Genomic DNA, 122,546 nt, shown 5'->3' on the forward strand with positions numbered 1-122,546 from the left:
GGGTCAAGGGTGCTAGATTGCTTCCGTCCTCGCTATCCTCAGGAAAAACCAATCCGCATCGCCCCTAGCCTTCATGCTTACCCCTCTGGACTGGAGGTCACCCCACCAGCCAACCTGTAGTTGATGTCGGTTCCATTCCAGGACACATAATCCTCTTCGGGTGACCGTTGGGGAGACGACTGGAACGCCCCGACAGAGCAATCGTCCCACGGGAACAGTCACGCTTCCGCAGATCACTGTCGCTGGCTCGCACAACCAAATTACTACACCAGAACATAATTATGTCATAGCTCTGCAAGGGCCTTCTCAGACCGAAAAAGATGGCTCCCAGCAAAACAAACAATTTTCTCATTCAGTATTGTATCTCATCAGGCATCACATGTTTTCAGACCTCAGAGTGTTTCTTATGCGTTCCGTCAAAAAAAAAGCGCAGTTCAACTTTCTCCCATTGACTTTAGCGATCTCAAAATTGACCCGACCTTTCTGTCAGCAATGTCAAAATTGCAAAGTAAACGTTTCAAATACATATACTGTTGCCCATTGAAATCGCTGAAGGTTCTAAAGTGATCGGTTAGTCGATGCATTTAGATATGATGAGCACAGGAACTTTCCTTGAGGTAAGGTCACTTGACGTGACCTGGTGTTATGACCTTCAATTGAAAGACTTGGGCGGAAACAAATGGGTCATTTGAAATCTTAAAATGTTAGATTTTAACAATAATTGCGAACACTATCACGGCCAAATAGTGAGTGAGAAGGGAGCGATTCCCCAACCCCATGTTTAGCTCCTATAATTGAGCTAACTGCTAGAGCCTCGCGGAAAAAAACGAGCGCTTGCGTCGTTACATGACACAGCGACTGTTACCCCATTTTAAAATATCAGTGACCTCTTAGGGCAGGTCAAGGGCCCCACGGCATTGGATCGGTTTTTGGTGAAAAACTTCGCAAAAAAATGTTCGCATTATCGTCATTTCGATACAATCGTGTTTTCTGTTCTCAGACGCGTCGATTTATATGCTTTTTTGCTTAGGTGAAGCAATTTAGGATGTTTAGGGCAATGTCATGTTAGGGCAACACAGGTCACGAAGCTGTTGAAAGGAGGACATATTGCATAATATTTGATTCGGCAAGTCTTGCAGAGTCCATTGATGGCTGTCCCGACTGGCTAGCTCATTTTGCTCGGGAGTTATTGACGAAGCACTCCTATTGACGAGCACTCCGTCACGCAAGGTGAGCAATGCAAAAGTGAAGCATTAACCCTCGCCGGACCTATTGGTTTTCTACATACGCGCCGGCCGAGGGGGGGGGGGGGGGCGGGGGGGAGCGGGTACGACCCCTCGCCGTTTCGCCCCTAGTGGAGCTAGCGCGTCGCGGAAAAAACGAGCGTGTGCGCCGTTACGAGACGCAGAGATTGATACCCAATTTTAAGGTCCTAGGTCAACCGGTGACCTTTGAGGTCAGGTCAAGTGCCCCAAGGTACGGTTCAGTTTTTGGTGAATAACTTCGCAAAAAACGGCCGCAGAGCGCCGATTTTGGCAGCATCGTGTTCGCCTCGCTCAGGCGCGTCGAATGATATACTTTTTGTTCGGGTCAGGTCAACTTGGGGTGTTGACCTCAGGTCAAGGTCAGGTCAGCACCCCCAGGTCACGAAGTTGGTTGAAAGAGGTCATGTCGCATATCATTCGATTCGGCAGGTCTTCCTGAGTCCACTGGTGGCTTTCCCGACTCGCTAGCTCAATTTGTCAAGAGTTATTGACGAAAAACTAATATGACCTTGATGACGTCATAAATGACGTCACACAAGGTCAACATTGCAAAAGTGACGCATCTAACCTTGCAAGGAGTGCATCAAATCACGATTCGGTGTGCTTGAGATAGTTGGAGATCGTTCCCGGCGCCAGAATAGTAGGTTTCATTTTTCCCCATTGACTTATAATGGTGAGGTCACGAAAATGACCTGACCTCATATGACCTTTAGGAAAAATCCGAGATATAAAAGTTGTGAGACTCATAATGGATACTAGATCCTGCAAGTTTCATTTCCTTGTGACATCTCCTCTGGCAGTGAGGGCGTTGCGAAGTTGCGACATCTGAAGACCGTGCAGAGGTTCACTTATGACGTCATAGGTCAGTGACCTGACCTGATTAAAAAATGCGGTTGGTGTCAAAAGATCCGGCTTGAAATAAAGGTCAGGTATGCCAAGGTTCAGCTCTCTATCGCCGGCGTGTTCGGAGCTATCGCGACAAAAACCCTATGGGGGGGGGGGTGGCACCCGCCCCCCCCCCCCCCTTCTCGGCCGGCGAGGGTTAAACCTTGCCAAGAATGTATGAAGTCACGAGTTCATGTGCTTGAGGTATAGTTTTAGGTCATCATTACGGATTTGCATCATTTTACAACCGACGACCGTGCAGTCTGCAGAGGTTTACTTAACCCTCGCCGGCACAGGGGGAGGGGTTGATGCAACCCCCCCCCCCATAAGGTTTTTCGCGAATAACTCGCGTAAAAAGCGGCCCATCGCGAAGAAACTTTCAGTACCCTCGCATTGATCAATTTTACACGTTCCCTGAAAATTTCATGACCCTGACCCCAATGACCTTTGACCTGTGACCTCTTTTCCGTGACCATGTTTGGCCGAAATCGCGATTCGGCGATGTCGGCTCGCATTAGCCGCGCGTTTGCAAGCTTTTCGTGGTTTCAAACGTTCAAACATGTGATTTGATGTTGCTCCCATACATTAGGGTGGGTGTCAAGGTCACCTGAAGGTCAGGTAAGGTCATTGACCTTTGGTGACCTCGGGTGACCTCGGTTCACTTTTTCGAGTTTTACATGTTTTTAGGCTAGTTTTTTGGAGCTGAATTAGTTTTAGTGCCTTCGTAACATGTTACGAAGCTGTCAGAGGCGGTTGACACGTATTACGAATACCCGTCACAACCCCTACCGGTTGACCTGACCTGACCTGACCCGACCTGGTCTACATGCTTAAAAACATCATCTCTGATCAAAACTAACACGATATTCGTGATCAGCACCCCGGAAAACCACATAGCAGCCACTACGACTTTCTAGCAGGTCCCGATTTTCCCGGTTTTCGGGTCATTGACCTGACCTGGAAGGTCACCCGATGACCTAGGACCTTACAATTGGGTATCATCGGCTTCCTCTCGTGACGGGCAGCACGCTCGTTTTTTCCGCGAAGCTCTAGCTCGATCAGGGGCCAAACGCGAGGGGGGTCGTACCAACCCCCCCCCCCCCCTTGTGCCGTCGAAGGACGCAAAATGGCCTGTGCCGGCGAGGGTTAAGACGTCATAGTTAAGTGACCTGACATGAAAACGTGGTTGATTTCAAATGATCCGGCTTGAATCAAACATAAGGCATATGAAATGTCAGCCTTCTATCATCAGTGTGCTTTGAGCTCCCACAAAAAAAAAAAAAAAACATGGTGGCGGCATCCACCCCTTTTTCTCGGCCGGCGAGGGTTAAACCTCGCTTCGAATTATTGCAGATAATGATGCGACCGAAAACAAAGTATCTATCTGTGTCTAGAACGGCCGCTGACTTGTTGGACAAGATCCCCAATCCTAATTTGCTAGATGGGAATAAAATACTCGGCATAAATTATGATACATATATACCCCTCGATTTGCCCTCGCGCTAAGTCAATTCTATTCATCACTGTCGCTTTTTATCCGAGATGATGTCGCCGCTAAACGGGTTGTTTTGTTTGCTTGCTTGCGTTGAATGGTCATTACGGATTATTGAAGGATTATGATATACATAATAGGAATGGGGCAAGGGAGGATATGCACTGCAGTGCAGGTGTTTAATTTAGATCACAAAGGCATCATTTCCGGCATCGTGCAGTCACTATCTTCCCCTCCTCTGCACTGCGGCATCGCTGCGCCCCACACGCGGCGTCCTCACTCCACGGCCGGCCGCCGCCAACTGACCCACTCGCCGGGCGCCGCGACCTGACCCGTGTCACTGCCGCGGCCTGCGCAATAGAGTCGGGGCTGGAATCCGGGGGTTCGGCCGGCCGGCCGCCTCTGGAGCGGGGGACTTTTTTAGTAGACCTACTGTACCTATCAACTGAAAGTGCTCCTATACAATGAGAGGACTGCTCGAGCTCTTTCGTAACAAATTTCTCATGAACTGAATTCTCCGAATGTATGACTTCGTCGTTTATCTTTTTTTCAACCCGATAGTGTTTTTTATTGGTACTTGCCACGCAAAACATCATGAATATGACCATTATATGATTTCAGTCCGTTTATCATTACAAAACACTAGCGTTGATGTACGTTTCCACTTTCCAATGTATTGTCTCGATATACAGTATGGCAGCACAGACACCAAACGGCACATCACCACACGACGCGGCTGTCGTTCTGTCCCTGTCCCGACCGACGGCTAAACCATTACACCTCACCCCACCGGCCTCGGATCCCACCACCCACCGATCACAGCTTCAGTCCATCTGGCGCACAGGTCAGACCCCGACCCTCGCCGGGGGTCAACAGAAGCAGCACGCGCCGCCCGCGCACCTACACGGGACGGTAGCCGAAACCATACCGACCGACCGGTGATTCATATACGCAACTGCAAGTATTCTGCGGGCTATAAATGAGGCAATTCCAGCCCTGTCCCAGTGGGCTGGAGAAGGATTGGTATTCCAAACATTTACAAACATCTTGAGGTTGTTAGGTGAATTCGACATTCGTTGTTATTTTCATTCTGCTGCCATCATTTAGGGCTCAGAGACTGACCAACACTTGGCTTTACACTAAATTCCCATAGGACCTGTCCCTTCAATCGAACAATCAGACAACAGAGGTCGTCCACAAATAATATCGACAGAACTGTATAGCACCGCGCCCTACAGCGATAACAATCAAAGGCACGCAAATCACACACCAGGCACTGCCATCCCGGAACCAAGGGCGCAAAGACATCACAATAGCACACTTCTTTGGAATGATATTTCTATAGAGGTATGACCTATAGGTTCAGTCAGGGTCCATCAGTACCGTTCCGGATCTGTCGTCTCGATCGAACCACGCCTGTCAGCTGGAGCAGTGTCTGTCAGCTCGGTTTATCATGGCCCGTAAGCTCTCACCAGACAGGAAAAAGTCGCGGCGGCAGCAGCCCGCACACTCACTCAGCAGAACCAAGAACACTCGCCGTATCGTAAGGACGGATAATGGCGGACAGAATGCGCAAATGAAGAATAACGGCGACTTACAGGGCTCCGACTGCTAAGGCGGGGTGGGCGAAAATGCGAGACGGCTTGTACCTGTTCCAGAAATATGATCCAGACTCATAAGTTGCATAATGCATATCAAGAAGTATTCGATATCGTTGGTTGGCTAACGAAGCAACAAACATGATGCAACTGAACATGAGGATAGCAGACGCACAGCAATCAGCATGTTTCTACAAATGCATGGTTTAACTTTTTACCAGCGCATAGTTATATTGGCAGCCCTGCCACTGTCACAAGCCTCAGGTAAAGCTAGCAATTTGATAGAGGACCAACATTCAATTTAACCCCCGGTAGTTCTGGAAAGGTACTGCTCCATTTGGTAAATCCGCTAATGCCCAGACTCCAGTTCCCTTATCCCAATAATTGTACACACTGTGCGCTCATAGAGGGATTCTGCACCGTCACTGTGACAGGGCTCCTAACCGTCCTTCTGAAGGACAGAGGAGGGGAGGACCGGACAGAGGACAGACAAACACCTCAGTCGTTGTAACCATGGCGACCGAGTAGCGTAGTATCCATGGCAACAGGTACCGCAGCGGCGAGCTGGTCACTGCGCCGCCCGGCGTTGGATTATCGACTGATGGCCACCATTGGGTCTGCGCCACACAGTGGCGTGGAGGGCCGCGGCTGACTAGAACTTTGGTAAGAGAAGCACAGCCAAAGACAATGGCGTACACATCAAGCTAAGCAGAATGACTGAACAACTACCGAATGGACTGTCTTAGACCTTGACACGGATCATCCTCTGATTTAGTAAAACGATGGGCTGATGATGCCTATTTTGTACCAGAAGAAGAAAATTACGGAGTTTCGGCATTCACTCCATAAACTCAGTGGAACGATTCGGGAACAGGTAACCACTCAGTAAAAATAAAATGCAAAGCAAATTGACTAGATCTATCTTACTTGCGAGGGAAAAACTGAAACTGGCCTACATGAAAAATCCATCGCAACTTAGACCCACAAAAATAATACACTTCAATCCCACGAATCCCTGATAAAAACACAGTAGTTGCATTTTATCAACGGTATAGACAGGTCCTGACCCATAACAAGTAACCTGGTTTGAAATGACAAACCATCACACAACTACAGACCACACTATGGCGACATAGCGACTCCTAGCCGAATTCTTACTGCCGCTCTCAGACCCAGGAGACTAACCAAAACTGGCTAATAGATAAAATGAACGGATATGGTATATGTAAGTACATGGACGTAACAAAAATGCACTCGAATGAAACACTTAAAATGCACTCTGCGAGCAATTACGTCCACTCATCCTTTGATCTGAGACGTACCACTCGTTCCACACAAACGCAATGCCTACAGACCACTGGCAAGAGAGCAATGAGTGGATAAAACTTCAGCCTAACAAAGGTGCCAGGATCCGCGAGCCCCGGACTGGAAGCCACAACAATTGGCGACAGCATGATGATGACGATGACGAACGGCGAGATGCGGTGACGTCGGCGGCGTCCTAGGACGTCTTCTTCTGCGACTGCTTCATGCGCTGCTCGCGGCGCCGCTCAGCGTCGGTCACCTGCGCCGGCCGCAGCTCGCGGAACTGGCGCTGGGGGCGGGCGAGAGCGTCAGTCACAGGTCAGCCACAGCTCAGTCACAGGTCAGTTACAGGTCTCAGACACAGCCGGACACAGGTCAGTCACAAGTCGGTCACAGGTTAGTAGCACGTCAGTCTCAGGTCAGCCACAGGTCTCAGTCACAACTCTGTTACAGGTCGGTCACATGTCGAACACAGGTCAGTCACAATTCGGTCACAGGTCGGTCACATGTCGGTCACAGGTTAGTAGCACGTCAGTCTCAGGTCAGACGTAGATGAGACATAGCTCGCACACAGGTCAGTTACAGGTCAGTTACAGTTAAAGACGGGTGCAATTCTGATTGTAACTAAAATTGCACCTCTTCTTTGCATGTTTTTATTATCTTACTTGTCTTTAAAGGTAAGTGAAATTTATTATCCAGGAGTTATAGCTTTACAAAAACTTGATGGTTGCTATAAGTTGGTCGATTTAACCAGTAAAAAACAACAAATTGTATACAGGCATTAACAATGTCATGCATTTCACTTCACTAATGGACGCAGAAGTGAAACAATAGCATTGTCCTACTCTCACTCCGCTCGGCGCTTGCCGGGCTATATGTCTCCGAGGAGCCATTTCTGTCACTCAGACGGTGATATCGATCACAAACACAGCTCAGAGTGGCACCCTGTGGCTATTGTTTGGTGTTGGAGCGGCAGCCGAGCGTGGCTGATGCGTTCGCTTGAGCAGCTCAGGAATCAGCGCGAAACGGAAACGAAATGGAAACGGAGGTCATAGGTGGACGGGTCCAACGATCCTAGCACCACCTGTTGACTGTACCCGCAAGTTACGGTTCACGCCGTGGCATTTTGCAGTGCATTGAAGGGATGTCAATATTAGCTGATGACGTATTTGCAGCGATAAGTATTAGCTATATAACGATAATCTAGCAATCCCAGTGGTCGCATCATTAACCCGTTAACAGACTTATTTTCGTGTCCCTAGCTAGGCCCAGCATCGCCAACAGCTCCCATCTGGGCTCAGCCTTGCCGATACATTTTGCCGACGCCCCCAGTGCCGTATGCCGATACCCCTGCTGACTACATACCCTCTCGACAATTACAACCCTGCAGAAACCCCTGCCTCACTGCCTACACCCCTGCCGATACTAGTGGTGTCAATCGGAACTTGAATCTTCGGAATTCCGATTTTGTACAATGTCCAATTCGGAATTTGGTTGGACAATGACAGCAGGCTTTGGACAACTTTGGACAATCGCTTGCTACACCTCAATTTTTTTTTATAAAGTAATCGTGTTTAACATTGATTGGCCATTAGAAAGCTCAGTTTTCCATATGATTAACACTTTTGAGCTGGTAACGATACATTAAAAGCGAATCAAATAACGGTGTTGAGTGTAAACTATTGCGTAGATGTCGGACATCTTTGGACAAATGGCTGGCTTGGACATTTTTGGACGGACAGTCGACGTAAGTATTGGACATTGGACGGACATTAAACATACGTTTTCTGAAATTGACACCACTAGCCGATACCCAATATAGACAAGCGTCTGTCGACACCCCCTGCCGACCCCTCTGCCAACACTCCGACCCCGTCTCCTCACCAGCTGATCGTTATCGGGCACACGCGAGAGGAAGTCGAGCAGTTCGTTGTTGGGGATGGCGTTGGGGCGCAGCAGCTTCTTGGAGAACTTGTGCACGCCGAACAGCATGACCAGGTAGCGGATGGGCACGTTGTACAGCACGACGGCCACCACCGAGAGCACCAGCACGGCCAGCCACGAGAGGAACGGCACCGTGAAGTTAAACGTGCTGAAACACACAGCGGGCGTGACGCAGCCGTGAGGCGAGGGTAGGTGCTGAGAGAATCAGCGGTCATGGCGAAGGCGTGAGGTGGTGCAAGGTGCTGAAGCATATAGCGGTCGTGGCGAAGACGTGCAAGGCAGGTGAGGTGAGGTGGGTGAGTTAGCGACACGGAGGTTCATTGTAATGACAGGATGCTAGGATAATAGAGGCGGCGGGATGTGGGTGGTCGGGGCGATATGAGGCGAAAAAGGAGAGGAAGGAGGGATGAAGGAGAACAATAATATATGTATCATGGTAATCCATGAATGGCTACCAGACATTACAGGAGCAAACATCGATCATACAAATGGATATTCCAGCCCGATCCGTCAAACTCTTATTGTTCTAACATAATTCATTAGTCCGCCCATCCACAAAAGCTTCCGTCACATTTGAATGCTATCTCATTTTAGTGTTATACCATGCATCAGGCCAGCCACAGCCACCGATGAGCACCACACTGAGCGCCACAGGGGGCAGTGCGGTCGGTTCTGAGCGGCACCCACTTTTGGACACACTCGCCGAGCGAGGCGATGTAGCCGAGGATGTTCTGTACCATGGCCGTCACCTCCTGCACCGCCATCAGCTTCTCCTTCAACGACTTCTTCTCGTCCTGCAGCGACATAGGGGTCCTGACAGTCAGCCAGGGAGGGTTGTAGAACATGGGGACTGAGTATCATGTTAGAAGATATATTTGGAAATGAGACGAGGCGTTGTAATGGACAATGCTTGGACGGGGCCATGACGGGGCTCAACAAATCACCCGCGCGTGACATCATGGTAGTAATTCGTCAGCGCGGAAAGTTAAAAATGACTGGGAATGTCCATGGGTCATCAAGATAAAATAGATCCGCACTTTTGACCTTCTGTGGCTGTACTTCCCTACGCAACTGAAAGAGTATATTTGCCCTGTAATAAGACCCAGAAAAACATGCATCGAAAACGTTGAAGGATAAAATTCGTATAGATTTCTTGAATGCATGCACAACCTTCAAAATGCTTCGTAATCGTAAAACAAAGTCATTGGTAGCATAAATAACAGTAAATTATATCATGAAAATTGATAGGAAAGTCACTATACCCTACTTGTATTCTCAGGATTATGTTGACTAGATTCTAGTTATATTCTGGCATGTAGACATGAAATATATAGCATGAAATATATGTTATTACCATATACTATCTATCTAATTTGTTTACTTCTAGTAGGTCGTACCGCACCCGATATAAGGGAATACTGCTAGCCTATTTATCGTTCAGTAAATGCATGTAGGCCCCTTTCAATGCTTTTACTGGCATATGCGGAGTAAAACAAAATGAAAATCACGGACAGTGTGTTTGCTAACGGGTCAACCACAGCACTCGCCCGTTCTTTGCATCTTCAAAAGCCAGGACTGAAGTTCCAATCGTTACAATAATAAGCGGCAACCCAAGGCATAACAATCAGCATGCATCAAATGGAAACTGTGGGCAGCCAGCTACTGAACAGCAGCCGCGCGGGCTGCAGAAAACGCCCCACCACCGTCCACCAAACCGGCCTGTCCCGGCGCCGAGCGGCAGCCGGTCAGCTGGGAAAGTGTCAGACCAAACGCTACTCACATCTCCCGAACTCTTCTTGTCTTTGGCCTGTGGACACAGCGGCACATGAAAGGACTGTCTGGATAGTCAGGAGCTCACCTCGCTTCTCAGCAACCGTGATACCGTGAGGTGAGGGTCACACAGACATGCTGCACCGTCTACCAAAAACGCTCAGACACAGTCAAATAGCGGAGAAAAAGACATCGAGTAGTGGCAAAAGTCAGTGCTCCGGATGAGTTAGTCGGGTCGCGTGGAGGTTAGTGCACATTCCCCTGACAGGTGAAGTGAGTTAGTCACTCTCAGTTGCGCGCAAAAGGAATACAAGGTTCAGCCGATACACAGAGACAACTACACACGACGTGAGGGAGGATGGCCTGTCGAAGCAGCGCCACACACCTTATCCTTGTCGTCATCTTCGTCGTCGTCGTCGGCCACGTAGTCGTCGTCGTCGGCGCTACGGAAGCCGGCGGTGACGAGGTTCACCTGAGGAGCACGTCAGCACGTAGTTACAATCGGTAAGGCGCCAGCACGGGTACAAAGGCACCCTCAGTGACAGGCCCTCCTCAATGACAGCACCCTCAATGATCGGTGTTGCTGCTAAACAGTTGTTCTCAGAAGAAGTCGCAGTTTATAAGTGTCGGTTGAGAGCTTGTTGAAAGTCAGCGACTGAATTGCTTACTTATTGCTTCATAAGCACGCAATGCTAAGCTAAGTACAGATCTGGCACTTCCGACGAACACCTGATAGCCTTAACACAAAACGATGGTAGCAAGCCGGTACTTTTGCACCGTTCCATGCTTCTATCCTCAGGATACTGAAATCCTTCTCCTCCACGCCACAACCCCCTCCGGGCTGGACAGGCAACTTTATCTCATGCGGGCTGCTCCATTGGAGCGGCACCGCTGCTCCCGAGGGAGCGCACCCCGTAGCCGGGTGCAGTGAGTGTCTTGGGGCTGGGTGGCCTGTCCTCTGGACGGGCTCAGCCCCGGCGACTCACTAGGGTGCCTGCCCAGACCAATGTCTCCCCCTACATCCTATCATCCTCCCGGCTCTGAAAGGGTCTCATTGGACCGAAAGGGCCTAACCCAACAAAACAAAACAAAATCGGTACTTTCTGCTGATATGCCCATGCTCATCAAATATCTTAAATATCTTATCCGTCGGTATTTTTCATATCTAAGACGTAACAACAGGGCCACTTATGATTCTACGAAAGATTGAATATTCTTAAACCATCAGTGTTTGATTTCTTAGCTGCGCAAAAGAAACTCCAGCTATCTCTGACGATTATTAACAGAAGTTACCAATAATCAACTACTAGAGCTCCTGACGTCACTCACCACCCAGCCCTTGAAGAAGACGACCAGGAGTGCGACCGGCGCCATGTACAGCTCGAACGAGTAGGCGCCCAGCATGAAGGCGAAGAAGGCCGCTATCGTCCGTGGTTTCGACTCCCAGTCGAAAATACTCCTGTGCACACAGACACAGTAGACTGGTGTGAGTGGATAAACATGGTGCATTTGTTTGATATACATGACAGGCACAGCAGCTGCCCAGTGCAGTTGGGGCATGTATGACTGGTGGCTTTTTGGCGGTAGCAGAAATGGAGTCATGTTAAAATCACGGGCGTCGCTAGTGTCACATCGTCCAGTGAGACTGGACAGTGACGACAAACACAAGTCAAAAGTAACGTAAGTACGTAGAAATGAGAAGCATTTGAGCATCAACGCATGGACTATGTGAGTGGACATGACATCTGTACGACTTAGTTGCTATGTACAGCGTGTCCCAGAATTGACCGAACACTGTTAATCAGTACATATGATACGGGAAAATCAATTGCACTTTTTTCTTTTCATCGTCCGATACCGCCAGTAAGGGTAGCTTCGAAATGGCACTTGCAATAGACACGCAAGCTACAACATTAGCCGGCAATTGTAGCTAAATGCCAGACGATGCTGGCTTGAGTCGTTTTACGGATCTCCCGAAACTGGTTGTAAGACGGGTTTCATTGACCTCTTGCCGGTGGATACCATAAATATTTTCGATAAACTTTGCATCCAAACTGTTCCCAGGCATTCTCTCCCAAAACCAAAAATTCTGCCTACACCGCTGTTGCGCTGTTTTTTTGTTTTTTTTTTTTGACATCTGAAGTGGAAAACCTCCATGTCTGAACATGGTGTGACCTTTGGAGTCCAACAGATTTGGTTTCCAGAACAAACCCGTTTATGGCCATTCAGTTCACGACAACCAGTTTTTGTAATGCTTGAATGCTACCGCAGTAGCAATCTGTGTTAACGGTCGTCTTTGAGGCATCGTATCAAGCTGAATGAGTGCACCGTGGCTCAAAATGTCTCACACTTTGATTTTCGACGAGTGCCTGGCCGTCTCCGCTGTTGGGGCGTTGTCACCATCTGTCGTCCACACACGACTTTTTTGTCGCTTCAAAGGGCAGAATACCTTCGTAGGACCACAAAGTGTGTTTCCATTCACTTTTTTGTTGCATATGTTATGATTTATTGCTGCTTTGTAGCGATTTGCGCTGTCTTTCCGTTAGTTTTGGCATATTTTTCAGATGAGGGGCCCCAAATTCCAAAATTTTGTCGAAGATAGTGGTCAAAAGTAGACTGATGTTTCGTAGCTAGCCCTGATCTGTCGTTTAGCTTGTTTTTGGGTAGATGGGTGAAGTTTGTTGTCCATGACATGGCAGCCAGCCGCTTGACGACTGGTGCATGCTCCTTTTTGGTCGCGCCCAGGCTTTTCGATCAGGTAATCTCCTGCTCTCTCTGGCTTCGCTCGCTGATATAACTGCGATTTGCTCATCCCTGCCTGATTGCAAATGAGCTACTGGAGCTCTTCAGCAAGAACCATGCCGAAAGTCCGTTTACGAACTTCAGAATTGCACTTTATTCACCATGATTGCCTTTTGGTTGCTGAGGCTGAAAACGAAAAGGGACTACTCTTTGCTGACTCTGGATAATAACTGACTCGAGTCGTGACCGGTCATCAAAAACACAGTCTCCAAGCTCGATAGCTATGATATGTCTTATAAAAGTATAATGCTCGTATCTAATTAGAATCGAGCGCAATCGTACTTTTAGCCAGGAAATAAATGTTCGGTCAATTCTGGGACACCCTGTATATTCACACAGAGTTCAGCGTCAGTGAACTTTGGCTGTGTGATCAGTGAACCGACTTGATGAACTTTGCTCCTTCGGCAAAGCCGGCGCCCATCTCCTTGAGCCGGTTGACATTTCTGATGAAGACTGCCCTCTTGAACTTGAGTTCTGGCCTGGTGTACTTCTCTTCGCGCGGGTTGAACGTGCGAATCGCTGCCCGTGCCTGAAGGTAAATAAATGATGTCAACAAAATAGAACGTCAACAGCAGTAACTAGTAACGTCGGCGCAAGGAAAAGCCACATCATTGATGAAAATGACAGGAAATTAGGGACATCAAGACAAAGAGGTGGCAGCGTTGACGTACGAGCATTGTGCAAGTCGTTGTCCAGTGAAAGCCAACCAAAAAAGCAAAGAAAGAAACGTAAAGAAACCGGAAGACAGCGACCATGTACAGGAAGGATATCAGATTTCCTGAATTCCTGTAATCAGTGAGACACACGCTTTGACCAACCACTTTCTAGTGTTATATAGCAACAGTCACATCGACAATTATTAGAAGTATTCTGAGACTTATCTTCCTGAAATAAGGAGCAACGCAATATATTCATAACCAGAGATTCTCCCTGGCGAAAAACAAATCACCACATGAGGAGGTTCGATCGCGCGCTGCTGGAGTACAAACACCCTCAGCCGGGCCGCACCGGTTCTGTTATCTGCTCTTTGGAGGGGCGCTCCATCACGACCTGTCAATACTCCAGGATCGGGTGTTTTGTTTGTGGAATCCACTTTCGTAGGAAAGGATAAACGGCTAGGGCGAGCCACGCTAACCCTCGGTATAGATTACCGGACCGCGGCGGTCGACCGCTCCTTTCTCTGCGATGAAAATAAGGATGTAGCTATTTGGCTTCCTCCCTACCATCTCCACCCACTTAGGTAAAGTGATATTGATTTTCAGGCTGCATAATGTATGCAGACATGCTCAGTACAAACGATGAACGGTAATAGCTGCGATGAACTACGATATGACGTTATGACGTTCCCGCTATCAGCGACCCTATTTCCGTACACGCTTTCTAAGATAGCATGGCTGTGCCAGCCGTCACATGACACCATGCGGCTCAAGCCGGGATTTATCCCGGCTTGAGCAGACTCGATGATTAAATTCCATCATTCGCTGCGCTTTAGCGCAGCGAGTGGCCCGGGTTGGTCTATCAAAGTTCAGCAGGCAGACAGCTTAAACCGATTACATATATCCAAAGACTCGAGCTGCGGTGCTGTCTGAAATAATTATGAGTGCCAAATGGAGAATATGTCAAATGGAGGTGTTTTGTGGATACATATTCCTACAAAAGTAGTAAGCGACATATAGTTATTTCCGTTCCTTTTTCAAAAAGAAAGAAAGAAAGACGTTTAATGATTGGCTTTTAGACAGTAACAGGCCTAAATAGTTATGTGCTAAGCAATATCCAATAGCATACGAAAAAGGACGGTGTGCGTAACAGACACAGTTACGATTATGCCAATATGTACTGCTCCGTGCTTACCGGGTTCCAGACTAAAACCATTTCCTTAGTGCTTACCGGGTTCCAGACTAAGTCCATTTCCAGCATCACTTGAGGGTTGTTGCCCTTAGCTCTGCCCAGCAGCTTTTTGTCTTTGAGCGCGTACCATCGTCTCTCTCCTGGTCGGATCTGAGGAGGAGACACACATCGTCCGTGGTGGGATTTGAGCTGCTGCGACCGGCCCGATACAGACAGAGCGACGGCCTCCTATCGGATAAACGGACCGGCAACAGGCAGCGCGTCCTCTGCAGATAATACTGTAAACTAGCGGTCCCGTTTGACACTTCGGCAGCTCCGTAAACAAACAGCAAAATGTTACATGCAGGAATCACAGCAATCTAGCACAGCCTAATCTTTAGCAGAGGGATTAATACTTTTACGAGGAATTCGACACGTCTTTACCTTTGTCGAGACATACACTACCTATATAATTTAAGAAGCTCGATTAGTCTTTACCTTTAGCAGAGGGATGGACACTTTCCCGAGGAACTCGACCTTGTGGTCCTTGTCCTCGTCATACACAGTTACTTCCAGCACGCTGTGGATGTCCTTCACGTTGCTGCAAAAGATCAGCACAGGTCATCGATCTATGCTCGTCGTCTACCATTGTTACTCTCGGTCTCACCGTTGATTCAGTCTTACCACGATCAAGTTTTTCGGACTACATCGCAACGTAGTTCTTAATTCAGGTAAGTTATGCGATAAATGTCCTATAAAAGGGTACAACCGGTTAGCTCATAGCCCACACATAACTACGGACTTTCTAGGAGTACGATAAAGAGCTAGCGGCTGTTTGCGAATATCAAATGTCCTCCCAAACCCCATAACTGACAGAGCACGACTCACAAGAAGAATATCTTATTCCACTGCGGCGACAGGGTCTTGTACTCTGTCTGCGTCTGTAGACGCGAGTTGACCAGCTCCAACACGCAGAAAGGGTCCGACTTGCCGCCAATGTCGGCCGACGCCAGACCCATGGCCTTGAACACCTTCACCGTGAGGTGGCCAACCTCCTTCACCTGCTTCAGCGTGTTCCGCAGGTTCTGTAACAGCGGAAACAGTGCAACGTCAGGTGGGAACTTCCAAACGGGAGAGTAGAGAGCTTCATTTTACTGCGAGCCGCTGCGCTTACCCGACTGACAAGAATGGGAGCATTTTCAAGTTCCATGTAAGTGTGAATGTGACTCGCATATTGATAAGCCAGATCAAACAAACGAAGGACGAACTGTCAAATGTCATGAACCGTCCGAATACAAAATGCATGTCTCAGGGAGTCTCGTTGCATTCTAAATAACCCAGTGTTTCAATTAAAACCCACTTAATCTCCCCAGCCCAGCCGTGAGCGTCATTAAATTACAGCAGGTCGTCTCTGCCGAGTCAGGTCGTCTCTATACGACACCGCCAGGATGCCATGAAAACCCGAAACGGCCGGCACCGGGAAATGTCACCAGCAGTCTGTCGCCACGACCGACTCCCGGGGGCGCGGGTGCCAGTCAGGTCAGTCCAATATGACCCCTGGCGCCCCTGGGGGCCGCACCGACCGACCACGTCCCGCCGTATGACACCGGCCGCCGCGCCGGTGCTGGTCCCTGGGGTCGTGCCGCGGCTCGGACGATGGTGGTGTGACATATTCGCCAGCTGGCTTACCCCGCGGCGCTAGCGGGGCGGCAAATATCGCTCCGGTGCTACACTTCCAGGAAATTGCGGGGTACTTTCACGGCTGTATGAAATGTCACAGTCTGGATAAATTTCAACCACTACCCAAAGTGAAATGGTAAGCGACCGCCGGAAATTTAGTCTCTCCGCTCTCAAGTAACGCCTGCAAAAATATGCCCCAAATTAAACTTAGTAGTAATCCACATAAGTTCCTCCTGCACCAATCATTTCCACCCCTCGCGATACCCAATCCCTCTGCTCCCTCTCTCCCCCTAGACGCTCTCTCCCTCCTCTCGCTCTGTGTTCGCTCACAAACTGTTTTCGGATGGTGTCCACTTGCTCGGGGTCCTCCTGGTAGGTGAGCAGGTCCGAGATGGTCTCCACGTTGGTCATGCCGGACACGGTCAGCAGGATGAACACAGAGCCGGCGCCGTCCTCCAGCTCACACCACAGACGGTGGGTCTTCTCGCGCTCCAGCTTCGAGATGTCCACCGTCGTCCTGCGAAATACATTGCATGGGTAGAGTCACTAGGGGGTGAGTTTACAGGGCACAGCTATTGACGATAGGATTTTAATTAGCAAGTAGCATCAAAACGTATCAAAAGAAAGGAAACTGCGAAAAAGCATAGCTGAGGTACGACTCAACGATACCAATGCCTACAATTTAGCATTCACGCTCGCTTATCAGTTTCACATTCCATTTAAATTGCATCCATTACCTACGTCGATCCTTCTAAAAACGGAGTCCCTTCCCGTTCCAGCATCCCGCCTAGACTTCTCACCGTCTCCCAGACCCCTGTCCCTTCCTCCCTGCCGTATGACAGCCCAGCCCCCTCAGACCTTCCTCCCTCCTCCAAATCCCTGCCAGCCCTTCCAGACCAGACCACTCACTTTCCCATGAAATCATCCTTGCTGCGCGCGTCGTGGTCGAACACCTCAATCTCGAGGATCTGCGAGCCGCTGTCGTACAGGTGCATGTCGAACTGCTCCAGCCAGCGAGGCGTCAGCGTGCGGTCCTGTACCTTGCTCTTGTACTTCTCGGCACCCAGCCTGTCCGAGGGGAGGGGTAGGGAAGGGCGGAGGGGGGGGGGGGGGGTCAGCACGCATACCGGAGGTCATCAGACTAGTACGCTAAGGCCGAGGATTAATTTGCTAATTAGATGGACCTGTAATGGGAAGGGCTACATGCAGGCTAATGTAATGATGCCACCCGAGGCTCCTTCTGTTAATTATGTAGCTCCGTCGTGGAAGGGCTGTGCCCTGTGCAGTTGCTGCATGCCGCTATGTTTATGTGTGATTTTCTTTAGGCCCAGAATGTCTCTGTTTTTATGATAGGTTATATAAACAAAAAAGCATAGCTTCGTTGCGAAATTGCACGCACATTACAATTCTTACCTGAGTTTGACGTATGGGTCACTGGTTCCCTCCGAGTCCATCGCCATGAGATCCTTGGCCTCCACCAGCACTATGGTGACGACGCTGCTCCACTGCTGGTTCTTCAGCTTCTTCGAGTCGGTGCTCCTGGAGCCCGCCCCGGCCAGCTGGGGAGTGGACCACATAGTTACGGACATCGCGCTACAAGGATGGTTCACCAGCCAAACAACAAACTTCACAACGTTATCGCGGGCGCGCGTCCCCTAGCCTAAGTCACGTGACCGCGACGGACGTCTTGGCTGCGCAGCGGCCGCGCGCTGGTTCATTGCCCCTAGAGGGCCAAACAGAGAAGTCATGGTACCACAAAACTTTTCGCTCGTATACGATTGGAAAAAGCTCCTAGCTGCGCTAAACGCCGATTTCCCGTGGCCATCGGCATCGTATGCTGCTGCGGCAGCCACCCAAAGCTATTCCATTTAAGTTCAGTGCCGTGAAAACTGTATTTACATCGTGTTTCACTGCAGTGCGAGGGTTTTCTGGTGCCAATCAGTGCAATAAATTTCATACTACTAGCCATCTGCCAACGCGCACAAAGATAAGCATTGTTCTTCACAATAAGATATGATCGCATCTATATAACACTACATAAAGCCCAGTGAGCCTTGCAAGCGTGCAAAGAAATCCCGTCCCCGAAATTAATTGCGTGTTATTTACTGCATTGTGGCTTTATTCGCAATCTGACATGCGTGTTTCAGGCAGAGTACATTTTAAAGCAGCTGATTAGTTTGGTCGAAGCCCGTTCGTTATTATTCACAGCCCGGAAGCGCTGTTAGGGTCCAGCAGACATGCTCGTATACGAATGAGTGAGGGCTTGCCTTTGTGACACAATCTGTCGGCGTGAAGCTATGCCTGCGTAGCCAGTCCCTGATACCAGCAGGATCCGGCGTCTGGCGCAGCGACGCCGCCGTCAGAAAAAAATATATTTAATTATTTCAAAGGCTTCAACGCAGGTTCAGTTGACATACAAATGCTAGCAGGTTATGGAATCATCAAAATGCTTGATAAATCACTTAGTTGTCTCAGATTAAGATGCCATGCAAAATATCAAACATATACTCAGTGTTGATAAAAGTTTGGATGCAAAATGAATAGTAAACTGAGTAATCCAAAAAAGTGTCAGCTTTTAGTGGTGCCTTACCGACAAAACTTTTGGACCCCAACCTTCAAGTCTGGCTAACTAGACGGGTTATTTGTCAGTGACACCTGCGGTATTATCCCCAACAATGTCTAATGAGTGTAATCTCGAGGTTCAAAATACTGATTGTCTGGACACACGACAGGAGTCATATGTGGCGACCAAAGGGTGTTCCACTGCACAGGTCCCCCGAGAAGGCATTTAGCTGCAGTCGGAGTCAAGGCCGTATAGTCGGAGTGCTTGGTGTGTAGCTTTGTAGCTACCTATTGTTTATATAAACACATTATTAACCGCAGTTTCCACACACCTCTGGATGGTTGCTAAGCATCAAGTATTGCGCAGCTAGTATAAATAGATACGTGAAAATTAAATTATATGCATAATAGCTCTGAAAGGTCCATATAAAAAATAACACTACATAGAATATAGTACATACCATAATCATCACAACATACTATCAGTGCTTAGGGTAACGCCCACATCCTTCGTTGTGAGCCCTGACCAATGACCATGAACTGGCTATCTATCCATGCCCTTCCCGGAACAAGACAACGACCTCTTCCTGCCCACAGGAGGATAAAAGTAAGGTTGGCACCATTGTCTGTCCACCCTTCCTTCCTGGCATTGATAGTTCGGTATTGTACCTTCTTACTATATAAAACATTTGACAGGATACCGCGGAAGGTAAAGTAACTTATCGCGCCTATCGCGGTAAAGTTGGTGTGACGAGTTTCGGCAGTTACTATCAAGTATCAACGAACTCTGCTCATCTTGGGCAAGGTGGAAACAATGAGGTAGCGCAAAATAACCACCCATGCTTTGCCTGGAGGTTTCTAGCGTAACAGAGGCATGAGTCAAGTTTTCAATTTATGGTCTGGTTCTGAACGTTTTGTCAGAAACTGAAACGGTGTCTTGTGTTTGCTATGCAACATGGCCTAGGCTCCATGTCGCAGCCAGAAAAAACTGTCGTACATAACACGCAATGCTCGCATATTTCAATGCATTTACATAATGTAAATGGTGCATAATGGTGGTAATGTAATTAAATTACATTACACCATAGACATGCGCATACCGCGGTATACAGAGGTCCGCAATCATTCAGTAACATTAGCAAAACGCAGAGTTGACAGAAAACAGACAGTAACTGAAGAACAGAGGCATGTCATAGCTCATGTCACGGCATAGTTAGAATGTCCAAATGTCATAATTAGTCCAAATCAGGCTTATCCTCCGAATACAATCAACTGCGAACCGTTACACGACCACGCCTTGTGTGAGCCTCCCTGTCCCGGTTTTACGTCAAAGCATAACTGACCTGCTCCCGTTCCTCTTTGGATTTTGGCACCAGGTTGGCAGCCAGTGTGATGCTTCCCTGCTCGCCCGACTTGACAGAGTCAGACAGGTTCAATGTCATCTCCTGCTCTCTGAAAACAGGAGCAGAACAGCGCTGGTAAATTGATATACTGTCCAATCATGTGGGGCGAAAAAGCAGACTTTCAGTGTTAGTTTCAGTGTTTCAGTGTTATTTTCAGTGAACATATTGTATCGGTCCATCGTTTAGCACGGATGGTAAAATGTAGGTAGATATAAAAAAATTATATGAGTAATAAGACTTTCCTGTAAAAAAAAAATCGCCTCAGGTTGGATATTTCAAAGATATCGTTACGAAATCAAAGCTTAAGGGTAGCTGACGGAAAACATCTACCTATATCTCATGTAAACGTCACCAGAACATCAAAGTGAAAACACTATAACGCCCAGGATTATCGGCGAACGCCACCGCTCGCCCATTGGGTTCAAATGCTCTGAGGTCCCGCTCCACCACATCAAGTTGTCGTTATCGATGGAGGCTGCTCACCTGTTGGGTTCCAAGGTACTGAGGTCCAGCTCCGCCTCACCCATAAAGTCGTCGTTCATGCCCCAGTCATGGTCGTACACCTGACGAATTATTGAGAACATCAGGTCATGTAGTCAAACGATAACGGCTGACTTCGTAAGGAACGCCTCGGCCACCAGCTGGAGCGGTTCTTAGTATCGTTAAAATTATGAGTAAATAATATTTGAGCTGTGTGCTAGTGGTATGTCTCGGAAATATGCTTCACATTCAGTTTTCAACTCTACCAAGACGCAATCACGGGAAGATAACACTGGCAAACTGTCACGAAATAGCAAAACGACACACAATTAACACACGATTATAATTGCGCCTCAGCTACAAATACAGAACATCAGAAAACAAAATGAAATAAAAGTCACCACCAGCGAGTTTCAACTGTCCCAACCGATTTTAACTGTCCCAACCGACCTTGATCTGTAGCGGCACGTAGGGGTCGTCAATGGGAATCTGAAACCACTCGTCCCAGAGAGGGTTCAGCGTCTTGTAGACGATCTTGGACTTGCAGACCACCTTCCCGCCGAGCTTGAATTTGACGTACGGGTCGCTGGTCCCTGAAAATAACGTACACAACATCGAATCCACTTCTTATATTAAAAAAAACATGCATTGGGATTGGGGGAACATAAAGAAAATGCCTTCCTCCTTCAGCTGAACCACTTTCATTAAGACTTAAATATTTTCCGAGTGCAGTATTTGTCTATGAGAAGCGTCGGCGTTAGTGACCGGCAATGTCGGCGTCAGTGACCGGCAATGTCGACGTAAGTGACCGGGGATGTTGACGTCATGGTGACCGGCTAGCGGTGTTGTGTGTCAATGGGCTCGAGCACCAGGCTGGTGTTGGTGGTGCCGTTCCCATGTTTTGACTTTTGAGGCTGGCCAGTGGCCATTGTCGCGAAAAAAATAGAAAACATGACTACTTAAACCTCAAATAACACACCAGTCCATTCAGTCATGTAACTCAAAGAGGGGCGTGGCAAGCCCTACGGGACTTCTGTGAAAAAGCCGTCGTGAGTACGTTGTGAAGCGGGCTGACTGGCAGAAATGTGTTATGTTGCGTCGCTATGCCGGCGGACTTGCTGAGTTGTTGTGTTGTTGTTGTGTGTTTCGGTGTCGTATTGTGTCGCGTTGCATGCAGTCTGACTGAGCTATGTGTTGTACGAATATTACAGGCCTATGTGGTCAGCGCATGTGCTGAGCTATGCGCTGACAGCGCATTGCGCTGTGTTTGGTAGAGGGCGGACTGGGCGGCTGGGCCGGCGAGTCTGACCACTGCACTACAGGGTGTCTCAAAAGTTCGCTTACACATTTCCCATGTCAATAAAGCATATAAGAACCGGCCAAAAATCTAAGGTTTTGGTGTCCGTGTGTACACTAGACAAATATGCATGCTTTGACAACTGATTCGGAAGGTTGGAAACCAAACCCTTTGCTGTATCTCCAAAAATATTTGCCCATACCGATATTCGTCACTCCGTCAGCTGCCGGATGCTGATAAAAGGTTACCAGCTTTCAAGCTCTTGTAGGGGAATCCCCTGCAGTTTCTGCGTCGGATTTAGGTTTGACGAGCTCCCCGGCAACATCCGCTTCTCCCTGAAAGCCGACAGCTTGCATCGACACCATCCGTGAGTATTTTGTAGGTCTTCTCTGGCGCTAACTCCTTCATGTATGACTGGCGCCGACTTCCCAAGCACCATTTTTCTTTTCAAAACAACCCCATTCCTGAACAAATGGGAAGTGCCAGGGGCAATTTTTTCGCAGCATATCGTAGCAGAATGTGTCGGCCATCTGTTTCTTAGACACATTTGGCAAATTTTGCAAATCCCGAACGCTCGTCATTCCCAATGCCAAGACCTTCGCTGGGTTCCGGAGTGTTTTCCTCAGGAGAGGTTCTGCTTTGTAAACGGCCAAAACCTGTCCATCGTGCGGTTTTGTCCGGATTTTGTGTGTAAAAGAAAGCTATTTGCTCCAGATCTGCCTCTTGAAACTTCGTTAGATAAAACTTTACATTAATTGACACTTTTGGAGGGTCACTTGTCCTCGGCATTGACGATTTTCGCATTATTTTCCCTCAAAATTTAGCGTTATAGATATTATAAACAATTTAAAATGATATTTTGTCTTTATTTTATGATGACCTGCAATTTTTGAAACTGGGTAACCTCTGTCTGTGAGCTTCTAGTCAGTTTTCAATAGTTAGGACTGCATTTTCAGCTGCTTTCCGGAGCACGAGTCCGCTGCGGTACAAGGGTCGTTCAAAGCGCTGTTAGTCTCGCATGGTTTTGTCCTTCAAAAATTTTAGCCACCGTTTTTATTAGATGACCAACATGTTGTAATCATCCTCGCCGACACTTTGCCATGTGTCATTTCCGACCTAACCATTCCCATTACTCGTGAAGCAGAGAGTTTCTCAGCCGACCCGAGTATGCGACCTCCATTGGCATGCCTGATCCATGGTCAGAGGTGAACCCTTTTTGTGAGCTCATGAAGTGTCGAATGCGCTTGAAAACAATGAAGCTGCTTGAGGAAGGTTGTTACCAATGCCCATGCAAAATTTCGACTGTTAATTTCTTGTTGATTCAGAATTATTGACAAAAAAGCATGGCTGGTACCTGTAAGCGAACTTTTGAGACACCCTGTAGGTCAGGCGGCCTTGTCAACCACCCCGGACTGGCCCGCCCGGTCGGACAGCAACTCGACACTAGTAGACGGGGATCGATTGGCACCGCCACTGACCGGCCACGAGCCACGCTGCAGCTTTTACGGGCCGGCAAGGCAGTGGACAGTGGTCACTGGACAGCAGTCAGGGCTCAATGGACAGTGGACAATGGACAGTGGTCAATGGAATTGGACACTGGTCATCATCATCATCATCATGTATTTCGGACAACATCCATAAAATGGTTTTTCAGCAATCCACGTCATCTGACAATAAAAGCGACAATGAAAGACACACAGATACACACACAGAAACATGTACCTAGCATGACAGTAATCACAAACAAGTGCATAAACCTAAGTGCGCAATCGACATACCTTTCTTAACCCGCGCCCGGCTGGGGGTCCTGGATTTCCACGCCCTGCTGGGGGGGGGGGGGTGTCTGAACACCCCCCCTTCTAACTCGGCTCCTGGGCCACGTAGCGATACGCGGAAGGCGGCGTTCGAAAGAGCGTCAAAAATAATGACGAAATCACTTCGGTCAATTTTTTGGTCAGGTCAAAGGTCAGGTCACCAGAGGTCATTGAAGGCAAAATTTCGCCGATTTCCAGGTCGAATGTCGAAAATTTCCAAGAAGCCAACGCATAACTCGGGAACCAATAGAGCTACAGCGCCGCGGAAAAGCGCATTCGATAGCCCTATTAACGCCCTTTCTGAGTAATTTTCTCAGATTTGACTTAACGTCAACGGTTTTGCCTGCAGGGGGCAAAAACTGCAAAAATAGCCGATTTTTTTTGGAAATAGTTTTTCTGCAATAACTTTCGACCCAAGCCTTGTACGAGCTTACTTTTACCGGCATCGTGTTCCTCTCGTCAAGACGCATCGAACGAACTATAACTTGACCTTGAAAGGTCAACTTGAAAATTTGACCTCAGGTCAAGGTCATGACCTGACCGGAAAGGGTCATGTTGCATATCAGTCGATCCGTATCGTCGAGCTGAACACATCTAAGGCGTTTTCATCGCTCTAGCATGCCTCTATCAAAAGTTATTTGCGAAAAACTGTTAGATACCATTCGTGACCTAAGATGACCTCAGGGCATAAACAAGGGTCACGGACACCATTTTCATGTTCAATGTGTCTAAACCACTTGTAATTCGGTGTTTGGGAGTGTTTATAATGTCTTTCGTCCAAAAGAGGCGCATTTCAATTTTCTCCCATTGACTTATAATGGGGAGGTCGCAAAATTGACCTGACCTAAGGTCATCGATATCAAAATTCTAAGATATACATTTTGTACGTGCTATCGCTCTTAGCAATCGCTGAAAGTTTCAAAGCGATCGGTCACTCGGTGTAGCTATGACAGACATTGACACTTTTTATGAGGTGAGGTCACTTCAAGTGACCTGGTGACCTGACCTTGAATGACCTAGGTCTGAAATTTTCACAACATGTGTAGAATTGATGCATGATAAGGTGTACCGAAAACGGCGGCGCTCCGCGCCGCCGTTTTTGAGATATTCGCGAAAAACCACAAGGGGGGGTGTTCAAACACCCCCCCCAGCAGGGCGCGGGTTAAAAGCAGTCATATTTGGTGATGCTCTGATCTCGGGGGTCAGGCAATGGTCAACGAGCAGTCAGCGTTCAGCGGACAGTGGTCACCGGTCAGTGAAAGATCGGTGGTCAGCGGTCAATGAACGATGGTGTCAGTGGCTAATGGGCAATGGTCAGCGAACAGACAGTGGCCAATGATCAGCGTTCAATGGCTCATTGGTCAGTGGTGAACGGTCACTGATCAATGGCTCACTGGCTAAGTCAACAGCTGCTAGTGGTTGGTGGTCACTGCAAGAAGGCCAGCTATCATGAACGATAAGTTCAGTGCAATGCTCGCTATTGCCAGGAAATCGTTACCTGCTGTTGTGTGAGCATTCACATGTCAGCTAGCCATGCCTATGAATTCCACAGCCGAGCGGCAGCTCCCGTGGGAATTCAGCAACAGAAGGACGGCCGTGCCCTCGGGCGCTGAATGCCGTCTAATCATGGGTCCATTGACACATCAGCCTATGTTGCAGCTTCACGGCTTGCTGGAGACGATGGGTACTTTACGGCAGACGCCGGATCGTACGGACGAGCAGACCATGGGGAGGAACGGACAGACCAACAGACCAGAGAGGAACGGACAGACCAACAGACCATGGGGAGGAACGGACAGACCAACAGACCAGGGAGGCACAAACGGACCTTCTGACTGGAGACTGGAGAGCAACGAACATACCACTAGACCATACCAGAGAGGAACGGGTGGACATCGGATCAGAGACGAGCGGGTGGACCAACGGACCACCGCTCGTCCTGACCTCGGCCCTGACCTCCTTCCCGCCCCAGGGAGCGGAAGGAGTGGGCGCGAGGTGATACGTCACTCCCAACGTCCCCGCTGCCACTGTGATTGAGCTACCATTTCGGCAGAGGGCTGTTGGGCTGATTTGGTTCCTTTGTTGACCCCTGACCGATGGGCCGGCCAGTCGGTGGGCGCTGTCGCTGGCAGCGTCTGTTCGTCCACCGGAGGGGGGAGGGGGGTCCTTTCTCACGTTGGTCGTTTGGGCCACGTCGGTGGACGGGGAACTAATGACCCACAGGGCCAATGTCCAGCGGGTCGTGGGCGAAAATGGCACGCCGTGCACGGCCGCCAGGGCTGACCTTTCCGTTTTTACCAGTCCAATTGTTTGAAAGCGTTAGCTGTAATCCGATTATATCTGAACTGGAAACTTTAATTGGAAGCCTTATCATCAAATGCAGGCTGCGATAAAATGCAATGTAAAATAAATATTAAATATCTTAAAGTAAAATATTTACAGTGTAGTGTAATTAAAATGAGTGAGTAAGAAAAGGAACGAGTGAGAGAGCTACAAGAAAAGTGAGAGGAGAGAGCAAGCAAGAGAACGGGAGTGGGATACAGATTACAGAACCTCAGAGTGATAAAAAGACAGACCAACCGAGAGACCGACCGACCGATCGACGGACAAACAGGCAGACCGGCCGCAGACCGACAGACCAACTGACCGGCCCTAGACCGACTGACCGACCGATCGACCGACAGACCAACCGACAGACCGAACGGCCGATACACACACAATCACTAACTCGCTCTCACAGACTCTCACCGCTATTGTCCATGGCGGGCAGGTTTCGGCCGTGTTTGAGGTAGACGTCCAGCACGAAGAACTCATGCTGCCGCAGCGCTGCATGCTGGGCAGAGTCCTGCGGCGAACGCAAACACAACGGTGAGGTCAGCGGTCTCCGTCGACCCAACTACGACCCGACGGGACGGTATTTTAACGGTGGTGTAAGCAAACAACACACGGCATGTGGCAGAGAATGCGACTGGGGCGTTAAGCCGTACGGCGCCGGATCAGTAGTTCGGAGATAGGGTCGAGGAGTTGGATGTGGTTATCTGAAGGAGATAGAGCAACAAGTGGTTCAGGAAACACGATAGCACAGGTAGCTAAACATGTAATAGGCATTAGTTTCTGCGCTTCAAACGAATTTTAACAAATGCTGATCGACGCCAACAATACAGGTGCAAGACAGCAATGATAATAGTGAATTGACTAGCACGGATATATCGCATTCAACAACAGCATTTACTGCACAAGAAAAGTCACACAATATAGGAACACACAAAAAAGACGACAGATCAAGATCATCAGTGCAACATCTCGCATTAATATATCTGGGACCTCTGGTAAAACCCTGTCGCATCATTCCGCACACAAAAAAAGCAATAATGCCCAGACAACAGACAGTGACAATAAAAGTCATTTTTTACTTTAGTGGCTATGTCAGGATAAGCCTTTTATGCCGTAAACAACTGCCCAATCAAATACACGCCTGGCCTCCGCCGGGCAGTTTAGAGTAGGTATCGATCCCTGCCGCGTAGCGAACGGGGGCCACGCTGTCAAGGCCACTAGTGCTTAGGTGTCTCATTCGCTCTCTTTCGCGTGTGTCCCCTTAGGACCTCTCCTCGCACGGTGTCAGATGTGCAGTCTGGCGTGCAGGGTCGTTGCGAGGTGAGTGCAAGGTTGATGAGAGCCACAGTCCAGCCCAAGGCCAAGAGCGGAGTGGCGAGCCGCCACGGCAAATGCACAGTCACTGTATGTGATATGCTGCGGTCAGCCACCACCATGCGAAGGGTAAAACTGAGAACATAGCTTTATGTCTGTTTGCTAGGTGAGGCACGAACACCGATGGCCTTTCCAACCACTGGTTCAGCCACACCAAAACAATGCCACAGCCACGCCCAACCGATGCCACAGCCACGCCCAGCTGATGCCACAGCCACGCCCAGCTGATGCCACAGCCACGCCCAACCGATGCCACAGCCACGCCCAGCCGATGGGCCACGCCCAGCCACATGGTCCGGTCATGGAGAGGTTGGCAAGGTTGGGCCAAGCTAAACGATGGTAGCCACGCCCGCTAAACAATAATTCAGCGACGCCACGATTTATTATCCAGACAATGTCCGCATCTATGGTCACTGCATTTGTCCGTTTAATCCCGGCTATAACTGTCCGTTTCCACCGACCGCTGCTGTTGCCAGTTTCCATCAACTGTTACCATCGCCTGTTCCTCTGGGCGCAGTATGCTGCAGGACTGTGCAGTTTCAGAATGGCTGGTCTGTTTAGATACGGGGCGTCGCGGTGGCCGAGGTAGGGTGGGAGTGGGGGGGAGGGGGGGCTTTACCCCGGGTAGGTGAGCTGGGTCGCACGGCAGCCTACCCCGCCCCCAGTTCCCCCGTCGCCCCGGGCTAGCCATCACAGGAAGTCGGTACGAGGGGCGGTCTATTTCTGGTGGAGGGGAGGGGTCAGTGATGACAGAACGCCACCAGACGTTCTTTGAGGCCAAGCACGCAACGTCACTCATGCCGCCACGAGCAGCGAGGCGTGGGTGCTGAGAGCAGAGAAACATTCATGGAATTTACAGATTGTGCTGTTGGGTGCGCTTTGACCTACCGGGTGTTGAGATGTATGAAGTCGAGAAAGAACCTAAGCCTCTGTATCGGATCGCTTTGCGTGCATTTGCGCGAAAAGGAAATTGGATTCGACAATGGGCATGGTGATATTCAGGCGAATTGGAGATAATACGTGTCAAAGCGTCTGACGAAAGCAGTGAAACGGGGTAGCAGCGAGCTGAGTTCCGACCTGCGAGTTTTAGCTGTTGGGAAGCCTATAATATACAAGCAGTGGACTCAATAGCTAACTACATCGGAATCTGCAAGGCATCAGTTCGGCGTTGGTGGCCTGACTCACGCCACGGCAAAAGGCGTCCATTCTGACAGACCTTGGTTAGTTCTGAAGGATCAAACAGACGGTCGAGAGCGGACCCAGCATAGCAAATACGTACCGGGAACTGATGACAGCCTGGCCAACAGCGGCCGTGGAATGGACGGTATGGGCATTGAACGGGTCAATGCGGACCATAAACGAACCAAAACGAACCATGAACTGAGACCACCGAGACCACTGCACAGACCAAACTCAAATAATGACGCAGTCCATCTCTACCGGCCAACAAACGGCGGACTGTCAGACCCTGTGACAAAAGAGGTTGAGGGCAGACGGATGGTGACAGAATGAAAGACAGATGGACTACAGGGGTGAGAGACGGCTCTGCGCCGGGGCACGAAACAGGCACGACGAGGTACACTTTTGCCGGTGCCAGCCGTCAAAGAGACGTGCGTGAATAGCGACGTATCCAGCGACGGATTCAGCGTCGGATTCAGAATTCCCTTAAAACTCGTCAGGTCAAGTAGGACACGCTGATTCCAAAAATTGACATAAAACATATTTTAAGGTCATCTTTAAGGTCAAATTTGAGGTCAAAGGACGAGGTGCCCAAAAACATCCCGAATTATAGCCCCTAGAGGACAGGACCGAAAGTGATCATACATGATAGCGAAAGTGATGTACATGATAGCTCGTCACCGTGGGCAGCCTCCGTGAGTATGATTTTCAAGGTCAAATTTAAGGTCAAATGACTGGGTACCGGATAACGTCTCGAATTTATGGAAGGAGCGGGCTAAAAACGGTCACAAACGACGGCCAGCCTCATTGGCTAGCCTCCGCCACCCTGACCTTGGCTCTAGCCCTTGAACTTCAAGGTCAAACACAAGGTCAAAGATAGGCATCATTTTCCAAAGAAGGAGTCGGGCAAAATGTGAAGAAGTTGATCTGCCACGTTTCAAACAACCATTCCAGCGGATGCTTGTCCGCTTGGGCTACATTCTATTCTCTTGACCTTGACCCTAATGTTTGACCTTAGAGGTCAAACTCCAGGTCAAAAGACGGGATACCCAATAACGTCCCGAATTATTACCCCAAGAGGACCGTAAGTGGTCATACATGATAGCTCGTCACCGTGAGCAGCCTCCGTGACCATGACCTTAACCTTGACCTTTGAACTTCAAGGTCATATTTGAGGTCAAACGACGGGGTAACCGATGACGTCTCGAATGCATGGAAAGAGCGGCTAGAACGGTCCCAAAAGCCTCGTTGGCTAGCCTCCGCTACCCTGACTTTGGCTCTAGCCCTTGACCTTCAAGGTCAAACACAAGGTCAAAGACAGGCATCATTTCCCAAGGAAGGAGTAGGACGAAATGTGAAGAAGTTGATCTGCCACGTCTCAAACAACCATTCCAGTGGATGCTAGTCATCTTAGGCTACATTTTATTGATCCTAATGTTTGAAATGTTGAAACCTTTAATCATTGTAAGAAACTTTAAAACTGTGTAAGAATTTGCCTCCGATAGGAAATTGCCGTAAGAATGGCGATTTGTCGGCAAGGTGTGTGGGAAAAATATGTCCAGTAAGAAAAGTAACTATTTTGTAAGAAAATGTCCGCTTTGGAAAACGTCCGCAAGGCCAAGAATATGACCGTTTCTAACATCACTGAATAAGGACCATCGGCGGCAGCTCAATTCACATCATACATCAGGCAGCTCTCAACTGAGGTTCATCGGCTTATTTTCACATGCGGCCGCCAAGTACGCTAAGCGAAAACGCCTTGTAATCAGAAACCTGCCTGACGAGAGATAGTTCCCTTCCTGCACCGCTTGGCAAGATAGATTAAACCCTATATCTGGTCGTTTCCAAAGTTGACAATTTTTGCTTGGTGCAGTATGTCTCAATTGGCATAAGAGAGAAGTGGTGCGTCATTCTACATCATCGTTCGGCGCTGTACTAAAACACCCCTTCAAGTGCATTAACCCTAGAACGCCTAGGGGGGGGTTGTATCAACCCCCCCCCCCCTGAGGTTTTTTCGAAGTGCACGCTAAACGGCTTGTCGTAGCGGGCTGAAATTTTCAATACCCTCTGGGGCAACCTTTGCGCATCTTTTGATGAAAAAAATTGATCGAGTCATGTCAGGTCACGGAGTTATGACGTCATAAGAGGTACAGCCTCCGGCCGGATTTTCACAAACTGAGTGCCAACGCCCGAGGTTTCCTGCCGGTGGTACGGACATCGGTTGATGGATCGTGATGAAACTTCCCATGCATGTTGGGGAAGTATTGGCTATCATATGGTATAAGAAATTTGACCGGGTCAGGTCAGGTCACGGAGCTATGACGTCACAAGAGGAACAGCGTCCGGTACTATTTTTGAAAAGCGCCCGAACCACTATTTTGCTAATTCTTGTCACCTCAATGGGAATATGCAGCAATATTAGCTTCTATAGGGAGCAAATGGACCTCCCAAATCCAAAAATACAATCAGATTTCAAAAATTCAAATTTTGATTTTTCGAATTTCTGCCGCCGACTGTGACCTTGCCGACTTCCGGCGCTCCCAACGCGCCATTTTTAGAGCAAGGGAAACGAAATACATACCAAACGATAGAGAATTGATCAAGGAACACGATAGTGAAAGTTTCAAGTCGATATCTCCCACCGTTTTGCCGCAATCGCCGCCGAAAGTTGAAAAAAGTCTATTTTTCCGAAAATTTGACCTTTGACCGGTCAAAAGTAGGTCAAATGTTGACCTAGGACCAAAAGATATACCACCAATCGCGAGATCTCATTGAGAGCAATCCGTTGGTTTTTTCCGCTAAGCTCTACGACCTTCCGTTTCGAAACGCCAGGGGGGGGTCGTAACAACCCCCCCCCCCCCTGGTCGTTCGTGTTATGAGAAATGGCCTGGTCGTGCGAGGGTTAATCGACATCACTGCAACGGACAATTTGAGAGAGAATTCAAACGTCAGAAAAGCTGGTCAACTAGGGCACTGCCATCAGGGGCGTAGCCAGGGGGCCATGACCCCACCCCCCTTGGAGCTCAAAGGGGCCCCCATCGTGCCAGGCCAGGGGCCCTATTCCATAGGGACCCCTGGCTGACACAGTGGGCCATTGGCGACGCAAAGGCCCCTGCGACAGATCTTTTAATGCAGCTGCGTAGCCACAATTTGGCCAAGGGAGCCCCAATTTTCGAGCATCGGGACTTTTTTTAGACCAGGGGGTTCAGCGGTGTGTGCGCAAAGTCAAGGTGTAAATAATATGCATATTTTATTGTAGAACATCTGAAGGGCCCTTTGTTAGTCTAAAGTAACCGCAATTTGCATTATGGGCCCTTTTTGGACCGTGATGGCCTTCTGTCGGTCTGAGGGGCTCCCGATCGGCCTGAGGGGCCCGTTGTTCGTCCGAGGGGGCCTCTATCAACTGGAGAAGTTTTTTTTCCACCTGAGGAGGTCCTCTACCGACATGAGGGGCCTCTGTCAGTCTCAGGGGCCCTCTCCCGACTTGGGAGAGGCCCTCCATTGTTCTGAGGGGCCCCTGCCGGTCTATGGGTCCTTCGATCGACCTCGATCGACTGTTCACCTGCCCTCTGTTGATCTGTTGGTTTCCGACTGTTGGTCTGACCCTATGTCGGTTTGAGGGATCTCAGATGGGATCCACTGTCGATCTGAGGGGCCCCTATCGGTTTGAGGACGACCTCAAATGGCCTGAACGGGCAGTTAGTTTGTCTGAGAGGGCCCTCCATCGGTCTGACAGGGCCCTCTGAGAGTGCAAGAGGCCTTTTGTCGGTCTGAGTGGCCCTTAGACGGCTTACATGACCCTCAGACGGCTTACGAGACTCCTATCGGCTGTAGGGGCCTTAGACGGTCTGAATGATGACCCTCATCCGACCTACGGGGCCCTCAAAACGCCCTCAGAACCGGCTGAGCGAATCTATGAAGCTATTCGTGGGCCTTGCTTGCCCCCTCAGTTCTAACATTTTTATTTTTTAATAAACATTTTTCTTTTTATTTGGGCCCCCTCCAAAAAATAGTGGATGAAATCCGATGACTTTTTGGATTTTGAGGGGGTTACCTTGAGCCCCTGTTAATTTGGCCCCTTCCTTGAGGAAATCTTGGTACACCCCTGCTAGCCGTGGAATATGCAACCAGCCTGACAGTTGATTATCATAGACACTCAAGACAGCTTATGACGCGAAACCGGCACGAATCGTGTGTAAATCCCACTCTAACACGGCGAATGACGCTTACGGCCGGCTATGTAAGCACAACCGATAATCGGCTTCGGGGAGATAGCTGCGGGACAAATCGTGGCACATGGTTTATTCGTACGAGTACAGTTGCATCAGTCACCCGATACACCGTGATCGTGGACGGCTGATGGTATGATAAACAAGCTCGTAACGCCATTATCGTGTCGTAGTGTAGACCACATTCACTAGTAGCATTATCTGCCGATAGTAGCTCATAGCAAAAGTCAATCCGTGGCATGCGAGCGGGGACAGCAGCCGCGTATAAGCTATGATAATATGAGAAAACGCTTCCGCTTTAATGCGATAGTATTTGCAAAGTTTTAACGTTACTTATCAGATCCCACAGCTTGCTACTTCATGGATATAAGATACGATCAGGCCTAACGAAAAGTAGGTACTCTGAGTAGCGGGATGCCTGTACCCTCCTCTAAAATTTCTGAACTTGACCCAGCAGCACTCCCCCTTCACGTGGGATCGGGTTTACAATCTACACGCTATTATAACCCTACTCAGGGTAGCAGGTATTCTTATCTTATACGCATTATAATCGTATAATGCGTATAATGCGGGTTCCAACCCGACCTTGGGTCGGTGTCATGAGCTGACAGTTACCTACCCGGTCTGGGTCGGTGATGAGGTATTGGGTTGCCCACTCGGTCTGGGTCGGTGCCATGAGGTGACAGTTACGGTTACATACCCCATCTGGGTCGGCGCTGGGGTGGCGGGCACAAATCCGTCCGCTGACCGCGCTGACCTCTGCCAGCGAGCTGTCGCTGCTGCCGCTGGCCGTCAGCGAGTTGAGCTCGTCGTCTCCCTCACAGAGGAAGAGCACGTCGTCACTGAGGCGACTGACGGGCCTCGGGAGCGTCTGCCGCCGGCTGCGGACCGAACGGGTCCGTCGCGGCGCGCGCTCCAGGGCGCCCGACAGCGAGGCCCGCAGCCGCTCCCCCAGCCGCATGGCGGAGCCGGCGCAGCTGCGGCGGCTGCCGGCCCGCCCGGCGCTCGCCCTGATCACAGGGCAACGGCCGAATTTCCCCGCAGACACACGCGTCACCGGCCGGCACGGGAGCGCTGGTTTAGGAAATTCCCACCACCAGCCAGGCGCGACTCGCTCGTCTCAGACGTCCGTCCGAGCCGGATTCAGACTGCAAGACGACGTCACAAAGACCGGCACACAGAACACCACACCGCACACGCGTCGCACTTCACGCGCTCCGCGTATCCACCTCCCCGGATATCTCGCCCAGCCCCGCCGGCGCCGGCTCGGCCCACACTACGGGCCCAAACACTGCCAGCTGGGCAGTGAGAACTCAGCGACCTCTATCGGAGCCGCCGATAGGCTGCCGATGGCCCACTGACTGCGTCACTCAGTGACGTCACATCGAGGCCGGTGACCACCAATGGGGACGTGGCACGGTGGGTCAATTCCCGTATGGCCGGCGGTAATACGGGATAACTCGTGGGTCGCCCAGGTGGGATCTACGGCAGATTAGTCTCCGAGCGCGATCACATGGCGCAGCTGAAACGCTGAGAGGCACGTGAAACGTCGGCTATGCATACCTATATGATGATAGATACGGCGCTCAGAGTTGATTCCAGAGACCAATGACGTTGGACACGATTGAGCTATCCAACATACGCAGTGCGCACTTGGCACTCCATTTAATTTGAACAAAACATCGAACAGTGCCGCTGGGTGCGGCTTTGGTCGGCGGGGGGGGGGAGGCGGAGTTGACCTTACAGATTGTGTCCGAACTCCGAAACGTCCAATGGCCGTCTGAAATTAGTCAAACTCTGACAGTTGGCCATGGGTGCAATTTATAACAATATGACAGCCGGCTCAGAACTGAGCGACTCTGTGACAGTCTGGTATGAGACATTCGCCAACTTCACAGTCCGGCAACTGATCCAGAAAACGGATGCGTCTTATCGTCTTATCAATGCAATAATTACGTAAGCGAGGCAGACGCAACCGTTTGTTTACCCTAAGGCAATAAAACCGTATTGACGGGGTCCCGTCCATCAACGTGACACGGAACCACAGTTCCATATATAGCGTCATACCTCCTCTATGGCATGGCATGACCTCTCCTATACAGCGTGACCTCCGAGACGAGCCGGACCCATTGTGCGAGGGCTCAGGCCCGGCGGGCAGCGGACGTGGCCTTGGGTGGCGCCCGGAGTGGCGCTGGGTAGAGGCACGGAGTGGCGTGCCTGCCCTCCCACTACGCACTACAACCGACACCCCGCTGTTTGCTAATGGCCGGCCGTGACGTGCCAAACTGAACGTCACCTATAGCAATAGGTAGGAAGTCCTGGCGGAAAGAACACCTCAGCTGTAGTTCCAAAACTGTCCTCTCGGTGTAGTCAACGAGCAAGCAAGAGAACAACACTTAATTGGCACCTGGACTGATCCGGCCAGTTGCATCAAACGAGCGCAACGGAACGCCACATGCAGAAGCAATGAGTGCAAAGGCGCGTCATTGTCAAGGTCAAAGTATCGAGTCGACCGCGTCACATCGACTTATCGATCACGCTCGGGTCGATCAATACCCAAAGCCAGCAGTGAATATGCATTGAGCAACACTATTAAGACGCGCTGCATGGGAGGCACAGGTGCCACGACCATTGACCTGTCGTGTGACGAGGAGCAAAGGCCATGGAGCGCAGCCGATTCACGGCACAGACGCCACAGACCCACAGCGACCCCTCGGCCGGCCCGACCGTCGCCAGGATCGACGGTAGATGGCACCACTGCGAACACACGTGCCACACTCATCAGGCTAATGGACCAACTCGTCGGGTACATGCCTACAGTTCGGTACAGGTCGACCGTCGCTACTCGTCGTATGCCAACAGAACGCAGCATTCGGATGGTCGAGCAGGCTCAAAGTATACCTGTGTTTTTCGGGTCGTACGGGTAACTCGTTTGTGAACATTCCATTCACGGCGAACCTGGGGTCAGGTTGTTAGTCGGCAATACGGTATAGTCGACTACAGAATGATGTTCCACTCCTCAGAAGCTATCAGTTGACCGGAGCGCTAAGTTGTGCCGTTTATCACGCAATTAAGCTTGTCGATTGTGAGCATTGGGACAAATCTATAATTTGTGAACTCAGCCCGTGTGATGCGGCACAGCCTACCACTCCAGGCAAATAATTGCCTGTGAAAAGTGGAACATCATTCTGTAGTCGACTATACGCCAAACAGTCTATGTAGTAAGCCAATGCCGATTCGAATGGCACGTGTGGAATATTGAGTGCATAGGCGGCTGAACGGGGGGGGGGGGGGCACCGGGGCACCGTGCCCATTTGATTTTGACATTTTAACATGAGCCCTGTGGGCGTTGCATGGAAAGAATGGGACCATGGGACCAAAACTGTCGGCAGTGCCCCCCCCCCTAATTGAAGGTGTTCCGCCGCCACTGACTGAGTGAGGACGTGCCGGGTCGCTGCAGCTGGATGGGGTCCGTACTTCCAGTAAAGGTACGAGAGAATGTAGGAAGCCAGTTCATGGGCTCAATCTTATAAACGCTGTGGAATGGATATGGCAGCACTTGCTCAAGTTCAGCTGCAGAAAACGACTATCAAATGCAAAATGGTTTTCACGCATTTCAGTCCATCGTAATTTGACGGTCTAAAGAATCATTTCGTTGACTCAGATAAACCTTTGTCAGCACTGGTATCACTGTGAATGTTACCAAATGCCGTTAATAGAATAGTACGGCATTTTATCAGATTGAGAGTATGGAGACATCACGAAATACTGCCTGACCTGCGAGCATAATCACATCAAACCCTCTCCAGCAATATAAGTCAACTAATAAACAGTCGTTCCTAACTGCTATAGGACCCCCGTGACGGCTAGGTCGTGGCCAGAAGCAACATCCCTCAAGGTGCCTAAAATTTTCGGTAAGTCAGAAGCTGCGGGATATACCGCTCGCCTGGATGAACAAATCGAATGCAAATGTAACGTTCAGCAGGCCTCAGTCCGGGCGGCCTCGTCAATAACAAACTTTTCTCGTGATCTCCTGGAAACACAGATAAATGACGACACATGCCGCTCCGAAAGATACATGCCCTCTATTAACAGTGAAATAATTTCCAGAAAAGCATTGTGGATACCATTGTTGAAACATTGTATTCACCATTTCGAGAAGAATGCATAAGAAGTTTTTTTTTCAATTGAGGTAAAACATGTTGCATAATGCTTCCATTTCCGAGAAAAATATTTTGAGCTTGCGGTTTTTTCATTTAACGCGGAAGCTAAAGCACGTTTAAGTTGGTTGAATTTATGACTCAAATCAAGATTTAGATCAAGATGGTTTAGGTCGAAGGTGAGATAAGACTGCGAAACGAATGAATGAAATATTTACCATTTGGGGCTGAAACGAGCAAAATTGCAAGACTCACATGGATAACTAGGAAAGCGGACTCGCGGATATGAGCTCAATTGAGGGGGGAGGGCTGCAGGGGTAGCTACAGCAGTATCTGCTTTCGATTCAGCCAATAATACAATCCAAACAGATGTATTAGACGTTCTGTCCTTGTCGATATTCATACTCATAAGCCATAAAGAGATAAGTTATCCATCGATATCCAAAGATAACTTCCACGCTTAACCCGGCAGGCGGTGGGCCTACCAGCAACCTTCCGCGCGGTGGGGGGGGGGGGGCATTCCCCCCGTATCTCCGAAACTACTGGACGGATACGGAAAATTCAAACGGCGTTCGATAGCCCTGTCAAATTTGTCTAAGGAAACCAAATTTCATTGACCTCGGGGTCACCGATGACGTCACAGGTCAGGTCAAAGATAAAATGTTTCACCGTTCACGGGGCTTCTAGGGAAAGCGCTATAACACCGAGTAAAACGCATTTTGTCGAAAATCAGCGATAAGGCGTCAGTTGTCTAGTACATATGTTGCTATTAGAGGTCACTGGTCATACCAGGTCAGGTCACAGGTCAGGTCACCAAAGGTCACCAAGGGTCACCACATGAGCCCAACTTTACTAAGGTTATGCGATGCATGTTTTATGGCCAGTTTTTCATTTCCAACTCAATGGTGTTGGTTATAAGACCATCAGGTACGGTTTAGGTCATTTTCTGGTGGAGGTCAGGTCAAGGTCAGGTCAAAAATGGTCAAATTTCAAAGTTGATATTTTGCATAAAATGGGTATCGATTCGATGCAGCTCATCACGGGGAGTCTAATGATGGTCTTTGTTTTGCGCTACGAGGTCTAGAATTGCTAAAAATTGAGTTTGAAAATTTGACGTCATCAATTTTGAACAGTTTTTTCGCTATAACTTGGCCAAAAAAAGAGGTATCGATCTCAAATTTAGTATGTAGATAGAAGGCGGTAGGGACTATCACATATATTCCGTTTTTTTTCGAAATTCAAAAACTTTTTTGATTTTTTGGCTATTATACTCAAAAAATCTATTTTTTTATTTTTGGGGGTCAAAATCCAAAAAATTCGAAAAACCGAAATAGCAGTTTCGTAGCCCTTTTAATTTTACACCTTTTATGTCTGAAACATTTTTCTGTATCTCTCAAGCTGTAGGCCTGACAGCTCTTCTCGCGAAACCTTTTTTGGGTCGAAAATGGCAAAAATGACGTCACTCTGACGTCATTAGCGGCCAACCTATCATAGCCTTTGGAAAAAAATTGGTCACCATGTGCGCTAGCTGCTCCCGGGAGGGTATTGAAAGTTTGGTGACGATCGGCGCAGCGGTTCTCGAGATATATTGAAAAAAACTAAAGGGGGGCAAAAAAATGTCCCCCCCCACCGCCTGGAAGGTTAAGTAGAAACTGACATTTTGTCTCCTGGCTCAAAACATGACTTTTTCTTGAACGCCACCGGCATAGAAAAGACCACTCGCCCTTAGGACGCGTTCTCATAGAATTACTGTTATACCGCAATTCATGGAAAACGAAAAGCAGATATAGCTGGATAACATATGTTAAAAGTCATCGCTTTGGCTGCAATAATCGCCACAGGCTGTGCAATTATATGGCAAAGCCCCTATGTTGGAGTAATGATTGCACAATGCACATAATACTTACTTTGAGAGACGTCTTGGCAAACTGGGACAACGACTTCAGCGCTTCTTTTCCAACAGAAAGTGCATCATCCATGGCATTTCCGAGTTTCGATCGGAAGGAAACAGTTTTGTCTTTAATTTCAAGATGTGTTCTACTACCCGTGTCGCAGATTTAATTCGAGATGTGTTCTTCTACCTATCCAATTCTCTGTGTGAGATCAATTAAAAGACCGACACACAATGACAGTGAACCGTAGCAATGAGCCTTGTTCACCGGGACCTGTCATAATGCAATGACAAAACGGAAACAAATACACCCAAGCCACCAAGCTTTTCAGCCAAAAGTGTTTGAGATGTAAAATAAGAACACTGCAAGATGAGCCGATAATTTACACCACACTCTGCTCTTCTGTCTACCAACTGTGGTCGCTGCCGGTGGGGTTCCTGTCGCCGACCGGTTAGTTTCGGTGAACCGTTCTGCACACTTGTGCACCGCGGCGTTGGCAGAGGCACGGCCAGGTCGGCACTCACTGAGTGGGGTTTGTGAAAGCAGATGGTAGCGGTAAGTATCCACTATCCAAGTTCTTCATTATATTGTACAAATGCAAATCTAACACTTCTTATTTTGAGGAAAGAAGGTAGAACTGGGAGCGACTTTGTTGGTAGCGTGGTAGATGTTACGAAGTGTCGTTTGACTTAGGATTTGGGCATGGTATTGGCAGCTCATTACAAATCTGATGAACGCCTCTGCCACCCTTTACTGCCGGCGACAGCAGCTGAGCCGGGCGCATATGGCGGGGAAAAAACTAAAAAAAGGATCCCATAAAAGATATGATGCCAACAGTGAAGGCAACATGTAACTAGTGTAGTATATATGGGATGGTGAAAGAGGCGATTTGCTAAAAGCGAGTGGCTGAAAACTGCAAGTTCAAACACGAGTAGAAGGCAACTGTGGGCTGTGACCAGACATGTGCAATACATTGTGCATGGATCCGAGAGGCGGATCTATGATCTCTGTGGATCTCTCCACAAAATGTAGGGGTCGAATATGTGATCTCAGTGGATCTCTCGACAAAATGGAGGAGTCAGATCTATGATCTGAGCGGATCCTAAATAGAGATCCATGGAATCAGATCTCGGATCCATTTTTTCTGATCCATGCACATATCTGGATGTGACTTGAGTTGTTGCAGCTATCCTGGATCGTTGGTTACTTTAGTTTTTTTTTGCATATCCCACTGAAAATCGTCAATGATCTATTTTTGACCTACTTGCAAGCAAGCCAGGTATTTTTTAGGCTTAGAGCATGCGCGTGCAGAGTAACGTGATTGTCTATTCCTCACCTGTCCTGCTTCTCCATTCAGCCTTCCTTCGGACCCTGTGAGAGCGGAAATACATTGAGTTGTTGGTACACATTTGAAAAAGCATAAGTCCCGTGAACAGTTGCTGCATTCATTTGATCTTCATATCCTTCCCCTTCATATTTATATCCTTCATATCCTTGGGCAAGTTGAGCAAGACATCGGGAAGTTGTGACCTTCATAATTAGGCCACGATTGAGAATGGGGAGCGCAGAGTGACGCACAGCTGGGTTACACAAGTGCTGCTCACAGGGACGCACTTGCGCAACTGTGACCTCCAAATGGAAACAATAGTTATCTTTTACTGCTGTGCCGCTTAGATAATCAGAATAGGAATAGCAACTCTGCATGTTTAATGTTCCTCCACCTCGGTAAGGCAAGTGGATTATGAGACCTGGGGGCGTGGACCTTGTTCACCCCCCCCCCCCCCTCCTGCCTCCATCACTCCGTGAATATATAAAGAAGTTACAAAAAAAAGACGTTATGGATCAACAATAAGGACTTCTTTCAAGGGTCAAGAAGTTTTGACGCCAAGTCAAATCAAGTGTAAAAAAGCAGAGGCCGGCAAGAGTAATAATCAGCATGTTAGCAGTCATCTTAATTGCAGGTTTTCTAATCGTTTCAAAAGTTGGGTGATTCACTAAAAATAATGATTATGTTGTTATTTGACGACTTTTTCAAGCGGCACTCGGTTGGGTGGTCAATGGCCAGCTGGACTATTTGGGATGCATACATTTCTTACAATGCAGTGATTTCACGGCGCCATTGGACATTGCATCCATTACAGGAAAAAAGCAATCCAGTGATATAAATACACAATTTAAACACTGCCGACACCTAATGAACAGACCAAGACCCCCCGTGTCGTCATTAGGGGTCGGGTCGTGCCGTGTCACTGCGCCACTCACCCTTGCGCGGCGACTTCGTACTAGGGGTGGTGGAGCCGCTCGGGTCCGACGACTCTCCTCCGTGGTCCGAGTGGTCCTTCTGAGAGACATCTGCAACAAGGGAGCACCTGTCACCAGTGGTTGCAAGTTACCCTGCTGGGAGACGCTTGGAAGAAGGTATTCTTTTCGCTGGTGAAAATGGCTATGCAGACACCACCAATAAAGTGACGATACATTACTTGGTAATCATGCCTTTTGTTAACATTTGTTTGTCAAACACATACTCATTACTAAAAAATAATGATGCTTGAATTGAACCATCCACTGCTACGGGAGAGACGTAATGTGCACTTTCTCATATGTTGTCGAGCGCTTTCCAGCGCACTTTGGGTGACATGAGCACCACACTCTCCTCCTTCAAACGTTCCTTCACAAATCTCCCCACAAACATCATTTGAAAACCAATCTTCAGCTCAGGGACCCCAACCGAGCTGCACGCTAACCGTAATCCGAATCTTTCCCTGTCGAATTGCGCCACTTTTTGACCAATTTCTTCTTGCTCTTCTCGGCTCTGGCTTTGAGTGTGCCGGCCATGGTGGTGTTCACAGTCACTCCGAGTCGCCGAATGACCCCCTGACCGCCACCGGGGTCCCGGCGCACAAAGACACAGTGGGGCGCGGCGGGCACGCGCGGCGGCGGCGCCGGCGTCTGGCGCACCCAGGTGGTGCTCGTTACGCCACCAAGTGTGCGCCGCGCTAAACAAGTGCACCGGGCGCTGATTATAGACGCATAGCGATGGTGGGCTGGCCACGGAGAAGGTCAGCCCCACGCCGCCATATTTATCGGGCAAAGTGAGATACGGTTTGCTGCTGGATCTTGTCAATTTGAGCACGATGATGCACCAGGAATATTAGATTGAGGAAAATAGTCCTAGAAACGATTTAAATGAAAATACCCGGATTAGCATTCACCTACCGAAAAGAAACATGGCTGATGTTGGTGAAGTTCTGGATAAATAGCAAAATGTCACGAAATAAGTATATGTAAAAAGAAAGCAAACGTATGGTGACTTATAGGATCTACCTTACTTTGCCGTAATGTCGGAGGTGATATCAATTTGATTCTTTAAAAAGAAGCAGAAATATCACGTGGCAATAAAGGTCAGTAACCTTGCACCTGTGCAATGTGGAATCGTCACTGATCATGCGAAAGACAGCGATGTTAGTTGGATTGCTGAAGTCTAGATGACAAATGCCCGTATGTAAGTACGATTGCATGTCACCTGTCACTTGTCACGCACTACGCAGAGATCTCCCAGCAGTCAGATTATATCCCTCCATCACACCGAGGCGGGTCTGGGGCTCCCCGCACTGAGCGCATCTGAAGACGATAACGCCTCTGCCGTTACCCACACACCACGTCCCTCGTCGGCTGACCTGACCGGCCGATCAAAGCGATCGTTTGTTTAGCTCTGTCGTGGGTCGTACAAATGACCTTTCTAGCCTGAAATCCGCTGAGCCGCGTCGTTCCGCCTCCGGTCGGCCGCAAATGCCAGGGACCCAGATGGTGCCGGAATGGGACTTATCCCAGTGGAAACAAGTTCGATAGTTTGGATGGCTGATGTGATGACCTATATGGTGAAGAAAGCCTGATAAATGGATGTCTTTCAGGAAGGCTTTTTGGTGTGGCTTGTTGTTACATGGAAGTAATCTTACCACAACGTGCATTAGGTGACCTGAAACATCCAACATGACTGCCGATCCTTAAAGATTTGAACCATATGGCATGAATAATAGGTTGGAATTCAATTTCAAATTGGGTGCAATTCAAGTCGCATCAACTGTTTCAAATGTTGCATATGTCACTGCACAATCTCCCCCGCCTTGACTGTACACTGTGCAAGCGTAATGGTGATTCAACAAAACTTTGTAACATAGAAATGCGTATCCATAAATGTAGTCGTGAACTGTTTGATTTTTGCTTTGACTTACAGCATTCAAACAGTTACTCGACACTGCCTATCTCCTCAGATGAATGCATCCAAAGATAAGTCCAGAAACACGCCACATTTTCAATATTATAAACTCCATTTCTATTTACTATATTCAGTATTAAAACGAGCCATGGAGACAGCGATTCTCAGAACCTGGCGCAGCCTAGCCCCCGACCCCGACTTTGACCTTACCGGGCACGGAGCCGGTGCGCGACGATCCGTTCACCGGGTCACGGGGAGAGGACGGCTCACGCTCACGGTCACGGCTGTGCGACTTCTGAAAACGATGCTGGGGAACGGGGAGGGGCAGAGGGTCAGCGGAAACGGTGGGATACGTTTCAGTCGCAAACAACATATTTCAGACTATGAGAGCGATCGGAGTGACGTTATACTAGCCATTTACTGTTATAAGCCCAACACAAACTGACCGCAGTGACTAAAAACCGCTTGTCTGAGAGAACAGATTACGAATAATCCACCAAAAGGCACTAAATGTTGCATGAAAAAGCCGTTAATCACTGATTGCCGAGGGCCGGTACAAGTTTTGTTTACATTGCCTAAAGTTAAATTCAAGTCGTCTTTTTTCTCGAGTGTTATTATAACAGCAATCTTGGAATCATATCACCCGTTCTCGAGCAGCACTAAACCACCTCGCCGATCGCCTCACCCGCAGCGTGTTGAGAAAGCCGTGCGTCTTCTGCGCGAGAGCCACCTTCTCTGCCAGGTGGCTGTGGGTGTGCACGGACGCCTCGCTCCTGTCAGAGCTCTCGGCTCGAGCCTCGTCCTCACCGGTGCCGGCTCTGCTGAAACAGATGGTCAACAGGTGTCAATGACCGCGCTGACCCTCCAGCGAGAAGCAAGAGACGACCACGGTTTGACTAACAACTTTAACAAGAGACGACCACGGAATAATGAAGACTTCAACTGAAAGACTTCAACGTTTTACAGAAAATTCAGCTAGCTAACATACAGCTAGCAGAAGATACATGTAGCTAGCGGCTAACGCAATGCAAAGGTTACATTCGAAAACACGCAATACGGACAATCACGACAAAGTGCATAGAACCGTGTCATATGACACCCACCCTGATGGGGCGGAAACACATCGGGCTCTTCTTTCGGATAAGCTAATATCTGAGCTCCTCTTTCGCCTTTCGGGTTCTTCCATTTTGTCCATGATGGCTATTTCCTTTGCACCATCCTTCTCAGAAATTTCATTTTCGTTCGCTTCAGCTGACTGCGGTACATGACTTGCCTCTGGAGGCATCCTTGAGAACTTCATTTCCGACACATCCACGTCTTCTGCCGTCGCTGTCGCCAATTCCTCCGCGTTGGTCTCCGTTCCTCTTCCAGGTAACGAAGCCCCAGTCAGTTCATTCACAGTTCCATCATCTGGCTTACACGTCTGACTCCCGCTGAGCTCGTCGGTTCGTTGCAGGGGCGTCGGATCGGGCGACCTTTCCTGTGGCTGGTCCGACTTTTCACCACTTTTGTCCGTCGCACCACTGAAGAGTGAGTCAAACACAGATGGCAATTTCCAGTTTTTGCCACCAGACGCATCCATGGTCGCTTGCGACGGTTCACACTCTAACCAGGTCACAGATTTTCAGCCGGCGCGATACCGCAGCCGCATCGACTACTGAAAAGATTCCGGACCTTTCTAAACACAGACGGCCGAACATGTGGCTCCACAGAAATGGCCGCTGGCGCTCACAGGTGGCTTCAGACCCGGCACATGCCGAACTGGCCTTCGTTTTCGGGCCGAAAGGCCAGCCAAGTGGTGGCGAGTGTGGCTGTTTACCTTGCGGCAGTTTTGTGTCTGTCACTCAACCTGTCAGTGTCAAAATCTGATGTCGGGTGATTAGGTCAGACGCTGTCGGCTACCGCCGGTTTTACGCGCTGGTTTAAATCATTTTTGCCGGAAGATACTTGATTTAAATCAGGGATATGCGGTGCTTTGACAAGACGTTCTTCTCAGCCTGGTCCCAACTTTCTTGGCAAGAAAGAAGTCCGATGTGGCTGATCCTATTTGCAGTCACTGTGTAGTCAGTAGTGTGTGTGCAGGCATACTAGTTTGTACGTTCAAAATTATATCATAGATGATTTTATGCCGGTTTCTTCTGGTCTCGGACCCAGTGTGCCAAAGAAACTGAAAATTGATATGGCGCTTTTCACGAACTGAAAGGCCCAGAGAATGGGCTTACGTGATGACGAATGTGGCTATTTAGAAGAAGGCATCTCACAAAGCACCAAAATTAGCATACGGTGTACGTATGTAGGCTGTTCGGCCTACATAAACCAGGCTATGATAAGCCTTTTATAGGCTGATAAGCAGAGTAGAGCTATGCTCAGGAAGACATACAGCGGTGCGGCGGCGATGTACGGTAAGTCTAGTTCCATCGTGGTACCGTAGGTGGCAGCACCGATGCATTTCATAGGGCAGGCCTCCAGTGAGCAATATCGTTTTGACCATAAAATGCCATATTCTCCATGTGCTCGGTGATTCGGTCCAACAACGTCCTCTCCTACGAACATACTTCATCGATTTCAGTAGGTGATTTGAATTAAATGCACTGAACGTAGCAGATGTGAAGATAGGTAATGCTTGCCGTCATCGCAAGCTGAGGGCAGGCTCGGATGATTCCCCAGAGCCAAAACTTGTGGTGAAAGGAGGGGCACCTGCCCTTGCATAAGTAATCTTAATTTCGTTTTCGGGCTGAACAGTCAGGGATCACCCTCCATCCCTAACTTTCCATCCGCCCCTCGCTAACACAGACTTCAAAACCTGACACTAGATGTCTCTAGCGTTCCCGCCTGCGAGCATGCTGCGCCGCATTGCGCATAACCATATGTGGCCGTCTGCTCAACTGCGGCGGCAGAGCTGTGGCACGATAACGAAAAGATATGAACAGACAAAAAAGTCGAACCCAAAAAGGGATTAACAAGCTCAGAGTAGATTGTATTTACAGAACCTGATGCCAACACCATAGGGTGAATGCACATTTATCGTTTGAATTTGGACGTCGTTGCCATCGGTGATGGATGGCAGCAACTGTTGCCCAGCGGAGATCATTCAGCCTGCTCAGTATTCAGCTATACAAAAAGAGGCGTGGGCTATAGTCTACGTTGCATGAAGATAAACGAGTGTCAGTTTACAGCCCCTGGCCTGACCCGCCTTTGCAACAGCACAAGTTGCTAAAATGAACACAGCAAGCACTGCGGTCGCGGACATACAAATATAACTCAAAAGGAGTTACAGAAATAACAGAACTTCACCAATCACTATTGTCGTAGCATAGAGAGTATGAATCTAGATTAACCCTCGCCCGTATTGGTGTTTTTCCAGCCGCGAACGTATAAGGGGGGGGGGAGGTCCGTTGGACCCCCCCCCCTTGCCGTTTCGCCCCTGATCGAGCTAGAGCTTCGCGGAAAAAACGAGCGTGTTGCCCGTGACGAGAGGGAGCCGATGATACCCAATTTTAAGGTCCTAGGTCATTGGTTGACCTTGCAGGTCAGGTCAATGACCCAAAAGTCGGGAAAATCGGGACCTGTTAGAACGTCGTAAAGTGTGGCTGCTATGGGTTTTTTTCGGGGTGCTGATCACGAATATCATGTTAGTTTTGATCACAGATGATGTCTCCATGCATTTAGTCCAGGTCGGGTCAGGTCAGGTCAGGTCAACCAGTAGGGGTCCTACCGGGTATTCCTAGTAGGTGTCAACCGCCTCTGACAGCTTCGTAACATGTTACGAAGGCACCAAAACTACTTCGTAAATGTTCATATGGTTGCTAAATTCGAATTCAGCTCCAAAACTGGCCTAGAAACATGTTAAACTCAAAAAAGTGAACCGAGGTCATCAAAGGTCAATGACCTGACCTGACCTTCAGGTGACCTTGACACCCACTCTAATGCATGGGGGCAACACCATATCACATGTTTGAACGCTTGAAACCACGAAAAGACTGCAAACGCGCCGCTAATGCGAGCCGACATATGTACGCCGAATCGCGATTCTGGCCAAACATGGTCTCGAAAAGTAGGTCACAGGTCAAAGGTCATTTGGGTCAGGGTCATGAAATTTTCAGGGTAGGTGTAAAATTGAATAACGCGAGGGTACTGAAAGTTTCGTCGCGATCGGCCGCTTTTTACGCGAGTTATTCGCGAAAAACCATGGGGGGGTCCATTCGACCCCCCCCCTATACGGGCGAGGGTGTTATCTATGGCTGTGGGTAGATATACATATATTTACAGGTATTCCATTTCACCTCTCTATCGTTAACGCGTTGCGAACAATCAGGAGAAAACCTTCAGGTGGTAGCATCCCCTTCAGCCAGCGAAGGAGTAGCTGCATTATATTTCCTCACCAATGAAATTCAAAAACATCGGGATGCTGCTGAAAGAACAGGAGCTGAGTGACAACTTTCGACAGTCGACACCCCTATGGCCTATATGACGCTGTTCTAAACATCAAAGGCACTGTGCACAAGAACAAAAAGAGACATCTTAAGACAGGATTCACTTCAAAAGAACTATGCAATACTTTCCACTTTAAACTGAGCCGGCGACTGCCGAAGATGAAGATAAGGATCATCATTTTTGAAATAAGATGAAAGATGCGAATTTCACAGTTTCACTTAACATAAAGCACAAGAAATCAAGCCTAGATGTTTAAGAAGTCTACACATAATGCAAAAATACATATAGGATCATACATTCGTACATTAAACGTAAATAGCAGGTACATAATTAATTGTTCTTTACTTTTGTATTTTTTCATTTATTTATGCATTTATTTAACTATGTATTTATTTACTTATTTATTTATTCATTTATTAAAACAACTCAGCTTTTCGGCTTTTCGAAAAGCCAAAGTTTAATAATTTCTAAATAATTAACGAGCCGAGCACGTTTCATATGTATTTATTTATATGGTTACTTTTTTTTAGGAACCTGCTAAAGGCAAGAACCTTTACCAAAATAATCGAAGTATCTAAGTAAGCACAGTTGATCATACCAACCAAAAGACGACACTCGTCAAGTTCATTCCTGGCACAATAACGCCAGCAATATTCAACAAACATATTCCCCGCCTGGCAGTCCAACTACCATAAACAACACTATCCAAAGTGTGCCAGCAAAATTAGGAAATGTCCGACAAAGTCCAATTCTGAATACATAAATATTCTAATGCTCATCAGGGACCGCCCACTACATTTAGCCACCAATGAACTTGACAGCACACCGACACGAAATTATGTGATGATGTGATTTGTATTCCGGACAGCGTCAGCACTACAGCATAGTACGGCAACTGTAATTTATGGCAATTGTCCTAATGAGACTTGGCGTACCCTGTGGAATATAAATCCCTCGAACATCCACATAGCTACACAGGTTTTGAGCAAATGGCAAATGCTTTTTTGAGCATAGCATAAATGAAACAGTAAAAAGAACTTTTAAATATGGAATTGTTGTACTGGGACATGATAAATATTCAGAAAAAAATTATTCGACACCAGTAAAATGTATATGAATCGGTAGCTTTCGGGGGCTGCTGCCTCCTTCATCAGCCTGCCTTTTAAAATTAGATGAATGCTGCCTCCTTCATCAGCCTGCCTTTCAGAGTGGGATATTTTAAAAGGCAGGCTGATGAAGGAGTCAGCAGCCCCCGAAAGCTACCGATTCATATACATTTGAATATGAATATTTATTGTCGAATATGAATATTTATAATATTTGGTGTCGAATATTTTTTTTCTGAATACAGTAAAAAGAACACTTTTTTCCCACTGAAATTAATCAACAAAATTTTGTGACACCACAAAAGTCTCAAGTTTTCCTGGGACTTTGTCGAGTAAAATCCCTGTGATGTTCTCACCTGTCATTTGACCTGTCCCGTGACCTGGTGAGGTCAATGGCCGACTTGGAGAAGTGTCGCAGCAGGGTTCCATGCAGGGACCGGTGCTCTGGCGTCTTCTCTGAATCTGGAACAGAGTCACAGCACGTCCCGTTGTTATTGCTGTCCGCAGACTCCGGCCGCTCGGTGGTGAAATGGAGCCGCGTGATCCCCTCCGACACCGCTGGGATGTCTCAACTACCTTTGGACAATAGCGTACCGTAGGACATTCCAGAAGGCGCGGGCATGTAGCTTCACCCTCTGAGACACGGTCACACGTTTATAGAGCTCATTTCAATTATTGTGATTGTTCATGCTTCCTGTTGTTTATAATATCGATGTCTGTAGAAACTTAGAATGTTTTCAGGTCATGCAAATCATAATTTGATTCAATTTAACCAGAATACCTACATACATTCATCAGTCGTTTCTATTATGAATAACGTTTTAGCCGCGGTCAAAAAAGTCAATGGATTTTATTATATTTAAAACACGACACAGACAAGTAAGGATAATAGCGCGACGGAAAATAGTAAATACTCTCCAGCTATAACGGCTGACAAATTGTCATCCTACACATCTCATAGGACTTGTTAGCAAAAGCGATGTCATATTTTCTATCCTCTCACATGCAACAGCATTTGAGCGGTGACATGAGGCGCCCAGCCTCCATCCAGCCTCAACTAATGAAACAACTTTCCTCGTTGCAATAACTTGCAATAACGCAGTGCCTAGGTTTTCGTAGAGATCGACCAAAATTGCTAAAGGATAAAGTTACGACGCAATATCGAACCCGGTATGTACTCATACCAAAGGCAACAGAGCCAAAGACCTTCACCCATAACTGAGTAACGCTGCACCTGCATTAGTTAGGACACGGCGACACAGTGTCGGTAACGAAAAACTCGGCGTCGGCCACCTGCGTCCCAGGCGGATAGCGTCCTACAGGTCCCCGGCTCACCGCCCGCAGGCCTCTCGGCGACCTTTCCGAGTGGCCAACTGTCGGGCTCGCGCTCTGACACATCCGTTTTCATAATCGACCGGCCCCAACCGGCGGGCCAGAGAGAGACAGAGTTGTTTCCCTGGTGAGGCAGAATTGTCTCCCGGTTGAGACAGAATTGTCCCAGCGCCGCCGGAGCGCGCGCCCAAACGACCCAGGCCGATGAATGGGCGTGGCTGCGTCGCTGAGCCCCACCAGCCGCTAACGATGTGAGAATCGTCCAGCTGAATGGACGGCCGCCGCGAGTGTCAACGTGGATGGTGGCCGATGGTCATGAAGACAGACCTGTTGGTCAATACCTTGGGTCGGCGTGGTGGCGACTGCGTGGTGGCTGACCACTGATCAAGTGCACTCGGATCGCATTACTATACGATTAGTTCAGATAGCCCGCTGTGAATACGATTTCGACTCCACTAAAATGCAGGATGGACACCAATAACTCGCGAACCATACAGGTGTCAGCAGTTGTTTGGACAATCAGTCACGTTTAGCATGCCTTTCGTATTCCAAAACATCAGCTTTGCTTTTCATTTCTAACTCCTAATTTGATTTCCTCGTCCAGACATACTTGGCTGCTCATGATTTAATATTTTATATTGTGTTAGCTCGTTCGCGGTAATCGGCCATCGATGACCGATGTAACGGCTGATGGAGCGCATTTGAAAGGCGAAAGGACAGGTCCAATGCGTAAGAATCGACCTTTTTTGTTACAGAGCACAACACTGTGGAGCTGTGTTTCAATATACATATTACGAGACTCAACAGATGGGATGAAACTTATCTACCCATGGCGTTGAGTCTGTATTGTTAGATAGGACCTAAACGACCGATTTGAAATTCGTTTTCATTGACATTTGTTTGCAAATAGCTTGTTCATTGTTGTTCATTAGGGTTTACGGGCGCGTCGACTGCGGTGGTCATTTTGCGCCCATTGTTTGCCAATAACTCGATGAAGTTCAAGTTGTGTCATGTAACATGGCAGCGCATCAACGCGATGATCATGCGTGAAAATTAACTTTGGACGCATATAACAAGTCCATGCAGCCAAATAAAATACAAATTTGTCCACCATATGGCTCACATGTCACATTGCTCCAACAGACGGTAAATAACTTTTGAAAATACCTATCTCCAATTTTAGTGTTTTCTGAACCAAAACTTTGCGAGGAATCCGATGGTGTGGTCCCTGAAATCTGAAAAAAAAAATTCCATTTTGGAGATAGCACCTATTTTTTGAAAAGTAAATATTCGTCATGCACAAAAGTCAAATGAATTGAAAATATAATGAGTGAATATTTATACTAACACTAGAATGTATCGAACATGAATTAGTGATATTTTTTTTCGAACTACTCCGCCACCCATTATTAGGTGACCAGGAGTGCCCCCACCCTCAGCCCAGCGACTCACAGCACCTTACGTTAACACCAGACAAAAATAAAAAAGGATAAGTCGCGGCACTCCCAGCTAGGAAAATTGAAAAAAAAACAAAGTAAGCAAAAGAAGTGCGGGAACCGGTTAATAAATAAAGAGAGCCAAAGTAGTCATTGCTGAAAGCAGCGGATGACTGTTCTACTACATCTAAGAAAGAAGTCATTCATACATGCATACATAATTTGTTAGTAGAGTGCATTCAGCCTTTCACTCCTAGAAGAAAAATCAGCAAATGGCAATCCAGTGGGGAAACATTTCTGGTCAATTCGAGCGCAGGTCAATAGCCAGACTTTCTAGGGCCCACCAGCTAAGCAGGGCTTGTTGCTGATGGACCCCTTCAAGTCCGGCGTTCCATTTGAGTGGGGACGTATCTCCTGTGTTGATAATCACAAAGGTAGGTTACAATTATCAACACATCATTGTCAGCCTAGCCCAATAATAAATGCACCAATATGTCCATTTATTATTGGGCCACTTGTCGAGATGCTAAGCACTTTGTATGAAAAGTACTAGGTAAGCGTGTGTATTACGCTATTTAGGTATGCATTGCTATTTATTATCATGTTCTTGTTGTTTTTCTTATTGTAAGATTTAACATATTTTCATATTCATTTATAGGTATATTTACGAGGATACTTAGTACCCAGGATTACTTAACTAATACTTTTGCTAAAACTTCACTTAAACTTTTGATAAGTACTTTTGCTTAGTACTCACTAAGTAAGATATTCTTTACATATTTTTTGAAAGTGTTTTTTGATTGAGGTACTTCTTCTAATAGAAGATCTTTAGCTATTAAGTCATTCCAGAGTTTGGGTCCGATGCAAGGAAATGAGTAGAGCCTGTAATTTTTTGTTGAAAAAACAGGTTGAAAATGATGGATATTTCTTGTCTGATGGATAGGGTCAGTTGAAAGATGAAGTAATCGTCTTACAGAGACTGGTAATTCCTGCATTATGTACTTATGCATGATAAGCATTATTTGAAGTTTGGCTACGTCTTTAATTTTAAGAATACTATATTTTTTAAATATTGGGGTAGCACTTTGTGGTGGGAAAATACCTTCAATTAGTCTCATGAACCTTTTTTGCAGAATTACCAGCCTTTGAAGGTGGTTTTCATAGTTGGAACCCCAAATGAAACAGCAGTAGTTGATGTAAGGAAAAATCAAAGAATAATATAATTGAATGAGCTGCTGTTTTGGGATAAAGCGTCTAGCTCTTGCAATCATTCCAATGTTTCTGCTGATAATTTTACATATGCTACTGATATGAGATGTGAATTTGAGGTCAGAGTCAATAAGGATTCCTAAATATTTCACTGTTTTCATTTCAACTACTGCTGTGTTTCTAATGTAAATGTTTAACTTTTCAGCAGTTCTCCGTTTTGAATATACTTGGAGAAATGTTTTTGATGGGTTCACTGTGAGGTAATTTGCTTCTAGCCATTCAGATATTTTTGACAGGGCTGCATTTGTTATTTCTTGAAGTGTTTCTCTGTTTTATGTTTGAAAAATATTGCAGTATCATCTGCATACAACATAATTTGCCCTTCAATTGGAAGATTTGCAATGTCATTTAAGTATAGAATGAAGAGGAGTGGTCCAAGAATTGACCCCTACGGCACTCCTATTTTTATTTCTCGTTCAGTTGACTTGACCCCTTCTATCTGTACCACTTGAAATCTGTTTGTTAAGTATGATTTGATTGTTTTTAGAATATTTCCTCGAAAACCCATTTTGTTTAACTTTTCTAGTAGTATTTGGTGTTCTACAGTGTCAAAACAGTGCTAAAAATTTTTTTTAGCTGAGATGATACTATATCTGCTCATACATGTACATGAATTAGTACATTAACCCTCGTCGGCCGAGAAGGGGTGGGGCGGATGCCGCCTCATAGGGGTTTTTCGCGATGGCTCAAAACACGCTGAGGGAAAACAGCTGAAACTTGGCATACCTAATATTTTATTCAAGCTGGATCTTTTGACACCAACTGCGTTTTCAGGTCAGGTCAGGTCACTGACCTATGACGTCATAAATGAACCTCTGCACGGTCCTCAGAAGTTGCAACTTTGCAACGCCCTCAGTGCCAGAGGAACTTTCACAGGAAGATGAAACTTACAGGACGTAGTATCCTTTAGAGGTCTCACAAATTGTATATCTCAAGTTTTTCCCAAATGTCACATGAGGTCAGTTCGGTCACGTGACCTCACCATAATAAGTCAATGGAGGGAAATATGAAAACTGTTATTTTGACGCCGGAAATTGTCTAAAAACTGTCCCAAGCACATGAAATCGTGGTTTCATGCACTCTTTGTAAGGTCCGATCATGAAACCACGATTTCATGTGCTTGGGATAGTTTTAGATCATTTCCGGCGCCAAAATAACAGTTTCAATATTTCCCCCATTAACTTATAATGGTGAGGTCACGTGACCGACCTGACCTCATGTGACATTTAGGTTAAATCCGAGATAAACAAGTTGTGAGACCTCAGAAGGATACTACGTCCTGTAACTTCCATCTTCCTGTGAAAGTTCCTCTGGCACTGAGGGCGTTGCAAAGTTGCAACATCTGAGGACTTCGCAGATGTTTATTTATGACGTCATAGGTCAGTGACCTGACCTGACCTGAAAACGCAGTTGAGGTCAAAAGATCCAGTTTGAATAAAAGATTAGGTATACCAAGTTTCAGCTGTCTACCCTAAGCGAGTTTTAAGCTATCGCGAAAAGCCCTATGAGGCGGCACCCGCCCCACCCCTTCTCGGCCGACGAGGGTTAATGTACTAGTTCATGTACATGTATGCGCAGATATAGTATCATCTCAGCTAAAATATGTCTCTAATTCATGTTCGACACATTCTAGTGTTGTTACAAAAATTAACTCATTATATTTTCCATTTATTTGACTATTATGCCTGACGAATATTTATTTTTCAAAAAATAGGTGCTATCTCCAAAATGGAAATTTTTCGGATCTCGGGGACCACACCATCGGATTCCTTGCAAAATTTTGGTCCAGAAAACACTAAAATTGGAGATAGGTATTTTCAAAAGTTATTTACCGTCTCTTGGGGCAATGTGATGTACTAATAGATGACCCGCCCAACGGAGTTATGGGATTTGTTTATATTTGCTTATATGAGCTCTGGCCTTGAGGTGATTATCACAAAGCAATAAGGCGATACGTGCTTCGATGAGACAGAGAACATACAATGCGTAGCTTCTGACATCCATTCGTATTTCGTACCTTTTCCAGCTAAATGTATAAGGGACGGGCTGTTTTTCGTTCTTCTCCACTTCCTCTTCATTTCCGGCTCGGTCTCTCGCTCCCGGCACGCTCTGACACCATGATCGATCACATGCCTCTCCTTCTCTGTCTCTCACTGGCACACGATCCTCTCCACTCAACGCACAATCATGAACTAATGCGCCCACACACCAGGCGAAAATCCCACAACAATGAGTGACTCTCAAAAGTCACGAGCGGTGTGCTAATCTCACGTCAGAGAGTCGGGCCTCGCAGTGCGGCCGCCTCCTGTTTCGGGGTCACTTGATTACAAAAACCGCACCGCTATCAGTCAGTGGGCGTCTAATGCGTGATGTCCAGTCCTCTTCAAAGGCCGGCCGACCGATGGGACCTCTCAGCACAGGTTGGGAGTTCTCGGGGCGGATCTAGTGGGGCCGACCAGGGTCACCGCGCGCACGGCGGCAGTTTTGCACGGGCCGGTGCACAGGTGCGTGTCACGCCTCCCCTTCCTGTTCCGACGGAAAGGTTCCACCCCGAGCCGGGCCGCCGGCTGGGGTGTGAAGCTCGTGACGGCCTCGTGCGGACCTCGGGCACGTGCTATCACGCTTGAGTCGGCCACATCGTCACTTCGTCACAGCCATCGCCGGAAAGAGGAGAGAAAGAGAGAGAGAGAGAGAGAGAGAGAGAGAGAGAGGAGAGAGAGAGAGAGAGAGAGAGAGAGAGAGAGAGAGAGAGAGAGAGAGAGAGAGAGAGAGAGAGCGAGAGCGAGAGCGAGAGAGCGAAGAGAGAGAGAGCGAGTGGACTACAGGCGTGAGCGGAGAGAGCACTGCGACGATCCGCCACTGACAAATGCGCCCCTGGTTTTCATGACACACCGTCCACTGGGTCCGCTCAGGTTTGACGACAGCACGTAACACTAACTCAGCAGCGCTGCGTATTGTAGCAAATGCAGCCGGCTGCCACTGAGACCCACAGCCGGCCACTGCAGGGCGCCAACCAACACTGCACTGCCGCCCGGGCCCGGGGCGCGCTGCCGGCGGGGGCGGGGGCGGGGGCGGGAGCCCGCCGACGGGCCACCGACGCCGACGCGACGCCGCTGTGTCACAGTGTCACGGCGGCGGCGAGCCGCGAACGTGACCCGACCACGGTCATGGCGGTCAGCACTCAGCGACAACATGTTCCTCATCCGACACAATGTAACACTTAAGCGCACACCTGACACATTTGATTTCCTCACTAACAACGCTAGTGCTCGTCCTTCCCCGTTTGCCCCCCGCTCCCACCCGCCGTGGGGATATATGAAGCTCGTATTCACTGTTCCGTGTTTTGCCTGCGTGTGGAACAGGCGAGCTGTCCGCAAGCCGACGTTTGATTAATAACGAAACATAATTGTGAGCATTAGCGCAGCCATGCCGCTAATGAGAAACGGTGGGGAAATATATCATGCAGGCAGACTGTGGCTTGTATAGCACGAAACGCGAAAAACAAGAGATGTTACGTGAGCAGAAAATAGAAGATGTTCTTCAATCAATAAAGGTTGTTTGGTGCATGATCTTTCTTTATTATCTCAATTTCTGTATCAAAAGTGGACACTGCACATGCTGGCTTCAAAAGGATATGCATCAAAATTGCACGAATCAGCTGGTGATAATTGATTAAATTCACAGTTCAAAGCTATGTAATAGCCATTTCATGTCTAATTTCTAGTTTCGCCGCTTCCTTGTGAAAGTGCACACTGGTCGGAGAGCCGCTGCCAGTTAGAGACGACAGGGCACACCTGTCGAATGACGCGATCGATACGGGCCGGTCATGAGACTGAAATCGCACTGCGCACACCTTCCATGCCCCTTAACCGCATACATTCCGTAATTTTTGCCAATAACTATTTCAGAGATTGGTGCAACATTCAGAAACGCTCCAGCTCGTCTTTTTCTCGCATACATACCACTGAAGTCAAGTCTTTAACCTCCCATTAGCGGCGTACCTATTCGCTGAAGAGCCTACTCAGGTTGGTGAATGAATAAACAAGTATGTGACGTGTACACTGTACACGCATGTACCTATTTCAATATTTAAATATTTTTTCTGAAAAAAACAGCCAAATAAAAGCTCCAATGTCACCATTGGGGTCAATCTGAGTCGCAGTGGCCTCTGTAACCGAGCGAGGCGGGACGCGGCGGCCGGCGCGGCGGCAGCGGTCGTGGAACTCGTGCTGAAAGGGTGGCAGCGGGCCAGCTCAGTCCTACGGATCCACTAGCCAGCCAATGTCAGCACTGCAGCTGTGAAATACGGCCCACTGGACAATCTACGTCGGAGCAACAAAGGTTCGTAAAACAAAGTCAAACATTCGTAGCAGGCTGTGAGCAAAACACATTGCACTAACGATGCAGAGATAACTCAACGGCAAATGATCATTGAAGAAGCGTACTTTTGCAAGTACCGCACGCCGCACAAAAATATGAATTTCAGCGTCTCCCGTGATGGGATTAAAAAAAGGAAAATGTGAATCACAGCATATCATTCAGAAACGTTGCTCATCTTCAATCGCGTTGCCTGCGGTATTCTATCCAATTCTAGCCATCTCAGCATCCGCGTCAAGAAGCAACCTAAGGCACCAGTCTCCTATTGTCTTAGCCGTGTGGAGTTCTGCAGCTGATAGCCTCACAGAGGGTCCCTTGTTCCCTGCACCAGCGCCACCGTCGCCAGCGATGTTTCGATACGGTCCGGGACACACCTGTTCTGTGTTCGCTGCCTCGCACCCGGTCCCCTCCCCCCCCCCGGCCCCAAGCCCCCACATCGAGCCGTGCCATTGAACGAGCTCGGGCGTATTCACGTCGCACCATAACGGCCAACGATCGCGACAGACCCAATATGGCCCAGCTAAAAGGTCAGCCAAGGATGCAGAAAATAATAAGAATCAATAGGCCGTCAATATCTCCATTATAGGCGGGCAATGAACAACGCTTCCGATACTAGAGGCACGCCCCAGTCATGTCACACTGAGGTAGGGAATTGTAATGAATCATGAGCATTTTGGAATCGTTGTCATTGTCCTAATCGAAGCTATGATATGCCTGCAAGACTGCCCTACACAGTACTAGACGGCTGAATGGTTTCAAAACGTTATGACTGCGGACGGTTTGGTTGTGATGTTCTGATTCACGGACTGGCTCAGTGTAACCTGTTGCGGCCTCTCCGTCAGCTCAGGTCACATTGCGAGTTCAGCACCTCGGTGGACCATCCAAAATGCACTAATATAGGCCTCAGCTCTGCGGGCCAACTCTATCCTACCGGCTGACCGTTCTATTCGAGTTTGTTATCACAGCTGACAGAGCTGGCACACGACTCCAAACGAGATCGATCACCGCAAACTTCAAACTGCAAATAATCATGCATTTGATGCTGGTTTGACATCCACATCACAACTTTGTCAATAGGTGACGCTGTCAATCAGGGGCGGATCCAGAAAATCTCCAAGGGAGGGGCCATTAGAAACCAGGAGGCCCCCCCCCCATAATCCCACCTGTTGGAGGCCCCATCTTCCCACTTGTTGGCCCCCCCAAAAAAAAACTGCGTCTATTGAGCTTATCTAGCTGTTCAGGCAACATCTCAACATCTGTGCAGGCTTGGAGGCCCTCTGTGCAGGTTAGGAGGCCCTGTAAAAGTGGTCATCTCTGTGAGTATAAGAGACCTCCAAGTTATGAAAAGCTTTACCAATCTTCTAACAAAGAAGTCTTCTCAGCTAGTCTTCTAAGAAATAACTAAGTGGGTAGGTTAAAAAAAAAAACTCATCGGATTTCGACCACTTTATTTTCAGGAGGCCCCTTTTTCAGCTTTTTAACTTTTTAACTTTTTATTTTATTTTTGAAAAAAAATCGGCCAAGGGGGGGGCCATGGCCCCCATGGCCCCCCCCCTTGTATCCGCGCCTGCTGTCAATTAACTCGAGCGGTTTTTGTGCATGCTTGATGGACATTATTGCTCTGAAGCATTTTTGTTTTGACGGCTAGCTTCGCGAGTTGTCAACGGGGGATGTCTGGCAACATTCTCTCACTGGCTTCAGGCAGACTGGTCAGCATTAATCGCAACGTCCACTTCTGTCATTCACAAAATTTTGGACAAACAATGCCCAGTGGATTCAGATTTCAACAGGCTAAGGGATAACATGTGAGCAAAAGCGACACCTGACGGTCGTTCCTAGTACTCGAGTTTCAGACAGCCGCCGCAGCCGACGGGCCTGGCGAGGGCAACGCGGAGCAACAGCGGGCACAGTGAAGATGCGTTGGCAATTCAACAAGGTCACAGCTGAGCTTACGCTCCTGTCAGAAAATAGAAATAGTACATCCTGACCTTTACATAACCCTGCCACACTAGGGAGACTATGTGAACGGCTAGGCGGTTTGGTACATGTATATGCTAGCGGGAAACGCTTCAGAGGCGAGTCGGGCGTGAGCCGTCTATTACCTACATGTTATAATTAATCCTGGTTATATAAATATACCTACATGCAAGCCTGGGAATACAAGGGACGAGAGAGAGAGAGAGAGAGAGAGAGAGAGAGAGAGAGAGAGGGGGGGGAAGAGAGAGAAAGAGAGAGAGAGAGAGAGAGAGAGAGAGAGAGAGAGAGAGAGAGAGAGAGAGAGAGAGAGAGACAGACAGACAGACAGACAGACAGACAGACAGACAGACAGACAAACAGAGTGACAGACAGACAGACAGACAGACAGACAGACAGACAGACAGACAGACAGACAGACAGACAGACAGACAAACAGAGTGACAGACAGACAGACAGACAGACAGACAGACAGACAGACAGACAGACAGACAGACAGACAGACAGACAGACAGACAGACAGACAGACAGACAGACAGACAGACAGACAGACAGACAGACAGACAGACAGACAGACAGAGTGACAGACAGACAGACAGACAGACAGACAGACAGACAGACAGACAGACAGACAGACAGACAGACAGACAGACAGACAGACAGACAGACAGACAGACAGACAGACAGACAGACAGACAGACAGACAGACAGACAGACAGATCATTCGTAAGTACGAGTACATAGGCATCGTGTTAGTGCTGTCCTGTGAAAATTTATCAAAACAAAGATGATGGACAAGGGATGTAGCATTTCACATCACTGACGGAAGAACATTATTTCAATTTCATCGCTACTACACAAGTAATTTGATACTTGTTTTTATCATAATGCAAAAAGAAATGCAGATAAAACTATATTGTTGTACCTAATTGTGTATTTTATTGTGTAAGTTTCTTGTAGATGGGTCCAGTTAACGATCGAAGAAGCCGTTCGTGTCTGGCTCGGCTCTCATCAGCAGTCACGAGAACAGGGGCGGTGTGACATGCAACAGCTCAACAGAGGCCGGCAGTGCTGAACTGAGGCAGAGGAAGGCTTTGGGTGAAAAAATAAAGGTATTGTTATGGTATCATGTCTCTGCATTTTCAGTTGAAAGCATTTGACGAGCCACTCAACAATAAAAATAATCTTAGTTACGAAGTGGAAATACTGGAAACTATTTGTGTCTGCGAGACGCGACGCATTCTTTTTATGTAGCAGTTATTTTCCCCATATCCAGTCGCTGGATGCATGGTACATAGAATAAAAGGCTCGGTCCTTCCATTTGCCTGCAAAAACAGTGGCATCAACGGGCATCACATCAGTGGGAGAGGTTGCACTCTGTCATCCAAACAGACGAACGTGTCAGCCATCCGCGGAACCACGTCCAATAATGGGGAACCCATCAGAAGTAGCCCATTCTGTCACACGGTGGGACGAGCAACATTCACCCTATCATACGGAGGGGACTGTTGGAACCGCGACTGACACAGAAGCGACCGTGAATGAACCCGATCATACACAAGGGGCGGGTAAAACTCTATCACACAGCAGGGACGGGCGACACCCACTCAACCAGAACGTGTCGCACATAATCAGCCAAAAGGGAACGGAAGCTGTCTGATCGCGCAAAACGAGACGACGTCGAATCTTCGTCTAGAGGACAGAACGGTGATGAAGGCCAAGGGAGGGTAGTAATGGCAGGAACAGGAACAGAAGGGATAGAAACCAGTAAATAGCACTTACACTGGCCATGCCTAGAGATGTCAATCAAATACAGACTTTTTGGTATACCGATACCAAACCAATACCAACTTGGCATTTGGTCTTTCAATCCTAATGTTTTTGGTATTTTGTTGATATTATTAAGCCTCACTAATGTATACAGGGGTCGAAAATGTCTCGAACATACGACCCAGCGGTTGTTGCAAATCAGGTCTGTTTCGGGGGTGCAAATGTATCAAAGTGGATAGTAGTCCAGCTGCATGCTAGACAACGCCCAGCGCGTCCGGCCGCGACGCGCGTCGACGCGCCACTGCGTCCTGCGTCGCTGCCGACGATTCGTTTGGTAGCCGGGGGCGGTAGGATAGGACATAGGACCAACCAGCGGTGTTCCGGCTGGTCGATAGATGGCGGGACACAGAGACCCTGCGGCTGCCAGCTCAGCTGACTGTTTTCCCGCCGGCTCTTCACTATGCCGGCACAAACGGAAACCGATACAGGGATACAAGATGATACATAACTTTATTTAAGCTTGCTTATTCCTCGGTTTGAAGAATCTGACATTTATTTTATTTATCGTCCTTAAATATGTTCATTAGTAAAGGAAAATCGGCCTTTTTATTTTGTATCACATTCTTTAAACGTTAACGATAAAAAGTTTCTAATATTTTCACCACTTTATGAGTTGAATTTGAAAATTTATGTGTGGTGAGCATTATCAAAAATCTAGTTTCTAATTTGCAATTTATCTATTTAATCCTTAACACCGTAGCGGTAAAAATATGGTTTCACCTCTAAAATACCCCGCGGCGACCTACTTCAGACTCCAATGGCAGCAATGAGCGCTCTGATCAGGCTTTGGGTGAACATTTCCTATTTCGGTCGGGCAGAAGCGCGCCATAGCGAGCTGAGGGAATCAGTCCAATGAGTGAGTGTTACCTTTATTTTATATTTTTTGACTTCGTAAATGTACCTATAGGATCGGTCCAATCTACCGATCTCTGTCAACCTAATCAATTTTATCGAGGATCTACCCGCCCACTGCACATGAGCTCATGAAAGGATGTATTCCTTCGCGTTATTGTTTGCATCGAAAATGATGCGTGCATGTCATTTATTTTGCGAGTGGAGACTGTCAATTTCTCGTACGTCATGTAATAATTCTGCTCAGTTTTCGCATACAGTCGTTGCATACAAGTGGATGTAGTTGCAACTTGCAAAGCAATGATGTAGTTGCAATGTTTATCCAATGATGTGTCTCACTGCCCTTGGTTTTGATAACGTCATTGCTGTTTCTCTGCACATTTTCTCCAAATCTACGCAGGGAGTCATCTCCCACCCAGCCCCGTCTCCGATCGAAAGTAACTGTCCTTGGCCGTGCCCGGTGCCGGTAACGTGTTCCAGATCTGCGCTCGCCGTCCCTTGGCTCCCACGGAAGCGGCCATATGACCCCCAATAAAACAGCGTGTCGCTGCCGACTCTCAGTGGAACTTGACGACGACGAAAAGGACAATTTTAGGTGCTGAAGCATTAAGCTATGGTAGGTTTTTGACCTTACATCAATCAAAAACACTTACCTATAACGGATAGTAAGCTATAGAGCAATATGTTCGATTAAAAAAGCAGATATAAGAATTTTTGTATCAAAATGAGAAGCTGGGATCTGAAAGTTTGTATCACTCCACGCTTTTTTCGACCCCTGAATGTATAAGGGTCTGCGAATTTGGTAAAAATTGTTGGTATTTCCCTAGTATTCTCAAGTTGGTTCGGTTTCGGTATTTTCCCATTGGTTTGATTGCTATTTGGTTTGGTATCGGTATCCTGATTTTCTGTAATTGACATCACTAGCCATGACCATGACCATGAGTGAGAACTTCATATCATCACTCGTGTGGGACACCACTCTACCCTATGACCTCAGATCGAAGCATCGCTGTATCCTACACGCCTCATAATACATATTTTCCTACCAAATGTGAAAATCTTGCCCAGTGTCACTTAGAAGTCAGGTCACCAACGCCATTGAGCGGTTCAGGATCGCGGTAGCACCATGATCCTGAGCCGCCCACCAGAGTCCACACTTTACCAGCGACGAGGAAAACGCTGGCTCGGCAATGCTACCTCAAAATAATCGAAAATGGCCTCAACTATTATCTAAGTACTTTGGTTTTCTGAAGACCCTTCGTCTATTCGACTATTGTATTGTAAGTTGCCGCTTGTTGCTGCCTGACCTGGGAGCCGAGTAAGTAGCGGGGGATTCAGCCTTTCCGCCTCAATGTGTTACGACCTGAGATAGGATTCATTCATCACCACACCACCACTACCCAAAGGAAGCGGGTAAATAGGACCGCCTGCTTATACTGAAATACTCAGCTTTACGCGATGAACACAATGCCAATCGCGAAGAACTATTCCGATATTGGACGTCGTACCACAGCCCACACGTAAAAACGAATTAAGATGGTGAGCAATGCAATGCACTGCCATCCATGATAACAACTAACAGCACTAGCGGGGAAAGCCAGCACCACGCCATGTAAGCGAGGTTTTCCCCTGTAAGCATGCTGCTGAATGAAAACAGACACTGATCTGCCTCGCCACAGTGAACTGTAGGATACAACCCTTTTTGTGCAATGCTCCAGCATCATCACTGCACGCGACCGGCTGATCAAATTCCAAACCAAATTCAAAATGTTCCAAACCTTCGCAAACTATTGCCCTTTTGTCACCGATAAACCTTTACGTTCGGCCAAGGAAATCGCGGCTGCAGAGTTACGGCAAATGTCGCGCTGCATATCGACCGCGGCAGACCTTGGGACATAGTTAATAGCGACCTGTCAACCATGGAAGCGGTTTACGAACTGAATTGATTACAGAAAGTCGATGGGTAGGTACAGGGCAGCTGGCTCGATACGCTGTGCCTCAACAGATAACTTTATCACGTGTCTATGAAAAGTAGCATTTTGCATTGAACTGAACGACTGTGTAACGCATGACTAATTCATGAGGAATGAATGCGCTCGGTTTCCCACGTGCTAGACAAACACACGAGACAAACATTCACTCGTATTCATGATAGGGAGTGCCAAGACCTGATTTTGGAACTGTTTAATCAGGGAGGAGGTCGGTTAAAAACGACACATCGCCGAAGTAAGTCAAATCAACCGCTAAGCGTCACCACTCAACAGTCAACAAACGGCAAGCGATATAACTTACTCCCGCAGGGCTACAGAACAGTCCAATGCCACTACTGCGCATCGTTTACTCATAAGATTCCTTCCACCATCTCAACTTCTCAAGCAGTGAGCGACAAGTTCATAATCGTGGCCATGAAATCTGGGACCCAGCCACAAACAGCTTCATCTGGCAGCCCTAGTCGGCCAGCTGACGAGCTCAGCTGAGCTGAACTCACCTCTGCCATCCATGACGTCACTGGTGAGTCATGTCGAGCCGACTCACGGCGCGGGCGGCGCACCAGCTCGGCTTCGTCCGCCTCGCGTGGCGGCCGAGCGGTCAGCGCGTCGGACAGCCGGCCGGCGGCTGGGGGCGGAGGGCGGTTATGTCGCGCGCGCCCGCCGCCGCCGCCGCCGCCGCCGCCTCCCCAGTCCCCACCCACTATTGATCGTGACCAGGACTGCCGCCAGGGGGCGCGCCGCCGACGAACACCAGACCACTCAGATTGCATCTCTGCGCTCCGTGCCGATCAGCGAACAGCCACCGCGAGGTTGTTGATACATTCACTTCAGAGTGATGGATGTGACGGAGGGCGACTACAAACGTGTGACGGTTTCGGCTCCGAGTGGCAACTCGGCAGGGCGCGCGATTGCAGCTTGGAATCTGAGTTGACATTTAAAAGTACGAGGCCATCCATCGCTTATAGTATTCCTGGAAGGGCGGCTGATAGAGTTCGTGGAATTAATCGTGTCTGTGGAGGTCGGTAGTACAGCTATTGAAACATTTCGGTTATAAATAAGCCCCAAAATTTGCTGACAATTGCCGCTTATGAACAATGGACTCCGTGCATCACGTTATTAGGAAATTATTCTTTGGGCAACATGGATGCAGGCCATCAACATAGCTGTCCTGGATAAATTAACAAATGAAACAAACTCAGCTCCTGCCTGGTGCACGACATGAGCCACTTTTCATCCACACCGTATCAACAAATGTCCACCATGCTCGACTAATCGTCCGTCCCACGAGTGTGCTCTGAACAGCAACTGTTCGTGCCAACGGCTAGCCATTAGCCGGGTCATGGGATAGGCGATCCTACACTAGGACGGTGTGCCGCAGGGTAATGCTGATCGCCACCAATATACACACACCAGGATGCAATAACGGACCGGTCACGCCATCGTCGGGAGCAGCCATGCGTGACACCTCATGTGACGCATGATACGCGCCATGTCATCGACGACACGCGATATGAGGACGGAGTGTAACGAGAAAACCAGCCGGGAACTACAACACTCTGGTCTGGCCAATGTCTCCATATATGGACTTTTCGAGCGATCGCATGCTATTTATACTGAGATGTCCAACGTCGTTCGGTGAGAAATCAGCTAGGCCAGCAGTTCACAAAATGGTGACGGACCATAGTCAGATTATCATCCTGTTCACTCAATATTAAAGATGTTCATTAAAAAGCTCGATTTCTGGACGAAATTCACAGTTGACCGGTTTAAAATACATCCAACGCCAAGCAGCTTTCCTGTGTGTTTATAGGCTTGGACGGTGGGTCTAAGCGTTGATGTGCCAGTCACGCCCTCTCACCCCCCCCCCCTTCTCATCCCCCTGACCCCCGAGGACGGAGACGGGCTGCAGGAGCGGAGACGATTGACGAATGCCAATTGAGGCAGCCGGCCACCGTGATTGGATCCGTAACGACCAGACAGACGCCGGCAGACGGAGGATGGCGGAAAAGGACAAATCCGCCAGCTGACGGAGCTGAGGACAGCGGAAGCGGACGGACAAATCCACCAGATGACAGAGCTGCGGACACGGACAGTTGATTGCGGACAGCAGATACAAACGACCATCAACCTGCTGAATTTAAAACTTTGAGAACAAAATGCCTACATTGCTCAACTATGCGTTCTTTACACGCACTTCGCATGATGCCGTCTCATACACACTTATACTACAGTTATTCCCCAATGAGGAGAAGAATCAATAAAGAAGGGGATATGAGGGGCAGCTGACTTGACACAGCTGTCACGACTACTGGCTGCATCACAGCGCGGCGCGCGGTAAGGAGTGGTGATAGTCCCACCTGTCTGGAGACCTGATAAACAATCACCTTCTGAGCTGCAGCAGGTTTGTCCGTATAGTACGAGTGTGGTAGAACGATATTGGTCAAATCGGTTGTTTGGTATAAGCCAAAAACAGCCTAGCAGCCTGCATAGCGCGTCACTGTCTCCCGGTAGTGTGTGTATACGGGTGCTAGTAGGACAAACAGGACAAACCGTCCCGGGCAGCCAGCAACATGCGTACCGGGTGACCCATTGCAGCTGATAGCTAACGACGGTCCGCAGATGTGCCAACTGTCAAGCCTATCAGAAGACAAAGGAGCTTGGGTGAACACAGTGATCTGGCTCCAAAGCTGAGCATGTGTTCACGCATGATTTGCTTCTTACAAAAAAAAAACTAAAAAACTGATGGTTATGCAATACACGGTGCCGTCGACGGAGATGCTCTCAAAGAAAAAAAGGACCTTTTGAATTGAGAAGTGCTTATCCATTCAACCTATAACCTTTCCAAATTAGGCTGTCATATTTCATAGCGAATGGAAATATACCGTTGCTGTTATCACTTGCATCGCTTATGAATTCAAAGATCTCCTGATATACCAAGCAGCATCATGACACCCAATTGACTGCATCACATCACATAAAATGATAATGATATCGCTTTGAGACATCACTAAGCAAGGACGAACCTACGTCAACCGTCACCTCCTCTCCCCTCGGCCCTCCCTGGCCGGTTGCCCCTCGGTTAAATGACCCTAGCAAGGGTCACACAGCCCGATGAGGATCAGACGGGCAAGAACCAGGGTCCGACGGAGCCCCACTGAAGGTTAGACGACCCGGGGATGGTAAGACAGCCCCAGAGAGGGTCAGACGGCCCAGCGAGGATCAGACCCAATCTCTCAGGTGGCACTCACCCGCACGGCGCGCCGGCACCTGATCAGCGAACGTCACACTCTTGGGCCGCCGGGGCCGGTCGGTGGTGGCGAGGGCCGGGCCGGCGCGGGCGGCCGAGCGCCCCCGTACCACCACCGCGGGCCCCCGGCCCCGGCCCCGGCGCGGGAGGAGTGGAGAGTCACCGGACGAGAAACAGTGGTGCATGGGGCCCGGCGGACGAGCCGGGGGCGTCCCGGGCCGGGTCAGCCACCACCGCCAGCGCTACAGAGATGAGGCGCTCCTGCTGTCAACACTGCTGGTGGTGCTGTTGGTGCTGCAAGTACTGCTGCTGCTGCTGGTGTATAACACTAACCCGCCGCGCCGCAGTACCGAGCATGGCCGACGCGACTGGTCCGCGTCGCCGGTGCTCACGCCGGCTGTCGGCGGCGACGGCGAGCGGCCAGCACGCGGCGCACAGGTGTGGACACACACATCTACACACAGACACACAAACAGCACGGTCGACGGACGGGCGGCCCCTCATTACGCGACTGATGTGTTGGCGGAGACCGTCATCGGGTGAGCACGCGCCCGTCGGCCGTCGAGCCTCCGCTCTGACCGGTGCACATGTGCCGCCGCGCACACAGACGCAGAACGTTGAGCGAGGACGGATACATACGGTGGTTAACCCTCGCCGGACCTATTGGTTTTCTACATACGCGCCGGCCGAGGGGGGGGGGGGGCGGGTACGACCCCCCCCCTCGCCGTTTCGCCCCTGGTGGAGCTAGCGCGTCGCGGAAAAAAACGAGCGTGTGCGCCGTTACGAGACGCAGAGATTGGTACCCGATTTTAAGGTCCTAGGTCAACCGGTGACCTCTGAGGTCAGGTCAAGTGCCCCAGGGTACGGTTCAGTTTTTGGTGAATAACTTCGCCAAAAACGGCCGCAGAGCGCCGATTTTGGCAGCATTGTGTTCGCCTCGCTCAGGCGCGTCGAATGATATACCTTTTGTCCGGGTCAGGTCAACTTGGGGTTTTGACCTCAGGTCAAGGTCAGGTCAGCACCCCCAGGTCACGAAGTTGGTCGAAAGAGGTCATGTCGCATACCATTCGATTCGGCAGGCCTTCCTGAGTCCATTGGTGCCTTTCCCGACTCGCTAGCTCAATTTGATCAAGAGTTATTGACGAAAAACTAATTTGACCTTGATGACGTCATAAATGACGTCACGCAAGGTCAACATTGCAAAAGTGACGCATCTAACCTTGCAAGGAGTGCATCAAATCACGATTCTGTGTGCTTGAGATAGTTGGAGATCGTTCCCGGCGCCAGAATAGCAGTTTGAATTTTTCCCCATTGACTTATAATGGTGAGGTCACGAAAATGACCTGACCTCATATGACCTTTAGGAAAAATCCGAGATATACAAGTTGTGGGACTCATAATGGATACTAGATCCTGCATGTTTCATTTCCCTGTGACATCTCCTCTGGCAGTGAGGGCGTTGCGAAGTTGCGACATCTGAAGACCGTGCAGAGGTTCACTTATGACGTCATAGGTCAGTGACCTGACCTGACCCCAAAATGCGGTTAGTGTCAAAAGATCCGGCTTGGATCAAAGGTCAGGTATGCCAAGTTTCAGCTCTCTATCGCCAGCGTGTTCGGAGCTATCGCGAAAAAACCCTATGGGGGGGGGGCGGCACCCCCCCCCCTCGGCCGGCGAGGGTTAAGTGTAGTAGGTATCCATGGGTCCTGGATAGGTCAGAATAGCTTGGTTACAAAGCATAGTAGCGGAGTGCGCAGAGCATATAGGAGTGAGCATAGGCCGTGGAACTTAAAGCGGTGATATCGAAAGATACATTGAAACATAACTTTATAATGTGCCAACTGCCAGTGCCAAGCAAGCGTAGGCATGTTTCTAAACGATTCACCACACACAACACAGTTACAGGTTACACAGAGTACAGTTTGGAGTTTTTTTTCTCCACACTAATTCCGCTCATGCACACCAGTTGTAGGGGGGAAAATAAGTAAAAAAAAGGTAGGAAATTGGCAATTTTGGACTGCAATGGAGTCCCAGCAGAGATGCACTGTGCGAGATGTGATACGTGATTTGGCGTTGGGTCAGAGAAAAGGAAGACATTCGCATCAGATGGCAGCAGCGAAGATTGAACACCTAGTAGAGGGCAGCACCGCAAACTAGACGTCACTGTCGCAGAATCGGGAAGTGTCGCAGACGGCAGAATGGTAAAATAATAATATGAAAAAAGGCTTGACCCTGTGACCTTACGGATCAGAAATCGAGGTCACCGAATACCGAGACCTTATGTTGTGCATCCCCGTGAGATTTTTCTGAACGAAGTTTGATTTTTTTCTTCTCCGACTATTGGTTCCCGATCTGGGCCACTTGTCCCCCCCCCCCCCCCCCAACAGCACCTGTAGCCTACCATACATCAACGGGGCGCAGGCCGCAGGTTAAGTCTCGAACCAATAGTTATGTCCGCAGGTAAATATATATGGCGATTGGCGAGTACAGGGTGTCCCAAAATTGATGTCACACTCTCTCACAATCTTTATTTTTCCTTCTACGGCGCAATATCAATATTATTTCGCCGGTACTGGCTCCCAGACCATATTGGTTACATTCTAGTCACGTAACCTTCAAATTGTTGTGACCCTGACCGGTCAAGGGGTGTACGGAGGTCATTTCCGGGGCAGTACCCAGCGCGCGCGGACCAGGTGTCCAGGATGGCAAAACTGCAGAGTAAATCGTCCCGCAGCGGGACAGTCGGCATGGTTGCCGGCGGCATGACCCACGGCCAGGTCGCCGAGACACTGGGCATGAGTTGCCGCACGATTTGGCGCTGGTTGTCACGCGACAGAAGCGGATAGACGCCCGCGAATAAGCTAGGTCGCGGCAGGAAGACTTCCTCCAGCCGGGTAGTGCAGCTCGTCATCGCAAAGTGCGGAGCTAAATACGGGCTTATCAACAAGAAAACTGGCAAGGAGGCTGATTGCTAACAGTCATCCAGTCTCCAAGCTGACAATTCATCGGTACTGGAGGCTGTTTCTAAGGCTGAGGCCCACCAAGCCACGTTTCCAGCCGAAAACCTCTGCTGAACATGTCCAGGGCAATCTTTCAACAGGTTGGCGTCCCGGCTCATCGAGCTAGAACGACGAAGGACTGGTGCAGATCGAACTTCCCAGCATTCTGGGAGAAGGACAAATGACCGGGAAATAGTCCCGACCTGTCGCACATAGAAAATCTTAGGGCGATCGCTCGGTAAGAGGTGATCACAATAGCACCAGAATAATCTGAAGGCACGCTGAACAGGAACGTTCGATCTGTGTGGTCCAAGATCAGTCCACAGAAGCTAGGCATGTTGATGTCTGATGTCCCGGACGGCGGACAGCATGCTTGCCCGTATCAGGGAGAAGGTGGGATACTCGTACATATGTAAGACAAGCGCACCTCTCATGTTCGTTATTTTCATGCAATTGACGCTGGAAAGGTGTGACATTATTTTTGGGACACCCTGTACATACCCTTTTCTTGAGGTGATGTCACTTGACGCTACATAATGAGCTTGACCTTAAATAATCTGAGTCTGGCATTTCCACAGCATTTACCAAAAATATTGCCAAAAGGTGTGCCAAGAACAGCGAAACTATGCTTACCGTGTTGGGCATTGCCCGTATCGGCACTTTCACAAAAGCTTTCACACTTTCCCGCATCGGTCCATCGGACCTCGCCTCCTTCCCCACAGTTGTTCGACCCCTGATCAAGCCACAGCTTCGCGAAAAAAAAAAGAATGTGTTGCTCGTAGTGTAATGAGAGAAATGCAGTGGTATCAAATTTTAAGTTCCTGGGTCATTGGCTGAGCCTCAATGTCGGAACAATAGCCCAGATGTCGGGAGTATCAAGATCAGCTGGAACGTCAAGAAATGATGTTGCAATGGGGTATTTTGGTGTCCGGTTTCTATGTTCGGAACTTGTTGTGCTTTATAATCACGTAATTGCGCTTTTGGGGTACGTCGAGTCAGGACAGGTCAGGTCAACTATCATGCGTTTCGCTAAATGTTCTTAATAGTAGCTAGGTGTTCACGATCACTGCAAGCTTCGCGCAACATGTGCCATGGGTTCAGAAACTAATTTCCAAATGGTTTCCTTGGCTTTTTCCTTAATTACAAATCAGCCAAAAAAAAACTATAAAAAGCAATACCTATTATACTCTAAAAGCATACCGATGTCAACAAAGGATGATGGCCTTGTCCTTCCTGGCCTTGATATCCACCATCACCAACCCGACAAGCGTTATTTTAGGTTAAGGTATATGTTGGCACGTTTCTAAAAACGAAACGTCTAAAAACACAATGTGTCCCGAAATATATGGAATCACCATCTTGGCCTGACACGGTCTCTAGAAAGAGGCCACGTGTCAAAGATCCTTTGCGTCAGAGTCATGCAATTTTAGGGTAGGTATAAAATTGACTAAAAGTATCGTCGCAATATGCCGCTATTTACGCGAGTTATCGTGAGTATCCCCAGTTTCCCCACAATCCAACATGTGTGCGATGGCAAAAAGAAGAAACGTGTGGCAGGAGCACCTCCTGTTTCCACGACATGTGTGAACAGAAAATGTACTGCACCTGAACTTCAGCCACTGCCGGTGGCAGGGCTGCCGGTGCTGCTCAATCAGCCATTTGGTTGTAAATCGTACATACACGTAGATACACGTGGTTGTAGATACGTACGTGCGCTGGATACAGCATTCGTTCTACTGGTTTTACCCGTAAATACCAACACGCTATAGACCTCATCTTGTTATCCTCCAGGAACCAATCAACGCCTGACATGGGCTAATATAAAAAAACAAGATATCGAGCCGCTCAGTGCAACGTTTAAACCTTCATAATTGCTTCAAATTAATCAAGGAGCACGCCAATGAATGCTTAAGTTCACTTGAAATGCTATGGACTTCTTCATTTTTAACAACTTCCTTTAAAACCGCTCTTTAAGGTGTTAAAAAGGGCCTCAAATAATTGTTCGCAGTTCGTACATTGTTTGCACTTTGCAATGCAATATCCATAAACATAATTTTGTGTTGGAAACAAAACAAAAGAATGAGAACTAAAGGACTCATGTAGTCATTGTTACCAAATATTGCGTCTTGACCTAGAAAATGCGATAAGAGATCTTTTTGGGCATTACGTAAACATATGACGATCGTCCTGGACATTCACATTTCACAGCTAAGGCTTTGTCATCCTGTTAAGCTGATCCGATCACGTCCATTCCCAAACACGAGCAGTTCATTTATGTCAGGACCGCTGATGTAAGAGCGCTGGCCACCTCGGACCAAGTGAAGCCCGAGGAGGGTAGCCCACGGTGGGAAGCCCTCCACTCTGCCTCAGTGCAGCTCTGCTCTGGGTCACCTGCGGGGCTTCAGGGGTCTGCTGCGACCCACTGTGCCAGGCCAGCTCAGTGACCGATATACACGGGTCGGAGGAGCACCTGCGCCCGGCTGACTCGGTCCCTCGGAGCTGGCCGGTGGTGAACGATAGGTCTGAGAGCTCTGCAGCGGCGGAGCAGCCAGGTTCCTCACCATGCTGAAGGGAAGGACGCCCTACACAAGGACTGCCAAGGTCAAACGCCGCAAGGCACAGCCGCTGGGCGTGAAAATATCGTGGAACAACCCGCCAAGGTAGGATATTGGAGGCTGGACGTGTTATATCTGTGGTTTATTATAAATTGTTTAAATTATTTCTTAACCCTCGCATGTGTGCGGCGTTTGCCAGCGTCTAACGTTTAGAGGGGGGGGGGGGTCGGTTGGACCCCCCTGACGTTCGGCCCCTGATTGAGTTAGAGCCTTGCAGAAAAAACGAGCGTGTTGCCCGTGACGTGAGGGAGCCGATGATACCCAATCTTAAGGTCCTAAGTCATTGCTTGACCTTCCAGGTCAGGTCAATGACCCAAAAGTCGGGAGAATCTGGACCTGCTATAACTTCGTAAAGGGAACCTGTTATGGGTTTTTCGAGGCACTGATCACGAATGTCATGTCAGTTTTGATCACAGATGATGTCTTCATGCATTTAGGCTTGGTCGGGTCAGGTCAGGTCAGGCCAACCAGTAGGCGTCCTGCCGGCTATCCATAGTAGGTGTCAGCTACCACTAACGGCGTCGTAACATGTTACGAAGGTACTAAAACTACTTCGTTAATGTTCAAATGGATGATAAATTCGAAATCAGCCCGAATAAAACTACCCTAGAAACATGTAAAACTCGAAAATCAAAGGTCAATGACCTGACCTGACCTTCAGGTGACCCTGACACCCACCGTCATGCGTGGAACGAACATCATTTCACATGTTTGGACGTTTATAATCACAAAAAGACTGGAAACGGCGGATAATGTGAGCTGAGATACGCTAAATCACGATTACGGTCAAACGTGGTCTCGAGAAACAGGTGAGAGGTCAAAGGTCATTTGGGTCAGGGTCATGAAATTTTCAGAGGTGTAAAATTGATAAAACACGAAGGTACTGAAAGTTTTGTCGCGATCGGCCGCGTTTTGCGCGAGCTATTCGGGAAAACCATAGGGGGGGGGGGTCCATCCGACCCCACCCCCTACACATGCGAGGGTTAAATCAGCTCACAAAGTTTGCAACCCAACTCAAACTATTGATGCCAACTCCAAGTATTTGAAGTTATCCATACGGATTGTGAAACCAGTGCCGACCAAAATGGTACAAAAATACCAAATGCCGACAAGGTATTAAAAAAAAAAATTGGAGAAACACCACCTCTTAGCCCAAACATCAGAATACCACGCCTTTAGGCAACCGCGAATTCCAGTAAAGAGATGCACCGATACGTAATACGACATCTATACGCATTTTAATTGCCATACGTCCGCTTCCACAAATTAAAACATTGGTGAAAAACTATTCGTTGGAAGCGAGCTACTGATGCTATTATGGTTCAATAACTGACAGAATATTCGACATTTAATGATGCAGCTTGGTGCAAGTTTTCTCGGTGGCAAATGAGCTATCGAGCAGAGAAGCCAATTTACTGAGAAGTTTACCAAACAATGCCCTCACCAAGGCTCTCAGAATAGCTCTAAAAGTATCGCCTTACTTATTGATCATTTATGATCGTTTGACTTCCGAGTGTGCTACAAAAAAAAGCTTCCTTTTTGCCGTGCAGTACGATGATACTATGATTCTATTGCGTCACACTCTTACTGCGGCAATGCACAGTTATAGCAGCAGCTGATTTTGAGTACCTGAAACTTGTAAGGCTACATATAACCGGTTTTATTTCAATCGCGAAACAGCAGAAAGATGGCGACTAAAAAGCAAAGCAGCTAAGAATAAAATTTATCATATAATTATTCTCATATGATTATAACATCAAAGTAATGCCTTTTTGCAACAAGAGTTCGGGGAGGTGGTGAAATAATAATAATATAAGAATAACCAGTAACCTCATAATATAAATCAGAAATAGGAGCCAAAAAGTTAGGTTTAAAATTATCGAATTATCGAAAATTATCGATTAACAGAAGAATATTTCGCTCCTGGAGCTTCATCAGCGATAACAGAAATATATGTACATATATATATATATATATATATATATATATATATATATATATATATATATATATATATATATATATATATATATATATATATATATATATATATATATATATATATTTCTGTTATTATCGCTGACGAAGCTCCAGGAGCGAAATATTCGATAATTTTAAATATAACTTTAAATAACAGAAAAATATATACATATTTTTCGGACGCCATTTAATTGCGTCCCAGAAAAGCTATTTCTGGCATCTAAAAGCTGACTCGCCCCAAAATTGGTCCTCAGCACCTATTTGGTGGATACCAGCACCAATCATGGAAAATGACCTTAATTAGCTGTTTCTGGCACCTATTCATCGGTACGCCTTACTCTTTTTTCTGAATCTGGCACCTAAATGCTGAGCGTAGCACCAATCTAGTAGACAAATGAACTACTGGCTGGTAGAATCATGTTGTTCTGGTATAATGACCCCTGGAGTCTAGCCTAAAGGTTGCCAGTGCAGCTACACTCTAAGACAGCCCCGTAGTGATCTCAGCATTGTATATGACGTTTAAGTAAGCAAATAATATTGATTTGTTCGAAAAAAACAATGTCATTTAAATATTTAAAAGTATTTATTAGTAATGCTTAAAGGGAAACATTTTTGTGAGTAATTGTCTCGATTTCCACCATTAAAACGGGTATTGTATTTTTTGACGTCATCAAATAGCTCCAAAAAAGAAATGTAATGTTTTCATTCCGTTCAAGGCCGCTGAAGAAACGCGAGATCTTGCGTGGGACATTAGACGCGTTTACATAGGGTTTGTTGCAAGCAACATCACGGCTCCGTCCGTGATGTTGCAAAAGATGCCGATGGTGCTTAACAATTTACAAAATGATCCCCTCTAAATATTTGAAGACCACTGCAACGAAATTATCGCCAAATTAACGAGCTAGAGCCTCGTCAAATATGCTATGTAAACCGGGTTTTTGTCCGTGTTTGCCGCGCAGAGTTGTGCCGTGGTTGTGTGCCTTTTTCATCCGTTTCTTACTTATGTGTGCATGAAGCTTTGATTTTGTTTTTGGTTATTGTGTGGCCGGTCAGTCAAACGCCCCTGTAGAAACCGGATGCTGCGTTTGATCGAGATGGAGTCAGACGATGATTGCAGAAAGCTATTGAAAAGAGGGCCAGTTGCGTGGCATGTCTGTTCAGAGTTGACATTTTGCTTTACTCCAGTTTATGACCTGAGAGCCTGGCTGGAAGTGACGGATCCAAACTTTTCACGTTAAAATGGCTGAGGGTGCAATAATCTCTACATAGCGGGCTGGTATAGGAGCGTCTTGCTATGCTGCACCATAGCTGGCTAGTGATTCTCTTTTGGCTAGAAATGGCATTAATCATTATCTCCACTGGCGAAAATGGCACTTGACATCACCGAATGCAACGTTCATGTTTGTTAGGATACATAAAATCAGAAAGATTACGCGAATTAGGTAGGCAAACGTGGAATAAAATAGGTGCTGGATGTTTTGGTCTTGGTGCTGAATCAGCAAACAGCAAATACGGAGTTCAACTAGACGATCTGGCAACTTTAGGCTGTGTGGAAGCAATTAGGTGCCAGATTCAGATATTAGGGTCGAGTAAGCATTTTGGGGCTGATCAGCAATTAGGTGCCAGAAACAGCTTTTTAGGGACCAGAAACAAATATTCCCCATATTTTTCTGTTATTATCGCTGACGAAGCTCCAGGAGCGAAATATTCGATAATTTTAAATATAACTTTTTGGCTCCTATTTCTGATTTATATTATGAGGTTACTGGTTATTCTTATATTATTATTATTCATCATGAGCCCCAAGCAGAGTTTCAGCTTTTTAAGAGGTGGTGAAATGTCATAGCTTTCATTAACACTACGGTTGTATGCCGCAACGGTGCAGCCTGTACCGCATAAAAAACGGCTGAATTTCGGTTCCTTCGACTGCGGCTGACCACACATCAGCGCAGTGCATATTCTCGCACGATTGCGTTTGGTGGTATGTTTGGTGAAGGATGGAATATATTCGTTGCCAGCTATCGTTAGGTAGCAGTTTCTCTTAACCCGCGCCCGGCTGGGGGTCCTGGATTTCCACGCCCTGCTGGGGGGGGGGGGTGTTTGAACACCCCCCCCCCATGTAACTCGGCTCCTTGGCCACGTAGCGATACGCAGAAGGCGGCGTTCGAAAGAGCGTAAAAATAATGACGAAATCATTTCGGTCAATTTTTTGGTCAGGTCAAAGGTCAGGTCACCAGAGGTCATTGAAGGCAAAATTTCGCCGATTTCCAGGTCGAATGTCGAAAATTTCCAAGAAGCCAACGCATAACTCGGGAACCAATAGAGCTACAGCGCCGCGGAAAAGTGCGTTCGATAGCCCTATTAACGCCCTTTCTGAGTAATTCTCTCAGATTTGACCTAACGTCAACGGTTTTGCCTGCAGGGGGCAAAACTGCAAAAATAGCCGATTTTTTCGGAAACAGTTTTTCTGCAATAACTTTTGACCCAAGCCTTGAACGAGCTTACTTTTACCGGCATCGTGTTCCTCTCGTCAAGACGCATCGACTGAACTATAACTTGACCTTGAAAGGTCAACTTGAAAATTTGACCTCAGGTCAAGGTCATGACCTGACCGGAAAGGGTCATGTTGCATATCAGTCGATCCGTATCGTCGAGCTGAACACATCTAAGGCGTTTTCATCGCTCTAGCATGCCTCTATCAAAAGTTATTTGCGAAAAACTGTTAGATACCATTCGTGACCTAAGATGACCTCAGGGCACAAACAAGGGTCACGGACACCATTTTCATGTTCAGTGTGTCTAAACCACTTGTAATTCGGTGTTTGGGAGTGTTTATAATGTCTTTCGTCCAAAAGAGGCGCATTTCAATTTTCTCCCATTGACTTATAATGGGGAGGTCGCAAAATTGACCTGACCTTAGGTCATCGATATCAAAATTCTGAGATATACATTTTGTACATGCTATTGCTCTTAGCAATCGCTGAAAGTTTCAAAGCGATCGGTCACTCGGTGTAGCTATGACAGACAGTGAAACATTTTATGAGGTGAGGTCACTTCAAGTGACCTGGTGACCTGACCTTGAATGACCTTGGTCTGAAATTTTCACAACATGTGTAGAATTGATGTATGATAAGGTGTATCAAAAACGGCGGGAGCGCCGCCGTTTTTGAGATATTCGCGAAAAACCACAAGGGGGGGGGGTGTTCAAACACCCCCCCCCCCCAGCAGGGCGCGGGTTAAGAAGCCCCTCCCGCACGTGTGTGACCAGCGCTGTGTTCGCCGCAGGGTGGAGCATGTTCTGGAGGACTCTGCCGCCGAGGCAGCCGGCATCAGAGACGGAGACCTGCTGATTTTCGTCGGCAAGACCAATGTAACAGAGGCGGACTCAGATACTGTGAAAGAGCTGATCAGGTTAGGCCAATGTCACAGGCACACATAGGATACAGGGAAAGAGCGATTCAGGTAAGACCAACGTCACAGAGATATGTGAAGGAGCTTCTCAGGTAAAACCAATATTAGAGGCAGACGTAAATACTGAGAATGAGCTGCTAAGGCTAGAACAATGTCACAGAGATACTGCGAAAGAGCTGCTCACATTAGACTAGCACAGAGGCAAACCCGCACATTGTGAAAGACGTGGTATGCGCTGGTATGCGCTTAAACTATGTTGTTTGATAATTGTTGATGATAAAGTGTGTTGTTAATCTAGGAAATACAACGCAGATTGAGCGGAATAGTACAATTACGCTTATACCTAATGCATTTTGCATAATATCAGATAACGACGGGGTAAATTGGCAGCATATTGCTTGTTACCAATCACAATAACATGATACATCAACACAGGGAGAGCGGCGACACGATCCTGCTGGACATCTACCGGCCGAGCTCGCCGGGGTCGGAGACGGACAGCGCGTCCAGCTCACGCAGGTCCAGCGTGATAAGCTACGAGAGTCGCCCGGGCAGTGGAGCCGGCGGTCCGTCCCTGGCGGCGAACAGAGGAAGGCGGTACTCGGAGGCAGACGCCAGCCTCCGAGGCTTCACCGGCTCAGAGAAGAGCGTTGTTACTCCGCGGCGTGAGAAAGATATTCAAGAAAATGAGAAAAGGCGAGATCAGCAAAACAGCAAGTCTGACAAAAAGGAAGTTGGAAAAGATCCCGATGAGACAGTTCCCCGACATTTATCTGACGCGGACATGTCCCGGCGCATCTCCGACGGTTCGGAGTCGACCCTGTCTCCTCTGGAAGAGGACGAGGAACCAGCAGGCGGTGCCGGCCCGCCCCGGCGCCTCAGCTACCCGCCGACCCGTGCGTCCCAGCAGAACAGACGGGACGACCGCTGCCTCTCCGTGCCGAAAATCCTGCTGCACCGTCCAGACGGCAGCGGCGTTAGTTGTATCGGCAAGGGCGGCGCCAACGACTCCGGCAGTGACACCGATGTCGGTACGACCGCAGTGGAAGAGATGGAGAGCGATACCGATCAGAGCTCGTCAGAAATGGCTCAACAAAAGAAAGACGTTACTGAGCCGGCATCGGAATGTCAACAGAAATCGGACCAGCCAGCTGGTGGAGGAGAGCCTCTGAGAAAAGTAGCCACAGACCTCGCTCAAAAGGTAATCCATGAAGCACTCGAGTCGCACGCAAGCTCGTCTGGTACCGTAGATGACAACTGCAACCGCCCAAAGAACGACAAAACCACTTCAAAGGAGACTGAACAAAATGCCAATCAGGCTACAAGTCAAAAGCAACGTTCACAAGCGGAGACTGAAAAACGCAACAGCATCGTCCAGAACACCAAATCTCCTTCACGGAGGGGGTCACAGCAGATGGTTGACCCGCCCGAGGCCGAGCTGGAGTATTACAGGGTCTCACCACGTCCAGACACCCCTATCAACGAGGTGGCGCTGAGGAGGTACGGTGCCAGCTGCCGGCCGCGCCAGCAGGTGGTGGTCTCTGCCAGGGGACCCGGAGGACCCCCAGAGCCGTGCGGCCGGCTGGTGGCGCAGAGGAGGGCCAAGTTTGAGTTCCCGCAGGACCGCGAGCAGGGCGGCACGGGGACACACCCGGAGCAGGCCGGCACGAGATCAGAGCGGGGGTCGATTACAGGTTCCGCCGTCAGCTCGCCGGGAAAGCCTGAGAATGAGCGTCACCAGTCGTTTCCTGTCGGCATGGACCGTGGCACGGGAGCTGACCCAAAGTCGGGTTCAGATGTCAAGCCGACAAACGTAAAAAAAGCACAGTCAAAGCTGATTAGCTCCAGAACGCGTCAATCAAACGGTGAACTATCACGGGACACGTCTATTAGGAAAGAGGATTTGCGTCCGGACTGCGACAAAAATGCAGTAATAAAAGCTATCAGCGTTGTGGATGAAAGCTTCAAAGAAATCAATCAACTCGACAACGATGACCAGAACACCTACGCAGCGGGCGATTCCTCCGAAAAGACTGTCGATCAAAGGAAGCCTATCGCGGTTGCTGGCAAGGCTGGGGTCTCTGCTGTGCGAGTTGCTGGTTCTGGTGTACCCTCCGAAAAACGCTCTGGTGAGGCCGCTTCGTTGCCGAAAAACGTCTCTCAGAAGCCAATCGAACGACAATCAGCGGAGCAGCGTCAACAGGGCGTCAGCGAGCGACAGAGGACGGTGAGCGGCGGACGCCTCCCAGACAGGAAGACGACCGGGCGCGGGGAGCCAGTCTCCGCAGAGTCGGGATCCACCGAGACCAGCGACGAAGAGGACGAGAGCGATGACAACGAGCTTCACCACTGGGTCGTGCAGGTGAGTGAAGTACCAGGCCAGCACAGAGCGGGGGGATGAGTGCAGACTGCCTGTCTCGTGTGTGCAGCTCTGTCAGACTGTCACGGGCGTCGGGAGGGTGGCTGTAGACTGTCAGTCTGGTGTGATGGGAGGGTGTCTGCATACTGTCACTTTCGTGTGTCTGGAGGGTGACTATATATATATTGTCAGTCTAGTGTGTCAGGGGGACTACAAGTACAGACTGTCAGTCTCGTGTGTTGGGAGGATGGGTGCAGACTGTCAGTCTGGTGTGTTAGGAGGGTGAGTGTGCAGACTGTCAGTCTGGTGTGTTGGGAGGATGTGCACTGTGTAGCCTGCCAGTCTCGTGTGCATCGGGAGGGTGGCTGTATGTAGACTGTCAGGAGGGTGAGTGCAGACCGAAAATACAGGCTCGGAACCATGAGTGGCATGCCATTCATTCCCAGGGCGGGGGACGTAGGGTCGTTTATAACCTGGTTGTTAGGATGTTCAGCCGACAGCCATATATGTACATACATAAGAGGCTCTACTGATGTTTAAAAAAGGCTCGTACGATTTAATTGCAGTTTATTGCAACGTTGGTCTGCGCTTAGATTCTAATCCATTATCTCAATGAATTTGAAATATACTCAGGCATTTAAATTATAATGCAATGTGTGTATCAACGTTCCTTAATAATGTATTCAACTGAAACAAGTATGTTCGTATAGCGACAAGAAATGCGAAACAAATGTAAAGGTACACATACCACATGCTCACGAGGCAAATGTTTGGCAGCATGTGGCGTAAACACGTGACTAGGTTGAAAGTACGCTCCATTTTCGTTTAACTTTGCTGGGCTGGCAATGCACTCAGACTCCTGTGAAACGCTGATGTTCACAATCAGCACGCTCCTCCCTCATTTAACTCTCCCCAGCCGTGGGGGGTTTATGCCACCACGATATTTTTCCCGCACCTACTCAGAATCCTTGAGAAACCATTAACTAACCCAGTGGCGCGGGAACCGGGGGGGGGGGGGGCTAGCGGGGGCTGAGCCCCCCAGCTTTTCGGCTGGGGGGCTCGTAATGTATTTAAGCCCCCCCCCCCAGCCGGAGGAATCGAAATCGGAAATCTACCAACATAATTTCATAGATGCATACATAGGCGCGGGAACCGGGGAGGGGCAGTGGGGGGAGGTTGCCCCCACAACTCTGCGGCCGTGGGGGCGGTGCCCCACAACTTTTCATGAGGCCAGGAACCGTTGGGCAGCTTGTCCTCCCCAAATTAGGGGTTGTGGGTTACAAAGGAAGAAAGCATATAAGTGAAAAATCCGCCTCTTTCACTGGCTCGGCAACTCATTTGGCAGATTAAAACCTTTACTCCAGGTTGCCAAAACGGTAGTTTCTTCACTCAGGTGAGACGGAATACCTCACTTTTTTGCTTTATTTTCGTTTTTTTTTTTGTTGTTGTTTTTGAAAAGGCCAAAGTCTGAAAAAGTGGCCTAAAACCAGTGAGAAAACTAGATTTGGGGGTACCCTAGGTTGATCTGTATTATGGTTGAGCCGCCCCCCCTCCCCCCCAGTCTGGAAGAAGTTCCCGCGCCACTGAACTAACCTTTCGCACGCCTATAACCTATCATTCAGGCTGAATCTATTGGTCCCAATCGTATTTGCAGGTCAGTTGACCTGCCCTAGTTGACCTCACCAAAGGTCTCACGGATAGTTCGCAGCGCGGCAAAGGCCATAAGATGATTTTGGTTGTTACCTCCCGGTTACCTGCTCTCTAAAAATCTATATAGCTGCAGATGATAAGGTATTGAGCCATTTTTATCGACACCTCGACGATTTTTCTGTATTATCTACTATCTGAGAAATGGTGAGTGCATCAGAGCCGATGACTTTTCTGTATTATCTACCATCTGAGAAATGGTGAGTGCATCAGGGCCGAGGCCGTATACGGATGCGTGAAACTTATCAAATATGTTTTTGCCACTATCAATTATCATTGGCAGAAGCTGATCGGCTCCAACTCCATGCATGCACCCAGTGGTCACTCGTACGACTCGTCCCCCTAACCGGAGCGCCTCTACCCGCAGGATACCACATCCCCGGGCGGTGGGGGCGCACCCCTGCCTCAGCATCCGCGCGGGGCGGCCTCCCCGGCAGACGGTCCATCAAAACACAGACACAGGTCAGAGGTGCAGCCCGCTGGGGCCTGATGCAACTGAGACCACCGGCGGGCTGCAGACGGTGGACGGTCCCTGTTTGTATTGCCACCCGCCGGTGATGTATCGGTGGTTGGACTGTGAGCTATCGGCTGACATGGACCTCGGACGAGTGGTGTCTCTGAGAGGCGGCCCAGTCGGACACTCTCCGCGTCCTTCGCGTCAGAGCTGCGGCCTGGAACGTTAAAAGCCATGCGGCATAAAATAAGAAAGGAAGAATGCTGGATTTATATTTGTGAACAGTAACACCATATTATGTTCCGTTGTGAGCAAAAAAAAAAAAACAACAACAAAAGCATGCACGATTGAGGTGATTTCAATCCATTACCTGGCTGTACACTTTGTGAGCCCTTTGGTCACCACTACAAATGCAATAACCCGGCCGGGCCCGGGGGGGGCCCGGGGGGGGGGGGGTAATCCCAACCACCGCAGCCCGGGGAGGGGCGTTTTTCGCCCCCCGCCATGTCTAACTCCGTCAATATGGGAGTTACGGTAACAAAAGCGATACCAAACGAAAGGTCCTTACGAGACGATTCTAAAGCACCTAAAATGTTTGACCTCAGGTCAATTTTCAAGGTCAGAGGTCAAGGTCAAAGGCAAAACCGGCACATGTGTAGTGATCTCAAAGTAAGCGTTCTAGAGGACGGCAGGATACATCAAACCGGCAAAATTGGTTGTCAAAATTGGTTGTCAAACGAAAGAAGAGAATCTGAGGATTCCGAAACTGTGCTCAAAATTAAAGGTCAAGGTCAAGGTCACGCTCAAAATGGACCTCAAACTTTGCACTTTTTCGTGCATCTTGCGTGCTTACTTCCAAGATGTTTTGAAATGTTTTGAGGCTTATCAGTTCCCTATTTGTGGTTCATCTTACGATACTAGGCTGCTCAAAGGTCAAGGTCACAGAAGAGTATCCTTGCTAGAGGCTATTTCACTGATTCAAGTTAGTAATAATAAATAAGACAATTTTGCAATCCGGAAGCTCTAAATGAAAGCTTAGAGGAAAATAGATGCCAGATTCGTGATCAGCGGGTACCAAATCAATCATAGGCGACCTTTCATGTGTCAAGGTCAACCAAAGGTCATTCGAGGTCACATGAGGTCAACATAAAACTTGACCTTTTCCAAACAAAATATATATCATTCGACGCGGCTTGACAAGACGAATGCGATGGTACCACTTCCGTAGCTCTATAGGACCATTCTTGTCGAAATTATTTGCGAAAAATTAAAACCACATTTCGGGGTCGTTGACCTGACGTCTGACCTCAGGTCACCAAAACTATTTTTCCGTTTTTCTTCAGGTCAAACGCTACACAACCGTGCTCGTAATTTGTCTTTATCTCTAAAACTCTATTTTAGCAGCTATTTGAAGTTTGCGTCTGTGACGCCGAACTTTGCCGTGCAGGGGTCTAGAAAAATTGACCCTGTGACGTCATCAAGGGGGCTATGGCCAAATGTTTTTTCTTCAGAAGATGTCAAATGGATTGGAGAAAAGGTACTGAAAGGTTGGCTTTCCTATCCCTAAGCGTTCGGGAGCTATCGCAAATATTCGCCAGGGGGGGGGCGAAAAACGCCCCCCCCCGGGCCCGCGAGGGATAATGTATCCGATTCTTGCCCAATAATTATAAATTTTGGAAGTTCACTGAGCGAAACTGATTCGAAAATGTGTTTCAATTATCATATAGAGAAATTCCTATATAATATTCTTGAGGCATAAGCCGACACACACATAAATCTGCTTCTTTTTTTGCAGCGGAGGTACTTCACCGTCTGGTATTTCAAAGGACACCAAAGTGTCGAGCTCCGGGCATTCTTCAGGTAAGCGGGTCATCTGCAGCACCAGAATTTGGTAAGTCCCCGCTCCCCATAATTCCATTTCGCGGAAGTCGCCAGCTCCTAACGTGACAATGTATGACAAATACGTGATTATCTCTACAAAGTTTTGTAATAGTACTGAATATTTGATAGCACTTGCTAATCCAACCTGCATTTCTAGTGAAAATATAGAATCAACGAGCAGATATGGTGCACATGTGTCGAAGAGCAGCTAATTATGCGATGGCACGTCATACCTAACCGTCTCGTCCTACGCCATCATCTACGCCTTTTATACAAGCGGCACCTTTCAAACAGCACAGATGTTCTTTTTTGACACCTCAGTGCGCAAACCAAGACAGGAACTTTTGATTGGTTTGATGTCTGTTCAACTCCGACCTGCAAGCTTGTGAGGTGAGTTGCCTTTTCGGCAACAAATACTAAGCGAAGAACCCAGGCACCACGGGCCGAGTTTAGCTCCAGCCGTCTGGAGACTGAGATCACCCAAACATCAGCACGGTTAAATGCCTGGCGTCATCCTGAGCAGGTGTCGATGGAAGCACGCCAGGTAGCGGCTCATGTTCCGAGGTACTACAGCCAGAGGCCAGGTTACTCAACTATGTCGAGATCCGGGTCCAAGTCTGGAGCCGGGGCGGCCACCTCACTCAACATCACAGGGATGCGCATATACCTAAATTGAGGGTAAAATCAAGGCCACAATCGGCTTGGTGGATGCATAGTTATAAAGAGGTTAATGGTTGCATCAGAAGCTTCGGCAAGTACAGGTGTAGTTACAGAAAAATGACAAGCTCAAGTAAAACTTCCCTAAAAGTATATGTATGCATCTCATCACACAAGAAATAAATGATAAATTGCCTAGATACGGCCATCTTAAAAATTTGTCCTCAGGTCAAGGTCATGAGCTGGCAGGAAAAGCGATGTTGCATATCAGTTGGTCCAACTGCTATGGTATTTTCATCACTTAGACAACATGAATCTACCGGGAGTTATTTTATTTTATTTTTTTGACTTCTTGTGATATTTAATCACATCGCAGTTACATCAACGATATAATGAATTTGGTGTTATTGGAACGATTTAAAGGTAGTGTGCCAGCTTTCCTGGACCGTATGGAGTTAATGGCCCAGATAAGGAGAACCGGATTCGTTACGGTCCAAGGCGGACATGAGGACAGGTGGCGCCGCCGCCGCTCGCATAGCGGCGGGAATGTGAACTAACCTGTTTACCATAAAGGACTGTGCTAACGGCCGCTGCGGGCGCCGTTTGGGGGCTAGTTTTGACTTTGTACCGCAATTAATGGTTTATTTATAATAAAAAATGGACTAGCGAGAGTCGTGCCGGAATCAGAATTCAATGTTCTACCAAACTAAGCCATTTTCATTGTGATCACGTCATAGACTTCACCGCCCAACCCAGTAAAGCAGAAATATGTCGTGTCACCGGTGATTACATGCAAAAATTATTTGGCATATAGCATAAAAACCAGAACACCTTTGACTGCAGCGACTATGCGGTACTACAGAAAAATTGTATGGCCTACCTTATGGTGCCCATTACTTAATAATTAAGTTGAGTATTTCGTCGCCTAGCTCTTGTAAAACCGTATGTCCGCTAGTCTATGGAGTTTGGACCGTAACGTTTTAGAACTTGTCCATACCTTCAAAACTCATGGAAACGTCTTAAATTCTTCAAATTTTGAGTACCCCAGTGCGAAATTCGCCCCGACGCACAGTGGGGATTTTTCCGATCTAGCGCCTATTAATTCAAAAAATATTGTTTGGATTTTTGTTTATTTTTTGTGTCAGTAGGGCTAAGAAATGTCTGAATTTTTCATATATGGCATTGTTTTATCTGTATGTCCACAGCAAAACTAGGAAAAATGCGCCCAAAGTTCACACTCATGCGTGATTACTCAATGGGCTCAGCAAGGCCCGAAAGTATAGCTCAATTTCATTGTCCTGTCCTGTTGGTTTTAATCTTGCGAGGTCTTAAAGTTGCATATCGTCTGAAAGGCACCTTTATTAGGAATGGAATGGCAAACAGAAAGTATGCCACAACCTTTTTAAGGTCACAAAAATGCCCTTTACAAAAAACCCTTACAGACACCATATTGAAGGAATGGTATTCTAAATAAAGGTAGGAAATCAACAATGTTCTCCACACTTTTCCACTCCGAAATATATCCTATCGAATTCGCCACTTTCTTCTGCACAAGACAACGCCTAGTTTGGCTGCCGAAGCTTGCCTGAACACGGAATATTCACATTAGAGTATCTTAACACCCCACTCGAGGAGCGCTAGGGCAAACAGCACGATATAGGTATGTTCCGGACATAGGCGAATAATTTTACTTCGTGATTTATATGATGCATATTTTCTGAGACACATTCATTAAGAATAGGATGACAAGCGTAAATTATACATACCGTAACCTTATTAACCATCGCACTTGTGGGGAGGGGGAGGGGGAAGGGGTCGGATGAAACCCCATGGTTTTCCGCAAATTACTCGCGCAAAAAGCGGCCGATCGCGCCGAAACTTTCGGTACCCCCGAGATCATCAATTTTACATCTAACCTAAAAATTTCATGACTCTGACCCAACTGACCTTTGACCTGTGGCATATTTCTCGAGACCATTTTTGGCCGGAATCGCGATTCGGCGTATGCCAGCTCACATTATCCGCGGTTTCCAGTCTTTTTGTGGTTTTAAACGTTCATATATGTGAAATGATGTTGGTGCTATGCATAATGGTGGGAGTCAAGGTCACGTGAAGGTCAAGTCAAGGTCATTGACCTTTTGATGACCTTGGTTCACTTTTTCGAGTTTTACTTGTTTCTAGGGTAGTTTTTGGTGCTGATTTCGATTTTAGTAGCCATTTGAATATTTACGAAGTAGGTCTAGTGCCTTCGTTCCATGTTACGAAGCTATCAGTAGTAGGTGACACTTCTATGGATGGCCGGCAGGACGCCTACTAATTGATCTAACCTGACCTGACCCGACCTGGCCTAAATGCATAAAGACATCGTCTGTGATCAAAACTAACATTAAATTCGTGATCAGCACCCCAAAATACCCCGTAACATCCTAACTTTGCGAAGTTTCAAGAGGTCTCGATTTCCCAACTTCAGTTGGGTCATTAAACTGACTTGGAAAGTCAGCTTATGACCTTGGACTTTGAAATTGGATATATTCGGCCTAATTTCGTCATAGGCAGCACGCTTGACTTTTCCGCGAAGCTCTAGCTTGATCAGGGGCCAAACGGCTGAGCGGGGGGTCCAATTGATCCCCCTATATTATGTTGATTATGCACATTTACAGGTAAAATTCTCACCAGGACACACCAGCCAACATCTGTGCACAATCTGGCTACAATTCTACCTATGGTTTGCCCTCTACGAATAAATACGTGCTAGATCGGAAAAATCCCCACTGTGCGACGGGTTGTCGGTCGTACCCCCAACCACATTTCACACCACTATGAACAATAAATGCACACACTGAAATCGCTATTACCGATAGGCTCATCCAATCAAGTTTTGATAAACCCGTTCCTCATCATCTCCTGCGGTTTCGAACACGCCTGTTAGGTGCCCCGCGCCCAAAGCCAGGGCCCCGGTAACGTGAGGTAACCGAGTCAGGGCAGCGTGCGCTGACCCAAGCCGGGGCCGCGCGTCCTCCCGGTGTCATGTGAATAGCCCGGGGATGCCCGGGGACGCGGTAGACCGCGCCCAAAGCCGCGGCCCCGGCTTGGGTCAGCGCACGCTGCCCCGACTCGGCTACCTCACGTTACCGGGGCCCTGGCTTTGGGCGCGGTCTACCGCAGGTGGCTTCTGCTCATACTTTGTGGTACGGTGGTGGTGCGTCGGGCCGCGCGCTCTGACTTCGGCCAAGAAAAATGTGTCAGCTGATCATTGTCATTTCTGCCACTTGCGTGCGGTGAAATGGGGTCATAACTTAAGAGCAGACTTGTGCCAAGGTCCCAAAAAGATCCGAGATCCAGGGTTCGCAGAGTCCAAGGTCTGGGACCTTGATGGATCCTGGACCTTGCATTGTCATTTTTGTCATGAGACCTTGGAAACCCAGGACCTTAAACCATCCATATGCCGCGAGACCTTGGAATCCCAGGACCTTAACATTTGCATATGTCGCGAGACCTTGGAATCCCAGGACCTCAACATTTGCATATGCCGCGAGACCTTGGAATCCCAAGACATCAACATTTGCAAATGCCGCGAGACCCTGGAATCCCAGGACATCAACAATTCATGTGACATGAGACCTTAGAAACCCAGGACCTCAACATTTCATATGCCGTGAAACCATGGAAACCCAGGGGTCAGGACCTCAAAATTTTGGTATGCTGCAAGACCCTGCAGAATGCAGACCTTCAGTCCCAGTTTTATTATTTGTCATGGAATCTTAGGAGAATGGTCTGGACCTACACCATCACTTTGTTGAGGGACCTCAAGAATCCTGGAAGCTGGACCATGAGGTTTATGTTGCACATGGGCCACTAAGGACCCTGCACTAGGTTTTGTCTGTAAACACTTCAATAAGTATATATGGTTGAGCGACCAGCTGCAAGGCGCTAAGATAGATGCATGAAGAGAAAACGAACCAGACTGTGTAGACATATATAGAGCCAAATCGTTGTCATGGCTGTGAGGCAGAACTGGAACAAGAGGCCTGGTAGCTTTTTACATTATCAATGTTTTGGATTATGAAACTGTCAAATAGTGGACAGTGGTGGTTTGGAAAGGTCTTTTCTAATCTCACCTCACATATTTTCTGGGTTGTGATATGCCGGGCTTGAAGCTACTTGGAAGCTACCCACTGACCAAGTAAGTGTCAAACTTATTTGTTTTGAAAGTCATCAAATCACCATTGAACAATGAGCATTCAATATAAGCAATTATTCCATGACGGTTCAACTTTTTCGTTTAGCAGGTTTTCGTCGGACAATTTTCGTCTGCAGATTTTCGTCCGCAGACTTTCGTCTATTGCATTTTTTTCGTCTGTGCATTTTTAAGTCCGCGCATTTTTTCGTAAGGACATTTTCCGCCTCGTCCAGACGAAAAAATGCCGGACAGAAAAATACTCAGACGAAAAATGCACCAAATCAATTCGTACAGACGAAAAAATGCAAGACGAAAAAGTCAGACGAAAATCTGCCGACCAAGAACCATCTGACGAAAAAAATTGTCAGATGGAATTTTGTTCAGAGCCTTCAAGCTAATGTGAATGAACAGTAAGTAAGGTTTGCGCTCGCTGATAATCTAATTCTATTGGCTTAATCGCTCAGTTTTTCTGTGAGCGCTCGCGCAAACAAGACTTGGAACATATTTGAGTTTTTATCCTAGGTATTATGTAACTGAATGTGCAGAAAATCGAAGGCATATACCTATCCAGTTCAACTTTTCCATATTTATGAAGCCTGTAGGTTTTATTTCTGGCTTTTTGATATTGCCTGAAAGAATACTTGAATGTCTGTCTTCAATAACTGTAAGGTGCTATTTTTTTTTTTGTCCTACATTCCTATCCTACATTCCTACATTCATACTGATCAGGTAAGATTGATTTGAAAGGGACATGACAATACAAATTGCAAGGTACCTATTACCTACCTATATTTTTATGAATTTTTCAGGCTAGAGAAGGAGAGATCGATATTATGATCATCTTTAACTTGTGTTGAAGCTCCCCCTACCTATGTTGGTAAACGATAAAACCACCACAGGTTTGCATAGGTTCTGCCCCTTTCAATGTTGCTGGGCATCCGTTGGCAGAATATTTAGAAGTAAGTCTGCTCATCAGAATGTTAGTTTGTTTTAGTTCTTGTTGTGGGACCCTGAATACTTTGGATCCTGAGATGTATTCTTGTCGTGGGACCTTGAGGACTGTGGACCCTGAACTCTGAAGTGTATACTTTCATGGGACCTTGGGGACTGTGGATCCTGAAATTCACACTTGGCGTGGGACGCTAGGGACTGTGCATCCTGCAATGCATTCTCGTCGTGGGACCTTAGGGACTGTGGATCCTGCAATGTATACTTGCCGTGGGACATTGGAAACCTTGGATTCTAGAAATTGAATTTGCCATGGGACCTTGGAAACCTTGATTCTAGAAATTGAATTTGTCGTGGGACCTTGGAAGCCTTGGATTCTAGAAATTGAATGAGCCGTGGGACCTTGGAAACCTTGGATTCTAGAAATTGAATTTGCCGTGGGACCTTGGAAACCTTGGATTCTAGAAATTGAATTTGCCGTGGGACCTTGGAAACCTTGGATTCTAGAAATTGAATTTGCCGTGGGACCTTGAGGATCCTGGATCTTGATTTTTGGTCACGGCACAAGTCTGAACAGCTGTTTCATATCAATTATTTTACATAAAATCATATTTCAAACCATAAATTAATGTTCGACGGCCAAATTAAAGAAACAATACCAATACAGGCTTACAGTTTAAGTTCGACATTGTGTTGCCTACGATTAGACACAGCTGATAACTCATTCCCGTACGTCGTAACTCTAAAATGACCTTTGCTTATTGTCACATCTGCGCTGCATTCGCGATTGTTGCCGACGCCTGTTTGCAGGTCAGCCCACTACAGTTGTTTTACATAGGTATCGAAAAACTGATAAACGTTTAGGCGAAAAAGCACTATTTTAGGCCCATTTTTGATTTTTTTCGATATTAGGTAAAAACAGAAGCTTCTTATCCTAGGAAAAATACAATGGAAAATGTAGAATATCCAAGACGGTTAGGATAAATGATAACAATAACACGTCAAATGTATATTTAAACACACAAAGCTTTCGGTATGAAAATACCTTGATCACTGTGTTAACAGAAATGAGGACAGAAATTGTCACCGGCAGCTTGTACAAAAATATAAAATAGCACTCGAAAAATAGATCACAATCACGAGATTATCTATCGGGGTCCTGCCACTAAGCTTACAGCGCATGTTGCTAAAGTTATAAATCCAGTCCTAGTTCTCGTGATTGTGATCTATTTTTCGAGTGCTATTTTATATTTTTGTACAAGCTGCCGATGACAATTTCTGTCCTCATTTCTGTTAACACAGTGATCAAGGTATTCTCATACCGAAAGCTTTGTGTGTTTAAATATACATTTGACGTGTTATTGTTATCATTTAACAATGGAAAATCATTGGAAGGTGGCACACTACCTTTAAAGTTCATTTTTTTATAGAGATTACGTTGCACTTATGAATGTTCGGTACTTTAAAAATTCATTCGGACGAAATACCTAGGTGCGGTCTCATTCTCACCCACTGGCAGTAACCCAGGATATAAACCGGGTTATGAACATGGCAAAAAATCAGCATCAGGGGTCATTGAAATATTCACATTTTATTGAATGCCAAAAAGCATAATGAAATAAGGCCAAGTCCTTTTACAAACAACTTACAACGCCTTTATCACAGGATCAAAAGGAAAATCGGAAACTGGGATTGGATCGTCGATCACAAAACCCTTCCGAAAGAAGGACACAACGAACTCTTCAAAACCAACAGAGGTAAGAAAGCGCAAAGATGTACGTTGTACAAACGTACATACGTTTAAGTTGCGGCTACATACCTACTAAGATTTGTAGAATTATTTTCGTGTTTAGTGCTCAGTGTTCACTGTTCAGTGTTCACCCAAACGGTGATTGGTTAAAAATAATACGATCATGTTTGTTTCATGTTATGTCTTTGTTGTGCTTATGTGTTCTGTTTTGGTTTCTGATTTGTTGTGTCACGAAATCCAGGCAACGATTATAAGCCAACATGAAAGTTAATCAGAGCATTATCAATTATGAACAGTGCTCATCTTCAAGGATTTGGCTCTGCCACGATCACATGCATCATCTGTCTTCACTGGTCTGCCATTCATGCAAACTGCATAGTGTTCATTAGCTGTGATGCGTGCATTGTAAATGTGTGTGACCACCGCCCCAAGCGACGGGGCGCTAAGTTCTTTGTGCTTATCGGGGTAGATAAATAATAATGCTCAAAAGAATCTACCTGTACCTACACGGTACGAAAAGAACACCAAAGAGCTGTAAAGAGAATGTTACAGAGTTTCTTGTTGACTCCCACTCCCGCTACACCTCGATTTATCTGTAATCATTTGAAATGCTAACTCCAACTCCTCCGACTTCCGACCATTGTCAACAGCCGCCGGCGCCGAAGGAGGACCTGTTCATCACACCCCCGCCCCCCGCCGACTCGTCTTCCCGAGAGGCCAGCGACGACGAGGCGTCCACACCGTTCCAGAGATCCGACCCGGCGGTGGGGCGCGATTCGCTGACCCGCCGCCTGGCTCGGCCCGTCAGCGAGGGGGCGGTGGAGCGCGCTCCGGCCCGCACTCCCACACCCGAGTCGTGGCTGGCTGCGCCCGCCGGCGACCCGCCGCAGAACACCGGTGCGCCGGCGGCTCCGGCGGCTCCTGGAGCTCCCGGGGCCAAGAAGCGGCGGGCGCCGGTGCCACCGCAGCAGGCCCCTCCTCCGCCGCCGGTGGCACTGGTGCGTCCTCGGCACAGCACCGGCGGGTGGACGGCAGAACAGATGAAGGCTTACATGGAGGCGAGCGACCCTAACGAGGCACGCCGGCTCGGTCTGGCCGACTGGGACGAGCCACCCGGCGCAGGAGGGGCCGACCCGACCGGCCGTCGAGTGTCCACGGTCTCAGGTGAGCGGCACGGACCACGCACTGAGAGGGCGGACGTAAACCACACTGAGATGGTGGGAGCTAACAATGATAGGGTTGGCACAGACCAATAGGAGACAAGGTTCACTAGGATTGTGGGCAGCCACAGACCATGGCCACACACCACTGCACTGGGAGGGTGTGAAGTTGAACAGACCACTGAGGATGAGCCAATTCACTGAGAATACTGAAATCCAGACCAATAGGGTGAACCGAGACCAATAGGCTAGGTAATGACCAATGTAGTGAACAGACCAATGGGCCAATGACTAATGACAGACCATTGAGAGGGTGGTCTCCACGTGGAAGTACGATCTGAATTCAGAATGAGGTGCACGGAACAAACATTGATTAACCCGCGCCCTGCTGGGGGGGGGGTGTTTGAACACCCCCCCTTGTGGTTTTTCGCGAATATCTCAAAAACGGCGGCGCGGAGCGCCGCCGTTTTTGGTATACCTTATCATGCATCAATTCTACACATGTTGTCAAAATTTCAGACCAAGGTCATTCAAGGTCAGGTCACCAGGTCACTTGAAGTGACCTCACCTCATAAAAAGTTTCAATGTCTGTCATAGCTACACCGAGTGACCGATCGCTTTGAAACTTTCAGCGATTGCTAAGAGCAATAGCATGTACAAAATGTATATCTCAGAACTTTGATATCGATGACCTAAGGTCAGGTCAATTTTGCGACCTCCCCATTATAAGTCAATGGGAGAAAATTGAAATGCGTCTCTTTTGGACGAAAGACATTATAAACACTCCCAAACACTGAATTACAAGTGGTTTAGACACACTGAACATGAAAATGGTGTCCGTGACCCCTGTTTATGCCCTGAGGTCATCTTAGGTCACGAATGGTATCTAACAGTTTTTCGCAAATAACTTTTGATAGAGGCATGCTAGAGCGATGAAAACACCTTAGATGTGTTCAGCTCGACGATACGGATCGACTGATATGCAACATGACCCTTTCCGGTCAGGTCATGACCTTGACCTGAGGTCAAATTTTCAAGTTGACCTTTCAAGGTCAAGTTATAGTTCATTCGATGCGTCTTGACGAGAGGAACACGATGCCGGTAAAAGTAAGCTCGTACAAGGCTTGGGTCAAAAGTTATTGCAGAAAAACTGTTTCCGAAAAAATCGGCTATTTTTGCAGTTTTTGCCCCCTGCAGGCAAAACCGTTGACGTTAGGTCAAATCTGAGATAATTACTCAGAAAGGGCGTTAATAGGGCTATCGAATGCGCTTTTCCGCGGCGCTGTAGCTCTATTGGTTCCCGAGTTATGCGTTGGCTTCTTGGAAATTTTCGACATTCGACCTGGAAATCGGCGAAATTTTGCCTTCAATGACCTCTGGTGACCTGACCTTTGACCTGACCAAAAAATTGACCGAAGTGATTTCGTCATTATCTTTGACGCTCTTTCGAACGCCGCCTTCCGCGTATCGCTACGTGGCCCAGGAGCCGAGTTAGAAGGGGGGGGTGTTCAAACACCCCCCCCCCCCAGCAGGGCGTGGAAATCCAGGACCCCCAGCCGGGCGCGGGTTAATAATTAGCTGTTGGAGCTGACCACAATTAGATAGAACAAATAAGGAGCTTAAGCTTAATATACCTATAGCGTATGATTAATGTTTTTAATGAAACACATTATAAAGAGATGGAAACGTACAGAGCAGATTAATTCAAATAGATCCGCGTCGCAACGGCAATTTATATAGAAATAGCTTGGACTGTATTCATTAATATCGTATTTTAATTGGACATTAAGCTGAACAAATCACATCTAACACCTAGGCTTCATTACGACGAAGATATTAGTGTAATGGCAATATATTAGAACGCTATCTGATTCTGATGCGTAATTACAGCCCAATCAATGCCCACTGGAAACAACAAAAAGTCGAGGAATATTGCAAAGGCCACCAAGAAGGCCCTGGGTGGCATGTTTTCACACTTTCAAGTAAGTCAGTTTGAATTTGATAGAGTGCTAACTGCTAGAGGTTATTGTAGCTCCTCTCCGCAGAAATGTGAGCGAATTAGCCGTCACGAAAGTACCTAGCGTCAAATGGCACCACACCTGAAGATGACTGATGTAGACAGATGATAGAAAATACCAGATAGTCATTTGTTTGGATAGACCGACCACCCGTGAGCGCCCTCCTTACGAACACGTGGCCTCGTAGTCAGTATAGCACCGGGTAAAATAGCGTAGACATGGTTGGCACGTAGGTCGTAGACCATTCCCTTTTTTTGACACTGCAGACAGCAAAACGTACTAACTGTGTTATGAAGGACATGAGAGGCATAAAGTAGGCGAATGTAACACATCAGGGTGGGGAGAGACTAACAACATTTAACTATGAAAAAGAGTGTTTACAGATATCAAAAGCGTTTAACATGTTAGCCTTCGCACTACCAGGTGGTTCCCCGCGTTTTTTTTTTCGCAAATAACGCAATTAAACCTTGGCGTATTGTGACGAATCTGTCAGTACCAAAGAGTTTATCCATTTTACACCTATACCTCGAATATTTCATGACCCTGGTCCAGATTGTCTTTGACCTGTGACCTGCTTCTCAAGATTATGTCAAGCCAGAATTGGGATTCGGTGTATGTCGACGTGATGTCAGCGCACATTCTCCGTGCGTTAATGCGTTTTCATACTTGTGTGATAAGGAAGGCGTCTGGGGGTCCGATTCTCCAGGTCTTATGCGCTTGCAACTGGGCATACGCCAATAGAGTTGACGGTCAATTTGTGTTAACAAGCAAAAAAGAAAACAACATGTTCAAATTCATATTTCAGATTAAGAAATTTTGTTGGATGACCTACAAAGACATTATTTTTAACCTATCCAAAAGTGGATTAAGCATGAATCAAGTTACGGGAGAATATTTACTTTTAATAAGAAATAAGAATCGACTATAGAGTAGGTTGTAGTCAAAGGAACTTAATGGTGGCGTGCGAAACTAGAACACACAGGACGCAATTTAAGTTAAGTATGCAAAACTGCATCACCACAGAATAAAGCATTAACCAAAAGTACACATGATCCAGATTTGTGAGGATGTATCAAGGATCGGATCAAGGTCATCTAAAGAAGGTAAAGTCACTCTCCAACAACCAGCCAGAAGCGGATCCTGAGTGACGTCACCCCTGACACACGCATGTGGTACTCCCGTCCCTGACAGCATATAATTACATATTTTATGGAAGGTTTTTGATAGCATACTACGAATAATGTTGAAACATAAATCCAACCGAATCCAATGTAGCGCATAGCACCCCCTTATGATAGAGCCAGAAGTAGAGTGGCACGGCCCTGGGTCGGAAGACGGAGGCGGTCACATCTCCTTCCAGCAGAAGTGATCAGCTGTCGACTTGGAAGCCTCGTTCGTTTATTTATGACTGGACACAATTATTAGGCCATATTTGACCCTAAATTTAGGCCATAATAATTGACCGCGATCAGAGAGGGTCACGCCTGGTGCCATCAGAGACTATTTTATATGTTGCATTTACATCTACATTCGCAATTGCACACCATAACATCCATGACCCTATCGATACAAGTTGTATACTGTGAGAACTGAGTAAGCACTGTAACATGCACAAATACAATTAGTGTTACTGTGTTGTTATAGTAAACGGGATAGTTTTTCGACGTTCGAAGACTCGTACTGGATGGATGTAGTTGACGTCATAAATGCATTGGCACCTTATATAATACAGCATCATATTTATAGCATCGGTGTATATTGTTCCAGGTCCATTCAAATTGCTTTACATAACCATTCGGTATGCGACGTTACTATCTTAATGCACAATATCGTTTACCTCTTTGGTCCTTTACATCTAGCTTTCCTTCGCAGACAACCTCATAAGCAGCGAGCATTCAAGCGAAGGCAGTATTGATATCAATGACATCCTGTATTTAATGATGTTATGACATTCCACAGCCGAAGTCTCCCGATAAGGAAGAATGTGCGAAGTCAGATTCATCCAGCAGGAGAAGCAGGTAAGTGTAATAATCTTGTCTGATCCAGGTGAGCTAATATTGAGTTCGTTCCCCTGAACTCGGCCACAGCGAGCATATACATATAGTAAGCTGTCGATACATAGATGTTATACCTATATCAGGCAATTATATAAATCTTTTGGCAGAAGGCATGGCAAATGTGGACTGATAAACGGCGGAGTACTCCGCCAACCGTCAATATTAGATAATACACATTGGCATGGCAATATATTGTCTATATTACCATTAATATAAAATAAGGAAATTTCTACCAACTGCTCGATCAATGCAATGTTGGGATCAAACTTACTCTGACCCGAGTTTTCTTGGAAACCCGGCAAGGATGCGAGCCCGAAGCTATCCGCTTAGCATCAGGAGCGGCTGTTCGCTCAAATGCGTTCGTTCTTAATTTGCACAGCGTTAATAACTGTGGCGTCATAATGACGTCAACACAGTCACCGGTCCCAATGCACCATTACCAGCGTGTACTGGATACAGGTGATGATCACTCTCGCTTCAAAAGTAGCAGGCTAGGAACAACCGCACAAAAGGATACGGGCTCCGGTCGGTGGTCAAAGGCATCGAATATCTGTAGATACATGACGTCAAGTCCTGCTCGGTACAAATATGCAGGGCATAACTGTTTTGGTCTATGAAAATCCCCAGTTGTTAGGCCCAAGGCCATATATAGAAGGTACAAACAGTCACTCCCCCGCCGACCAATCAGAGACAGATCCTGAGTAACGTCACCCCTAATGCTCGCAAGGGGTACTTTATTCCTTTTCAACGTAAAGATGACTAGATTTATTTGAAGATTAGTGATTACACCCTACATATACTGCTCAACCGTTGGTGTCCATGGAAAGGCCAACTAATTTTCAAGCGACAAAAACGCGGCAATATGCTAAGAAATGGCCGGTTTGAAGATATAGACGATTTAAAACCCTCTGCAGTAGCATGAAAGCAACGTAAAAACGCATCGAGCTTATAGTTTTATTATGAAGAATTCATTTTTCACTAAGTTTTTAGATAAGGTATCGCTTAAATTAACAACTTAATTACAACCTTTTTATTATTTGTAACTTTATTTCAAAATAATATTTTTTAAAAATGGCAGCTGTCGGCAAGTGGCTTGGAAGCGATTGTGGCACGCCGCGCCATTAATTGTCCTGAGGCCCCCTTTGGATGTCATCAAAAGTGGAGTGACATGGGCCTGGTTAGGCCAAAACGAGAAGAGTCTGATTAAAAGAACACCTGCGCCTCTTTTGTGTACAGAGCGCCGTCTATGAACCACCAGTTTCGCCGTTACAATGCCTAATTACAGAAAAAGACGCGTAGTTATCCCGCTACGCAGCTAAGGGGAATTCTCTTCATATGTGCTCGGCACTTGATGAGACTCATTAAGGAAAACCCGTCAAGGGCCTCACACTGAATAATTTCCCTGACATCGGCTTACCGCAGGGACTAGCTGAGGGATTTTTTTTAATTTACGTAGTTAGTTACGCACGCTCTACGGAGAGTAGCATTGACGTAATTATTGGGGACGGCTTTATTACTTTTACTTGCATGCATGCATGGGTCATTTTCTTCTTTTTATTCTTTGCTTATGTTGCGTCATAGTGGAGTGAAGCAGTGTCCAGTGGACTCATATTAAGGGGGAAATTTTCTCCGCCCCGTTGGTAAGCTAGAGACAAGACAAGACCACAACAACCAATCGCTACATATGTAGTTAGAATTAGATATAATCAACAATCCATAACTATAATTTGATTATGATCATTTGATAAACACTTATTATTTTCAGCTTGGTTATTTTTATCTTATGTTTAATGAACGTGTTTTGTTGCTATCCTACTTAGTACCTATCCTAGTATATACAGGGTGTCCCATAAGTTCCTTCTCGCCTAAATTTTTCTTTTAGAGGCTCTCTTATTTAAAGTCACGCTTAACTTATTTTGTAACTGAGCTTTTGGGGTTGCCATGGCAACTGTGAATATGCTCCACGATAACTAATTCGTCTAGACAAAATATTTTTTGCTAGGGAGTTCACTTCCTGTGGAGACGGCTTACGCCACAAAATAGAGGTCTCCGATACGGGTACGTCTCGGTATTTAGTCCGCACCTGGGCTATTCGCGACGGTTATACTCATACTCATACTCATATATTTCGGTTACATCCAAGAAATTGGTTTTCAGTAAACCACGTCATACATTCAGTAGTTCAAAACTCATACCTATACATACAGGACAGATTCTATAGAGGTTAAAACACACCACACATGATAAACTGACCACATTGACCTAGCGCAGCCGGATTAAACATGCCGTCTCTTAACCTTTTTACGGAACGCCGCCAGACCGGTGCAGCTTCGAACAGGCGCAGGCAACTCATTCCATGAACGAGTTGCGCGACAGATGAATGAGCGCCGGGCAAGCTCAGTTCGCACGCGCGGGACATGAAGCTGACCGTCACTGGTTGCCCTAGTGCTGCGGCTCGACACCGCAGTACGGTGGACGATGCGGCTGCGGATCGAATCAGGGGCATGCGAGTCATGCGGTTGAGGGTGATTGAGGCCATCCAGTCTGTAGCCAATGTCTGTCGCTAACTGTACGCACAGTCAGCAAGTGACGCCGATGAATTGTCTTGAGTCAATTGTTGCAAGTTTATGCTCTTTTTTTTGTCAGCTCTCAGGAGCGAGCCATGTGGCAAAAACTGTGTGGCGCCAAAGTGGCCGTCAAAAAGGTCTTAGCGTTAGGAAGTTGGTAAGCAGGCTTTTCGGGATGGATTACCAGCTGTCTTAGAGTATTATTTCGGGGTAAATTACTCACGGTCACTTGGACTTAAACTTAACGGAGGACGCAAAACAGTCGAAAATGTCTTAAATGGCCAAACATGTGTTTCGTTATGCCTGAGGCTAAAAACTGGAGGGCCGATGACATAAATGTGGTCATCTGGACTACCTAGTCCGTGTTCGAGATAAAACAACCGTCCAAACCCGAAAACGGTTCCATATGGGCGACGGAAAGGGCCTTCGTGTCATCCCGCTTTATTCCTATGCAAAAGGCCAGGGTCACGGTAATGTGGGGTAATATGCGATCAGGCGCTGATCAGGTTGCGATTGGTACTCCAGAAACAGTGTTGGGACGCAGAATGCTTCTCCAAGAAGATCTAAGAGGAGTTTCAGCCTTCTAGCTTAACTCGAGCCGTAAGTATGAGCGCATTTTTGGAGGAGAAAATGGCATCCGGGAGGTCGTAGGCCAATCTTCAAGCAAGACAGTGCATCAGTGCACAGGTCAAGCAAAGCTTAAAAGCAGTGCCAGGAGACTGTGATAGGCGTCTGTGGCAAGATCACATCCAAGGCAACTCATCGGATCCAAATTTCATAAAAATGTGTTGGGAATATTGAAATCGAGGCTCGTCGAAGCGAAGCCCTGTTCCAGCCTCGAGGAGCTCACGGCGCATGTCAAGTCAGGCTAGGCTAACTTCAAGCCTGCTATGCTGCCAAACATGCCGGCTGGCATGCTGCAGCATGTATTCATGTGCTTGCCTATGAAATGGGGAGCACATTGAGGGATCATAAACATATCAAAACGCAATGTACTCTGTTTTACATGCAATTATACGGTGAGAACGAACTTATGGGACACCCTGTACCTATTGTATTGTTCGTATCCTATAGCATCCCACTACGGCTCATCATTAACCCGCGCCACGCTGGGGGTCCTGGATTTCCACGCCCTACTGAGAGGGGGAGGGTGTTTGCTAATTTAGGGGGGTGCCGGTTAATTTTTGGTCAGGTCAAAGGTCAGGTCACCAGAGGTCAGCGAAGGTAAAATTACGCCACTTTCCAGGTTATCATTCGATAATTTTCGACAAACCGGCGCATAGCTCAGGAACGGATTGATGTGAAGCGCCGCGCATTCGATTATACCTAGATCTGTTAACGGCCGTCTGTCGGAATATTTTTTTTCAGAAATGACCTACGGTCAACGGTTTAGTCTGCGGGGGGCAAAGACCGCCAAAATAGACGTGTTTTGCGGAAAGTTTTTCTGCAATAACTTTTGACTCACAAATTGTACGAGCTTACCCTTAGCCGCATCGTGTTCCTCTCGCCAAGACGCATCGAATTAACTATAAGGCGACCTCGGAATGTTAACTTGAAAATTGGACCTCAGGTCCACTGGTTTAGACCTGACCGCAAAAGATCATAGACGCGTTAACATAGGGTTTGTTGCAAGCTTATATCTCCGTCCATGATGTTGCAAAAGATGCCAATGGTGCTTAACAATTTACAAAATGATCCCCTCTAAATATTTGAAGACCACTGCAACGAAATTATCGCCAAATTAACGAGCTAGAGCCTCGTCAAATATGCTATGTAAACCGGGTTCATGTTGCATATCAGTCGATCCGTATCGTCGAGCCGAACAAGCTAGGGTGTTTTAATCGCTCTAGCGCGCCTCTATTAAAAGTTACATATTAGCGAAAAGCTGTTCCATACCATATGTGACCTGAGATGACCTCAGGTACATAACGAGGGGTCATGGGCGCCAATTTCCGGTTCAGTGTGTCCTGTTTACATGCAATTCGATATTGACAGTGTTTAGAACGACGTTCGTCCAAAAGAAGCGCCTTTCAATCCCCCCCCCCCATTGATTTACAATGGAGAGGTTACAAAATTGACCTGACCTAAGGTCACCATCCACCGATATCAAATTTCCGAGATAAAGATTTCGCACATACTGCTGCCTTTATCACTTGGCAGAATGTTCCAAAGTGATCGGTCACTCGGTGTGGCTATGGCACGCATTGAAACTCTTTATGAGGTGAGTCACAGGGAGTCACAAGTGACTCATTTGACGTGCCCTGGTGACCTGACCTTGAGGCCCTTGATCTAAAAATTTCACAGAATGTGCAAAAATGGTACATGATAATGTGTGCCAAAAACAATGGCGCGGAAAATCGCGAAAATCGTAGGGGTGTTCAAACACCCCCGCCCCCAGCACGGCTTAGTTTAAGAACCATGTCAAATTATTTGCTTAAATTTAACAAAAAAAAAAAAACGCCTAAACTTTTGACCAAAAGTCAAGTGTGCAAATACGATCAAAAGATTTTAGATGCCGAAAGGACTAAGGCTTGGGCTGTGCAATGTGGTAGGTACGCCATGAGACATGGTGCAATTTATGAGCAACGATACAAACTCAAAACCGTTCGACGTTTATTGTTTGGCAGTCCGATGCAAAATTTAACATTTTTGGTGTAGATACAAAAAAGGTATTCTTCAGATTTCTAATTATCACATCAATTATATGAGCTGAATGCCAAATTTGTAATCAGTGATACCGTAGGTAAGTACTTATAAATAATGCACATGCCCATGGATGAACACCACTGAGTGTTAAATCTCGTCCGAAATCGCTGAACATGAAATCCGACTTTTTGAATGTGAAATTTTAATGTGTTTTAGTTTTAAATTTTAATTTTTGATAGCATTATCTCGTGAAAGGGGACCAGCTCCAATTAAATGACGATCTGATCTACAAGGTCGGTTGAAGCAGCGCCTCAGAGCTGGCGGAAAAACATAAAATATTTAATCAACATGCAGTAGTTGACTTAACACATCACACAATTTGGATGCTCCTAACGCTGCGCATTAAAACAAATGGCTTAAGACACAAAACAAAACTTAACCATCTTATACAAAAAATAACTAAGCTCGTAGAACTTTTTGAAACCTGGGTGATACAAGCCACCCTTCTATTTTGTTTTCTATTCTTCTTCTATTTTGCAAATGTGGATTGATAGGAAAATGCTTTTACTTGTGCTACATGACGTGGAACGCTGAAAACCCATTTTATGGATGTATTCCTAAATATATGATATGATATGATATTTTCTGTTTTGGTCATCGACGCATTTGCGCCCGCGCGCGCGGTGTCGGCTCAGTCCCACTCCCACCGGAGCCGGCCGGTCGTCCGCCACCCCCGTGGGTCCGAGGTCCGCGTGACGGCCCGACACAGGTAGGTACCGACACCGACCGTGGGCGGTCCGACACCGGTCGTCCTGCCGACGACCGGTGCGCCGTCAGAGGGCGGCAACGTGCGCCGCCGGTCACGGCAGCCGGCCTGGCGCCCGGCGGCCGCCGCTCCGGCAGTCGGCGACCAGACGTCGAAGCGATCAGTCGTGTCAGATCCGCGCACACAGCCATCATGAAGACCCTGGAGATGTGGAAGAGAGTTGTGGCCAAGCTGGCTGCGAAGCAGCTTAGGTGAGTGTTGCTCCTGTGTGGGATGGTGTGCGAGGCGGTGGAACTTTTGCGCGGATGAAGTTGCATGTTTGATTTTCTCCTCTCTGCTGGTGCCTCGGGAAAAGATTGACTGTTGCTAGGCTATTGTGTACGTATTCACATGAGCCCGTCATGACTATTGTGTTTGGCGAATTTAACAAGAATCTTTTGACAGTTCAGGATAGTGATGTTCCTTGTTTTCGTATTGTTTTATGTAGCTTCCTCGAGTATAACAATGGACAATCAATCACAGTCTGTCGGATCAGGGAAATGTGACACGGTTGCTCATGACTGCGTTTCAATGGCCTTCCGGGGTTTTACATAGATGTGAACCCTTCTATGGCACTTCATTTGCATTTAGAGGTCAAATAATATGATTCAGTGCAAAGAGGAGTGACGTGCACACTGAACACCGATATTTCCCGTACCCACACCAAACACGGTCGCTGAGTCACTGTGCCCGTCTTTCCGTGCCGCCCTTGGATTCAGCCGTGTCATAACACGGCAAGAGCTGGACCACGTGTGTCCAGAACGTTCCGGCCCAAAACGGGCTGTCTGGAAATTCATTCCCGCCCCGCGCTGCCTGTCACGGGTGCCGTGTTAGACTTGCAAAGTAGTGGGCAGGCAGACGGGAGCGGTCTGTGTCGTCCCTTTGCCGGCTGGAGAGCAGAGGTGCCGATACTGACCCTTGCAGGCCCCGGCCCGGCATATCGGCGCATTTGGAATGCGATATGCAGAACGCGCCGTGCACTTACCCCCATCCAAAACGGGTCATTCTGGGTTCCATCGGCGGGCCCCTGGACCGGTCTCGGACCAGACGCAGTAAAAAATCACGGCCCATCCCAGATCATAAGATTGGGCAGTTTGTATTTGGTAGCAAAGGCATGCGCTGTAATATTATCTAAGCCAAATCCGTCCTCGGTGAAGTCCGAAGGAATGCACTTCGATCGGTATCGAATTGTTTATTTTGGTCGATACATGCTACAAAAGCACGCTAGTCGCCAGACGTCCCCATGCGCCCGTCCCACCATGTCTTGGTTCTCGTGCACCGGTACCGTGCCTGTGCCGGTTTCGCGAGCCACCCTGGCAGCCCTGTCTGACGGCGCGTTCTCCGGCAGCCTGAGCCCGCGAGGAGGCCTGCTCGGACCGCTCTGCCGCCGCCGCAGCGAGACGCCCAAGATCACGAAACAACAGCAGCAACAACTACAGCAACAGCAGCAGCAGGCGCGCCTCTGGGCCAGCTCACTCGCCACCCTGCTCAGCTCCAAACGTGAGTAGCTCTTGCGCAGTTCTTTCCCTCAGATCTCGACCGATCCTCGCTCTCGTACTGATACAAATATGGTGCAGAGAGCACGGGACCGACGCCGCGCTGCTCGTCTCACCGATATGGTGCAGCGTGACGGCTATTTCCAAACCTGGAACGATCGACACAGGTGCCACTTTGATCCAATTCAGATCCCGTTAGCGCGCTCTGCCCATCTCCTTTGTACCGTCGCATATCGGCACTGCATTACGGAAATGTTTGAAGATGGCCGCCATTGCTGCACAGCGGTATCACAAAGTGAGAGTCTGGCCATTTTTGCATACCGGTAGAACGGGGACATAGCGGTAACCAGGGTGGGTTTCCTTCAGCGCCACAATGCCCGGACGTCGCTCCTGTGACTTTTCCCTGGGTAGGGCAGGTAATATTAATGATAAAAAAGATGAAAAGAAAACAACACCGTACGACATTCATTTAAGTCGTAGTATGACATTGAACAATAATACTTCAATTAAGTTTACCGCAAAACGTAGCCGTTAATTTCTGAAGCTTCGAAAACATCCTATTTTTCAATCATCTGAGATTGATATTTACCGGGCAAATATGTATCGAGGCGGAAAATGTGGCCCAGCCCTTCATTTCCTTAATTGATAGGCTGCAACATAGAAACAGCCACAGTTATGCTCTTGACACCATGGAACAACAAATTCCTTTTAACGTTCCCACCTAATTCACCGTCATTTATAAAACATATTCACCTCGGGCGAACATCGCCAACTGAACCGGTTTGCAATTTTCATAATGTCTCCGCTGTATTCCAACGGAATGTATTCTACATGGACGTCTGGCAGTGGGACCCAGGAGATATGCCCGCTGAGGCGCGGCCGACAGCTCTGTTTTGACAGGTCCATCTCGAGACGGCCTTTTGAGGCAGGCCACTGTCATGATCGGCGATGGATAGGGCCTGAGTTGAGCCATGACGAGCTTCCTGTCGGGGTTTGTGAGCTCTCCCCCATACCCCCTACTGCACCACTTTGGGTGTTGCCGCACCTTTTCTGCGTCCGTAGTGCGCACACGCTGGCGTACTGTGAAGTGGTGACGTCAAACGCACCCCGGCTGGCCGGACGTGTTCGGCACACCCCGACATTTGTTCGCCGCCACCGGGAACGGCAAGCCGCACCGTTCGACCGGTCCGCGCCCGGTACCGCCATGATGCAATTCGACATGGCGAGGCATGACTTCATCGTGCCCACCCCGACATCTTTCTCGCCACCTTAACGGGCTGATAATCGGGGAACAGCGACGCCCGTGCAGCCCGCATGATGAAATAAAAAGTCCGTCGGGCCGACCGACCGGGCAGGGTTCGCACCAAGTGGCGGTCCACTTGCAGTATGATGCGCGACTGTAAATAGCCGCTCATTCCTAGCGGAGGATGCGCTCGCCGAGTCGTTTCGGCGGAGATCAGTGGCATCTAAGCGGCCGACTAGACACCGTTTCATCAGCTAACGCTCACGAGGCTGCCGGACCGTTAGTTACATCAGTTGTTTAACAGATTACAGCAGTTGTTTGGCCGAGTTACACCAGCGCGGAGGCGTTGATGGTGTCGGACCGCTCACATCAATCACCGATCACCGCGGCGAACTGCACGGTCGATAGCTCGCGCTCTCACTCACGTGACGGCTCTCCTTGCAAACATGACGCCACACCTGACGGGTCGAGTCAACAGAACCCGCGGGGCACCCGGACGCGGCCGGCGCTACCAACGGTAATATTAGGCCGCGCCGGGGCGAACACCGCGTCCGACGAACTGGAAAGTTTGTTTGAGATGTTCAACACCACTGGGTAAACTCACACGGCCCTAGCCAAAAGCGGAGCGGGGCGTCACCACTCACCCCGGGGTTCTGTTGGTTACTAATCGAACTTGCTAAGCAAGTTATGAGAAAGACAAATGCAAGATCCTGCTCCTCACCCAGGGTCTATAATGGTAGCCGATTGCCGCGGCGACTCATCCTCGCATCCGCAAACAAACAAGCAACAAACTGTAGCGATATCAGTCCAGGCATTGCGCAGCATGGCGCTTCCTGCTTTCCAGATGACAACTCCGCGATGCCCGGCACGCACCAGAGTCAGAGAGACAGAGAGTACCCCTCAGCTGCAGACGACCGGTACAGGGACCCGCAGTTGCTTCTGTACACACTAGTATTTCAGAGTATTGTTGGCCTGTGACACCGTTGGAGGCGATTTGGGGAGTGATTGTAGGCTTGTTGAAACCGCCGTTTGAAAGGCTTCAAATTGATATAATGGTCTCCTAACTTAATCATCTTTTTATGGTTGTATCGGCAAAACATTGTTTTTAGTGCTATTTCCTGCCCCACTCCTTCTGAAATCTGGAACCGCTTATTGCATTCACTCCTGCCATCTAACGATGGTCGTGCTAGTTACTAGTTCCGGCGCTAGTTTCTGCTCCAGTTTTGCACCCGGCACAAACTCAAGCGGCGCCGTGGCTCGACCGGTGAGGATCGGACCGAGCCGACTGCCTGGGGCGCGGTTGGGTCGCAGGCACAGCTGGAGAAGGGGACGGGAGCGGGGGGAAGGGAGGAGGTGGTCACGTGGTCCGTCCAAGCTCGCGCACGACCTGTCCCAACTGAAGCGAACGCTCCGAAAGTGAACTTCAGCTGCAGTCCTAGAACAGGTTTTGTGGAGGTAGATGAATATTGCCTTGATGCCGAAAAAGATGGTCGGTATGCCTAAGCCTAATCGAGCCTATAGCTCGATTAGGATATAGGCCTCTAATCGAGCTATAGCTCGATTTATGGAGCTTTGCGGAAATACGAGCGTGTTGCCTGTGACGAGAGGAAGCCGATGATACCCCATTTCAAGGTCCCAGGTCATTGGTTGACCTTGCAGGCCACGACAATGACTCAAAAGTCGGGAAAATCGGGACCTGTCAGAGCTTCGTAAAGTGAGGCTTCGCAGAGTGAGGTTAAGTTTTTCAGGATTCTTATCACGAATTTTATGTATAAACATACTTTTTTATTTTGGGGGATCGAAATCCTAAAATTTCAAAAATCCGAGAAAGCCGTTTTATAGCCCCGCTAATTATACGCCTTTTATGTCTTGAACATTTTTTTGTATCTTCAAAGCTATAGACCTGACAGCTTTTCTCGTGAAACCCTTTTATTGTCGAAAATGGCAGAACATGACGTCATTCTGACGTCATTTGCGGCTAACCTATCATAGCCTCTGGATTTTTTTTATCTCAATGTGTAAAATTGATGCCCGGAGGGTTCAATGCCTCGGAGGGTTCAGTGAAAGTTTGGTGACGACATCTGCAGTCGTTTAGGAGATATCGAGGGAAAAGGACAGAGGGGAGGGCCGTTTCGCACCCCCCCCCCCCTGCGTGTTAACCCAGACCTCAGCCTCATGGGACCAGTCAACTGATTTATCCTGCAAAACCCGGTCTACCTAGTCCCTAATACACCGCAAATGACATACGGCGCAGCATCGTTCTAGCATGGGTGATCGAGAAAAATAAGAGAAAAGGTGGGCGCGTGCCATAGTGCCCTCGCGTCTCGGGCCCGTAACATAAGAAGGCGAGCATACAGAAAACGGACTACATTGTTTTGTTGGGAGATGACGTTGTTATATGTATGTAAAAGGTGGCATAGCTGTGTCAGTTCGCCTTGAAACAACGTGAAATTTTCGCCATGGGTAAATCTATATGGCTCACCCTGTACGTAAAAAAATATTTGCTGATTTATTACGATAGATGAAATAAATATCAACCACCGCATACATTAGAGAGGTCCGTAGGACCCCCTCCCCGTTTTTTTTTTTCTCACAAATAACTCGCGGGAAAAACTACGGATCGCAAAGATACTTTACCGCCCAGGAGATAATCAATTTGATAGCTTTTGCCAAGTTGTCAATAGAAAAACACAATTCTAACGAATAGTATTTCAACTATTGACAACAAACCTTCGGTTACCACTTCCCTGAACATTGAATAGCCTTTTTCAGTTTTGCACGTTTCCTGAGGATAAATTATCGCTGAGCCAAATGACCTTTGACCTGTGACTTTTGCTCGAGGTCATGTCAGGCCCGAATAGCAATTCAACGTCAATCAGCGCACATCCTTTGTGCGTTTTAATGCTTTTTGTAATGGAGGATGTGCCAACATATGAAATATACTACATTATGTTTGTCCCATGGATCATGGTAGTGCCAAGGTCACGTGAAGGGCAGGTTAAGGTCATGACTTTGGTTAATATGGTAATAAACTTTGGTTAAAAGTTAACACGTTTTTAGTGAGGTTTCCAGTGCCAGTTTGAAATTTAGCATTCCTTTTAGCATTTGAGAACCATAATGCCTATGTTATCAGCTATGGTGCCTATGCAAAATGTTGCGAGGTTATTAATGGTGGTTAACTCCTATGAATAGCCGACGACGGGACCCCTCCTTGATGACCTGACGAGACCCGACCTACCCGATTTTTGTTTTTTTTTTTTTTGCTACATCATCTTTGATTAAAACAAATGCAAAATTGGAAGTCAGAAGCAAACAAACCTCCATTAAACCTCACTTGAAGAAATGGTAGCAGGACCAGATGTCCCGTGCATTTGGATCACTAGCCCGGCCTACAATATAGAACGGCCTATAGGTATAGAAGTGCAAGCCGATAGTATCTAAAAAAAGATACTATCGGCTTTCTCTCGTCACGAGCAGAACGCTCATAAAATTATGATCATAATTTTTTCTTTTTCCGTGAAGCTCTATATTTCTATCAGAGGCCGAACGACTGGGGTTTCTACGCCCCCCCCCCCCCCCAAATACGTAAGACGCTGAAAAAGTGCCAAAACGGGCGATGGTTGAATATCTATTGGCGTTTAAGTGCCGAAACACGAAATTTTCCTCCGATAGCAGTTTCTCACAGACCATCGAGCAAAAATACAATAACTACTTGCACAACATAAGCATCAATTAAAATAAATTCATCTTGGGAGAAGCCTCTCAAGATTGAGGAGCTATGAGAAGCTTATTTGCACAACAACAACAACAAAAATAGTTGGCTTGAACTCTACTGCTCGCGGTTCGAACTGTTGTAGGTGTGGCTGTGACACTATTCGCTACATCTCGTGACGATCAGCATTATGTTGCATTTGTTTTCGTTAAGCTATAGCTTAAAAAGGAGAGAATTCGTGAGTGGGTTCAAAACAACCCTCACTTGCCCCCTCCCCGTTGTCTGGAAACATAGGTAACCGAAAGGTTTGGCGATGGTTTATCCAGCTCTTCTGCCGCAATGAGGCCTCGATTCGTTCGGTATGTGGAATCCTGAGCGGTCCTCCCCGGAGGCAAGGTGAAAGGTCATGGCCTGTATCACAAATTTGTACGCTCCTCAGTATGTTTTACAATCTTTCCAGGACCTTGTATACCGTTTTATTACATCCGATAAGCATTGCAATTTCTTGCTCAACAATGACTTTAAAGAAAACTTTATCTTTAACTTATACTGCGGCGTTGGTCGCCTTGCCTACGCCAGTCTTTTTATGATACGGGCCACAGCCACCTCCACTGCGCTGGAGCTCTGGCGTTTTACCCCTCCCCGCTACGGACCGGCCCCCGGGCCAGGTGTGTTAGTACTGAGCGCAAACGCGTAGTAGTCACGTGACTTTCATTCACGTAGAGGGAGCGTAAGCAAGTGGCGATACCAAGGACGGGACCTAGGGAGGCAGCCAGCACAGAAAAATAGCGCGATTTTAGTTTTGGAAGAATATCTATGACGGTAAGAGGAATTATGCATAATCTTCATCCTAGAAGGAAACATGTGTTATTCCTTTATACTTTGCGCTACATTTTCTTTCTCCAATGGCCACCAGCTAGCAAATAATAGGACAATCGTAAGTCGGTAATATATGTGTACATAAGCAACTGCGGGTCCCTGTACATCGGAGTTGCTTCCGGCGCGGCGCTGCTGTCTCGCCATGAGACGTGACCAGTGTGCCGGACGCGCCGGCCTTCCTGTCCAGGTGCCGTTGATGAGGAGAGCACGCCGTTCCCGATGCCGGACACAGCGTGCTGATGAGACGGACACGCCGGCCGCAGGTGGCTCAATCCGGAGCTGGCGGTCACCAGCCGGACACAACCGGTACGAGCGTGACACGTCCAGGCCGACGCCATGAAGAGATTGACACCTCCGACCCTTCCGGCCGGGGGCAGTGGAGCGTGGAGTCGGGAGCGTGCCGAACGCGGGTGCCTCTTGGAGAGCCCACTGCGCCACCAGTTCACACCCACCGACTCATGATCGGTCGCCGGAAACAGCCCCAGACAGGGCTCATCGGTCACCGCGCCTCCGCTGTCGGTGTGACAAGCCCCGCCGCGCAGCGCGATTGGACGATGAATGACCTGCATCGAGATGCAAATGTATGCACCGCCCGCGGCCACCTGCGCCCTCTGAGCCTTCCGGAGGAGAGCGACGGTGTTGGCCGCCCGGCCGATTGGTTTATTGCCACACACGGTGTCGGCGGAGCTATCTGATGGGCCGGGTGAAGCGGTACCACGGCGCTCGCCTCCTCATGAATGCCGTCGGCGGCGATTAGCATGCGGCCGATGACGTCTGCGGTGCGTCAGCGACCCGTCCGCAGCGGCGGGACACGGGCCGGCCCTGTGCGCCGGCCGGCCGCTCATTGCCAGTCGGCCGGCCGCTGCAGATGACCAGCGGCCGCCTGTTTTCTTTTCGTGTCATGCCCGATAAGCGGGGTACTTTGAATGTAGTCGCTGTGTATGCATATGATTAGTGCAGCTGTGCCCTTCCTTACGGCGAAGTAGTCGCTAAGTCGTAGGAACTTTGAGCGTCGTCCGTTTTCTTCTATGGCATCAAATCTACATAGCCATGTACCGATTAACTGATTGAGATTCGACATCATCACTGACAGGGGTCTCTTTTGTTGCAGAGGGTCTCTCGCTGTTCCGGAGTTTTCTGGTACAAGAGTTCTCTGAGGAGAACCTCGACTTCTGGCTGGCCGTTGAGGAGTACAAGCAGGCCAAACATCTGAACCTGACTGCCTCGGCGCACCAGATCTATGATGAATTCGTCGCGCCAACCGCCCCCAGACAGGTGAGCTTCAAATGCATTCAACTATGCACTGTCCATATTCAACGTCTGATCATTATGCCTCTGACGCACATCCGCCATTTGAGGATGAGGGCAAACGCGTAGCCAATATCCACTCAGCATAACATTCAGGATATTATGAAACATAACAGCTCTCTTTAATTACATAAAGTATCGAAAAGCCTACCTGTGCTGCAACTCATCATCCGTCTCGCATAGAGATAGTCGCATTCAGTGATCGAACGTTGTTGCGGCGGCGCCATTTCACGCCGCGCCGGTGACGTCAGGCCGTGACACGGCTGGCCCGCTGACGTCACGCGCGGCCGCCGCGCCGGCCCGTCTGTGCAGCCGAGGTCAGCGCGACACGTCACAATGGGCTCTAACAGCGCTCTCTCTCCCTGCCGACAGGTGAACGTGGACTCGAAGACTCGCACCGCCGTCAAGGAAGGTCTCTCCAGTCCGACCACCGAGTTGTTCGACCGGGCGCAGCGGCGGGTCCAGATCCTGATGGAGAACGACACGTACGGCAGGTTCCTGCTCTCGGCTCCCTACCTGGCGCTGGTGGACGGCAAGGAGCTCCCCCAGGGTGTCAGAAGTTGAGCGGCGCCGCCACAGACAAACTGTCGGTGATTGACATGGCCGGAGATCGGCGGTGTGGGACTGCGCCCAGTAACGACCACTCTGTGATCACGAGGCCCACACCGATCCGGCGGTCGGCGGCTGTTGCCAGGCCCGGCACGGAGAGAACAGCGGCCTTGGGGCTCCGTGGCTGAGCGGGATATGGCCCGGCGCCGAATGCAGAGCCAACCCTGCACAGGCGCCTCCGGAAACGGGGCACCAGGGAAATGAGGCAGCCGGTCGAGATGAAAAATGGCTGCGCATTTCATCCCCGGTGAAAACATTCCGGTCATCCTGGATCAGGTGGCAGGGCCGGACTTTGCAACGGATGGTGTTCCGACACGAAGTCGGACGGCGCTTGCTCGCAAGTGGCTGAGCACGCCCTCGTTTACTCTTACTTGATCGGTGTGTCCGTATTATCGGTCGCCCAAGATGGCAACAGTGACAGCTATTTGGATCATCGAATGGGTCATTTGTCTGGGCACCTGCGTTTTTGATAAGTGCTGTTATTCAGTTACCCATCATTTGACTAATATCTATCATTGTAACTTATGAGTGGCTCGGCCTCGTTCAGTGTCATTATGCCCTAAAACTTGGTTCAACCAAACAGTTGTACTTGGTTTAACTAAGTTTCTAGTCACTGCATCTCAGGTATTTGTTTCAAAGGCAATTTTCATCTTTGTCATTCATCATCACCATCGTCATCTTCATCATGAGTTGCCCGAAAGGGACATTTTGTATTTATCAATGTCTACTATGTTTATCTTGCGCCCAACTAAATGAATTAAGCACCGCAAAATTCAACAAAGAAAATGTCATGGAAATGGCAAAGACGGCTGGCGATAGCTTTTTGTCAGCTTTGTTGACTGTCGATTGTGTTGATTTTAGTTATCACGTCGGAACGGGTGCGTTGACTTGAGCAGTGTTGTCTGCCTTGCGGTTATCAGATCTCCTGAAGTTATAAGACATGTCGTGCATAACGACTTACGCGTGTTGTTTGTAACTGGCGAACAAATACTGCGTCACCTCGCCTGCCTACGTGAGCAAACAGCCCCTCAGAGTCTGTGGGTGGCTGCTCAATGCTCACCATATGATTGTATTCGACATGCGTGTACTTATTATAGGTAGTCTTGCCTGTACCTGTGACAATATATATGAATATGTGATACCTAACGGCTTTGTTTGAAGCATGCAAAATGTATACATGGCACACAGACACTAGAAAATAACACATAACAAAGACCGTTCAAAGCAAAGCAATGGAAAGTGTGTAGCTACAGAGGGAAAGCTTTAGAAAGTGTCGCGATGCTACGACTCAGAGCGAGACAAAATAAAAGAAGGCCAGCACTTTAGGTATAGCTTTTTAGCACGACTATTGCGTTCAGAGCTAAAAACAAAAAAAAATCGGTGGCTATCCCGACAGATGAACAAAAACAGAGAAAGTCATCTTCTGTCTTCTACATAGCGTAAGTAACAGTGCAGTGGTGAGAGGTGTAACATGCAGAGGGAGCATTGCTTAACCTCGGCTCCAGCCTCTCAAAGACTGTGACATCGGATGTGACAACGAATCTGTCTGTTTGGTCTGTCTTGTCGACAGACCAAGAAGACCACACGAGCAGATACCATACATACCTAATAACAAAACAAGTTCACAAGCATATGAATATTGTCATACAAAATAAACATTCTACCGGCAAATTACAGCACAACACCTGCACAATACCAGCTAAAAAGACAAAAAGTAACTACACAGATTTAGCCCACCGGATACCTATCAGACGCAAATGCAGCCTTTTAGTTTGGCTCTATCTCTAAGGAAAGCATCAGCTCAGCTCCGTTACTTAACGCAAGTGCCTGAAATTCACCGAAAACGTTATTACGGTTAAAATGTCCATTTTCCTCGGCCTTTCCCGGGTCGGCCGGCGGCAAATGGCGCTCGCCTCAAAAGGCGGATCAGATTACAGCGAAGGTCTGTAGCATCGGAGGCGTAATCGCTACGCAACGCTGCTCTAGGTTCGCTGAGCTATCGTCAACGTACTGAAACGACTCTGAGAAATGGTGGGCTTTCGCCACCTCATATCTAAGCAGTACGGCCTCTGAGAAACTTCTTCGGATCTTACTGAGCAAATAGAGAAGCAGAAATGCCATTGGGGTAAGCTTTCACTGACGTGCATTTCACTGACATGCATTTGTGCAAAAATGTGTGCGTGCACGGCTTGACATGGTATTATGTGTTCACAAATATGCACAGGGGGGACCTAAGGCAGTGGAATGAGTCATGGCTCACGAAGACAGCTGGCTAGCCCTTGCCCCCCGTACAGGAAAGGAGTTAGCCCGCGCCGGGCGGGAGGAGTTTAGACACGCCATGCGGTTTTACGCAAATATCACAAAAACGACGGCGCTCCACGACGCCGTTTTCGGTACACCTCTTCATGCACTTTGTTGTACACGTTGAGAAAATTTCAGAGCAAAGTTGCTCAATAGCAGGTCACCATGTCACGTCGAGTTATTTTCCCTAGAAAAAGTTATAATGCTTGCCATTGCTACACTGACTGCACGATCGCTTTGAAATTTGTGTGGTTGATAAAAGCAGCCGTATGCAAAACATGTAACTCACGGAATTTCGATATCGGTGTCCTGAGCTATGCGCCGATTTGTCAAAAAGTGTAGAGATGGGCGCAGTGTGACCTCTGATGACTTTTGGTGATATCGACATTTCACATGACCAGTTAGAGTTGACCGAAGTACCATCTTCGTGATTTTTGACGATCTTTTGTTTCGACCACCGTCCACCGCTTACCGGGTTTCGCTTCTTGGCCCAAGAGCCGAGTTAGACGGGGGTTTTAAACAGCGCCCCCCCCCCTCTCTCCCGACCCGGCGCGGTTGGCACCGAGCACTGACCCCGTGCGGGTTAAAAGAATTGTGTTATTATATGGTGTTCGTTTTGAAAAGGTACAGAGTATCTGAATGTCGGCGAAAATTGTTACCAAATATTTCCTGACCTAGGTTGTAGCCAACTGGCCTTATTATCATATGGCCTTATTGTCATATACCAATTTGTTTTCTTTTTTTTTGTTATAAGGAATATGGATGTCTTTTTGCGCGGCTTAACGTCTGTTGCAAGCAAATGCAGAGCAACAAGGGCGTACTAACGCAACGGGAAGCGTTCCCGAACGCCTCCATAATTGTGGAAAGGTCCTGGCCAGGCCGGGTTAAGCGAAGATAGCTCACAAGAGACGTTTTGTTACATGTATGCAGACATAAAAGACAAAAAATACACATTGGCACGGATTGAGTTGTTTATTTACATACACACAACATATACATGTCTACATTGTGGCTTTTCAGTTGAACTGAAAATAGGTAAGAGGCAAATTACATAAGCAAGGATGAGAATATGATAAGGGAAGGAAATAGTTGAGAATTGTGCACGGCTGCGAGAGCTGCTGTCCAATTGGTGCTGCGCACATCTGCAGCCTGGCAAGGAGAAGGATAAGTTTGAGGATAGCACCGGATCCTGGGTCCATAGGAAATGAAAACTACTACAGACTGTTATTAGAAACTGCCATATCTAAAAATTGGAAACTGATAGTTATAACACTTCTACAACGCTTTGAACGGCAGAACATATACAAGTGAAGCAAATAACCACAAATCATTTGCATAACCACATAGATATATAAGCAAATGCTTCGGAAGCCGCTCGAAGAAGATGATCTACTGATCACGCATAGGATTACACTTACTTTCACAGCGTAGGTGGGCAAGGCAGCTTTTCTTACACTTCCTGTATGCAGTTCCGCTACTCCATTGTTTAATTGCAATTAGGAAGAATACATGTGTCGCTCTACCGCACAAAAGGTCAAAATACTTAAAAACAGCATTACATTTGATTCGAAGATAAGCCATCCCAAGCCGTTTCGTCAGGTTGCAATTATAATGATAACTTGCATAAGACGGGTAACAGAGATGGGCTAGAAATAAATAAGAGGGGTAACATGAGATGCATATCAACTTTACTTCCTGCAAACAACCGTCTGTGCCGGTCCTAGTCACCGGCTAAATAGCTCTGCCTGACGCGGCAGCGGTCAAGCCCGTCATTGCGGGGCGCTGGCCGAGCCTCCCCCCCCCCCGTGCAAGGTCAGGGCGTTTGGCGCTGCTGTCGGCATGTCAGATCTATCCCTGTATGGTTTCAGTGCCCCCGTATGGTGTTTGGGCCAATCTGGACGGCCGTTCTGGCACACAGTGCGCAGTAAGAGGGGTGGAGCAGCGGGTTAGGTGGACCCGAACACAGCGCCCACTGCGCAGCAGTAAGGGGTAGAGCCACGCGGATATCATCAACACGGCGGACTGGACCTGTCGCACATACAGCACACAGTGGTATATGGACGTGAAGATGGAGCCGCCACTGGCCGCACTGGGCATGCAATGGTCAGGACTGACCGAACTGCCCTAAAATAATACACAGGAACAGAAACTGGCCACGCCGCGCCGCGGTTGAGTCGATCAGGGGAGGAGGGCCGATAGGGGTCTGAGGATAGCGGTATCGAGTGACAGACACAGCGGCTCAGACCGCCCAAGTCCCGCCTTCCGGTCGAAGTCGTTGTTGCATTCGTGCAGTGCTGGCGCAGTTTATTTATCATGTTATATCTCTCCAAGGCATCCACTGTCGGAGGTAGTAAAATATTGGAAACGGGCAGGTCAATCAACGGTGAGCTTATTTGTTATTTTTCTGATTGGTGAAATAAGACTGGGCAATGTTTACAGACATTCTCATTTCATCGTATGGCGCACGGCAGGTATGCATACAGCTAATATATATTCAGGACATTGCCGTAAGCAGGAGGCCACGCTCATATCAACGCAACCATCTGGTAAACCATTTGCACCATGTGTACTAGTTATATTTCGCTAAATGTATGCCCAAATTTAATTTGCATGACAAAACATTGAAATGTCGGTTTAGAGGCTAGGTATGTGTAACGTATCTGAAAACAGAGGGCACGATTAATGCTTCAGGAACGCAACAAAGCATGTCAATTGTCAGGGTTCATTATCGAATACCTGTGTATCAATAAGCATATTCAAATTGCCAGTGAAACAGACTCAGGACTCTTATATTCCTCTGATGGATAATGCATTGCAGAAATGCTTCAAACACATGCAGACTGCATTTAGTAGGAGACTATCTCCAATGAAATCTGGATTGGTTGAGGTAGCTCCGAGTGTGTTGCCAAGGGCAGACATTCCAGATAACATGTCAGGTCACCGGTCGATGGTTAATAGCTGCAAAAGTCAGTGCGCCCCGGAGTATCGCTTCCACGAGTGCCTAAGAGCGTTCCACGGTTGTGTCCGACAGAGCTCCCAAGAGGCCATGCCATCTGCCCGCTACTGGTGACAGATAACATCAGCAAGATACATTGACGGAGGTAAATCCCTTGCGTTCCTCCCAAGATCAGCGAAAAGCCTATCAAAATACCTGGCAGCTGAGGAGAGATTGCGGTTTATTCACAACATGGGACATTTACCTGGGTATGCTCGGTAACTGAGAGAACGATAGTGGCTTACCTGTATGGATTGCACGGGAGCACCCGCGTGCTCTGCTGCTGTGAAGGTAATGAAAGCTAGCGGCACATTTATCTGCACTCTCCACGTCTGCGCCAAAAATATCTGGCGGAATTTCCACGAAAATATTTTGATCAATAAGCCATCCCATTACGTTCACGTCTATTTCGTTCGGGTGTGGCTGTAATTCGGTGGAAATCTGGGGGACATCATGATACAACAATGAAATAAGATATACCGGACGCAATACGCTAAACATTACTGAACAGAAATTTGATACGCTTGGTCAGATTTCCTTGCAGCATATGAGTCGTTGTGTCCGGGTGAGCAAACCGTCCGCTGTCGACTCTGATTCATAATGCCATAAAAGACTATAGTCCAAACTGAAGCTATGTCATTCTCTGCTAAGATACGGCATTTTGTGCCTTTTATGCTCGTGCTACCTATATCATTCCACTGTAAAAAAAGCTTCACAAAATACTGAAGCTTTACAAAGTATTGGCCTATTGAAGTCAGAGTTTGATTGAAATGGTTAAAACCTTCCAGTTGCAGTGATGTTTCGCCATCCACCACTTGCTGAGTTTATCTCCGTGTGTCGATAAGGGTTGTTGTTTATGCCTCACTCGTATTGGCCTTTCTATAGCACCTAACGTGTAAGAGGGAGCTCCGTAAGACCTTCCCCCTCCCCCCTCAGGCGTTCGGACCCTGATCGAGCTAGGGGCTAGAGCTTTGCAAAAAAATGTGCACGGATAAAATAAAATAAACAACATAATATTTGTTTCTTCATAATTGTTTTTTTTTGTGATTTGAAATCAACGTTTCCGTTTTCTATAATTACCCGTAAAAACAAGTGTTGACAATTGACATGAAACAGTAATTTGTAGAACGCTTGATAATTCACGGCAACTGCGCAAATCTGTTTAGTTACGGAGGTGCAAACAATTCCGGTTGTGGAGTTGTGAAACGTCTTAATTTGCGCTCCGTAGGTAGTTTGAAAGGGTGTTAATTACGGAAGGTTGTTAGTTACGACAGAGTTTTATGAAACGAGGCCCAGTTGTTCTTGCAGGTCAGGTCAATAACCCAAATGTCCGGAAAATCGAGACCTGCTAGCTCTTCTTGAGATGAGGTTGAGGTAGATCAGGTCACGTAAGGTCTCAGCCATCAGGCGTTCCGCAGGCTATCCATAGTAGGTGTCAACTACAATGGATGGCCACCAGACTAACCACCACTGGCAGCTTCGCAATATGCTGCATGAGCACTTATGAATTACCTTGAGCTGACCTTCACATGACCTTGACACTCCATACAATGCATGGGAAAACTATAATTTCACATGCTGGCACATTTATTAGAGTCTGCAAACGCATAACCGGTTTCACGACGGGTTATCTGGCGAACAGTGGCGGATCCAGGGGAGGGCAAATAGGGCAATTGCCCCTCCCCAAACGGCATAATTTTAACAGCACGCCTATGTACAGTGCATGGAGAGAACCACGAAATTGTCCCTCCCAAAACTCGGAGCTGGATCCGCCAGTGCTGGCGAATGCACCAAACTTAACCAAATTATCTGCACCAAATTTCTTTTCCAACAAAAATCCTTCATATCGTGAGCAAATTTCAGTACTTAAATGAAAACATTGTCTAATACTTTCGGAAAAATCAGGCATACCTATATGCAGCTGTGCGACCTCAACTGATGCCCTCTAAGAAACACAATGAACCTAATACGACTAAATCTACGCCAAATATGTACCAAATCTGCACCAAATGTTAGCCAGATGGCCGTCGTGAAAACGGCTAATTTGCACCGACATGCGTCAAAACACCATTCCGGCCTGAAATGTTCTCGAAAAAGGTCACAGGTCAAGGGTTGTTGGGGTCAGGACATGAAATTTTACAAATGGTGTAAATAACCTGATTAAATAACCTCATGGCAGTCAAAATTTCGTCGCAATCCGAAGCTTTTTACGCAAATTATTTGGTTAAAAAAAAAATGATAAAACATTCAGTGTCGAACTTTCATCCCTAATATGATCCTGTACCTAAAGCCTACTTTAAAAGATTGGATGAGTCGCTTCATTAAATAGACAGTAATAGTTCTAATTTAATCAATAAAAACTGGTAGATTTTTGTGCAGACTATGGTTGGTTCCTCTGCTAAAGGGAGAGCTGTAAACTTTACATGTATACTTATTTACATTAAATTACTTCTGTCTACATATCACATAACCTGCTTCGAGCTTCGTTGTACGAACTCCAAGGGCACAAAATACCTCGGTATTCAAAACTGTTAATGTAAAATGCAGTTATTGACGACTCACTAAGCCCACCTTGTGTTTTGTGCGTATCTCAAGATTAATTGCATTTAATGCAATCTCGGAACGGGTGGCGTCAGCCAGACCCGGTTGCGTACTGACGTCATAGGTCTTACCCTATACCAGGCCATGACGCTGGATGTCTCATTACCTCACTAATATGCTGTTCTCTGTTATCTGGATCGTTTTCCAGAACCGATGGCATAACTTCTACATTAGTCTCAGTCAATAGCGCACAGCTGGTCGCTAAGGGAAGCCTGCTGCTGGTAAACGGCATAGAATTTACGTCAAACCGTGGCTGGTGATGAACAAAAACTCACATTAGGCTACTTAGCTGTCATCCAATAATCCGGAAAGGGTTCGAAACAGCTATAGATTTCAGTGAGGGACGCGCTTGGAGGCGCGTCATTGCATTGCGTAAGCACCTCAATGATTACCTGCGCTCTACGTCGTTGGCCCCGGTATGTCCCGTTTATAGTGCGCCCGGAGGGGACCCGTACCGAGTACACGGTGGAGAATGAAACAAAACCCAAACAGTACCGAATAATCATCGATAGAAGCTTATTACGTGTGTATTCTCAATTAATTAACGTAAATCACCAACAAGTAGAGCCCCAATGACAGGCGAACTCAGTCAACGTGCAAATGTACAATGCCCAAAAACATTGTAGGTATATAATTATTATAGCGACAATTTTACTGAACGACTGATTTAGCAGAACTCGGTAGGCAAAGCTCGCTTTCAACGCACTTAGGTCCAGCGGATAGGATAAAGCCCCGCAACTTTTCAATATTTTTATATCGGCTAATTGCAACATCAGCGCCTAACACCTACATAATGTAATTTTCCATTTAGTTCTGATCTGTTGCTGAATTTCCGTGATCCTGAACCGCATACCTACTTTTAGCGTGCTGTGTCCTCTTTACCAACGCCATGTCAGGCTAAAAGGTCATTCATGGTATACCCGTATGTAAACAAGTGAAATGCCGTCTCGTCTATGTGAATCTCACGGTTACGTGGATCAGGATGTCGGTCGAGGTTACTGTTTTTTGATATCCGCAGCCCTGGAATCGCCTATGGGGAAACGTTTGTTTGTGGTTTCCCCTTGGCCCTGGCAAACAACTCTTTCTTACAACTGATAAGCACTAAGGGCTATCAAATAGTAAAACGATTCACAAATACTTTGCCAAATAAACGTATACGTTTTAGAGGTGCCCCTGGCCCTGTGAGGGCAGATGTGACAGAACTTTGTGTTGCATGTCATTATACATAACTAGTCTCCGTTGCGAATCACTCACAAAAAAATGAGGGCATCCCAAAAGTAACCCCTGGAGCCGCCGCTGTTTATGCATTCGTTTTTAGACATTGACAAAAACACGAGGGAGCGTAATGCCCACTGCCGCTTACAGGATTCAAGGCCGACAGGCCGCCCGAGGGTTCAAACGACCTTTTAATGAAACCGCTCCACAACATCAATGCCGTTCAAATGTTAATTTCAACCGTCCAGCATTGCTAGCTTAATTTTGCAACAGTGCAGGCAAACTTTTTAATATTGCGTTCGCTGATATGTCCCTACCTTAGTAGCAATGACGTTTGTTTGTTTTGTTGGGTTAGGCTCTTTCGGTCTAGCGACACCATTTCCGAGCCGGAAGGATGATATGAATTAGAGGGAGACATTGGTCTGGGCGGGCACCCTGGTGACACGTCAGGCCTGAGCCCATCACGAGGACAGGCCACCTGCAGCCCCCTGACAGTTACTGCACCCGGCTTCGCGTCTGCTCCCAGGGGAGCTAGAGCTACTCGCATGGGATAAAGTTGCCCGTCCAGCCCAGGACAGAGGGTGGAGGCATGGAGGAGAAGGATTTGACTATATTGAGGATGGAAACGACGGAACGG

General features: G+C 47.8%; 2 protein-coding genes across 16 annotated transcripts; one reads left to right on the forward strand and one right to left on the reverse strand.

The window, feature by feature from the left end:
* Positions 1-4,290: 4,290 nt before the first annotated feature.
* On the reverse strand, positions 4,291-64,798 carry LOC122372850 (multiple C2 and transmembrane domain-containing protein-like). Of its 15 annotated transcripts, none has more exons than XM_043350486.1 (24): positions 64,607-64,798; positions 49,405-49,510; positions 44,194-44,326; positions 43,719-43,815; positions 41,555-41,644; positions 40,629-40,663; positions 26,873-26,969; positions 21,464-21,606; positions 21,017-21,096; positions 20,474-20,582; positions 18,836-18,907; positions 17,982-18,127; positions 17,478-17,636; positions 16,899-17,085; positions 15,777-15,973; positions 15,387-15,489; positions 14,949-15,059; positions 13,445-13,590; positions 11,589-11,718; positions 10,645-10,731; positions 10,270-10,296; positions 9,177-9,283; positions 8,430-8,637; positions 4,291-6,834 (listed from the first exon to the last, which is right to left on the reverse strand). In XM_043350486.1, the coding sequence occupies exons 1-24, from the start codon at positions 64,617-64,619 to the stop codon at positions 6,742-6,744; spliced, it is 2,676 nt and encodes an 891-aa protein (XP_043206421.1). In that variant the 5' UTR covers positions 64,620-64,798; the 3' UTR covers positions 4,291-6,741. The 15 variants fall into 15 exon arrangements, with proteins under 15 accessions (XP_043206421.1, XP_043206420.1, XP_043206417.1 ...); XM_043350485.1 differs by having other exon boundaries at positions 44,194-44,329; positions 64,607-64,740; XM_043350482.1 differs by lacking the exon at positions 64,607-64,798 and adding an exon at positions 55,103-55,383 and having other exon boundaries at positions 44,194-44,329.
* A 13,981-nt stretch (positions 64,799-78,779) lies between these two features.
* On the forward strand, positions 78,780-113,937 carry LOC122372853 (regulator of G-protein signaling 3-like). The gene is made up of 11 exons (XM_043350500.1): positions 78,780-80,174; positions 80,526-80,723; positions 82,795-82,889; positions 84,677-84,741; positions 92,213-92,304; positions 92,948-93,461; positions 95,348-95,439; positions 97,435-97,493; positions 104,899-105,050; positions 111,992-112,155; positions 112,561-113,937. Exons 1-11 carry the CDS (start codon positions 78,780-78,782, stop codon positions 112,750-112,752), a joined length of 3,018 nt encoding a protein of 1,005 aa, XP_043206435.1. The 3' UTR covers positions 112,753-113,937.
* The last annotated feature ends 8,609 nt before the right edge of the window (positions 113,938-122,546 follow it).

Source organism: Amphibalanus amphitrite, unplaced genomic scaffold, assembly GCF_019059575.1.
Source record: "Amphibalanus amphitrite isolate SeventyFive unplaced genomic scaffold, NRLGWU_Aamphi_draft 001408F_arrow, whole genome shotgun sequence".
NCBI lineage: Eukaryota > Metazoa > Arthropoda > Thecostraca > Balanomorpha > Balanidae > Amphibalanus > Amphibalanus amphitrite.

Excerpts from the sequence above, each read along its gene's own strand:
- LOC122372850 (XM_043350478.1), bottom strand. The coding sequence starts at position 45,090 with ATGGATGCGTCTGGTGGCAAAAACTGGAAATTGCCATCTGTGTTTGAC. Across the intron at positions 13,591-14,948 it reads TGGACTTAGTCTGGAACCCG|GCACGGGCAGCGATTCGCAC; the intron begins GTAAGCACTAAG and ends ATTTACCTTCAG. Across the intron at positions 9,284-10,269 it reads ACAAGAAGAGTTCGGGAGAT|GACGAGAAGAAGTCGTTGAA; the intron begins GTGAGTAGCGTT and ends ATGTCGCTGCAG.
- LOC122372853 (XM_043350500.1), top strand. The coding sequence starts at position 78,780 with ATGATACATCAACACAGGGAGAGCGGCGACACGATCCTGCTGGACATC. Across the intron at positions 97,494-104,898 it reads TCATCCAGCAGGAGAAGCAG|CCTGAGCCCGCGAGGAGGCC; the intron begins GTAAGTGTAATA and ends GTTCTCCGGCAG. Across the intron at positions 112,156-112,560 it reads CGCCAACCGCCCCCAGACAG|GTGAACGTGGACTCGAAGAC; the intron begins GTGAGCTTCAAA and ends CCCTGCCGACAG.